Source organism: Phaethon aethereus (assembly GCF_964289735.1).
Source record: "Phaethon aethereus genome assembly, chromosome: Z".
NCBI classification, from domain to species: Eukaryota; Metazoa; Chordata; class Aves; order Phaethontiformes; family Phaethontidae; genus Phaethon; species Phaethon aethereus.
The window spans coordinates 15,101,340-15,223,328 of NC_138577.1; the positions used below are offsets into that span (position 1 = coordinate 15,101,340).

Genomic DNA, 121,989 nt, shown 5'->3' on the forward strand with positions numbered 1-121,989 from the left:
AAAAAAAAAAAGGCAAAGCCCACTGCTCACCTAAGCTATAAAATAGCTAATAGATGAGTTGTACTGGTTTACTTTGAGCATGCAGCTGCAGAAATCATCTGTGATCATGGTGCTGCCATTATGTCAATATGATGCTACTCAACATATAAGAAAAGAAAACCACTTTTAAAAAGTATTTTAATTCTAACTAAAGATTTTATAATCCAAACTAAATAAAACATAACTGTATTTAAAGTATTCTATTTAGTAGAATGCTTTTTAAAAAAGAAAAATATAGAGACCTAATACCATAGCCCTTCTTTAAAATTTAATTTTAATCCACCCAATTTTGTCTCTAATCTTCTCAGAAATACATTAGGTCAGTCATATATAAGTTATTTTTTATATCCAAAGATAAACAAAGTTAAAGAATACCCTGGAGCCTGGGGAATGAAACATTTAAATGTAGGCAGGAAATTTCTGAATCCTGAGGTTGGTTACTTATCTTTGCATTACCACAGAGCCTGTGTATTACTGCACACGAACAGATTTTTCCCTTTATTTTGTTTTCCACCGTTCTCATGCATGCACATAGCTAAGCTGTGGAAGAAGTGGTGTTTTTGTTAAGGAGACAAGAACTGTATTCAACCAAGAGGAACGTTTCAGAAATGCAGAGCTTGAAACCACGGTATGGTAACCAGTGGTCAGAGTCCTCTCGTCATTCCATTGATAATCAGATGCTGCAATAGCTGAAAAAATACAATTGCAGTATTGGATTTTTTGTGGTGTAATTCTTTGTTTGCTTGCTTGGCTTGGTTTTTTTTTTCCCCCTTCCCTTGTTGTAGTCTCTCTTCTTTCCACTGGATGATCAATGGCTCTTACCTAAATTGTTCACGTTACTTTCGTCCTCTCTTCCTCCCTTAATGTTACCCATGCCTCTCCATTCTCTCCAAAGAGATTCCCCCTATCCTCCCATTAGTTTTCCACTCTGGCATTAATCCACTACTACGATGAGAAATGCAGAATATATAGAGAGATGTGTTGTAGAGAGGATCCCCATGGCACCGCCCAGACCTTGTGCCACTGGAGGCAGTCAGTATTTTCCCTGTCCATGTCATGGATGGTTTTACCAACCAAATATTTACTTTCTACTTTGAAAAGACCCACCCAAACCCAAAACTGCCAAAACCCAACAAGCCACAACATTACAAATTTAACATTTTGATAGGAATTTTCTTTGGAATATTAATTTGCCGTTGTTGTGGTTTAGCCCCAGCCGGCAACTAAGCACCACACAGCTGCTCACTCATTCCCCCACGGTGGGATGGTGGAGAAAATCAGAAGAGTAAAAGTGAGGAAAGTCATGGTTTGAGATAAAGACAGTTTAATAAGTAAAGCAAAAGAAGCGCACGCAAGCAGAGCAAAAAAAGGAATCCATTCACCACTCCCCATGGTCAGGCAGGTGTTCAGCCATCTCCAGGGAAGCAAGGCTCCATCACGTGTAATGGTTTCTTGGGAAGACAGACGCCATCACTTTGAATGTCCCTCCACCGCTTCCTTCTTCATCCCAACTTTATGTATCGAGCATGACATCATATGGTATGGAATATCCCTTTGGCCAGTTTGGGTCAGCTGTCGTGGCTGTGTCCCCTCCCAGCTTGCCGTGCACCCCCAGCCTTCTTGCTAGCAGGCCAGCATGAGAAGCTGGACTGTCCTTGACTATTTAGCAGCAACTCAAGACATCAGCACATAATCAACATGTTCTCATCCCAAATCCCAAACAGTCTCATACTAGCTTCTATGAAGAAAATTAACTCTAGCCCAGCTGAAACCAGGACAGCCGTAAAGAAGAATGTGCATAATTGACAAAAGAAAAGGGAAGAAGATAACATACAGAAGTAGCACTTTAAAAGTGTACTTATTATTCATGGCATAAACTTCTAAAATGTTACTTTCCTTGCTATCTTGGCTTGGCTTCGCTTTATTATTGTGTATTAAGATGACAGCTTTTTCGTATGTTGTTCTCAATACATACTACCATTTCACTGTTCTCCTTTCACTGAGGGGTTCTTTGTATCACTTCCTTTGCACTGTAGTTTCTTCCTCCCTGAAATGTCTCTTACAATATCCGTTGCTTCTTATAAAGAAATAAATACATATATACTGAATATGCAAGACCTAATTTGCATACATGTAAATTGGATTTCTACTTCTCTGTCTGAAATGCTACACTACATTCTGAGGCATTGTTTAAAAGCTTGCCAACACAGCAGTTCTTCATTCAGCTAATATAGCTTAGCAGTTTCATTTTTTCAGTCTAGAGGTAGAAATGCTGGACTCCTGGTGATAGCTACTATACAAAGGTGATAACGTAAAATTTTAAAAATATTTTTAGAATGTTGTTGCTTCTTAACTAATTGTGAGTTGCTACAAGGTAGTACTTCTAACTCTTGTTACAGGTGGGGAATGGCAAAAAAACCAACCCACAACAAAACTGTCAGTTAAGCCATTAATTGTTGCATGTTGTTCTGATGTTTTGTATGAAGGAACCTGTCTCATCTTGAGCTGTCAATTTTTACCCCCCCCCCACCCCCCACCTGCTTGGTATTTTAAATTCCTTAAACGAGCGAGTTTAGTAATGTTCTCAGTGACTTGAGTTGTAGTTTCACTGGATCTCAGTCTCTGGTTCTGGAATTGAATCCCACCTTATTTGCCAGTTGTATAAACACAGTTTTTCTCTCCACACAACAGAGGTAGTATTTGGACCCAGATATTCCTATGTGGTTTCTTCATTATTGTGTTTGTTGTATAAACTAATCCTATCACTTACTCCAATCAGTCTCTCTTCGTCTTCTCTTTGGTCTCATCTCTTTACTCACATCATCATACTTAGAAAAACTTTGTAGTGTAAGAGGCAGATTTTTGAATTGCCATGCTCAATTCCCAGCTGGTACAGGCAAGCACGTCCTGTCCCTTCCGTAACACCTGTATAATCCATCTCTAAAGTAATGGCATTGCTTGTCTCTACTACCCCTAATGCAAGGCTGTTCCAGAAAGTGGCAGCTCTGATGGTGAGACGCTCTGTTCCCATTTTCTTCTTGCTTGCATTCATGCCCCCATTTATTGTTGTGTTAGCATTGCCTTGTATCATTCTGTCTTTGTAACCTCCTTTGACTGTCTTAGAGAGAGCAACCACGTCCTGTCTTGACCTTTGTTTTGTTAGCTAAACAAACCAACCCCTTCTACTCTCCTCTTACAAAGAAAGCTTACTCTTCTCCTGATCATCCTAGCTCTCTGCACTTGCTCCACTCCCAGGTTAGGATCTTGCTGGTTCAGCTTTCTTATCATGTGTCTGTGGAGAAGGTTTCTAAGTGAAGTGTGTGTCCTGTTTTGGAGGACTTTTTTGCATTAAATATCTGTATAATTTAATGATTGTGGCAGTACTTGAATTAGCAGTGACAGTGAAAGTTTACAGCTTTCCCAGGTGATCAGGAAGAGAAAGTGAACAGATTTTTTTTTTTTTTTTCTGTGTTACATACACGATTTCCAGTAATACTGACTAGTGATGTGGACTTAGTTAGCTTTGATGCAGTTTCAGTCAGGAGAGAAGAGATAACCAGACATGACCATTTTATTGTATTAAATAAAATTGATGTGTGAAGGGTGTTCTTTAATTTCTTTAATTACTAACCTTCCAATGAAAACTTTAATTCTAAAAGTGTTAGCTCCTTTGGGTTTGCTGTTGCAGACACATTGTGGGAAAAGTTAGGTCCTCTTTTATTTTCTTTTTTTTTGTAAGAGTTGCTTATTTATGGAACTAAGAAACCACTGAAATTCTGTGTATACTGGTATTTATTTTGGGCAAAAAACCTCAAGTATCAAGTAGTATTTGAAACCGCTGTGGGTATTTGAAGGCAAAAAAGCCTGGGTTAAAAAAACCGAAACACAACCACCCACACAGAATACCTATCTGTAGTAGTTTCCTTACCTAGATTTCTGTACCTGTAATGTACTATATTTTTAATAAACAAATGTAATTTAGTCGTGAGAATGAGACTGTGGCAGGTGCAGCAAAGGAAGTCAACTCATTGCAGTTCTGCTTAACCTCGATGTTGGAATTTTTTTCAAAGAACTCACTTGTGTGTAGATAGGGAAACTTTGTAAAGTTAACTTCAGTGGTTCATGAAAACCTTGAGCCGGAAAAAGACTTACAGCATCGGGTTTCCTTGTCTTGCTTGGAATCTCTATGTATTTATTAGCAGTATATTTATATATATACTGCTATATATATATATACCAGTATTTATTAGTACTGTCCTATATAATGCCATTGGTGTCTCATAAGAAAGAATGAGGTAAAAACTACTAAGGAAATGACAGTGATCTTTTGATTTGTACGTCTTGCAGAAGTAATTATCAAAAACTTTGACTTGTAAAGTAGGTGGTTTTAGCATCTTCAGTAGATAGCATAAATGCCTACAGAAGAAGTCTTTTTACTGTTTCCCAAACTGTTAACATAGGTGCCTGCCTATAATAGGTAACCATATGTATATCAAATTCCTTTAATTTACTTGGTTTGTCTTCAGAAAATATTAAGTTCAATTTTTGTCATTTTGTTAGAATAGTAGTGGATTGTGAGGTGTGATCTCGGTAAATATTTGTTGTTTTGGAACTGCAGTTGAAATTATTGTGACGATCTTTTTTTTTCTTTGGCAGTGTAGACCTCATTACAGTTGGGATCTTTTATAGTTAGTGATAACTGGGTGAAGAAATTCCTTTTTCAGTAGCTGACTATAAACTGTGCTCTTTCACAGGAAATAAACGAGCGAGGTCAGTGGTGGCTAAACCTCTTCTTTGTGTGGAGGGGATGATACAGCTTCTGGTAGTAGTTTGACCGGACAGTGTTTAATATTAAAGAGAGATTTTCAGCTTGATTTTGAAATACCTACTACTTTTGTGTTTGTATTTGCCACTTGGTTTACACCTTGAATTTTGCATCGGTAAATTACTCCTTTTGGTTTTGCTAACCTCTTCTTATATGATAAGTATCTCCTCCTGCAGAAATGGGAAGTGAATATAGCAGCTAATAACTTAAACTGGTTATGCATTAAGTGCTATCCAGTGCAGTATGAGCTAACAGAAGTTTTCTTACCAATTTTTGAGTTGGTACAGTATAACCTGAGCAAATCTTACTTTGATTGCCTTATCTTGCATCTTTTTTGGTGAAGGAGACTGCTTCTGAGAGCAGAAGCTTGCCTTTGGATTGCTTAATACCATTTGATATTTAAAGTCTACATTGTCCTACCCACTCTAGTACACAGCTGAAGGTATAGTATGTGTTTCATTTATGTTACTGAATTTAAAATTCTAACAAAGTAAACTGAAAATTTTCATTTATTTCTGTTCCTTTTTTTTTTTTTTTTTTTAGTGCTTGGGAGATGGGAAGTAATGATAGCTGGCACCTGAACTAAAATATCTGTGTACACACTACTATCCCAGAACTTCAGGATGAATGGGGATATGCCTCATGTTCCCATCACTACTCTTGCCGGGATTGCTAGTCTTACAGACCGTAAGTACTCTTCTTTTTCTTGTCTTTACTATGCTTTATCTAGCCCTTCAGTAAACACGTGCATTTCCAAACTATGAAAAATAGTTTTATTTTAATAGCTCTTAAAGGTAAATCTGTTCAAAATCAGATGTGGCATTAAAAATGTTATTTTTGTCATTGCTTGAATTTTAAAAATCTATTCAAATAAAACATGCTAGTTTAAACATGAAATGAAATGTAGATTAAAAAAAACCTTAAGGAAACCTGGAACAAAGTATAGGCATTCATTGTTTGTTTGGAATGTCATTCAGTAGCATGTCTGGGTGCCCCACAAATAGAGAAAAACATATAAATGATAAAATGCTTCTCTAAAGCATACATTTCATCATCGTTACTGGAGGGAGGGAGGAGGCGGGGGAGCAAGAGAGGGGCAGAGAGACAGGGAGGGAGGATTAGAGTGGTGCTCAGCTAACTGGAGAGAATTGTGGAATATGCTGAATATACTTGAAACCTCGTTCCTTAGTTTCGGACGAGGTACAAAAAAGTTGCTCTAATTAATACTCTAATTACTAGGTACAAAGAATGGCTGCTAGAATGGAAATAAAGAGCTGAGCCTGTGAGTCTTCTTTCTCGACTGTTGTGCCTACAGAAGGAGCAGATGTGGGGGTGTGCTGACTTTAAATATGTCAGGAAGACAAAATGCAAGGAAAGGAAAGAACTATTTACATTACAAGCTGACACTGGCACAAAACCAAATGGTTAAAATGTGACTAAAAATAAATATGTAGTGAAAACTAAGAGGAGGTTTATTATTCCTATAATGAGGTCCTAGAACAACCGTTGCGGTAAGAGCAGTTGGGACAAAGATGCATCTTGTTTGTGAAATGTAAGGAAGAGTTTATAGCTCCATTGTCTGTCTGAGGATAATTGGGCTCAGTGACCCAGGTGCTTCTTCCGAGTGCTTTTTTTTAGTATGATACTGTTGAAATTTGGAGACTTTCCAAGAGACAGTGAAAGTATATACCCAGCAATTGAATTTAATTGCCTACAGTAAAAAAAAGCAGATGTATTGGAGGAAAAAACCCACTTCTTCATGTCCTTCTGATATCCTGAAATATCGGATTGGAAGATGCTGCTTATGTATTTAGATGTGTCTGTATATGTCCTTATGTAGCTTTAACAATGGTCCATCCTGATGCAAATAATACGTTTCCGGGCAGTTTTCCAGCATGAAGTATTTGTGGGTAAGGTCCTAGAGAAAGTCAAAATACTTAACTGCTAGAAATCACTGGTCAGACTCCTAGTGCGGAGTTTCTGGAAACACTGAACTACCTTTGGTGGGGTCAGCCCTTGTGTTAGGTGCATTTGCTTCTTCATCTGTTGCATTTACCTGATGTCTAGCAGCAGGAGCAACTGAACGAGAAAGGCTTGTAACTGCTTCCGCTTATTTTTTTCCATGTGAAAAGAAGGAACTGGAGTGGGCAAGACCTCTTGCCCTAAAAGCGCAGAGGACAGGATGACTAGAGGCAGTAGAATAAGCTAGTTAACGAGCTGAATTTGCGCTGTTTTAAGAAATATGTTTTGCTGATCTTGCTAATTTTTCCAGGTTTCTGGCACATTGAAGGTAATCTGATGCAAGTAGCAAAAGCTACCTGTTTTAATATATTATACGCTTTAATTTGAATGGCAATTTATTTCTAAACACAGTGATGATATGCATTATATAGGGGGAAAAATACTGGAATTCCCTCCCTTTTTTATTTTTAATAATGAATTTCAAACTATAAAAGAGCCAAAAGAGTGTCTTTGACTTCATTTTTCTGAAGCTATTTCTAAAGGTTCAGTTAAAACGTTTATCTCGAGCTGTAATCAGGCTGGGAGCTTGAAGTTAGAGTCAGCTTGTTTTCCTGGACCCCTGAAGATGACTTCTCCATGCAGCTAGCTTTTTGGCCTCTTCTGGCTCACTCTCCTCTTGTCTGTGTAGCTCTGCAAATCACCTGGTCAGGGCTTCTCATATGGTACACTTCTTTGTTATGTCTGTAGACTCAAGCATGCCCTCTGCAAGTATAGTGTGCTCATTTGTAATCTGGAATATTGTGATGGGTGTTTTCATTAAAGCCTTTTATCAAGATTTGTAAGTGGGTCTATGGACTGAATTAGCATTTTAGTGATCATGCCAACCAATGATATCTTCTCTTTTCTTGAGAAGATGACTTATATAGAAATAAATACAACAAGAGAAGAATAAATGGAGAATTTAATTAGTGGCTTAAACTGGTTTTTGGGGTTGTTTGGTTTTTTTGGTGGGCTGTTTGGTTTTGGTTTTTTCTACCCTGACCATACAAAGTGGGAACACTAATGAAATATGAAGATCAGAGCAGAAAACTTAAAGTATGCTTAATGCACTTAAATGCTCAATGCATTTACAGCACTGCACGCAGTGACAAGGATTTGGCCTCTCCTTCCTTTATCAGTGCTTTTGGCTCCAAGAGGAAACTGCCATATTAACATATTAAATAACTTAATGTTCTGGAATGTCTAAAAGTATGTTTCTCTTCATGATACTTGCTTTAGCACAGTTAAATATTTACAATAATACGGCAATATAACCTGTGGATTTGACTGCATTACTTTGTTTAAAACAGAGTCCAGCCTTTGTGTGTGCGTTTATGATTAAAAAAATCCAGAAGCCTTCCCTATATTTTCAATTCAGTTGTCAAGTTTTCTTTCTTAGTCACGCGAGGGAGTAAGAAGGTGTCCGTATTTGTATGCTTGTGTTTCATGAAATGATTCTGAACTCCTTTCTGTTTCCTGATAACAGTTTTGAACCAGCTGCCTCTTCCATCACCTTTACCTGCTACAACAACAAAAAGCCTTCTTTTCAATGGGCGGATAGCTGAAGAGGTGAACTGCCTTCTGGCTTGCAGGGATGAAAATCTGGTTTCACAGCTTGTCCACAGTCTCAATCAGGTGTCAACAGATCACATGTATGTATTTTGAACTTCAGCTGTATCAGTTGACCACCCTTATTCCTTGAAACCAAAAGTAACTGGATTGACAAGGATGTTTGTGAGAATCGGAAGATTAGAACATGCAGATTTTTTACGAGGCTTGCTTAGCAGATGACTGCTATATGAGCCAAGTGTTTCGGTCAGTCCCAACATTAATAATTGTCCAGCAGCCCTTCTCCCTAACAGTGGGGGTTATTTTCTAGGTCTGATGCTTGTTCCATTCTTGCTGGCTAGGAGTGCAGACTTTGTGCTGTTGATGGTGCAATGCTCATTTGTGTTCCACTTGTGCATAGACAAATTATATACCCAGTATCAGACAGCAGGAAAATTTTTTGAGACACCCATGTAAGACCCATGTCAATTCTGATTAGGTATTGAACTTGAATAACCAGCAAGTATGCTAATGTATTCTCTTTTTGTTAATTTTATGTGTTGGTTTTTTTTTTTTTAATTTTTCCCTGGTGTCCTTTGAATTGTCTTATGCTGACCACCCTGTCTGTTTCCTACGTGTTCCAATCAACTGTTTTAATCAAATGGAAGTAGCCTTTAAAAGTCCTCAAAGCAAACAATAAGTGAAAGCACGGGTGCATTTATAGAAAACCCATGAGATTTTTTTTATGGTTCAGAGAGAATCCTGTGATGTCACCTGTGGCAATTTCCCTCTTTAAAATAAAAGATTCGCAAAGCGGTGGTCTGCAACCTGCATGTTATACATTCATGCAGACGTTATTTTCACTCCTACGATAAGACTTCCCTGATGTTATGCCAAAGTGTTCCTTTATGGAGAAGATCACGATGTAAAAGTGGGCATAAGAACCTTTTTGTAACAGTCTGAAAGTGACAGCCTTGCATGCTGTGGTAACAGAAAATAAGTTACTGTGCTTAGTAAGAGAAACTGAGTTTGAAGACTAGGAGGAATACCTCTTCTGCCATTCCTTAAAGAAGAGAGGGGAAAAAATAGAGACAGGGAACAGTGCTTTGCAGACTTGTTTTTTTCTATATTTTAACCATAAATTGTCTTCTTTCATTTTGGTTCTTTGTTTTTTTACTTGACTCATAGTTTCTTATAATTTGAAAATGCATTTGCCTCTTTATTTGCTTACTTCCACAATTCCAGAGAGTTGAAAGATAACCTTGGCAGTGATGATCCAGAGGGAGATATACCAGTCTTGCTGCAGGCTATCCTGGCAAGGAATCCTAATGTTTTCAGGGAGAAAAGCATGCAAAACAGATACGGGGTACAAAGCGGTAAGGATTTTTGATTATTTATTGACTGCGTTTTATGTTGTTCTGTAAGTTTAGGGGACTGACACTAACCACAAATAGAAGAGCACAACTGTGATGTTTATGCCTTACCTGGTGTTTGGTAGTGATATAAAGCTACGTACCTTGGCACCTTCTAAAAACGATTTTATTAGAATAAGCATGGAAAGAAACTCTAAGGTGTATTTTTGTAAAAACCGTTTCATTTCAGTACGAAGTTTAACCTCTAGGATGAGTGATGGGATTTTATTTTAAAATAATTTTGTTTGAATTTCTTTAGGCCTAGATTCATAGGTTTGTCTTAGTAAATAACTGAAGTTGGAAAAAAATCTGTAGAATTACAGTGTACCATTGCAGCGGTAGTTCGTAACAGTTCTGGGGCAAGGAATAAAGTTGAATGGGCCACACTTAACAGCTCCTCCCTGCCATTCCTCGTCTGAGCAATTCGTGATGCCCCGCAGATTTTACTCTTCTGACAGCCAGTTCTCTTCTGCGGTGTAGTGGGATATACACTACAGCAAAGATGAAGAAGGAGAGAGACCAAGCAAAGGATTAATTGGACCAATTCTAGCTGTAGACCTGGAGGCTTGCAGCTGAAGTATGTGCCTTAAATACCAAACGATGAAACGAGTAGGGGAATTTCCAGAGTGTCTGCAGTATGAGGATAAAGCCTTGCTAGCGCTGTGGGGGTATAGATAGAAGTGTTACGAGAGTCCACGGGGGATAGGAAGCGTAGGGTGTTTTTGGAGGGGAAAAATAATAAAATGAGATTATTAGGTTTGTTCACCTAGGCTAGTGAGTAAAAGCCATACAACATTTGAAAAGAACTTGCGAAGGAGAGAACACATAATGCTCCTTGAAAGAAGGCAGAAATTTCCTGGAATGAAAATGTGAAAGACAGGGCTAAATGTCTGTAGGTTCACTGATAGATATATCCTGAAATTTAAGCTCTGAAAACAGGCTCCAGATCCTGTGTTTAGCGGTAGCCGTGGCAGAGTATGACTTTTCCAGCTGTGGGAATAGTTGTGACTGCCCTGCCAGCACGCAGAGTGGTCCCACAAAGAACATACGCTTGAATTAGAGTTTTCCACCAGTTTTGTAGAGTAGAAGAATTTTTTTCTGCTGTCTGTTGAGTCCAGCACGTGGTGAAGTCAGCGCTGGGTACCGTGACCCAGTATTTGTAACACCCACAATGGAGGAGGAACGAAGGTGGAAGCCCCTGTCTATTTACCCAGCCTGGGGTGGGTGTGTGCACCAGGATCCCTTGAGTGTCAGTTCCTGTGTTGGTATGGAGAAAGGGACTTCAAATTCATTTCTCCTAGCCTTCATTCCTGGTGCAGGAACAGGAGGCTCACGTGGCTAAAGAACTACGTTAGGCACGGAATAACATTCTCGGTTCAGTACAGTTTGTCAGGAAGTAAAGACATCTTCAGAAAGCGAAATACTGTGTTTAGAATTCTTGTGAGTGTAAGGTAAAGCACAAGTAGAATTCTGTGCTGATGTTTTGTCCCATGTTCATACTGATCTGTAGTTCAACATCAAGTTTAGAGCAAGAATTGTTTTTAGTTATGGTGAATAAATGGTGCAAGAAGCATGTATTTCGTGACGATGTGGACACTTCCTCCCTCTTCGTGTCCGGAGCAGGCACCCCTCACCTTCCCCCCACCATTGCTGGCGTATTTTGTTTCAGGTAACGTAGCGGCAATGTGCAAACTCTTATTCCCAGCCTTTTGATCACAGTCCCACGGTCGAAGCAGTCTTCATACACCTTAGACTTCTAGACTGGAGTTTTAGTCAGATTTTTCAGATGGTTTTCTGCTACCAGGTTGTCTGAACAGACTGAGTCACATCACCATGTGGTGTCAGGGCTAACTTTGTAAAAGGGCAAAATGTTAATTTTATTTTAGACCTTTTTCATCAGGTGACGTGGAGGGTTCTGGGTGCCATCTTGCAACTGCATCTGTCTTGCATCTTACAGTGTTTGAGGGAAGTCGTTTTCTTTATAAATATTTATTTAAACTTAAGATATTATTTAGTTTCCGTTTTCATAATAATTTCTTTTGCTTTTCCCTCTCGACACTTTGGCTTTGTCTTTCAGCAGGTGTGTGTTGGAAGATCAGCTAAAATAGTGTACTGCAATAGGTTAGTATTCATAGCGTCGCTTAGGCTTCAGGAAGGACTTAAGATTCACCTTATGCCATTTATCAGAACTCATCAATTTGGGGGGACCAAAGTCTTATGCCTCTTTCCATAAACACCAATTCCTTGCATAATGTTTTTTATTTATACAAGAATTCAAGTGCACGTGTGCCTGTAAAAGGGAAAAACGTTGCAGACATACACGTCAATAAGAGTGCATATTTAACTGAAAAATCACCTCTTGCTGAGCAGTCCTAGCTTAAGCATGCATGATGCTGTAATGCAGTTTAATTGTACAAAACTTCTTCTGAGACCTTGAGCTGTGTTTTTACGTAGTGCATTCTCTGGCATTTAGCAGGAATGCTAAAATGGACTTAAGCGTATCACTTTTTTCCAAGCAAAAAAACTATAGTCAAGTCTGGGAGTATGTGTTAAGGAAACTAATTTTAGTAATGTGACTACAAGGACAATGTTTTCTCAAACCTGAACGTTACCAACATTCAAAATTAATCTTGTGTTTAAAAGAAATCTTAACTATTTAAGGTATGAAAGTGCACAGTGGAGCCATAAATCTGCTGCTTAGTGATATGACGACAGTGTAATAAAGGTACAAGAAAATATTTTAGTGCTAATGGCTACGGGCTATTTTCAACTCCTTTTTAGACTAAATGTTTGGGGCTCATTTTTACTACTTTCACCTTACAGCATTATCTGGTGTGCTTGTTATCTGTCTGGAAACTTAGGAAATGCTGGGTTGTTGTTGTTGTTGGTTAGTTGGTGTTTTTTGGTTTGTTTTTGTTGTGGGGTTTTTTTTTTTCATTTTTCCTCTAGGTTACCCAGGTTGTGTCTCCCATGCCCCCCTCTCCCAAACAGAGAGAAGTGAGAGCTGTCCGTCACACAATAAGCTTTAGTTTGTTTGTTGTTTTTTTTTTTTTAAACGGCATTAAAAATGGATTAATTTATATATTTTCTGTCATTCTCTTAGCGAAAACCTACCCCACCTGTGATTCAAGACGTGTTTTAAATTTAGGGAGGAGACAATAAATGGCTAAATTTTTCAAGTATGTTGAAAGTGCAGTCTGTGCTTTAAGCATAAACGGAACCTTCGTCTGTGTAGTTCACGCTCGTTCGGGCACATTCTGTCAGCTTTCTGTACATGAATGTTCAGGGTTGGCAGTTTGACGGAAAGACCGTACCCAGCCGCGCTGAGAGCGGCAGTGAGAGGTGAGCGGGCAGCGGGCACGCCGGGCACTGCCGCCAGCACAAAACCCCCAGATGTTCCCCCTCACTTGCCTCTGTGCGAGGCGGCCAGCGTCCGTTTAAACGGATTTTGCGGGAGCTGAGGAGTCCCTTCTGTTACTCGGCACAACGAAATGTCCTGTGTATTGAAGTACGGAGGTCTCTGATTTTTTTACCTTTTTTTTTTCCAGCACAACATGGGACTTTCACTCCTGCTCCGCGGTAGTTTGCCTGCGCTAAAGTGCTTGGAATGCAGCACTTAACACCTCCCGGGAGGCAGCAGCGGCTGCGTTCGTGGGAGGTTATCCCGACTCTCCTCTGCTGGGGAGAAGGGAAGAGAGAAGAGGGTGGCAGGGTGGATTTCTGAAACTCCTTTGGCTTGTGTGAATATTGCAGTATTGAAATCGGTGATAGCAACTGGAGGATTGACAGCTCCCAAATGCTCTGGACTGGGGACCCCAGTCAGCCTTCTGTCTAACGTTTGCCTTGAAGTATTTGTACTGCTGATGTGCTTTTACCCACGGCTGTGGATCACTTGCTGTGCCTTCCCGAGCTGCAGCACGCACGAGAGTTCTGCCACTGTTTTAGCTGCAAGGCATTTGATCCTCTCCTTAAAATAACTTAAATGAATTTTAAGTTTTTGTGTCTCTGCATCACTTCAACTTCCAGTGTCGTGCTGTCGTTAGGGAATTCTTTACACCTGTATCGAAGAGTGGTAAAAAAAATTCCTTTAAATACTCCCTAACAGTGATGCAAGTTAGGAGAGAATAGAACAGGGTATTTCACTTGGAAGGGACCTACAGTGATCATCTAGTCTAACTGCCTGACCACTTCAGGGGTGACCAACAGTTCAAGCAAGTTGTTAGGGGCATTGTCCAAATGCCTCTTAAACGAGGAACTTTCAAGTGCCTTGGTACTTGCAGCTTGCCAGCCAGTACAAGTCCCGAATTTCCAAAGCATGACTGTGGGGACCTCCAGGCTGTGGGAGCCTACAGTTGGGATATTGGTTCTGCTTTGCAGTTGCAGAGATATTTCAGCACCTTCCTTGATAACACTCTGTTGTGGTTTAACCCCAGCCGGCAGCTAAGCACCACGCAGCCTGTCACCCACGCCCCCATGGTGGGACAGGGGAGAGAACTGGAAGAGTAAAAGTGAGAAAACTTGTGGGTTGAGGTAAAGACAGTTTAATAGCTGAAGTAAAAGCTGTGCACGCAAGCAAAGCAAGACAAGGAATTTGTTCACCACGTCTCATGGGCAGGCAGGTGTTCAGGCATCTCCAGGGAAGCAGGGCTCCATCACATGTAGCAGTTACTTGGGAAGACAAACGCCATCACTCTGAATGTCCCTCCTCCCCCTCCTTCTTCATCGCCCCAGCTTCATACACCGAGCATGACACTGTGCGGTATGGAGCATCCCTTTGGCCAGCCGGGCCAGCTGTCCCGGCCGTGCCGCCCCCAGCTCCCCGTGCACCCTGCGCCTGCTCGCTGGCAGGGCAGAGCCTGAGGAGCTGGACAGTCCTTGACTGCTTAGCCACAACCCGAAACATCAGCACGTTATCAACACTTTTTCATCCCAAATCCAAAGCATAGCCTCACACTAGCTTCTGGGAAGAAAATTTATCTCTATTCCAGCCAAAACCCGGACACATTCCTTACAAGCGTACTGGAGGTGGAATAGAAAGCTTTTGTCGCTGCGTAGAAAGGAACCACGCAGGCATTATGTGAGAGTTGGGAGTATCTTGCAGCACTCAGCCTGAGGTGATTGTTTCCTGGACTTGCTCTGAAAATGGGAGATAAGTTTTCTGTGTTCTTCTGACTTGTGAAGTTTCTGGATCTTTTAATTATTGGCACATTGAGTACTGTACACACCAACCTGGGGTGTGGAGTACGTGTCCTGTTACAAAACGTTTCTCTACGGGCAGGTTTTAGCTTGGGAAGCTCTAAGGAACCGAGGAAGGAACTGCTGTTAGTATTTGTAGCTGACACTGCTTTAGGGAGCATTTTTTAATGTAATGATGTGAATTGGATGTCTTATATGGAATCGGTGATTTCTAATGTTTTCTAACAGTTGTGGGTAGATGATGTTAATGTCTGTGAAGTTTATAATCTCTTTGTGTACAGTAATTTCTGAAAGGAGCTACTTCGTTGGTTAAAAAGGAAATGTGTGTAAAGTAATGCTGCTATCTTCCTTTTAACAGGGATGATGATGTCGCAGTTTAACATTTCTCAGAATTCCATGCGTGGTAGTCCTGCATCTTCCAATTATCAGCAAACCACTATCTCACACAGCCCGTCCAGGTAATTCCTTCTTTTAAACGGGGTGGGAGAGGCAGCGAACGGCAAATTCTTCCTACCGTGGCAGTCAATTCCTGCTGCAAGCATGTGAGTGGAAGGCGATCAGCGTCCAGACGGATTTGTGTGACAGCGGGGGGAGTTTCTTCAGCTGGCAAAGAAAGGTCTTTCTGTCGGTGAATTAATGTTTGTAGTCTAAGGATTAGTCATGATTCTCCGCTCTCTCTCCCTCCCATAATTTTGGCAAACTTCCTTTCCTGCTTGAGGAGTCCCCCTGCCTCCTGGCACCCCTCCAGCTGTTCTCTACCTGTGTCAGAGGCTGAGCCTGGTGGCAGGAGGACAGGAGAGAAGAGGCTGGTGTGTTCCAGCATGTGTCACAGGACCAGTGTGACAGGAGGGCGGCAGGGAAGGCTTGTTAAAGCATGGAGTAGTGCCGTGACAGTTACACAAAAGGCCGCTCAGAGGAGGATGGGCCCCGTACTTTGTCCAGTCTTCCAGCAGCACCCTCACCAGCTTTCTGGTTCTTTTTTAAACTTAGGAGCATTGGCCAGGAGCACGTACCTATAGTCCAGGCCTCTATTAATATAATAAAGCACTCTGGACTCGAGGAAAGAGTTCTGTATGTAGTTTCAACCCAGTTACTGGGCTTTAACAGGTTTCATCTTCAGTTACCAGATACCATGATTAAAATAAACCTATTTCCCATTTCACTTCAAGTCACTGTAATTGTTTTGGCAAATGAAATGCTCTGTATCTGCACAAAAACCAGTACACTTTTTTACTTTTATATCTGAAAGGGATATTGAAGAAGGTTTTTTGAATTGTGAATATTACAATGAGTATTACAAAATCTTCTCAAAATCCTTGCAAAATCCCTGTGTTAAAGACTTTGCTGTGTCTTTCTACGGAAGCCGACCTTCACAGAGTTGCTATCTAGAGCTGAGGGTTGTGGAAGCATGTAATGTACTTTCTGAAGTATTTGTTTGGTTTAGTTTTATTTTGAAAAGCTGATATAAGAATGTAAGTTATAATGTGCATGTATTATTCTCTCAAGCCTGTGTTATTTTTAGGGCTTCCTATCTGTAGAATCAGTCTAAGGTGAAGCCAGGGAAAGAATAAGCTGTATTCAGTGGACCTGGGCTCAGGTCCCACCTAACTGCCTATCGCACTCCAATATGTTGGCAGCATAGCTCTGTTAGATGAAACGCTTTGAAATCTTACAGGAAAAATCATTTTTAGAGTAGATGGCTCCTTGTTAATCCTAGTGACCTAGTTGGTAATTAAAACTTGGCTGTCACTTTCGTTCAAACTTCTAGGACAAACTTTTGGAAATTGCAGATCTTATTTTAGTACGTGTTTGTGTCATTGTTTCCTGTCCCTAGGTGGGAAATGCTTTAAGAATGCTTTTTATTCTATTCCTTACTTTTACTGAAGTAGTACCCAAGTTGTGACTCTTAAGTAATAGATTGAAATTGGGAAGGTATTGACAGCTTAAAATACTGCTTTTGAGGGAGATTGTTGATTGTGTTGGAATTTTAAATCTGAAAGAAGTTGTAGTGTTCTGAGTGTATAATATTTCAAAAGAAACAACACTCATCTAAATTTGATTTTCCAGCTTTTATAAACATTTTTGAATTTTCTTTTTAGCCGGTTTGTGCCACCACAGACAAGCTCTGGGAACAGATTTTTGGCACAACAGAACAGTCCAGTGCCTAGTCCATATGCTCCTCAAAGCCCTGCAGGATACATGCCATATTCACATCCTCCTAGTTACACACCACATCCTCAGATGCAGCAAGGTAAGCCTGTGATGTTTGCTTTATTCTCCTACCTCACAGCAGCTTTACTTTCATGGGCGCGTTTCATGGCTTTCTAATTTCAATAGAAAAAAATCAAAACAACCCAAAAACTTTTATTTGTTAGCTATGGCCATCATTTATCTGTACTAGCAAAAACCTCGTTTTTGCCAATGTAACCTTAGTTTTGCTGACAGTTTATTTAGCCTTACCAAACCTTTGTAGTGCCAAGTATTATGCTCGAGGTATATTTCTTTGGCTAGAATATGCTCGAGGTATGCAGTAACTGGCAAAGATGACCTTCAGAATGAATGGATTTCTTTGTTCTTCCCTTTTCTAAAAACAATCGTCAACAACATGAACACTGTTAAAGTATCTAGACTTTTATTTTGTTGGTAAGTATCTCTTTGGACTCTTTTAAATCATTTGTTCTGAAAGTTTAGCATTATGCTTAGAATATATATGGCTGTTCTGTATGTAATGTTGTATGTTTCATTAATTCCTTGGAAGTTACTAAATATAGTGAATACAAATTATATAGAGTAAAACAAAGTTTTCTATAACCAGTAAGAATATGATACCGACCATAATTAGGATGGATGTGAGGGGAAACTTGGCTAATCCATATATGGGATTTAGGTTTTTAATCTTCTTGAAAATTAAAATCTTAGATAGCTAATTTTATTCAAGGTTTTTGTGGCAAAAGAATTTCCTCAAAAAGTTGTATTCTTGTTCAGATTTCAGACCTCTTGCACCCAACTCATTAATATGCAATAGTATTGTATTTTCTCAGAAACTTCTAGAGGGTTAATGAATGTGTGAATATATCAGTATAGTTACTTATATTTCTTGTATTTCAGCTTCAGTATCCAGTCCCATAGTCACAGCTGGGATGAGGAACCTCCATGAAAATAAGGTTTCAAGTCAGTTATCTGGAAATTCAGCTAATCATCATGCTGATAGTTCTAGACATGGCTCAAGTGAAGACTACCTACAGATGGTGCACAGACTAAGTAGTGATGTATGTTACCTAAATAAGTTTATTACAATAAAGCAAGTATTTAGTATGATAGAGCAAGTATGTGTTTAGCTGCCTTAGAAGTCAGATTGTTGTCATTCATGTATAAAACCACTGAAAATATATTTCAATCTCAGATGTGTACACTCAGCAATACAATTTTAATGTGTGAGGTTTTATTTTTTCTAGATCTCCCTGTCCTTTGGAACTGTTGCTAACATTCATTCTGATGGAATTAGGAAAATTAAAAAATCTTCAAATAATCTTGTATGTGAGTTTATCATAAAGAAATTGCATAGCGTTATGCTTAGAATATATATGCAATTACTGTAGTAATATGTTGATATAAACAATAGTAGATTCTAAATAGGTGTGTAGTTAACTTGTCTCTCTGAAGATCCCTGCAACTGTCAATTAGGCTTGATGTATTTTAGTAACCTATTGGGTAATATAGTAGTGTTGTCAAAGGCAAGAATGCGTATGGACATTTTTTCTTACTAGTCTATTATATGCTTTTATGGCCTGGTTTCTTTGTAAGAAGTTTTCCCTTAGTGGTTTTTATTTCATGTGGGAGAAATTAATTTTGAAATCTTGGATCTAAAGAAAAAAATCCCCAACTTTCTCCCACATTTTTTGAACTACTTAATGTACTAGCTAAAGTTACATGAAAGAACTGCATGTATTCAGATACCTCAATAGGAGCCACGTTAGAATATTAGCTACTGAAATAGCCAGTTAAATTAGGAAACAGATTAAATAACCTTAGAACTTCTTTGAAGACTACCTTTGTGTGAATTTACTTTTTACAGGAATGGAGTTTTTGCAATTTGTTTATAATTATAGGAATTGTCTCTTTATAGATATAAGGGTTGTTAGTTTGTTCTTTGCCAAAATGTTACCATAGATGCTGTATAAAAAACAGTGCTAGAAATGGGAAATACTGTTCTACAGAAGTAAATCTAGTAAAATCTAATAAATTTAGCCTAAATCTAGTTAGGGAATTGAGTGAATGAATACACTTGTGACCCACAGAGGGCTCCATGAAAGCAATAAAAACCTCATGTAAGCCATTAAATAGGAATTGGAATAATGGGTTTCATATTTTATTTTAAGGTAGTGTGGGAGCAAAAAAGACACATTTACATTCTTAAAGATAACGCATGGACATCATTACATTGTAATTGGTATTATATTATGAAGAAGATTGTCAGAAATTATGAATTCCCTTCTGTGCAAAACTGAGAAGGCATTAGAACTTGTTTTCCATGTTTGGGAAGTGCATCCTATTGCCATTGAGTTGTTTCCTATCTAACTGTCGAGACAGGCAAATAACAAGCTAAAGCCACTCCAGTAGTGTTTTACATGAGCCTACCTTAGCTGCTGCAGTGGGAGCGTCAGAGATTTTATTCAGTCCTGATGCGTGTATGCTGGAGAATATAAATACAAAGTGTTAATTTGTTTAACTGTAAAAGTAAGATGGCATTCTAGGTAAGCTTTAAGGGTAAGTTAAGGGAAAAAATGGTGGGTTTGTTTTAAAAATCTATATTTTATGCTCAGTTTCTTTCAGTTGGTATTGTATAGAGCTCATGTACCTGCTTTTCAGCTCTTTACTATGAGTGCTTGTTAACAAAAAAGTTCTAAATGGAATCTTGGTGTAAACCAAAAGTGCTTATTTAGCTAGGGGATATATACATAGATTTATTTTTGTGTACATGGTCTGGTTATAGATTTTTTCTTAGGGCTGATTGTGCTTTGGAATATTGCCTATAAAGTAGTTCAGTAGTCTAAATTACAAAGATTTTTATGCAAATAAATATTTTTCTAATATTTCTTGTATGGTTTTTTTGTCCAATCCATTTTATTAGCATATGTACTAATTTCAGTCTTTATTTTTTAAGCGTTCATGTTCATAATGTTAATTTTTTATCATTGCCACTTTAGGATGGCGATCCTTCAATAAGGAATGCTGCGACGTTTTCCTTGAGGTCACCACAGTCTGTTTGCTCTCCAGCTGGAAGTGATGGAACCCTTAAAGGTAGTCTAGCAGTCATATATATCAATGTATTTTTTCCCAATTTTAAACAACAGAGAATTTAAAGAGGTATTTAGTTATTCCTCCTTACTTCTGTATTCAAATAGTACTAGAGAGTATGTCATTATGTTTTGGATACAAAAGTATTTTAAGCCCTGATCCAGAAGAAATTTCTGAAGGTCTGAAAATTGACTAATCATCCTTCAAAACAAAGCTCAAATTCATGGAGGACAGGAGGATTTAAAATCCTTTCCAACATGAGGACTAAATTATTTTAAGAATGGTTTCAGTTGCTTTACATAAGCAATGGCCAACATTGCCAGTATTGAACTCTTCCACCAGCTCAAAAGTGTTTTAATATGCAACGCTTGTCTTAATGACAATCATGAAATTTTAAGAACATGAAATTAAAAGTAGTTCAAATGAACTCAAACTATATAGCATAAATGAAGCCTGAAAAGCTTATCTGTGGAGAAAGAATAGGGTGAACTGTCAATCAGTTGAGAGGGAAAGGAAAAAAAAAGTGCTCAAAATAATTCTTTATGCTAAAATCTGGAATGCATACTGCTGTTTTCGATATTATCCCCAAGAAGCAATGACTGAGATACATGAGACTTAGCAAGGTAGGGGTTTGGGCATATTCTTGCTAATTTACTTTTTCAGTGCTTATGTATTTACATGGCAATAGTAGAAAGATGCAACAGTGGTTTCTTCTATTTAGCCCAGAAACAATATTAAGTCTTTCGGGATGGTCAGGTTAGGTGAAGAGGGAGAACAGATGAGGGAGATTCCAGAGCAGGTGAGGGTATTGGCCTTGTGCAGCCTGGCTGAGAGATGTCTTTGGTGGGGATTGACCTTCCCATAACAATGAGGAGATTGTCAGGAAAACTTGAGTCAGGCTTTTCAATATTGTGGAGGAAGGATAAGACACAATGGACTTAAATTGAAAAGCGAGTTTCTGACTAGGTCTAAGGAAAAACCTTTTCCCTATCAGGACAGTTGAGCATTAGAAAAGGTTGCCCAGACAATCTGTGCATTTTCTATCCTTGGTGGTTTTCAAGGTCAAGCTAGGTAAAACTCTGCATAGTGTGGCCTTGCTCACCCTGCTTTGAGCATGAGGATGGACTAAAGACCTCCTGAGGTGCCGCCTTGACTGCATTATCCTACGATCCTGTGACTGCTAAATGATCTCTGTCGTTCATCTTCTGTAGGCAGATACTGTGTTAAACAGTGATAGAAAAGAGGTGGCTCAACTGGTAAGTGAGAAGTAAGTGTATAGCATGCCAGCAGCATCAGTATTTCAGGTCTTGTGCTAAAAGACTTGTGTAAATGGTGAAGACTAATTGTGATTGTTATTCTCCCTTTGTTGAGCTTATTAATTTAACAACATTGTGAATCTCAGCTACTTGCACTCAACCAGAAGAATATTTGAACTATTTTTTGGTTAATGTTGCTGTTGTTTCAATTGGCTGTCTTGTATCCTTTCAACAAGGGGTTCTCTTTTTGGATTATTTCTGAAAAGAATCTCATTGTACAGTTCAGATGGTAATGTTTCAGCATTAGAGAGGCTGAAAAAGTGCAAGAGGAGCTTTTTGATTTACTGACCTCTATGTTAGCTTTACTTTTCCTATTGGTAAAGCACGCAACTGAAATACTCTTACTAATGCTGCTGCCATTTTGCCTTCTTAAAGAGATCAATGCACCCTGATTGAGAGAACCAGTTCTTGATGCTACAAGAATCTTGCCAGACGTTGTTTCCTCTAACCTTGTATTTTAGAAATGTATGGAAGAGGTGTGTAAATTACAGTAAATTAGAGTGTTATTTAGAACATGGGATCCCTGACAGTGAGGTTTTTGCCTATGATTTGGAGTGTAAGTTGTGCTGATAAATTTTCCAGCGATGAACAAACAGCAAGTACCTATGCAGGGCTTGTTGTTGCTACTCTCACTAGCCCCTTGACAGTTTGGTTGACAGGTCGCAAACTTTGATGAAGAAAATCAGCAACATACTTAATTGTTTGTTTGGGAGAACAAAAAAGAGTGGCACTTGACGTGATCAGTCCAGTGAGAGATCTCAGGAAGGATGTTATAGTATCTAAGCTTTCTTGCATAGAATAGGAACTTGAGGCAATTACCGAAGGCAGGGGCAGAGACTGCATTTCTGTACTTCTGACAGGGAAGTAGCAAGGACTTCTGGGGACTTGGGGAACGTGGTTGCACAGACTGGAATTAATTCAATTACTAAATCGGAGAGATATGGATTTGATGGGTGGACTGTTGGGCGGGTGAGGAACTGGTTGGACTGCTGCATCCAGAGGGTAGTGGTCAATGACTCAATGTCCAGATGGAGATCAGTGACGAGTGATGTCCCTTGGGGGTCTGTATTGGGACAAATACTTTTTAGTATCTTCATCAATGACATAGACTGTGGGATCAAGTGCACCCTCAGCAAGTTTGCAGATGACACCAAGCTGAGTGGTGCGGTTGACACACCTGAGGGATGTGATGCCATCCAGAGGGAGCTGGACAAGCTCGAGGAATGTGCCTGTGTGAACCTGATGAGGTTCCACAAGGCCAAGTGCAGGGTCCTGCACCTGGGTCGGGGAAAACCCTGGTATCAGTACAGGCTGGAGGACGAAGGGATAGAGAGCAGCTCTGCCAAGAAGGATGTGAGTGTACTAGTGGATGGAAAGCTGGACATGAGCTGGCAATGTGTGCTTGCAGCCCAGAAGGCCAACTGCATCCTGGGCCACATCCAAAGCAGCATGGCCAGCAGGTCAAGGGAGGTGATTATGCCCCTCCACTCTACTCTGCTGAGAGCCCACCTGGAGTCCTCCGTCCAGCTCTAGAGCCCTCAGCCGAGGAAAGACATGGACCTGTTGGAGTGGGTCCAGAAGAGGGCCACCAAAATGATCAGAGGGCTGGAACACCTCTCCTATGAGGACAATCTGAGTGAGTTGGGGTTGTTGAGCCTGGAGAAGACAAGGCTCCAAGGAAACCTTCTTGCAGCCTTCCAGTACTTAAAGGGGGCTTAGAAGAAAGATGGAGACAGACTTTTTATCAGGGCCTGTTGCTATATGACTAGTTTAAAACCAAATCAGGGATAATGGTTTTAAACTAAGAGATGGTAGATTTAGACTAGATGAAAGGAAGAAATTTTTGCCAGTGAGGCTGGTAAAACAGTGGCACAGGTTGCCCAGAGAGGTGGTAGATGCCCCATGCCTGGAAACATTCCAAGGTCAGGTTGGACGGGGTGAGCAACCTGATCTAGTTGAAGCTGTCCCTGCTGACTGCAGGGGGGTTAGACTAGATGACCTTTGAAGGGCCCTTCCAACCCAAACTATTGTATCATTCTATGATTCTATGGTTCTACTTTAAGACTGAATGTAGCTCTCCGATTGACAGAATCTGAATGAGGAAATGTTTTGTTTGCAGCTCAGGGAAATATTTGAGAGGTGGCAGACGTTGTGTTTTGTTATTTTGGTTGGTTATTCATTATCTCAGTGGAGTAAAATTTCTCTGTTACAGAAATCTTTGCTTTACTTCTGCTCCAGTAAAGGTACCAGAGTATCTGTGGTTTTACGTAGAAGTTCTAGACTGGTCTTTATCCTTTCTTTTTAATGTTAATTTTATATTTTTAGCTAAGTGTACAGGATAATGACTCTGCTTTCTTGCTATCATCTCTTACCACATGTACTTTCTTAAAAAAAAGGGTTTATATGAATTCATCTATGAAGAATGAACGTGGACTATTTTGCTTTTGTTGATCTCATGAATTATTCTGTGGGTTCCATTACCCAAGATCAGTTACTCGGGAAAATCCTTTATTTGTTTTACTTTCCCACTGCTCTAGACAATGTTTTTAGTCCACTGCTTTCCAAAGAGAAGAGTTCATATCATTTACAGTCCTGTTTCCTTACAGTTTCCTCAACTCGTGGGAAAACATCCTTAAAGACTATCAACAACCCTTATGAAACTATATAATTTTGCACTCTCTTCCAGACATAATTGTGTTCCTCCAGAAATTGTTAATGGATATTTGATTATTTTCCAAATAATTTGGAAAGATTACTTTCATTTTCTTAGGTATTTATAGGACTTCTCCAGAGATTCCTCTACATTCAGGTCGCTGAATGTAGCGTGGGTTCCAAGAAGAATTATGAATCTACGCAAATCTGTAGTACAGCGCTCAGTGCTCTGAAAGGTACTTGTAAAGAAAAATCATCATCTCACCCTCCCTCCTTCAAAAGAAAGGTGGAAGAAATATATTCAAAGATTTTTTTTTCTGACAGGGCTAAAGTGAACATTTTTCCTTGTTTCTTTCTTCAAGTCTTGACTTTTTTATGTGAAGATGCCTCTGATTACAGAGCTAAGCTAATTCTAAGCTAGAACTGCCAAGCTGAGTTTTTCATGAGGCATTTGAAGCTCTTGAGAAAGTGGTAGGATTCTTCCCTGAAAACTTTGAAAGTCTATGTGGAAAGTGAATACAATCTGTCTCTAAAAACCTTCCAAATGTATGTTCTTCTTTGTCTGTCTTGTATCCAATCGCTCTAAGTTTGAATTTTAAATTATGTTCTTTGAAAATGAATGTCAATATTATCTGTTAATCAAAATAAGTAATAATTTATTTTTATCTAGTACAAAACTTGTGAAGATTTCCAGAAGAAGATTCTGTGATTTTAGGAAATACAGCAAGAAAGGGCTTGGGGGGCTTCCCATCTTCTTCCCTTCATTTTGGATGAAATGTACCAGTGTATAACTTCCTTTTTTTTTTTTTTTTTTTTTTTTTGGTTAAAGTGTCCGTAATGGAGTTTCCTTACTCTTGCCCTGCAACCTGTTCAAATTCTTAGTGGTAGACAGCTTTTCTCCTAGTGCTGAGCCTATATTGTTTCTATTGCAGTTAGGCATGACAGTTCATGACTACTTTTCAGTGGGCGATAACAAACAGTTCACATCCTATTTTTTTATAGCAGTCATTTACATATCAAAGAATGTTATGATGTCTTGCAGAATTGTATTCTTGTACAGACTGAACAACATGATTTCTTTCTATCACCTTTACATGTCATCATTCCTGAGCTTCTAGTTGTATTTGATGTATTTATCTGAATTCTAATTGGTCTACATTTGTCTTGATGTTGTACTGTCCTAAGTCATAGATGCAACTCTGTTTGCAGATTTAGAAGGATGAATAGTCAGAAAAGTACCGTAGACTTTGATATTACTGTTATATATTAGAACATAGCTGCTCTTTGCTGATAACCTTTATTCATACTGCAAGTTGTTTTAAACATATTGTTGTCTTTCTGTAGAGACTGTCTGTCTTCCTCTCATGCTGTTACAGTTGCTCTTTCTCAGATGAATAAAAAGTTTGTGTTTCTTCTCACTGAATATCTTAGTTTCCAAAGGTTATTCAAATTAGTCAAGAAAATTGTAATTTTTTGTTCTGTATTTAAATGCAATTGTGAGCCTCTCTCTCAAAGACTCAACACCAAAAGCTGTTAGGATCCTCAGATTAATAAAATACCTTCTAATTCTGTTACATGAGAACTTTTTAATGGCAACTATTTTAAACTAGTGTTCTTAAGACAGTGCTCTGGAAAGCTGCACTTGTTCACTTATACTCCCTTCATCCATTTTTACCAAGAACAGTTGATCGTCTGTGAACACAGTTTTGCAATAGGGTATACTGCAATCTTACAGAATTTTTGCCTAGATCATGCTTCCTCAGCTTGTTAGTGAAACTGTTATGAGAAGCTATATAGAAAGCCTTGCTAAAGTCCAGATATGGCACTCAGTTCTCTTTAATCCACAAGACCTACTGCTTTATGGAATAAAATTATTTTGATTTGATGATATTTAGAATTAACAAATTCACTTTGCAATACTACCTCTTTATTATTTTCTCAATCCTTGTAGAGAAACTGTTCTTCTAGTAAGTACTTAAATCATACAGACTATGTGTAATACATCCTTTTGAAGGGACTGTTTTTCCCGTTTTGAGTCTGCTGGTGGCACAGATTCTCAGGATGGTAGTTACCAATTCTGAGACTGGTTTAGCCAGAGTTCCAGGGTGAATTTGTCTGATGCCATTTTCATGAAAACATTCCATGTGAAAGTGGTAAATAGGATCACGTTCAACTGAAAAAATGAGACTCTTCCATTTACACATTGTAACTGCAGTCTCTTGAAGTCTTTTGGCGGTAGTGTGTTCCTCAGGTTCTATCATCACCAGGTTCTTAGCTTTTCCAACAGACAGTGTGTCAGTATGAATGCAATATGGATGCTCTGGTTCTTTTCTCCTTCTCCAGCTTCTGCCTTTAGGAACTTCTTTACAGTATAATTACTCAGATGTGAAGTCCCGTAATCCACATGTAGCACATAGCATTCCTTAAAGCCTCTCTTTCCAAAGGCTTCTCCAGTAAAAAGTCTGGCATGCTGGGTCCGGGTTTGTACAACAGTTTGGTGCCCACTTAAATAATGTGCCTGGAGTCTCGAGGATCACTTTGCTATGGATTTAAAAAGGTGTAGCACTTGAACGTTCCTGAAGTTTCTCTCCAGCATGCTATGAACCAACTATTAGACATTAGTCTTCACTTGTTCACTAGCAGTTTTTTCCAGCTTTCCTGCATAGGGAACGATCCTTCTGGCAAAAGAGGATGTAGGGTGGGTGAAAGACTTTGTGTCGACATCTGTGAACATTTACCTGCAAGGGAGTTAAAGGAATTGAAGGTACTGTTTTGAGTCACCCTTTGGAAGTTGTAGTGGAAGTGGAAAACTGCTAGTCCTTTAAAATTCTGTAAAATATGTGAATCCTAAGTTCCTGATAATGTTAATAGTTGTTTTTTAACCACGTGGATCACAACAAAGAATGTGATCCGTGGTGTGACTTTGGTGCATCAGCTTCAAAAGGCAAGTGGCCTTTTCTCCGAAGAGACTCAGAGATGATCAGAGAAAGTATCATGAATGCTTAAGGTGCAAGTGCTGTGGTGTGATTAGAAAATGTGCAAATAAAAACCGTAAGATGGAGATGTCAGTGATGTGTGCAGTCTCCTGGACAGAAGCATATTTGCTACCCAAGTCACTGATGCACAATGAGCAAGTGAAGCCATTCCAGTGGTAAACAAACAAGAACTGGTTTTTAAACTGTACATTTTTAAGAAGGCTAAGTCACTGTCGATGCATTTTAGAGTTGCTTGCATTATACAGGATTTGATAGAAACCAGTCAAGAGTCAGAGAAGAAAGATGTTTGCAAATTGCTACAGCAGTTGGTAAAAGTTCTTCCATACTCAGTGCCATCTACCACTAGGAATCGGTAGGAAAAGTAATTAATAGAAAGAACCAGTGCCAGGATTATCATTGGTGGTCAGGACAACTGTTACTGAAAGACTGTGGAGGTGGTGTTCGTGGGTGTATTTGTTCTCGGCAGAAGCCTTACTTCCTGTTGGTGTTACCTGCTTCTCAGCTACATTTGGTGTTACCTGGATGACCATCAGTATCTGCTTTTCAGTAATGATACAATCACCTTTCCAAATCAGTGGAGAATCTCTTTTTACCTCACAAGATTTAGATATTCCTGCCATTTAAAAAGAGATTGAACAAAGTTCCTTTACTGATACTATGGAAGATCAACTACAGAAAGTCAGATTTTTTTTTCTCCTGAATTACCACGCAGCCCTAGATTTAGACTCAAAAGCTGCCTACGTATTTCCCTGTTCAAAAATAATATTCTGAAACCCACTTCATTCTCAAAGATAATTTCTGAAGAACATAATGTAGTTTATTACATTGACAGCAATTTGTTGAACAAATCTTCTCAACCTTGAAATCTTGACTGCATCAGCCAACAGATCATACCTGCCTGTCTGTGTATTCTTTCCACAAAAACATTTCTTCTCTTATCAACAAATTTTGTAAGAGCTTTGTTCTCAGACATATAGTAGCTGAAGCCTCCTCCCATAGGAAGTGTTCTAGACTGACCTCAACAGTACTAGGCACAACTCTTTCTGTGTAATGGGTGACGTTTTGTCTGAAGTCTAAGCATCCAACAGAATGTGGTACATGTTCAATGTGTGACACCTGTTCAGAACTGCTGATGTCTGTAGTAGAGTGAAAGTGTTCCAAAATGCTTCATCTTTTTCAGTCTCTTTGCACCTCAATACACAGGTGTTGTGGCTTCTAAGCCTCCATGTTACCAGAGGCTTAACCATCATTAGACATCTCAAAAATACGTGAAGTCATTGCCAGGACATGTACTCTTAAAATACAGCTTATAGGCCTTACTATCCACACCCTTCAGGAGTTCCCTTCAGGAGGAAGATTTCAAATACCTGTTCGTAGTGCTCCCTAGGAGAGGGAAAACTTTACTTTTGTTTCTTCATTCACTGTATTCTAAGTATGTTCAACGGAAAGCACTGAAGTCCTTCTGACCTCAAGTCTACCCAAAGATAAAAAGAACCACCGTGTCCTTTGCTGCAGTGTCATTTTTCAGCATGACAAATACCAAATCAGAACAATTTTATCATACTTACTTAAAGTTTAGGACAAGGGAGAATCAAATCTGTGTCCTCTATTTGAAGTGTAACTGTGAAAAACAATAGGTGTCCCATTGTTGCAACTTCAGAAGTATTCACTTGAGACAATTCCCAGAGTAAGATGTCAGTAAGATCACTTTGAAAACTTTTGAGTTTTCTCTAATATTTGTAGAAATAAAAATGCAGCTTGTATTTCCTGAGTGGTAGTCATTACCACAAAAGAAATTGGTAGCTAAAGATTTCTGCTATTCATTACACTAAGAGAATCTTGAAAACTACCAAAAGAGATAGTAAGGGGGTTGGAGGTGGGGGTGGGGGGGCAGCACAAGACTAGGAATCTGTGGTGAAAGGCAAGTGAGAGATCTTCATAGGGTGTAGCCGGGACTTCAGTACTGGTGGTTGAGTGTGGTATCTAATTTGAGGAGGGGAAGTGGAATAGTGGAAAGATCTTGAGAATCAGGATGAGTCAAACAGGGCTTCCCAACATTGTGGATGTTATTGGCAGAATATGGAGTTGTTGCTGATGGTCAAGAAGGAGTAAGATAAACCCATTTCATACCCTGCTGTCTACATACAGAAGTTACAGGACTTCTCACAGAAGGTACTAGGGAGACAAAATAAGTATAGCAATCTGTGCAAAGAAGTCATCAGTAAAGGCACACTTTTCATGTGAATTGAAGCCTTGCTAGAGGTATCCCTTCTTTTTTTCATCTACAGGTCAGTACATTGCTTAATGATTAAAATAGCTGGTAGAAATTTAAGGTGCAGAATAAAGCTGCTTTCTTGTTTAGTAGTGTTTCCTGAATGAAGCACATGGGGACCTGTATTCCAGTTGGTTTTTGATTGTTGTTAGAAGTTCTGACCTATCACGACCTGAACCAGAATGACTAATAATAATCTCAGTCACTGCTTTCTGAAGATCAGTATTCCCCAATGGATGAATGGAATCTGATAAATGTTTGCTTTAACAAGAGGAGGCTGGCCGTATTGGTCCAGACAATAGGCTTTTCTTCCCCCCCCATTATTCCTTTTTAAGACAAAAATAATAGCTCAAAATTGTAACTGGGACAGGTTAAAAAGCTCTGTTTTTCACAGCTTTTTTTCTGGGCTAACAGTTATGGGGAACTGGTTTAATTTGAGGAACAAAAAATTTAAATGTGATTAATTGGAGAATGTTTTGAATTAAAAATGCTCTTTTTTAAAAATTTCTCTAAATACAGTCAAAGCCTGGAATGAGTACATGTAGAAGTGAAAATTTATATGTTAAAAAAAAAAGCAGGGGGAGATAGGGCAGGGAATGGTAGAAAAATGCCTTAAGACAATTAATGTTTTATAGATAGTAATGAGTGTGGGAGGTTGCAATGAGTATAACTTAAAAAAAAAAAGTTGAAAATGAACTATCAGAATCAAAATTAAGGAGGTTGTGTATGGTTTAATTTTTTAAAATTTTTTTTATAATCACAAATACTTGGCTGAAATGGCTAATGCCTGTACACTGATCATTAAGTCTTCATCACTGGACCTTACTAAGAATCTTTTTGATCTTTCCTTTTTCTGTAGTCAACTTGCTTTCATTGTCCATTTTCCAATAGTTGATATTCTGAACCTGCAGGTACTATTTTTATTTATTCTTTTTTGGTGGTGGTTTTTTTTGTTCCATCTTCTTTGAAATGATCCCTTCTCTACCTGCAGCGGACTGCTAAAATTGCTAAAATTCCTAGGAAATACACTGCAACTATCTGGATTACATCTTGATCTAGGAATGATGTGCTTCCTACCAATCTTATTTAGACCTTTTGTGAACACAAATATATGCAGAAATACACATTAAAACTATGTAGGTTATATTTAGTGTGTTTTTATATAAACGTGAAACAACATAACTGTTCAGTTTTTCTGAATTATTATTCTAGGATCAAGACAACCTTTAATCCAACAATCTCAGCCTCCACCTTATTCATCACCTAGAGATGTTCCCCCAGACATATTGTTAGATTCTCCAGAAAGAAAGCAAAAGAAACAAAAGAAAATGAAGTTAGGCAAGGATGAAAAAGACCAGACTGAAAAAGCTGCAATGTATGATATCATTAGTTCTCCTTCCAAGGACTCCACTAAGCTTACATTAAGACTCTCTCGTGTAAGATCTTCGGATATGGACCAGCAGGATGATATGCTTTCTGGTTTGGAAAACAGCAGTGTGTCAGAGGGTGATATCCCTTTTAATGTGCAGTACCCAGGACAGACTTCTAAAACACCCGTTACTCCACAGGATGTTAACCGCCCACTAAACGCTGCTCAGTGTTTGCCGCAGCACGAACAGACAGCTTTCCTTCAGGCACAACAAGTGCCTGTTTTACAACAGAACACTTCAGTTGCTGCAAAACAACCTCAAACTCCTGTGGTACAGACACAGCAACAGGTTTCGCAACAAGGAACTATAACGTCATATGATGAAGTAGAATTGGATGCATTGGCTGAAATTGAGCGGATAGAACGTGAATCAGCTATTGAAAGGGAGCGATTTTCAAAGGAAGTGCAAGATAAAGGTAAAAGGATTGTGTGTGTGTGTATACACTATATATCTAAATATATATATATGTATATAAGCCCCATATATATATATATATATATATATATATAAAAAAACGTCCTGTCATTGTCACATAGTTCAATTCTGTTTACTCAGTGTAGGTTCTTCTGCGACATTCATCTCCATTCCCCTCCAACAATTAACTGTAATCTCATATATGCATATTTTTAATATCTGATATTCATTATTTGGGGTCTTAATGGATGGAAAGTGAAGTTCTTATGTTTCCAAATTATTTTTAAGCTACTCTTACTTTGAACCATGAGACTGAATGAAGTACAATTGACGTTGTTTATAGCTACTAAAATCCCAGCAGTAATGTAAATCAAAATTTATAATAAGTTTTGATAGTTGAGTTATTAATTTAACTACCCATGCCTAATTTAAGAAAATACAGGAAGACTCTTTTATCCCATTTCTGTTCATACCCCCATTTGAACCTAATGTGAAGGAGGTGTTACATTAAAATAACATCTGTTCTTTTAAAAGCAATGGAATGATTGCATAATATATACTACTATATATATACTATACTGGATATTCATTATTATGTAGGCATTACAAGCCTTAGAAAAGTACCATATATATATATGGTCTCTAGCACAGAACCAGATGAGTCTCTGAAATGTTTTCTCTTCACTTCAGTAGCTGTACTGGTTGTCTTAACTGATTTCATTGAATCTATCCTGTTTGGATTTTTGTTTGTTTGTTTTGGGTTTTTTCTGTTGTTAACTGGTTTGAAGGTCTTGGGCTTCAGAAATCTCAAAAGTAGATGCAAAGCCCATATGTAAATCTTGAAGACAAGATGTATTTAATAAATTACATAGTGATAGGTTATCATAAGTACTTTTCAGAAGCTTCCTCTGCAGTGTGCTTAACTGCTGAGAAAAAATCTTTTATAGTGTAATGCTAATTTATTAGATACTCCTGAGAAAAATCTTGAAGAGTGGAAAACAGAGCAAATTCTGATTTTGGAACTTCATAGGTGAAAATTGTCAATTTTGGGCATACTTGCATGGACACAACTGAATTTACATACAGCTTGGATCTTCATCCAGAAGAAAGCACATAAATTTTCTTCCTATTCAAAGTCTTTTTTCCGGTTTTTAAAGATGCTGGGGTGGTGGGTGGGGTAGGAGGGGATGTGAGAGTTTGTGTGCATATTTGTTTGTAAATGTGGTTGTTGCAATTGTGAAAAGGTTTAATTTCTTATATATTTCTTATTTGGCAACTAAGTTGAGTCTTTTTAGGAGGTCTTGTTTGCGAATATATAGAGAAAATGTGTGTTCACCTCAAAAGAGATGTCTACTGTCTTTAATTTTAATTTAATGAAATGGGGAGTTTGTTACTTTGCTTAAATGTCTTCTATTAATTTTAAATTTAATGACAGAGAGCTTGTGGTCTGTCTCCTAATACTTCCAAAGCTACTTTTATATCCACACACTTCAAGTAGAATCTCCAGCAAGTTTTAGCTGAGAAGCATCTGGAAAAATGCACTGTATTTTTGATGGTGCACAGCAGCTCTCAAACACCTGGAGCAAGACTAAAACCACACGTTCTTTTTTGTTCTGGCTTTCAGGAAATGTTGAGCATTACTTGTAAAGTTTGTTTACAATAATTTACTATAATTTTTTTATACGATGTGATCTCTCCCCTCTTTACCACTGCTCAATAACCATCTTCCCAAAAAGGATTCGAACCTATGCTTCTCTTCTACCTGCATCTTCTGGCAGGTCTCAGTTCTTCCTGAGTTCCTGCAGTTGCTGTGAATCAGGTGCAAGAGTTGCTGCCTTATATTGGGACAAATGATCACCATTTATTCACTGGTGGTAAGTTGCCCCTATGCTAGACAGCAGCTCTTTTCACTTTGGCTGCTGAGGTTTCAGCCATGAATGAGTAGTACTGAGTAGAGGGATTTTTAGCAGGCTTGGGACAGATTTCCTGAAAAGGTGCTACCTTGGAGAAATATGGTTCTTGCTTCTTGGCAATGCTTTTGCTGTTGCTTGTAAGCTTGTACTATGCCTACGAGGTTGATACACTCTGGGATTGTTCTAGTTACAGCTGTTTGGCTTGGTGTGACTGCAGGGGGAAGCTTCCTCTGTTGTTCCTATGGGCATATGCCTGTTAGAAATACATCCAATAGCTCCTGAATATGTCATTCACTTTTGTAAAGCTGCTTACTGTATTTATGCAAAAGCCTGGCATTTGTGCATTTCAGTCCATATACTGTGACTTCAGATCACATTATGTCAAGAAAATAGTGTGATTGTAGCAAGTCTAATGAGAATGGGAATGCATAGTGCCAGCTGATGCTTTACAACAACAAGCGTCCCTCTAGAGAACTTAGTCAAGGTGCTAGCACATGCTAAAATCTGCGTGAAAGCATCTTTGCTGCTTTTGCACTCGAGGCATGGGAGTACATATTAGAGGCACACTACACTGTCTGTGTGGGCAAGCATTGTTGTCTTCCATAAATTACGTGAATTACTTGAATGAGTAGAATTGTACACACAAGTTTTGATAGAAGATTAGTGGACTCATCTGTCCTTTTTTTACAGACGTGAAATCTCTGTAATACTATGCTTCATCAAAGGTTTTCAGATGCTTTCTTTTTAACAGTAAGGCTTTGGCTGGATGTGACATGGTCTTTCCGAGGCTTGGAACCAGTAGTGTGTTGGAAGTGTTTATTCCAGTGGAGCGGCAGAGATTTTTTTGGAGGGGTTCTTGCTAAAAATTATACAGCTGCTACACTTGGCTAACGCAATGCTAAGGTCTTTTTTTTTCTATTTTTTAATGGTGAGGTCCTTCTATAATGTTTGGTACAGGCAGGAAATGGGGATTGGAGCCCTTTGGTGATTATAGTATTTTCTGTAATAAATCATTAATGCTAACAAAATTTTTTAAATATTTAGCTTCCACCAAGCAAAATGTCTCAAAGTGGGAGGCAGTCTCTGTTTCTGAGGTGGAACTACCACAGGGCTTTGCAGAAGTGCCTTTAGAAAGTACCTTTGAAAAGCAGCATCTCTTCCTGAAACATGATTGTCATGCTTTTGCTTTCTGAAAAAGGAAATCTTGGTGCACAAATCACTAATGCAAAATCTGGCAGATTTGACCTAATGCATGTCAGATATGCCTAAGGAGTGATTTTATAATATAGAACTTTTTCCTCCCATCTGAGTGCTTTCAGAGCTTTGCCTTTATAATTCTATCCTTTTGGTCTGTTTGGATCTTGGATTAAGTGGATTATATGGTCTTTTCATCATGGTAGAGAGCTGCAAAGTTTGAAAAAGTTGGTTTCACCCTCATCCTCTGTGTGGAAGGACAAGAACCCATCTCCTCTTTTTCCATCAAGGAGATCTCTCTGTATTGTTTAATTCTGTAAGTGACTTGTCTGTATCTGTTAATGAAAGGAATAGTGGGAGGTTTTGGAGATCAAGGCACTTGGCACCAAAAGTTACGTTCTAATACATCTATTATGTTTAATAGCCTCAGAACAAACAAGTAAGTCCATGGAACATGATGTACCACAGGTCTTCAGTTCCCCTTGCCCCCCTCACAATGGCCTCTATAACCTCATCAGATACAAGTTGTCAATCAATACTAGATTATATCTTCTCTTTTGGAAGTATGTGTATTGTTACAGATAGATCCAGCTATTATTTATTGAGACTCAGATTATCTGAGTTGGAAAAAAAATTACTCAGAAGGGCTAATACAGAAAGGGATTATCTTTCTCCACAGCACTTGACAACCAGTGAAGCATCCTGTGCTTAGGTGCATGGTGATGTTTTGATGATATAATTTCTTTAGAAACGTAATGAAGCTTCCCGCACACTTTCTTCTCTTCTAATCACCATCAGTAGTCACGTTTCCTGTACTACTTGGTGCTGTTGAAGACTTTTGAAGGAAGTAGAGGTCCATATTCTGAATCTGTTGATTTGTTCACCTTCTGAAGTTGACTACTCCAGGAAAGTACAGGAGATCCTGTTGAGTTGTAGAAAGTTATGTCCCAGGAATTTCTTGGGAATCTTTTTTTCCCTTGGGTTAGGGGAGCAGGGGAGCTGCTGAGGGGGGAGTTTCATTTTGGCAACCTCAGTTCTTTGCATTAACTCGTGCTTTGCCACTGTTCAGATAAAGAGGGTTATTTTTGTGTATAGTCAGGTAGTTCAAAGGTAGTCAGTGACTTTCGGCCTAAACGTTTCCTAGAACATGACACTAAGTTCTCTTGTTCTTCAAGATTTAGACCTGCTCCTGAATTAATTTTCAGGTTCCAGGTTTATACCTCAAGATATTTCATGCTTTTTCTAAAAGCTCCAGATACTGCGAATCAAGGATATTTAAGATATTAATGTTAAAAGGAGCTCTGTGTTTTCCAGGAGGGGGAAAAGGGAAGATAACCATGAAAATTACTTGACAAAAACAGGAAGCAACACATCTTTTTTCAGAGACTCTTTTTCAAATTGCTTTAGTTTTTTATTTTATTCAGATTTACTGAATTTTAACTTGAGCTCTTCCATATATAGTATTGTGTATTCACTGTTAGATTTTAGGCTACTTCAAAGAAACTTTTTTATAATGCAGCTGTTTTAACAGATTAAGGAGTTCTACTTTTACTTGTAAAAGGCACTGTTTTCTGGAGTTTGTGAGAAGAGTCATGGAATAATTAATCACTAACCGTTTCATTGAGAGGTGAATATTTTCTTTAAAACATTAAAAGCCCTAGAAGCATTTTTTAAATGAGGCAAACCTACTCATATCTGTGTTTTTTCCCCCTATATATTGTACCTCTGAGGATCCATTTTATCCACTTCTTTGGAATCTAATTGTGGATTCTTTGAATTAGGAAGTGAAGCTGTAATAACTTTCTTTCCAATAATAACTGTTGGATCAGTTAGGGGGCATTTGGATGCCTGCTGTGGGCCCTTCTTTTTTTAGTTTGTTCCAAGCCCATAGCAGCAGAGACACACATCCCAGGAGTGTGAATCTGCCGGAGCAAAACTCTCAAAACTACAGTTATAGGTAAGTAACCTTTTTCTCTTACCTTTTAAGTTCTTTTCCAGCTTCTCTCCCTTTCTCCCCATTACCCATCTCCCTGCAAAAGTTCCTCAGAGAGGAGACTAATAGAAGAACACTATGAAGAATGAATAGTTGTTTACGTCTAATTTTATGTAGCCAATTAATGAAATGACAGAATGTGTAATTATAACCAGTATGTTAGCATTCATTTCTAAAAATATGTTATAGGGGTTTTATTTCCTTAAAAATGGAGCCACAAGTGTAGTCATTTGTATACTAATCTTGCAGAAGATTACTGTGACTAATACCAGAAGACAAAATGAGACAGTGTAAAATACAAGTGATTGTGTGTCGGTGTAGCAGGACAGTGTGAGCATTAGGTATCGTGTTTTGTGTATACAAGCTTTCATTAGGTGTGCATTTTGTAGTGTGACGTAGTGGATGAAACTGGCACCTCATGTAGCTTTCCCAAGACAAAGCAGCTTTGCAACCTCCAGTTCCTATAGATGAGAGATTTGTGTGTGGGTGGGTGTTCAGTTGTGTTCTAAGACACGGGGAAGAAATTCCTCTTCTATCCAGAGAAATTGCAGTGAAGTGTCACAGTGTTTCTATCTATCTAGGAAAAATTACTTTCTTTTCTGTTTGGTGTGAAGAATGAAATACTGATTGAATGAAAAACACATTAAAAAAAAAAGTAGAGGTATATTTTTTTTACTGGCATTTACTTCATTTTGGTGTTCTTGTGTAACATGAAATCAAATTCCCCTGTTTGTCCCAGGCTGTGCTTTATGTAGGGTGGCACAGAAACCTGTTCTTGTAAGCAGGTGTACAAAATAACTAAACCCTAACAGTTTGGTAAGAAGCCTGGTTTTTTAATGTATAGTGTAAACTAAGATTAAAAATTAAATACATAGCTTGCATGTAGCGTATGCCCTTGCTTGTACCTGTTAGATGGACGGGAGGTTTTATGACATTACTTATCCAGTAATGACTTTATTTTGATCTGGGCTAGTCACTTCTCTATAATGGATTTAAATCTTGGTAAAGAAATGGCATGTATAATTAATAAACCTATTAAAAGTTTAAGCCCAGCGTTTCTATGGTTCATAGTCACTAAATTCACTCTGACATCAGCCTAAGAAGACACAGACATTTTTTTCATTATCAGGCAGTATAAATGTTACTGGATCTAGTTAATTGAAGATATTTTTGAGTGCAAGGTATGGTGTCAGAATAAGATCAACATCTGGCAGGGAGACTTTAAAGTCATTGCTTATTTCTAAAGTTTACTGTTTATACAAATGAATTAAAAACTAACTGGATATGTTAATCTAAGTGATACATAAAATAAGCAGTTTTCATTGAGTCTGCTGTTAGTGTGTTGCATTTTTCTTGTGGAATTTGGTGCTGCATTGTGTATTTCACAAGGAGGGTGATGAAACACTGGCACAGGTTGCCCAGAGAGGTGGGAGATGCCCCATCCCTGGAAACGTTCCAGGTCATGTTGGACGGGGCTCTGAGGAGCCTGATCTACTTGAAGATGTCCCTGTTCCTTGCAGGGGGTTGGACTAGGTGACCTTTAAAGGTCCCTTCCAACCCAAACGATGATTTCTACAATTCTGTTTCAAAGTAATTGCACTTCATGTTTTGCTCAGATGGTTTAACAATTGAGTTTACAAAACTATAATTCTTCACAAGGCATCGCATGGATAAACCCCAGCATTTCTGTCAGAAAGATCTTTCTCGAAAGTAAATTACAATTTTATAGTATTGTTTGTAAAAGCAATATTAAATTCAAGGAGGTTAAGTTACAGCTTCCAATCTCTAAAGAAGTGTAGAAACTTGATTATACTTCTCTCTAGTTCAATTCTTATTATTTTCTAGTGTAGTATTTCTTTCGTATTACTATAGTTGACAGGGAATAATGAGTTGCCAGACATCCTTAAGTAGAAAAATTCATAAAATCATACTTCATTCTCCAGTTATGCTGGTTATGTTGTTGAGATATTTGAGGAAAGAAGCAGAACTTTACCAGAATGAAGATTCTGAAGTCTGCTACACCTTAAGGCATGTCAGGGACTCCTGTAGTCTTTTTGTGTTTCATTCTGAATGAGTTAGGGCATCCCTCCTGATGGGCTTTCCTTTTTGCACAGTGACCAGAAGTTGGATAAAATCTTCTAACAGAGAGCAACTGTTTCTATTCAGATTCTCAGAAATCCCTTCCTCTGAACTGCAGTGGCTAGAAGCCCTCTGGTCTCTGCTTCGGAGACTTTGGAATTGCATTCAGCTCTATGAAGCTTCCTATGCCAGGTTCATGACTGTACTTTCTTAGCTTCTTTGGCAAGGGAGCAAGCAGTGAGAATAAAATTTTTGACCTGTGTCTGCTGAATCTCTCCTTCAAGGGGATGAGATAGTACTGTGGGAATCTCTTCTGCTGATGGGAAGAATTCTCTTTGGTTGTTCAATTCTTTGTTTATTGGAAGATGGCTTTGGGGTGAAGTCAGGTGAGAGTAAACTCTCATGGTCAGTAACGTAGAAAGATAAGAATGGGTATTTGCCCTCATTCCATTGATAGGTCATCCATCGGTGCCCTTAAAGTAATTTTAAACCTTCCTTTCAGCCAGATCAGATTGATTGGTTTAGATTCTTGTGGTCTACAGAACACTGTTGGCTGGGGAGACAGGACGCTTGGACAACTTTGAAGAGATCTGTGAAAAATAACTAAGAAAGAAAAACAGCTGTAGGTAAACATAGATTTGTTATTTAGATATAGGGTTATGTGTTACCTGTTGAAAATTGCTCCTCTTGACTGTTAGCCTGAATAAGATAAGCTTGTAATTGGCGTCTGGCTGACTTGTCTCTGATGTTGTTAAAGAATAGAAGGTTTGACAATAAGTAATTACTGCTTAGGACTGGTATATTTGGCTTAGATTTCTTCATTGCTGATCTGAATAATTCAAAGAAGTGGCATTTCAGATGAGTGGAGGCATATCTCAGTAATCTCTGAAGAGTGTTAGAGCTTTAAAAGATAAAATTCTTAACTGTTGTACTTCGAAAAATGAACATTTGCACTGGAGTCATCCAAATGGTTCATCCAGAATGCAGCATTAGAGGAAGAGCTTTCTTTGTGTTTCTGAAGAAGAGTATGTTCACATTTAACCATCTAAGGTATGAAGTCTCCAATTGCATCCCTTACACGGTGTAAATGAGGGAGTAATAATTTATCTGTTGTGTCTTCAAGATCATTCAAGATCATTGAGAAATCTCTGGATTTTAGTGTCTACCAAACAGTATTAATAGAGTGGAGTGTTACCATTCTGCTAAAATGAAGCTTAGCAACCATGCATGTGGTTATTATGTAGGCTCGTTAGCTTTTCACAGCTATTTACAAAAGGCCCATTTCAGTTTGCTAGGACAAGCAGTTCTAGAAGTTTTTAGGCTATCACCCTCTTACACTCATTTGTTGAAAGAGTTTAATCTGGGACTTACGGCAATCATCAGGTTTGCGAGAAAGCAGTTAACATTGGAGACTTCAGCACTAACACTGTTCTGGCTGCTGCTTTGGAAAGATTTCAGGTTAAATGGAAGAATGGAGATGCTTCTTTAATACAGCTCCCCTCATCCCACTGCTGTCCTTAACACTTGCTCAGCTTCCAAGCATATCCATTTTCAGGATAGATATTCTTCAAACCATGATTGACTCGCAGCTTCAGCAGAACTGCACAAAGGTTCTGTGGTAATTAATTAATTTCTAAAGCTGAAAGTAATGATCATTTTGACACAGAGATACTTCCAAAGATGAACGCCACGTCCTGTCTCCAGCAGTACTGTTCATGAGAGGACAGGTGAGAGGTAACAGCTTGGAAATCCAGCTAATCTTTTTTTCCATTTCAAACTTACGGTTCCTGTAATGTTTTGTTTCTTGCACCACAGTGACCCCTTTAATTTGACAGGGCATCTCTAGTATTTTTTTTGAATAAGGTAGCTTATGATCCTGCTTTGAGTACCAACGTACTGCCTTTTGGTGAGCATGTTGCAATGTAAAGAGAACATCCATGTGGGTTTGCCAAGCCAAAAAGATGTATACATAAGAGTATAACTGGGATCAGACTTTGCTCTGAACTGTCATATATTTGTTCAAGTAATTGAACAAAATGTAGATATATTTTATGTATCTACATTCTTGGGGGAGGAAGTGAATAATGTTTCTAAAAAGAAAACAATCTGAAAACAACAGACTTGTATACCTGATCTCTGATATAGTCAGGAAGCTCTTCTGTGGCTTACTACGTATTTCCTTTATTATGGAAACTCTTACAAAGAGTGAAGCACAAAGATCCTGATCACACTTTATTGGTCTCAAGAGCTTCTGAGCCTGCCTGTTCAAAAGTGCATCAAGCTTTGAATCTAGGTTTGCAGGATTTGAAGGGAAAACATTAGGCTGATGTTTTGGCCAAGTCCTATGTCCTGGTAAGAAAAAAGAAATTCTACTATCTATGGAATGAAGTGGATGAAACTGGGATACTGATGCCTTGAAGGATGTGCAGTATATTTGAATGGATATTGTAAAAGTTCCTGAGTTCATCTGTTTGTCAAAACCCTAAGGGGTCTTGGGACTCATGCCATAACCAAGTAGATGAATGCAGAGTTGCATATAGTTGATTGTAGAAGAGAAGGTATGAAGACATCTGTTTTCAGAGGGTACTTACTCTCCCGTCATCTCTCTGATCTTTTATTGATTATTCTCATATAGTTCAAAGGAAGCCTAATGATGTATTTCAGCTTTCAGAGTTCTGCAACTATCATGGCAACATAAAAAGTTTTGGTGCTCATTCGGTGGGGTTTTTTCATTGTGCTCGATAAAGGTAGTGGTACAATGTCCTCATCCTACCTTTTATGGCCTAGTTCAGCCTGATACTTTCATATACTTGGGCCAACTTTTTTGTCCTAGATCCAGAAATCTCATAGAGGCAAAACAGTAATGTCTAGTTCTGAGGATCACCATCAAGATGCACTGGAAATATGAAGAAATCTGTGTCTGCAATCACCTTGCCATTTAGGAAGAGAAAACTTTGAAGGTGTCCCTTTCTTCTCAGATAAGATTTCAACACGTTGTGATTATAATAACTTACTGAAACATCAGTGTTCAGTTGTCAAGAGAAATGAAGAAGGCACATCAGAAGAGCTCTGTATTTAGAGGGAATATGTATGCCAAGTTGTGATGTGATCATCCACTTATACGTATCTGAACTTACAATTTGACGTTTTGGATGACGAAGAGCAGCAGCATTTTGAGCCTGGTCAGTTACAGAAGTTCAAGCGAGAATACTGGTCCTACTTGAATCGTTTTGGTTGTTTAATCTGGGAGCCTTCAGCATGAGGGCTCTGAAAGGTGAGTTTTGGTTGATCCGGCTACAGCTGTTTAAGGCATCACAGCTCCTGGCCATCTGCCTTGCTCCTATAGTAGGGGTAGCAGAGGGAAATATTTGCTTGGCTCTTAACTGACTCATTCAGCCTGGTAGGTTAACGCAAACCATCTTCACTAGTGCCTTAAGGTGATGCATGGGACAGTGAAATGCACTTGTGGAAATCTGAGTGCGTGTTCCCTTCTGCTACAGGTGATAACCTCAGTTAAGGGGATGGGGCAGATAACTGGTAACAGTAATGTCTTAAAGGCTACTGTTAGACCCACCATCAGAGCTTTGCAGGACTTTTTCAGTGTGGCTGACATTTCTGGGTTAAAATAACAAAGCTGACTGACTTCTTCCTAAGAACACAGGTTTCTCAATTTGTGTTTAAAAATTTGAAGAGTTTTAATTGAGAAATAAGGTACTGAGCTGTGCGTATGTATGTGTATTAATGTGTTTTTTTAAAAAACAAACATCAAATTTGAAACCTGTAGTCTGGAAGCTTCTACTTCATGGCTGTTCCTAAGACCTACCGTGAAGCTCTGTGAGGTCAAAGCCCTCTTATTTACAGGGAGAAAAAGACTTCTTGTCACTGCATGAAGGTTCTTTAAAAATATATTCATTTCATATCACTATATCGATAGTGTAGGGAAATTAGTCTATCTAAGTTCTCATATGAATCCAACAGTTGCTGTAGTACAGAAAAGGCAAAAATCTCCATGCTAAAAAGCTGCACCTTTTATTTGGCAAATTTATTTCGCTTCAGTGTCTATCATAAAGTCGGCAGGCTTTCCTACAGGTTTTTATTGAACTTTGCAAAGTCCCTTATTTGCAGTTCTCCAGTTTCTGCATGGAGTTTATTGTATCTGTCTTTACTGTCTTCCAGCCATTAAATGTTGTACATGATTTTGGAGTTTTAGGAAGTTAGAGATGTACAAGTAAGTTTAAGAATAAAAATGATGGGGGGGGAAAAGCCTGTTTACGTCAGTACTTGTTACTGTGTCCTAATGTTAATTTTGGAGCTGATCCTTCAAAGTTTTAATTCTTCTAAATAAGAATCTTCTACCAATACAGAAGAAATTGGAATTTGTACGTTATCATTCTGGTTTACAATTTGAGAAGGTGGTGTGTTTTTTTTTCCCCTTGGAGTTTATTTCCCTATTCCTTGATTGCATCCTCCTTACCATTCATTCTCCTGCTCCCAAAAAGAGAGCTGACTCATTGCATCTGTGATAAGGCATCACAAACCTAGGCACAAAATAAGTTATTTTTCTTATGTTGCATTTGTGTCTAGACAATTTGACCTACAACAGAATAGACCTACAACAGAATTTCCAACCTGTGTTTAGTCATTCTTTAGACTTAAAGTCCTATTCCCCGATTACAGAGAAAGTCATCATATTCTTGACAAATTACAGAATGATAGTTGAGAAATGAGAATATAAGCCTTACTGCAGGTAGAGCTTTTGGTTTTCGTGGCAGAAGTTAATTTCAGTTTAGAGTACCATGTTGGTAATATAAATAGGTTGTAGCTTGCATGAATAGAACATGTAAGTTTTGGGTACTTCCATGTGCTTCTCATTTCTATGCATTCTACGAAATTACAGAGTGTGTGCTTGGCTCACTTTATTTTTCTGTATTCTACTCGTAAAGATTTTTTAGTATAAACTGAAAGGCTTATTGCGGAGTCAAGCTCTTGACACTACATAAAACTATCACCAAACTTTGAATTTCATCCATGAAAAGCATTATGGTTGTCAAGGGAAAACACTCAAGCTTTTAAGTATGTAGTAGCCCCGCACCTAATACACGTGTTGTGGTATAGACTCCAACTGTCGGTATACTGCTTTGTTTCAAAGAGGATCATGGAGTCTTGGAGTTATTTTAATGATTTTTGTTCATTGTTCCTGTGTTCCATGGCTAAAATATGTGTCAAGTCCAGCTGATGCACTGAACCAGGTTGGGAGAACCTCTTGTCTTGATTATTGCAGATCCTTGCGTTGTTGTGTATAACGAAGCAGGCTGAATCTGCAGAAGAGAATCTTTTATAGTAGTATTCCTCAAAAAGTAGCTGTGGAGGTGCACCTTAACTTTGTCTTGGCAGACTTCTGCTTCAAGCATAATGGATTAGTTTGGGGTTTTTAAAATGTTGGTTGGTTTTTGATTTGGGTTTTTTTGGTCTTTATGTATTGCAGCTGCTTTGTTAGACGGTTCTCTTGGGAATTATACAGGGACTTGGATTTCATATGTTTTGAGAGTGCGGGTTTTTTAATGATTTATTGGCACCTTGTGGTAGGCTGACAATGAATGATAGTCTGAATACATTAAAAAGAATTAGCTAGAGAAGCTCTATTCTTGCTTTTAAATGCGACGCATTTTGTTGTGCGTGCACATACGTGCTGAGGAGGATTAATTGGTGGGAGTGGAGGGGAATGGACATTCTTGCTTGGACGTTTACCAGTCTATAATTTTTAATTTTTCTCTTTTAACTTGCAGATAAGCCTCTGAAGAAGAGAAAACAAGAAAACAAGCCACAGGAGGCTGGAGGTGCTACTGGAGGAAATAGAGCAGCTTCTCAGGAGACAGGTTCTGCAGGAAATGGGGCAAGGCCAGCATTGATGGTTAGTATTGATCTGCAGCAAGCTGGAAGAGCAGACTCTCAGGCAACAGTAACTCAGGATTTGGACACCACCAAAAAACCTGAAGAAATTAAGCAGTATAACGATGGGTTTGTGTGTGTTCCCCAAGAAGACACTGTTGGAGTCTTTAAATTTAAACCTGAAAACCATCCTGAGATTTATAGGAAAAAATCAGACTTTGAGTGTCAAAAGACGGATATCCAGCAAAATGAAAACAGGCAAATGGAATTTCAGCAAAATGAGAGCAGACGGTTGGAAAGTAAACACCACGAGAACAAACAGTTAGAACCTAAACATGAAAGCAAGCATGAAAGCAGACAAATGGAAGTGAAACAAAATGAGAACAGACAGGCAGAATCAAAACAAAACGAGAGCAGGCAAATGGAGATGAAACAAAATGAGGGAAAACAAAATAATGGCAAACAGGAAATAAGGCAGAGGCCTGAAACACCAAAACAGAAGAGTGAAGGCAGGCCCGAAACGCCAAAACAGAAGAGTGAAGGCAGGCCTGAAACGCCAAAACATAGACATGATAGTAGGAGGGACTCCAGTAAGCCACTGTCAGATAAGAAAATTGAAATATCTAGGCATAAGCTAGATGTGAAATCTGATCCTTCAAGGGTAAAACCTGAAAGTAGATCTGATCCAACGAAACAAAGGCCTGATGGGCGTTCAGTTTCTGATACACTGAGGCGTGACCATGATAGCCTTAAACAAAGACCTGAGGACAGAGGGGAGTCAGAGAGATACAGAGGAGATCCATCCAAGATTAGAAGGCCTGAATATTTGAGATCCTCAAACAAAAATGAACATGATTCTAAACATGTTATTAAATCTGATGGTTCAAAACCAGAGAAATTTGAAAGGAAACATAGGCATGAGTCTGGTGAAACAAGGGAAAGGTTTTCTTCTGGGGATCAGAAATCAAGACCTGACAGCCCTCGTATTAAACAGGAAGGTAAAGGAGATTCTAGTAAATCAAGACCTGATAAACCTGGTTTTAAATCACCCAACAGCAAGGATGAACGAAGGACAGATGGTAATAAGAGTAAAGCGGATAGTAATAAAGCACATGCTGACAATAAGGCAGAGTTTCCCAGTTATTTGTTGGGAGCAAGATCTGGCGCACTGAAACATTTTGTCATTCCAAAAATCAAGCGTGATAAAGATGGCAATGTTACTCAGGAGTCAAGGAAAACTGAATTTAGAAGTGAACAGAAGGAGAAAGTAGAGAAGATTGGGCTAGTTGAAGATCTAAATAAAGGAGCTAAGCCTGTAGTTGTTCTTCAAAAGCTTTCTTTGGATGATGTGCAGAAATTTATTAAGGATAGAGAAGATAAATCAAGGGGCTCTTGTTTTAAACCTAACAAGAACAAGTCATCCAAATCCAATAAAGGTAAGATTTTTTCAGTCTTAATTGCATTATGTCTTTTATGATCCTGTTCTTTTAGGTTTGCTACTTCTGTGGTTAGAAAGTAAACACAAACATGTGATAGTTTATACACTTGCTTATATGGCGATTTTGGGGAACAAAATGAAACTTCCCTGCGAGCTTGTTGCAATTGGAAATTGTGCTACAATGTACCTGAATTTATTTATTCCTTTCAGTGCAAGGACCTAATGTGGGAACATAGTCTTAGGCTGTACTTCAGCTACATTAGTTTAATCTGGTAATTTATCCAGTGAGATGTAACTGCTGTATGTATGGTTTAAACTGGTTTAAGTGTGTCTGTATAAGGGACCGGTACTACTGTAACTAAATCAATGTAGTTCGAGTGGTGGAAAAATACAATGTGTACAAGCCCTAGGATTCTTTTATATTTTAATCAGAACTGAAATGCAGTTTTCCAAGGTGTGTTTTGACATGATGCAATAAGAACGCAGTTACAAAGTCCCATCTGCCTCTTTTACAGTATAAGTAAAAGTCTGTTGGGGAGCCTCCACACTTGAGGCTGTGTGACAAGAAGCTTACAAAAAGGTTCTGTCTTTAGGAGTATTCAGGCATCATTGTCTCTAATGTCCATTGTGTGCAGAATGAGGAAGGGAACTGGTAAACAATGGGCTGGCATTTTCAAATTAGTAATATGGACAGGAAATAATTCAGAATAGTTCTTAGGTTTGATGTTTGGTTGATAGTTTCTTCTGCAGATTTTTTAATAAGATCATTTTTCTTCTTCATCCTCTAATTTTGGATTTTTGGTTTCAGACTAAAGTGTACCATTGTGAAATCGATGTTACTAGCTGGTCAGGGTTTCTTTCTTTTTTTAATGGTCAGCATTTAAAGCATTTAAATTTCTTACATAGTTATGTTTGTAGAGTTGTCATGTCTCAAAATAAGACCAATCAAGTGGTGGGGGAGAGGATTTCAGCTGTATGCAGGATGATTTCTGAACGCAGTTCCAGGTATATCATGAATTCAAGATTAAAATATTTTCTTACGTAGTTGATCTGATAAGAAATTATGTAGAAACTCTGTTTGTGAATGTATAACTATGTTTATGTGCATGTGTACAGAGGTGATATCTGTATAATGGATTTGTTGCGCTACGTCTGTTCTCTTTCTACCAACCTGTTGGTATTAACTCTTAAGAACTTAGTAATTGAGGATGTGTATTACTTTTTTGTAAAATATTAGCCTCCTTGTTAAATATTCTCTCTTTAGCCTGGAAATACAAACATTGCCCGTGTCCTTTTTTGAGGTTCTGAAGAGACAAAATTTCCATTTCTAATAATAGGTATCTAGAGTTAGACATAAAATTATGACATCTTTGTTGTCAGTTTAGTCTAGATTTCAGATGAAACCTTTACATTCTTGATAGGGAATACTGAAAACTTTCTGATGGAACGCCGCTCTAGTCTCAGAAGAAGAGAGACCAGCTTCCTCGTAACTTCTTTCCTAGGGTATATATAATGCTAAATAACAAGGTGAACTTCAATGTTTGAAAAGGTTCATAATTTCTAAAGGTATCTCTCCATAAACCAAAGTCTGTTTGTCAGCAGCTGACTGATACGGAAAGTATTCATGCCATTGCCACAATGTCCTCACTCCAGTTGAAAGAAACAGTGTTCACTGCTTTACTCTGTGCTGTTTTCAGTTACAAAAATTTTAATACACTAGGAAATGTAATTTTCGTAAGCATTCTTTAATTAGTTCATCTTATATTTCTTAATAGATTGTAGCAAATCTTTTCTAGTGTTGCCTTTTAGCATCATTATTCCACTTCTCGCATCCCTCTTATTCCGTGTAGCTTAGTATATTTTGCTTTATCTCTCCTTATTTTATTTCCTTGTATTTCTCGTCCTTTGTTTTTGCTTTCTCATCCATTTCTCCCCCAAGAAAATGTCTTCTCCTGGCTTTGTCACGTACAACATCATTGCTGTGATTTATCTGAAATCCACTTTAAAAGAAGAGTAGCTCAGCTAGTTCAAAACACCATTTAGATAGTCATTCTGTCTTAAGGAACTAATGCCCATTCATTATAAAACTCAGTAAATCTGACTTGTTTTAAGCTAAACGTAATCCTTTGCAAAGTGAAATTCCATACAACTGTTTACACTGTTCCAGTAAATTTTAAATTTGAAAATCATACCTTTATTGTGTGTGTGGGTAAGCCTTGCTTTGTACTGCAAACAGACAAAGTAACATTTTAATCAAATTTTACAGACAGGTTTGAAGTTTTGTTAAGTTATTCTATGAATGGGAGCGGTAGCCGTAGTATGTGACTGTTAATATTGAAAGGTCCCAACAGTCGCTCTTGGCATTTACAAGGAAGAAGCGACTTTTTTCTCTCTTTCCTGATCTTTGATCATTTTCTGAAAGATTCACTCTAGCTCAGAGGAAGGTTATGGAAGTTTTTTTCATAGTGTTTTTGTTAAGGGGTCTTATGGTGAAATTTTGCGGCCTGTTTGTCCAGGTCAGAATGAATTGTAACACACTTTTTCACTTTTTTCTTCTGGTTTTAACACCTATGAATGCCTTTTATCCTGGTTTTAATGCACATGTATGTTGTTGGGGGATCCATGAAACTTTCCCCTTCAAGTTTGTGCCTGCAACGAGGAGGTCATGTTTGCTACCCTTTCTTTTCAGAGCTTCAGCGAATACCTTCTCTGCTGCTTCTTAGAGCTGTGCTGATCAGCTCTGTTGGGCCGGGAACTGTTAACAGTTTCACAGTTGCTGCATTCCGAATAGGACAAATTTTCCGCTGTTAAAGTAGGAAACCGATAGGAGTAAAGACAGAAACTGTAACTGTCTGCGTAAGGAGATGTCTGAGTTGGTTCATAATATGTTTCAAGGATTGCCTGTCCAAAAGAAGCACCACATATGTAATGCAAGTTTCAGTTCCAGGACAACTGGGTGCATGTTCTTTAAGATTTGTGCAGATACACCTTTTTGGTCTTTCAATATCACTGAAAAAGAGTTTGCTGTTTAAAAAAATAAATCTGATTGGATTCCTACTCCTTCATTGTGTGGATTGTTTTAGGATTTCATTATCTGTACAACATGGAACTTTAAACACAGGTTTTTGTTGCTCGCAACAAGTCTTCCTGTTTAGCAAGATTCTGCATTCTCTGCTGCTATGATCTGAAATTTGAGTGAAGATTTGCCATTTCTTCAAAGGTGCTCTGCATACATACTTTACAGGACCAACTAAAAAAATTACTGTTTAAGCATCTTCATGTCATAGAGTTAAAACAATGGTTCTTGATTTTTCTGTGTTCTGTGCTTTTGTGGTTTGTTGGTGCTTGGCTTTTTTTGTCATTTGTTTTTTGGTTCGTTTTTTTTTTAATTCCAGGTGACTTTTTCAGAGCCTATAGTAACTGTAACTTGGCATTTGTGTAACGTGAGGGTCCATCTTTGATTTCTAGCACTGCTGGGAATAGTCTCACTTGTGAAGCAAAATAGTCAGTTAGGTGCTAATCTTTTAGGTAGGAGTGGCAAGAAACAAAGTATTCCAGGATGAAAAGCTGTATCCAGATTGTGTTGGCACAGTGAGACAACTTGTGATGCCTCTCACAGACTTGTAGTTACCACAGCAGAGATACTCATTAATTCTTTCTGGTACAGCTGAAAATTGTGTACAAAAGGGGAGCATCAATTTACAATATTTGTTTTAAATCCTTCATGTGTAGGACTTCTATAAGGACAAAACTGGCAAACCTTTGGGAAAAAATAGCTTATGGATATTAACACATCAAGCAAATTTTAGAGGTCACTCAAATTTATTTCCAGAATACCTCTTCATGCTGAAACACACACACTGTTGTACTCACTGAAATCAATGGGGCAAGCAGCTGTGCTAGAGGGAAATAACTGGAGTAAAAGTCCAGTAAAAATTTGTTGGGATTTGTATGGGCATTGTACATATTCTCTCAGGCCTTCAGTTTTGGTGCTAGTTTTTCAGAAGTAGGTGTTGAATAAACACTGGAGTCCTTGCTTGTTTTGATCTCTTACCAGTACAATAGGAGACAGTTTCAGCACAGTGCTTTGCCTGGAGGCTACTTTAGTTATTTCCTACTTTAGTCTTCACCACTAAGGTAAATGTTCCAATTCTTGTTCTCATAGTTGTTCTTAAGTATTCTCTGGGTAGTAGGAGTGATCTTACATGTTGCACACCTAGTTCTTGGCAGCAACAATGAACTTGACCAAACCCACTAGTTTCATTGTGCTTGGTTCATCCGAAATATGATGCTTTGTCTTTTTGCCGATTTAGGAGTGCATTGTTTAATTAGTTCATTTTTGAAAAATTACTTTGGCACTTGTAAGTGATAGAAATTTATTACCTAATTTGTCAGAGCAATTTGTTGAAAGTCTGAAACTGCCTTTGGTTCGTGGATGTGGATGCTTGATCAGGTTCCTCTTACTTCTGGGAATAGCCAAAGCTATTATTTTGCATAAATAATTTTTCAACAATGCATTGCAATATGTAAAAATGTGGGCCAGCAATTTCTCTGACGATAATTACAATATGCAATGCAGACCTGTTCATGTGTCTAAGTATCTAAATATGAATGTTATTTCTTGGCTTATGGGCGGAGCTATGTTCTCAACGTTTTTGGTTTGAATTTTCTTCTGAACAAAGGGTAAATTGGGCAAAATACAAATAAGGGAAAGCCTCACATTTGCTTCCAGTAAATTAACTTTTCTGTTGCTCAACATTTTCAGCTATTTTAGGTGACTGGTTTTGTGTAAGAAAATTTAAGCTGTTTACTTGAATTTTGAAATTTAATTTTGCTCCATGAAACATTTCCAATGAACAGAAAAGGGTTAGACCTTTTTTAGAAAAGGGTGAGACCTTTTTTGTTCTTCAAATTACTGAGCAGTTGCTTGCATTGAATAAAGGTTCTTTAAATATATGTACTGTTTAATTATCTTCAGAGCAACTTTCCTGTAGTATGTTATATTAAAAGCTAAAACATCAGCAATCTTTTGTTGTTGTTGCTTATGTAATTGAGCTACTCTGAAGAAGCAAAAGAAGAGTAGCTTCATGTCATATTTGCAAAGATAAAGGCTGAGAATGTTTCCATGCTAGAGTGAGGGGAAAAAGAGATCTTGATGTGCCTATAGTCAGAGATCAAATGTAAATCATAGTATTTGTTGTGCTTATTCTCTGCAAAGATCTTGGTTGTATTATATTGTTTATCTAGGATTTTTAATTTTATGGGAAGAAAAAATACGAGGTGCAATTTGATTTTCTTTAATTAAAGTCTTTTTTCTTAGGTGAGGCCCCATGGCTCAGTTTTTAAATTAATCAGAATACACAGCTGGGAAAATGCATCAATCATAAATTTAAGATTTCAAACAGTAGTAGTACCAGAATATTACCCGCTGTGTTTTGCAACTGTACAAAACACTTTTTTAAATACAATAAATTGAGCTGGCTTAAATCTCAATGTCTATGTTCAAAAGCAATGACTGGAAAATCCAAAAGCAATCCCCTGACATTGATTCATAAAAGTGAGCGGTTTTGTGCAGCACTGCATTTATTTCAATTGCCAGTCTTTCTCCATTTTACTCTGAGTACTGCTGTATTTTTTGTGAAGTATCTTGGAAACCTAGACTGCTCTAGCCTCTTTTTCTCAAATTTTATGAAGACAAAAAGCCAGTGAATAGCAATAAGGGGTAAAATAACTTGTGGCTATAGTTGCCACAGGAGTCAGATAGCTTGAGGAAATCATTCCTCAATCCCCATGTAAATGTGATTTCTCTTGGCATGTTTGGAGAGTGCATGTTGGGTATGTTCCCTGCTCCCTGCCTGGATCTTTCAGGGTACTCTTTGGAAATCTCTTCCCTCCATGAAAAAATGTGTCTTGTTTCTGAGACTATTTTGTACTATTGTAAAATCCTTTTTCACTCTGTGCTGCTTAGCCATGGGCAATGATGACCTCTACTGTATCATGGAATTAGTCCGTTACAGGGTCCAGATTCTTCTCTGACCCACTAACCTGGCTGGGTCCCATTTTTCAAGGCCAGAGCTAAGGACTGGAGTCTCAGCAGGGAGTCTGAACAACTTCTTTTGTTTAGCCCAGAGCCCTTTGTGCCAGTATTGGGGCAAATGAGGAAAAATGATTTTGAAAGATAGTTCAAGCAGGTTTTACGGAATGATATAGGAGATCCTTCTTCCTAACAGTACTTCTCTCCCTCCTTCCAAATCTGTTGCAGCAGAGAACCCTGTGGGCGCAGTCCCTTGAGTGCTGGTGAGGGCATCTCAGTCTCCCACCCTCTCTCTGGCATGTGTGTGTGTGAGCTGAGCTCAGGAGGAGTAGTACATCCTTCATGGATGTAATCAAAAGGTGAGGGTCAGGGGCTCCATAGAGGTTATATCCTGCTTATAGGATGTAGCTGTATGTTGTTGCATAAACTTTTAAGACAGAGAATGGGAGAGGAGCGAGGAAAGACACTGGAGTAAATGCACTACTTCTCAGTAGCATTTTCACCGGTATTCATTTGATGGTGTCTTTTTCAGCTGATGATACAATACTGAGATAAAAGCGGAACTTCTGTCTTGTGAGCAGATGTACCTTCCTCGTACCTTAAATTCCTCTTTGAGAAAAGGTTTGTGATTTCCCTGTGTTTCCCCTTCTGTTCTTGAAACTCTCCAGGGCACAGGATTGATTAATTGGAAGCTGGTGGCAAAGGGACTCTGATCACCAAGGTCTCAGAGCATCATATAAAGAACACACTGGAGCATGTTAAGGGAGAGCCTGGTGGAAAGGATATCATTAAATTTGCACGCTAGAGATAGCAAAAAATTTTCAACTTTAACCCGTAAGTTGTTCATCAATCACAAGTAGTCCTGTAGCCCTTTGCACTGTAGTACTTGAGTGCTATACTGTAACAGTACTTTTTAAATTATTTTAACTATTTTTAAAGGGCGTTTATTTTCCAAACATCTTTATAAAATGTGGAAGTACTTTTATCCCCTCTTTTTGTCTTTTAGTTCTTTAAAACAGAACCTTATCTGCATGAGTTGTTGTAGTAGAATTGAGCTGTGAGTCTGTGCTGTTGTAGTTACAATGACATGGCTATCCAACAAGAAGGCAGCACTCTTGTTATGGGGTAAGAGTGTATTTTATTTCATTTGGCACAGAGTTTGAAGGTTGTTTGAGCTAATCCAGAAACAAAGTGCGTTCCTTCCTGCATGTATATCTGACATAGGAGGTTTTATCAGCGTAGTTACAGCAGTGACCCAAAGCTACTTGAGAAAGTTAGACAGCAAGCTGATGATACGTAAGGGAGGAACATCCTCTATCAAATGCTCGGAGAGGACATGTAAGGAAGGTGAGCTTGGCCTCTGTGGAATAACAGCAAGACTGGATATACCAGTCATCAGCAAAATAAGAAGAGTCCAGTAGTAGGTGATGTTTTCTGTGGCAACAAAGGAGCAAGAGGAGGGCAAATCTGAGCTGCAGTCTGCAGAGTTTTACTTTTTTATGTCAAAATGAAGATGTGTGGCAATTAATTAGTGTCGAAGTTTGAGAATGTGGGGAGTAGTTAAATTTCTTAACACTGAGAAAAGCAAAGTTAAGGTTGATATCCTCACCCCAAACAAGTGTCAGTGTTCCCTCTTAGACCCTTGTGTGTTCTTTCATGTAATGCCTTGATAGTTAGAAAAAGCTGCATTTTAAATTACAAGATATATTTAGAGATTACAAATACGAAATTGCATGAAATGCAGTTTTGCTTATTACAAACTATTAGCCCACAGAAATGGAAAAGACGATATTTATGGCAGGCTAATTTCTGCAAAGGACCTCAGTAACATAAACCTCAGTTTTGAAATGAACTTCAGGGGCAGTTTTTCTTTAAGCACTTGTTCATTTGCCACCACAAATGTATGTGCACACAGGCCATTTCAATGTCATAAGTATTTCACAAGTAACCGTATAAGCAAACTGATATGGATTGTTTCCACTGTATTAACTGTCTTTTATAGTTATGGAAGTAGCAATTCAGAGTTTAGTTTTCTAAATGTGTTTGAACCTTGATTGCTTGTTAGTTCATAGGAAATTGCATCAAAATGTAAACTACTGGTTTAGTTGTTGGTTTTGATTTTTATGGCAGGAATAGCCTCTCTGATCCCAGAAAGCTGACGTGAGCATCAGCAAGCATTGTCCCCTTTTCCATAGCTGCTTGTTTGAAGTTGTTATATCAAGCCAGCTGAAACTAATATGAACACACTGATTGTTGTGTCAAAAAATAATTGTATCATCCATATTGAATGGATCCAGTAAAAGCCTATAACGATGCTACCTTTTTTTAATGCTCAGCCTCTCTTGAAGGAATTCTTCTGCCTGGATCAGGGAGATCTATTTGACTTGCAAATTCAAGACAAAGTGATTTTTGGATCCTTGTAAATATTAGCTAAAGTTAAAAGCTGTTCTACAAACTTGAAACTACCCACCAAGTTATGAAGAAAAAGCGATGATGGACTTTGAACTTTTACTCTTCGTTGGGTAAAGAACTGGCTGGACGGCCAAGGCCAGAGACTCGTAGTGAATGGCGTTAAATCCGGCTGGCGGCTGGTCACAAGCGGTGTTCCCCAGGGCTCGGTTCTGGGGCCGGTCTTGTTCAATATCTTTATTGATGATCTGGATGAGGGGATCGAGTGCTCCCTCAGTAAGTTTGCAGACGACACCAAGTTGGGTGGGAGTGTTGATCTGCTGAAGGGTAGGAGGGCTCTGCAGAGGGATCTGGACAGGCTGGATCGATGGGCAGAGGTCACTGTATGAGGTTTAATAAGGCCAAGTGCAGGGTCCTGCACTTGGGTCACAACAACATGCAACGCTACAGGCTTGGGTTGGAGTGGCTGGAGAGCTGCTCGGCAGAAAAGGACGTGGGGGTGCTGGTTGACATGATTCGGCAGTGTGCCCAGGTGGCCTGCATCAGAGTGTGGCCAGCAGGAGTAGGGAAGAGATTGTACCCCTGTACCTCAGGTGAGGCTGCACCTTGAATCTTGTGTTCAGTTTTGGGCCCCTCACTACAAGAAGGTCATTGAGGTGCTGGATCATGTCCAGAGACGGGCAATGAAGCTGGTGAGGGGTCTGGAGCACACGTTTTATGAGGAGTGGGTGAGGGAACTGGGGTTGTTCAGTCTGGAGAAGAGGAGGCTGAGAGGAGACCTTATCGCTCTCTGCAACTACCTGAAAGGGGGTTGTGGTGATGAGGGTGTTGGTCTCTTCTCCCAAGTAACTAGTGATAGGATGAGAGGAAATGGCCTCAAGTTGCACCTGGGGAGTTTTAGGTTGGGTATTAGGAAAAATTTCTTCGCCGAGAGGGTGGTCAAGTATTGGACCAGGCGGCCCAGGGAGGTGGTGGAGTCACAATCACTGGAAGTATTCAAAAATCATGTAGATGTAGCACTTTGGGACATGGTTTAGGGGGCATGGTGGTGTTGGGTTGATGTTTGGACTTGATGATCTTGAAGGTCTTTTCCAATGCTAATGATTCTGTGATTCTGCGAATCAGATCTGTGCCTTTCCATTCTTTTTTAAGCCATACATGAGGAAGGGAGATACTACATCCACTAGATATTTGTAGAAATCTCTCTACTGTACATGGCAGAACCCTTTGAAAAGCTTCCCATATTAAAATAGAATATGGGAGGAGACTTACAAGCTAGGTCACGTTTAGCTAAGATTCTCTGGCTAATCTTCAACAGTATAATAGTTTGTCAAGAATTGCTTGGTAGGAAAACAAGTATCTTGATGGTCAGTGGATATTCAGTAACAGCTCAAGATTCTTGAATACCTTCTTTAAGAAACCTTTGATAATGGCAAGCAAAAAAACCCCAAGAACTTGTTGTTCCTCCAGCAAGCAAGTAGTATGTAAGTCATGGGCAGCATTGCATACGTTTGGAGAAGCACTGAGGAAGTGGCTGTTCATGTATGCAGTTTTTTGGGATGAGTTGTACTTACAGCTATTCTGTAACTTGCCCTTCAGTCTCATTAATGTGGAATTTGTTAGCATGCTGTCCTTTAGAGCGAGACAAAGATTTTTTTATGATGGTCCTTTTCTTCTGGGCTTTTTGTTTGTTTTAAGTTGCAGCAGCTTTGAGAATATGTGCAAGTGATGTCTCAAGAACACTGTTGCCTATAGCACATTTCAGGGATATTGTGTACACTGATCACCCACATTGCAAAAAATAGGGTTGTTCCCATGCAAACTAGAGGCCAGTGTAACTGACTGCAGTGGAAACATGAAAGCAAATACCAGGTCTTAGCAAACTTACCAAAGACTGTGGAAAACTGAAGGTGATCATACATGTTTTTGTAGATACTTTCAAAGGGGTTTCTGTTGTATATTCTTTTAATTGTTTTTGAAAAGTATCCCATAAACTGAAAAGGCATTAGCATGGGTTTTATAGCCTAATGTTGGTTGCCATTTGACTGGATTCTTACGGTGAAGTGGATTCCCTTAAGTATTTCTTTACTACCCTGAACAAATAAACAGTATCTTTGTTATAAAATACAGCGGTATAAAAGAAGGAATGTAGTAAGACGTTTCTAGTGAGGATTGGGTTACCCTGACTCAAGATAACATAAGTAAAATAAATACTAACAAGCTCTTGACTGGAGTCCTACAGTATATAATATCCCTGGATTTCTCCAGAAAGCATGGGGAGTCCTTTTGCATCTATATCAGAATTGTAGATACGTGTGCAGTCATGCTTACCTCCTTTGTAGTACATGAATAAAACTCTTTTTAGATTTGGTTATTTACAATCCTCAGCAGCTGGGGAAACGGCACATGTGGCAGGCTTGCTCCAGGGAATATTGTGACAGAAACAAAAACTTTAAAGATAGCTGATCGAAAATTTTGCTAGAATAGTATTTGTTCTCTTTTCTGCTGTTCCGTATGTGAATAAGGAAGCTTTACATATTCCCTAATTAAAAACCAAAGAAATCTGAATTATCTGTAACGAGAGAGTGCAATTCAACAATGAGTTGAATTTAGCACTGGAGAACAAAGAAAACATGGAACTTTTGAGAAGGAAATAAAGTTATTTTTCCAAATTAGTAAAGTAGTTGCCCTTTTTTTTCATTGATGTCTAATAAATACTGTGGTAATTGATTTATTTTTGAAGATTGAGTAGTGTCCTACCCTGTGAACAAAATCAATAAGGAAAGCAAGAATAGGTATTCCTAGGAGGTAGGAGAGTAGTGGCCTGTGATTTTTGTTTGTTGCTTAGGGATTTCATGCAACTTTTGTTCCTTTCCTTGTAGCTGGCTTTTGCAATGTCTTTGTTTGGCCAGATTTACTGTAGGCTTTATGCTACATGTGTAGTCCTGCTGATTTCAGTGAAATTACCAACAGAGTGCCTAGCATTGAGAATATGTGTTAGAGAACCAGGGTGTAAGGCCCTCCAGCAATTTCACCTGTGGAAATGGTCTTGTGTATGTGAATTTTCCTGTAGTCTGAGGCTGGATGTAAGCTTAGTCTCTTCGGGCACTGTACAGGCTTACAAAAAGGCATGAAGTGCTGGTGTGGGGACACCCCACGCAGGTGCACAGATACGCAGCATCCAGGTTAGACCTGGCTGTCTTTCAGTCACTGCTTGGTAAACGCAGAAGAATGATCTGTCCGTGCTGGCATGCTTCTGCCTGTCTTCAACCAAGTGCCCAGCCTGCAAAGAATGATCTCGTCACTCACAGCAACATGGTCAACAACACTGTGAAATGTTTTCTAGCATAAAATTGAGAAGTTAGGTAACGTTGTGTCCTGGTTTTGGCTGGGATAGGGTTAGTTTTGTACATAGTAGCTGGCATGGGGCAATGTTTTGGGTTTGTGCTGAAAATAGTGTTGATGATACAGGGATGTTTTTGCTACTGCTGAGCAATGCTTACACATACTCAAGGCCTTTTGTGCTTCTCACACCACCCCACCAGCAAGGAGGCTGGGGGTGCACAACAAGTTGGGAGATGACACAGCTGGGACAGCTGACCCCAACCAACCCAAGGGATATTCCATACCATATGAAGTCCTGCTCAGCATGTAAAGCTGGGGGAAGAAGAAAGAAGGGGGGGGATGTTTGGAGTGATGGGGTTTTGTCTTCCCAAGCGTAACGGTTACGCATGATGGAGCCCTGCGGTCCTGGAGATGGCTGAGCACCTGCCTGCCCATGGGACGTGGTGAATGAATTCCTCGTTTTGCTCTGCTTGTGTGCGCGGCTTTTGCTTTTCCTATTAAACTGTCTTTATCTCAACCCACGAGTTTTCTCACTTTTACTCTTCTGATTCTGCCCACTGTGGGGGAGCGAGTGAGCGAGAGGCTGCATGGTGCTCACTTGCCAGCTGGGGTTACACTATGACACTTTGGCAGGTGGTGATTATCTAAGGATGGCAACTTAACACAAATAAAGAAGAGTGACCACAGAATGGGGGAAGCAGGGACAACTTTCATTAGATAGATACTTACTTTTTAGATATTTCCCTACCTCAGTCTGAAACCCTCAATATTTTACGTTAAATCTTTTTTTTAAATGCACTTAAATGAGGTGACTTGATGAACATACTTGAGAATTATAGAAAAATAATTTTCTGATCATTAGTTTCATTGCTTGTAGGCAATTTCTATGGATGCAAATATATATGAAACCAGTATTATGTGAGACTTGTTAAAAATTTTGTTGCTGGAAATTATTTTCTCATATTAAGGCCCTTCGATTCCAGTTAAAGATGTTTAAAAAAAGAAAGACAAAAAGAAAAAGACTAATCTTGGATTAGAAAAGAGGATGTTAGTGTAAAAATGGAAATAAATTCTAGAAAATTATGTTAGTGAGATATTGCATGCAATTAAAAAGTGAATTATCATCCAGAAGGTGGTTTTTTGGAGGATTGTGTGTTTGTGTGTATAGCAACTGGCAGGTGATTTCCTCTCTAATTAATATAGTATGCCTTGGGAAGGAGAGAGATGTGCTTATGACAAAGACGTATGTTCTGTTGTTGCAAAAAAATTAGCAGGTTAGTGTGATAATCTTCAAATCAGTGCGGTAGGTTCTTTGATAAATAAAGATAAGACATCAAATAAACAAAACCCCAAGAAACACTTCTGAATTAATTTTGTTTCCTTGTGTCAATTGTAAAAATTTTGACTGCAAATCTCCTTCATTCTGACTGCACATGAATCTTAATCATCGTTTCAGAATGTGATGAGAATGATATGATGTTGTTTACCAATTTTCCTCTGTGTAAAAGAAAGCTGATGGGGTCCAGCTGGCCGTTTGCCCATATTAACTGAAAATCTTTCTACTTTGCTTTGTAACAAAATCAAGCCAAAATTGGGGTTGCATCATAAACCTACTAGTAAGAGGTAAGAAAGAAATCTGAGGCAGAGGTTGGGTTGTCAGTGATTTGGCCTGTATTTAGGGATAAGACCGCAGAGGTTCAGCCACAGATTGTCCCTGTTTACTGGGAAAGGGAAGGTTACCGTCTTGTGTACACTAGCTAGTATGACTGAGAGTAAACACAACTGTTAATGAGGCACAAAGAATCCTTAATTTATCTACCTGTTAAATTCAGAGGATGAACTGAAATAAGACTAAATTTTGTGGAAGTAGAGCAGGGATATTGTTTTACCAAGGAAATTCACCGATTTGAGGTTTTTTATATTTATATGCCTGACATAAATATTTTATTGAAGGAGATGTGTATGCAATGTTATGTTAATTTCTAATTGTAGTGTGACCAATAAATGCAACTTTAAAAGGGCTGTCAGATACATCCAGGTATATCTAACTGTAGTATTATTAGTGGATATACTGTAAGTGGTTCCTCAGAAAGGACTGTAGTTTGGGGCCCTTATTTTTATCTTCAGGTTTACATTTGCTCTTCTTACTCTCCATTAATAGGTAGCATAGATCAGTCAGTGTTAAAGGAGTTGCCTCCTGAGCTCCTGGCAGAAATTGAATCCACCATGCCACTTTGTGAACGTGTGAAAATGAACAAGCGCAAACGTAGCACAGTTAATGAGAAACCAAAATATGCTGAAATCAGTTCTGACGAAGACAATGACAGTGAAGAAGCTTTTGAATGTAAGTAGTACATTGTTCTGCTCCTACTGCTAAAGAAAGCTAGTATTTTGCTTTTACAAAAAGATTTACCTTTTTTTTTTTTAAGTTGGCTACCCGAAATCATAGGAAAACAAGTTTGCTGTCCTGACAACTGCTTGGCCAAGAACCTTTTGTTTCTTTTAAAAGAAAAATTACTTGATTTCAATTTGTCACTCAAGATGAAAAGCAGCTAGTTGTTAAATTTGTTTTCTTAATTACCTTATGGGAAACTCCTGCCTAGGTTTTTTTTTTCCCCAGTTGTATTATGAACCATTTTTAGCCAACCAGCTTAAGGAAAATATCCTCTAAAGCTGCACAGAGTACTTGCATACAAATGTACGCTAAGTGAAATGTGTTACCCACGCAGGGCTAGAGGAGAAATGCCTATTGCTGTTAACCTGAGAAGGCGTCTTGCTTATAATGATTTTTCCCAAGTTTAGACTCTTTCCACCTTTGCTAGTATAAACATCTTACTGAACTTTTGTAAAACACAGTGTTTTGCTTTTCGTTCTTTCTTAGGGTCCAAAAGAGAAAGATTTGTTTGTTCTGCTTCTAGTGTGTTTCAAGTTCTCATCCAACAGATTCGCAGTGTTTATGCTCACATACATGTAAAAATTATGATAGCGATAGCTCTGATCTTTATCAAAGAAGCAGCAAAGAATGTCCTTTTGTTTGTTTTTGCTTTTAACTATAACTGAATAATGCTGCTTTGAGCATGAGTATGACATCTCGAGGTAATCGGTAATCAGTCGTGATGATGGTGAAGGATTAATGATGCTTTGCTTCATTCAGGATTCCACATTCTCTGTTTACCGTGTCATATCACTTGTTTATGGTGTTAATAATCTGGAACAGTGAATTAAAAAAATAAATAAGTAAAGCAAAATTATTTAAGTTGGTTGGGAATGGAGAGAATTGTCAAGAATTTGAGATACCTTAACCTACCCATTGGCTACAAGGGCTGTTGAAATTCTGAAATACAAAGTAAAGCAAACTAAGGAAGAAAGGTCTTCTAGATTCATTATATTACTCGAGAGATCTGGCCATCTTTCTAAACAACTCAGGGAGGTCATCTGGTTTAAAAATAAATTTTAATATTTCTCAAAGGATACTGTAGAACTGAAAGTGAATGAGAATGAGACAAAATGATCAGGAGAATGAAAGATTTGTGACAATTACACTGAATAGATTTGTATTGCTACAAACTAGGTATTTCAGAATTCTTCTGGTGTTCTAACATTGCACTTGAAAAAATATGAGGCAGCGATTGTTACAGAAGTAGAGAAATTTCTCTGAGTATCTCATGAAGAAGGGACATTCCCTTAAATGAGATGATGAGAAATTAAAAATTGAGGAAATCATTCTCATACAATAAGTGCTAGATGTGTTATTGCATAAATGTTTGGCAGAATTCAGAAGGAAATTGGGTATTTATATCCCAAGTAGTCTTTACTTATGTGTAAAATCAATAATAACTCCTGAAATGTTATCAACACTTAGATTTTTAGTCAATGTTATCTACTTAAAAATAAATGTTGTAGAGCAGTGATTGTGAATAGCTGTCCCCATGGTCATCTTAATTGCTCTGCCGAGCCAGCACAGCTGTAACACATCCTGTTTTTTCATGCAGCATTGATAAACTGGTCAATTCCGAATCCTGCTGGAAAGCAATGTTGGAAGTTACTTTTCTCATGGAGAGGTAGCTGGGGTCAGAATTTGTCCTGCAGACCTTAAATCAATACTGAAGATTTGTAAACTGTGGAGACAAATGTCATCTGCCTCCCAGAAAACAGTGTCTCATGAGGGAAAAAGAATCAGTTGTGTGAAGTCTTTTCCCATAAAACACTTACTTTCTTCTCCAATACGCTCACTCCAGGTACCCAAGGCGGCCCTCCATTTCTTCAGCCACAGTTAACTCTCAACCATTTTAGGCAGTGTCAGTAGCTCAGGCATCCTGAGCATGACTGCACCACTTCCAGAAACAAGTCTGAGCCAGAAGCAGTACAGCTCAAAGCCTGAACTGACTCATTACCTTAAAGCCTTGGGCTACCTCTGTGCAGAAGTTTTGTACTGCCTTTCCAGAAGTGGGAGCCCCCCAAGGGGCAGGGCAGAGCATTAGTAGTGCCTCAGGCTCAATATTTTTTTAATTAATTCTGAGCCTGGGCTGACTGTTGACTGTATCCTGGTACGTATACCAGGGGTGACTATATCCTGGGCTGTTTCCGATGCTTCTCAATAAACTGGCGTTGTGGGAGGAACTTGTCGGTTTGCTTCCAGTTCTGTAGAAATGCTTGCAGCCATTTTGCTCCGAAACAACCCTATATGCAGTCATACCCATCTAAACTTCAGAAGATTTTGGCAGAGACACACAGATGTCAGGGCTGTTGTATGCAGGTTCACAAGCATAAACTCTGCTAGCCTAGAATGTGACCTCTTGGAGCTGTTCTCATCTTCACAGCACAGTCTGTGTTAGACATCACTTTGCTAGCCAAGTTATCCTGTTATGTTAGATAATGGAGAGTGGATCCCATGGAGGAACTTCCTCCTCCTCCATGTCCTTATTCTGTTGCATGGCAGCACCCTCTCCGCTTCAAGACACCCAAGACTTCCATTGAAAGCAACAGAGAACTCTCCGTTCCCCTTCCCCACTTCATTTCCACCAAATCTCTGTTTCTGTATAGAGCATCTATCCCGGTTTCTTCAACATTCACTTCTGCTGGGCTTTTTGGTCCTGGCTGAAAACTGGTGATAATAACCTTCTGTGGTACTGACTTGCTCTCTGGCCCAGGATTGTGACTCCAGCTCTCTCCTTTATTCTGAATTTCCTGCAGTCTATATCAAGACAAAATCCTAGTTGTCTTGGCAAAACTGAATATCTTTAAGCAACTAGGTTGCCAAGTCTCATTGGAACTTGCTGTGTTAGATGACTGAATTGGAATACAGACACTCAGTAATAGTCACAGTGTAGGTAACTGAAGAAATTATCTCAATGTTCCCTTTTAAAAAGAATAACACTTACCTTGGTTTGTTCCACTTCCCTTACTTTGCTTAAAAGGACAAATGCCATGTTAATTTTGTATTTTTAAATGTTTGCTGGTGTCCTTACCAGTTTCAGACTCAGCATTCATGTGATTCAGAAGAAATCATTAGAATATCCCTTAACAGCATTTCATAGAATAGAGTGTTCACTTGTTTTACAGAACAGCCGTGCAATACCGTCTAACTTGCAAGTCATACAACCGTGGAATCATTTAGGTTGGAAAAGACCTTTAAGATCATCAAGTCCAACTGTAAACCTAACATGGCCAAGTCCACCACTAAACCATGTCCCTAAGTGCCACATCTACATGTCTTTTAAATGTTTTAAAATGTTTAGTTTTGAGTTATTAAAAGCAGAGTGTTTGTACTTACAATGAAAATGCATTTCATGTCTAGCTTCTCGTAAAAGACATAAAAAGGATAGAGATGAAGCTTGGGAGTATGAAGAACACGACAGAAGAAGTTCTGGTGATCATAGGAGAAGTGGTCATTATCATGAAGGAAGGAGGACTTCTGGTAGTGGCCGTTACCGTAATCGCAGTCCTGATGACTCTGATATGGATGATTATTCTCCTCCCCCTAGCCTCAGTGAGGGTAACTGATCATTTTAAAAATCTAATTTTATTCTGTAATTCTAGTGCATTTTTAAGGGATATGTTAAATGTTTTAAAATAAACATCTTGACATGCATTATTGAATACAAGTGTAAGAAATGTAAATAATCCTTTAATTCACTTTTGAGAAAGTATTTGTTTTGCTCTTGATTCTCTTAATTAGTGGCTAGAAAAATGAAGAAAAAAGAAAAACAAAAGAAGAGGAAAGCCTATGAACCTAAACTAACACCTGAAGGTAATTTTAGAAGATTTATTTTGTACAGTTTGTATGTTGTGTTTTGTATATAAAATAATTCTTTATAAAATTCTTTTTTCACCAGAAATGATGGATTCTTCGACTTTCAAAAGGTTTACTGCTTCCATAGAGAATATTTTGGAAAATTTGGAAGACATGGATTTTACAGCTTTTGGTAATATGTCAGAAATTTTCAAGATCCTTTCCCCAGTTAGAAACACAAGAAACACCAAAAAATTTGTATCGCGGTATTTTCAAACTTCCTTCTTGGTGATTTAGTTGCCTGTGATACATGCCAGGGCATACTGCATTTATGTGGCTTCCACCTTGAGTGGTGGCCTTTACCTTTCCTGGGTCACTTGTCGCTGCCAGAAGAAGATCCTCCTCCCTCCTCCCTGCAGAATCCAAAAAGGGCATAATAGCAGTCCCCAGCAGTGGAAAGGAGACCTCTTTGGGATGCCATAGGGTGTTATCTTCTGCCAAACATGTCTTTGTAAGCAACATTAACATAAGATGGTTCTCTCGCTGGTGACGCCTGAGGGACATAATTTTGCATCTGTTGTGGCCTTTGTCCCAACAGAGCTTGGTTATTCAATTCAGGCAGAGAGTCCTTATGCTTTTATGGCTGGGACACTGAATCACTGTATGCTCCTTATCCACGGCAGAGGAAAACCAGCCAGCTTAGCGTAAGTGTCTGAGGGAGTAGTTCCGGTTGACCAAGGTGGCTTTCTAGTGACATGGACAATAGAGTATGCATTAATTTTTTTCCGACTGTCTTTGTCGCAGGATGCGAACAAGGGGAGGAGCATGGTAAACAAATCACTACAGTTTTTATGCAATAGTGTATATTAGCTTGGACTTAAAAGTGAAGTCATTGGTTCTTTCTGTGTCTGGTAACATCATGGGTTTTGTAGGGATAAATACGATTTAAGACACAGTGTATGCCAAGGTACTTCATTTCATATGTTTTTCATCTATTGCCCTTCCCCGGACTTGAACTTTAGTATTAGGACTACAGTCACGTAAGATCTGGTTTACTGAAATGAGGGTAATGGCACACGAGCTGCAATAATTGGGTTTTGTGATATTAAAATTTTTTAGTTTCTGACTTTCAGAAATGGATGCCTCATGTTAGGCTGTTAAATGATATTTCAGAACCAGTCACACCTAACAAGTAGTCATGGTTTTAAAACAACCAAGTAGTCATGGTTTTAACACAACCAGAAGGTGTCATCATCAGTCTTCATTAGATGGAACTATTGGACACTAACTATTTGGAATTATTAGATGCTAGCTATTTGGAAAATCAGTTCTTTTTCTTCAGTTGGCTTTTTCATATTGGCTGTAAATACCAATTTCCTTGAAGTCTAATTAGAAATATGAATGTTAATTTTTTAATGATTTTTTTTTTAAAGGCGATGATGATGAGATTCCACAGGAATTGCTACTGGGAAAACATCAGCTTAGTGAGTTGGGTAGTGAATCTGCAAAAATCAAGGCAATGGGCATTATGGACAAGGTACGTCTTCATAGTCTTTTGCTCTTCTTGAACCTACAATTTTGGTAAACATACAACATCTTATGTCCCTGTAATAACATTCCACCCTCTCCAGGTGTGCATGTGACAGGTACTGTGAGCAATTGTGTTTCTGCTGACTTAGCCGCAGTGCTTAAAAAGTTCCCACATCTTAACTGTTACTGTCTCTGGAGCTGAGCCATTTTTGTTGGTTGGTCCTTCTCTGTGTCCATGCTGACTATATGCCCATATGCAGTACCTGTGCCTGAGCAGCAGAATCTGAAATAATTAACCTACTTTCACAAAAGCACCTCAGCCTATAAGCTTTACGCCGTACAGCTGGTGTTGAGCAACCACAGTAAAGCTGAACCTGCTGGCAAAGCAAAAAAATCCACCCTTACTGATAGATGCCATCAGTGCAATGTAAGTGTATGAGGTCCAGCCAGCATCACGCTGAATTGCCTGCTTCTGCCGTCTCTCCAAAAAGGCCGTTCAAACGTAGAAGATACAACACCCCAGGTGATAAGAAGAGTCATTTTCTGTAGACTGCATATTGTGGTTTCTTTGCCATACTCCTCTCGACTTCAGTTCAAGGGAACTTTCTGCTGGTGCAAACTGCTGGTATCGCACCTCTAGAAACAAGGTTCTTGCTTTCCCCATCTTCCTGGAACTTCTGGCCTTGGGCAGTCTCATGATAAACTCTTACTCCTCCTGCTTCTGACCACGTACTTTGTTTATGAAGTGTCTGTGAAGCCACTTGTTATAAAAGTCACTCTGAAGGCTTTTCTTTAAACCAAAATTTAGATACTGTTCCTGGGCTTTTCCTCAATCTCCCTGCCTTCCTTTGTAACATCTTGTCAGCCTGAGTGTTTCTCTTTCCTGATAGTTCTCACCCTTAGCTTCTGGTCCCCCTTTTTCATGCATGCACACATACATACGTACATACATGTATGCATAAAATCAAAGTTGTGTTGCTTCTAAAGGTGACTGCCAATAGTATCTGGATGAGTGAAACTGGCTCTCCTCAAGTTTAGCATATTCTACAAATTACTTAATCATGACTCTGTAGGAGATGAGTAAGTGAGCTTGAGTTACTTTTTTCAACACGGTAGTTGTTCAAAGTTAATGTTAAGAATACATTTCCTTTTTATTAGCACTCAAGTATCAGGGAATTTTATTTCTGCTTGTTCATGGAATTTGGATTTTCTCCTAATAAAGCTCTGTACGGTCAGTTAGAATTTGTGACTGATCCTTGGATTGGGTAAATTTCTGTTTCTAGAAGCAGAAGTGTGTAACGATACAACGTTAATGACAGAGAGGCAATTTTAAATCTATTTCTGTGGATTTTGCTGGTTGAAAATGCAGTTTGATTGCAGTCTCAGAATAGGTTTCACCTAGTTGAGCTATATTAGCATCAGCATTCTGAATTGTGCTGTATCAGAAACCACAGAAATCAAGATCTGATCCTTATCTCAAATTGCTTACAGTTTAAGTGTTTCAGGTGATGTGACAAGTTCTGTCCTTCATCCGTGGACATTCTTTTCAGCAGTTTGGAAGCCTTTAAGTTCCTGCAGTTGTTTGATGTGTTTCTTTTCTTGTTCTAGCTCTCAACAGATAAAACAGTGAAAGTTTTGAATATTTTGGAGAAGAATATTCAAGATGGATCAAAGCTTTCTACATTACTTAACCATGTGAGTTTCAAATTACGTAATGCCACAACATTGTGTAGAATGGAGTTTTCTTCAGCTGAATTCTAGTTAGTGGTAAATTCAAATACTGTGTATAAGTGTGAGAGGAATTTGTGATGTAATATGTAGGTGGCTGAGACTGCCATATTTTAAGATTTGAAGTAAAATTCAGTTGATTGTATTTTTTCAGTACTAAACAATTTTTACTGTAGTACTGATAACTAACAGGTGTATTGGGAGCAACTGAGCTTTCTTTTGTTTGAATATTAAAGATTATAGTTTCATCCTGAAACATTCGTGGTAACTGGCGTACTTTGCACCATTGGACATTTCCTTGCTACTTTGCTACGTATCCATAAAACAACCCTTACACAATGAAAGAAGCCCTACAGCTTTCACGTAGAGCCTGTTCTTCTCCTGAGCATTAAGAAAGGAGGAAGTGCTTTGTTTAGGTCTGTTCTTAGGCTGCAAAGTTAGAGTTGTCAATGTAAACAAAATTTACAGGAAGGTTAAGATTTTAAGGTTTTTTTCCTGATATACCTGAAACTGCATGGGGATTTGGAGTTTTTGTGAGGTTGATGTGTGATATTTCACATTTCATATATTTCTTTATTTCTACACTTTCTAGTCAAAACAATATCCTAGCAAGAATAGTCTTCTTGAGTTTCATTGGGAAAAAAAAAATAATCTTGAATCTGCAGAAATAGAGAGTAATTATTTATATTACGCTCTATAGTAGGAAGAATTTGCAAATGCAAACCAGAGGCACAGTATTTCTACCTAAATACTTTCATCTAGATAGTTTGTAGGGTTTTCAAAGTCTCATCAGGCAGTTCTGAATGTCTTTAGCAATATGAAAAATAAGTGAAAAGAAGGTGCTGTTTACCTGCTCTCCTTCATGCTGATTAAGTCTTTATGCCAATGCTTTTGAAGTTATATTTTTCTTTTATCTTTTTCTAGTAAAATTCAAGATGATTAAGCAGTTAAAGAAATTGCTCAATGATTGCAATTCAGAGACAAAGCTTTGATTAAAAAAAGAAGCAACCTCCAGCCAAACAAGTTTTAGATTTTTCTTAAAACCTATTAAACATGATTCAAATAATTATGGCAAAGAAAGCCAAGGAAAAGCTTACTTTTTTGACAGTGCAATGAAGATATCCTACCTCCATGTCAGGTATATTTGTCAGAGTACCCTTGCATATTCTTCCAAGATTAATGAGAAGGAAAAAAAAAAAATATTTAAAACTAATTGATTTTTTTTTAAGCTTTGTTTGCTTAAGGAACAAATGATGTAAAGCCATTCTATGCAGGAAATTTACAGGGACCTCCTGACTTGCAGATTTTGGTTGATTTTACAAATATATATCTCATATATATCATGCACTGTGATACTGTTTTAGATTCTCTTACCTTAAAGGGAAAAAGTTGATACGGTTTCACCAACCCCCTATTTTGACAATGAAAGGCACCAGTGTTGAGCAATGGTGTCATACAGGCAGGAAAGACTCTTTTTTTCTGTAGGCTGTGTCTGTACCAGGGAAGCTATGACAAATTCCACCTGGTTTTGCTGTAAATACTGTAATTACAATATTTAAGTAGTGCTGGGTGGTCATAGTTAACGTCCCGTATGTTTGTTTTTGTAAGCTGTCCAGTGACAGAAACACAGAGATTCTGTATCCCATGCTAGACCTAAGTGGACATATTTGATAAACCGTCTTTTAAACCCATTGATAATAGAAGAGCTGGTCTATGAAGCAGAGGAAGTCACGTACTTAGGAGTTTCACATGCCTTGGGACAGTCTTTTTGTGTAAGAATTCCCTCTAGTGGCAAAAATTAGACTGATCAAAGCAGCAACTGGTGTGCACAGGCCACTGAAGAGAACACTAGCTGAATGGGTTTAGATGTTGCTGAAGGCACACCAGCCTTAAGTAGAGTGTGTGGCAATCTTCTCTCACAGTGTTCCCAGTGATAGACAGAAAGCTTCTTTGTGTTCTAGCAGAAGGCAGCAGTGAGACTTTGAAGACTTGTAACTTAGGGAGACACATTACAAACTTGTTGCTAGTAAAACAAACGGTAGTTGATTTCTAAAACAAACTATTTTGTATCAAAAAGGACGTACACCATTTTGTACATGTGTGTATGTGAGTATATTATGGTAATGTCACTATCTTCTACTTGGTGGGGATAAAAATTTGACTTCTTGTTCACACTGTCCTGCTTTTCTTGCCTGTTACAGAACAACGACACTGAAGATGAGGAGAGATTATGGAGAGATCTTATTATGGAAAGAGTGACAAAATCTGCTGATGCTTGTCTTACTGCTATCAATATTATGACATCACCAAATATGCCTAAAGCTGTATATATTGAGGACGTAATAGAAAGAGTTATTCAGTACACAAAATTTCATTTGCAGAACACTCTCTATCCTCAGTATGATCCTGTGTATAGAGTGGATCCTCATGGTGGTTAGTATGCTAAGAGATTTTAAAAAATCTTCCCACATTAAAAAACATCTAAACATACTCTACTGGATGATGTGGAATCAGATTTTTATATGCAACTCTTATACTGATAGCTCTTCCATGTCACGTACAGCATCGTGAATTAATGCTTTGTGTTTAGTTTGAGGATGATGAAATGTAGAGTAAAAAACAAGTGAATGAAATGCATCCTCTGAATAGTTTAGTCACACAACATCTTGCTCTACTGCAATAATTAATGTCATCGTAACCAAAGTATTTAGATTAAAGGATTTAGATGCTTGGCTGAATTTCTGCTTCTGTGTATAGTTACTATATGTAGGAATAAGTCACTTCGTAGTCATAATCTCTGTGTATGTAATGGCTTATTTCAGTGAAAACTATTTAGCATTTAGTGTTTTGTTGTCATGTGCATAGCTCTAGATGTGTGTGCCCAACTTCAAGAATGTTTTTAAAAATCTTGGATCCAGAATTTAAAGAAATAATGAAAAATTAATACCATGTGAAACTCTTGCTTTCCAGCTGATGCTCCTAAATAGTTTTTCTTCTGTGAGCAATTGGTTTTACAAAGCTGTAGTCATGCAGTTGTTTTGGGGACACTTTTTGAGGAAGATCATCCTCTGCTATTTGATGTGAAACACTGAAAAAATTATTGAAGATATTTTTCATTTTCTAGGTGGTGTTTTAAGTTCAAAAGCAAAACGTGCCAAGTGTTCCACCCACAAGCAAAGAGTTATAGTGATGTTGTATAACAAAGTTTGTGACATTGTCAGCAGTTTGTCAGAGCTGCTAGAGATACAGCTTCTTACTGATACAACTATTCTTCAGGTAAGTTTTATCTCCTGTCTGAGAATGTTTGTTTTTCTTTTCCCAGAGAGAATGTAAAGTATGAATGTAAAGTATGTCTCAGTGACGTGAAGTATGAAATCAGTACAAACTTTTGGATTATTAACATCTGAGAGACTAGTCTGTTGTGTAGTAGCTAATCTGCAGAAGAGTATTTAACGTTCAGACCTTTAGTGGCTTTTCTTGTACACTTAAGAAAAGTTTATGCTGATTGCATTCAAATACAGAGTCATAGAATCATTTAGGTTGGAAAAGACCCTTTAGATCATTGAATCCAGCCACAAACCTAGCACTGCCAAGTCTACCACTAAACCATGTATGTCCCTAAGCACCACATCTACATGTCCTTTAAAGACCTCCAGGGATGGTCACTCAACCACTTCTCTGGGCAGCGGGCACCAATGCTTGACAACCCTTTCAGTGCAGAAGTTTTTCCTAATATCCAATCTAAACCTCTGGCCAACATGAGGCCATTTCCTCTTGTCCTATCACTTGTTACCTGGGAAAAAGGACCAACACCACCTCGCTACAACCTCCTATCAGATAGTTACAGGGAGTGATAAGTCTCCCCTGAGCCTCCTTTGCTCCAGGCCAAACAATACCAGTTCCCTCAGCCACTCCTTATGGGACTTGTTCTCTAATATCCTTTAATGGCTTTATTTGCAAATAATATGAGGTAATATGTCTTGTTGAGCACCTTACCTGCTGAATGAATAACCTCTTTGTGAAACTGTGTGAAATATCAGTTTGTTAGTCAAATAACCTTACAGTAATTTCTTTCCATTGGTAGGTATCGTCTATGGGAATAACACCTTTCTTTGTAGAAAACGTCAGTGAACTGCAGTTATGTGCCATCAAATTAGTGACTGCAGTAAGTCGCCATTTTAATTTGTGGTTTCACGTTCCTGTACTTCTGAGAGTTATTAGGGCATTTACATAGGCTGTATTTTCTCTCTGGTAGTAGCATTGGGGTTTAGAACTAATTTTATCCTTGCATGTTTTTCCAGTTTGCTGTCATAATCTAGGAACAGTATGAAACCTACCTGAGCTGCCCCTACTTGCAGAGTACTCTATAGGAAGAAATATCCTACTTAACCAAAATTAACAAGTTCCTCGCTTACGTTGTTTACAGTGTAAATGCAGCCCCCTTCCTCTTAGCTGTCCTTTTTTTGTCTTAAGAAATCTTGGCAATGTGGTTTTCCTTGTTTCCTATGTCAAGATTTGAATTTATGCAATGGAATATGGTATTGAACTAGTCGGATACTTCTGGGTAATAGAAGAAATTCTTTTCCTCAGAAGAGGTGGCTATGTGAAAAATTCACAGGGCAGACAAAATATAATTTTGGGGAAACTGCAGCGTGACACAGACATGCTTGCTCAAGTGGGAGTTTTCCATCTCTTTAAGCATGATAGACTCCAGTATTCTGCCTTAAACAAAAGGAGAGGCAAACGCTACAATCCTGACCCTTTACATTGAAAGAATATGTCACGTCAGGCAAACATTAGAGCTTAGGATATGAAGCAAAACTGATTTCTCAAATGTGCCCTACAACCGGTGGTGACTCAACCACTTCCTTGGGCAGCCGACACCAATGCTTGACAACCCTTTCAGTGCAGAAGTTTTTCCTAATATCCAATCTAAACCTCTGGCCAACATGAGGCCATTTCCTCTTGTCCTATCACTTGTTACGTGGGAAAAGGGACCGACACCCACCTCGCTACGACCATGTGTTCACATAATTTACATTACCACCAAGTTTTGCTCTGTACTGGAGTCTGGAAGCTTAGTATTACACTGTTTGATCTTCCTATACAGTATAATACTTCCTCTACCATTAACAGAAATGTTTAAAACATTAGGTATTTTTAAGAGCTATTACACATTTATGTCACTTGAAGATTTTAAAGGGCATATATTTGAAAGAGTGTTTAGTTTATAGTATTTAATGCTTTCTTTGTAAAAACAAAGTAATGCGTTAAAAAGAAGGTATGCATGAATTATAATTTAATGAAATGCCATGTAAGGTGTATGTTTCTATATATAATTTTAAACAACATATTCAACAAGTGATATTTTATGTAACAATAAGTAGTTTTCTAACGATCCTGTAACTGTTAAATAGGTGTTCTCCAGGTATGAAAAACACAGACAGCTAATACTGGAAGAAATTTTCACTTCCCTTGCAAGACTACCAACTAGCAAGAGGAGTTTGAGAAACTTCAGGTAATATCTGACAGAGATCAATAACTTGTAGACAGTAGCATTTACGGCTTGGTAGATGTAGGAGTTTAGGTTTCAGTATTAACTTCTTACTTAAAAATCTGCAAGTCCAGAAGCTGTGCTTTATCAGAGGTTGATATTTCAAAACAATGAGAGCAGAATTTCCTGACAGATGTCTTGAAATAATCTATTTGTCATGCCATCATATTTGTACCTGCTTACAAAAATAATTGAAATATCTTATTATTTGTCTCACTAAGGATGTAAATGAGTGTAATGTTAGTGTGCATTCAGAGGGGGTTTGTGTTGGAAAGCTCTTTGGTTCTGTTTGTATGGAGTTACACAATGTCTTCATTGCTAAAGCTTCGTAGAAAAGTCCTGGCTGAATTTCTCTGGGGATGCACTCAGAGCACTCTTTGCAGAAGGGAAATCCATCTAATATGCCTTTGAATGAGTTTCACTTAGGAACTACTCTGTACACTTCAACTGTCTTTCAAGCACTTCAGCTAGATTTCACTGCATCTTCAGCATAATAGTATAGGTTCAGGTTCCATCTGAGAAAGAATCTGGCCTGAACTGGGTTTCAGTTAGAATTGAGGTTGGGACACTTTAAATGATCGTAAAGCATTTGTTGGTGGTGTTGATTTTGTTCCTTGCTTGCGTACGTCTTGCCCCCAGATACAGACAAACCGTCAGTTAAGTATTTCATCCAGTCCAGGGTGGATGAACAGGAAATAACCAGGAAAAGAAATAGACTGAGACTTTGAGGTGGAATTCAGTGACCCTAATGTTAACATAAGTGCTTGCTCCTAGTATTTCCTGTTGTTTTGGTTGTAGACATCAGAGAGATGTAGCGAACAAGAGCATAAATGGCAGATACGCTCTTTGAGTAAGGACATGTACCAGAAGGAAGTCACTATCTGGAGGCCCCAGTGACTGCACTGCTTATCTGTAGAGCCCTAACTCTGTCTGTCAAAGGGCATTTTCTAACTGTGGCTACAGTCATGAAGGGTACAGCATACACAAAATTGGATATGAAAACTTTTTCTCTCTAAAAGTAGTCAAAGATAGCTTCATAAAGATAATAATTACAAGCTGTTTTGTGCCTAGTTAGAATTTTGATAATCTGGGGAAAGTGATGTCAAGGATTATTACCTCTGACCATATTGTCAAGGGTAGCAATGGGTGATGTTGATGTATGTATGTGTAGTAAACATCATACTGTTTCTCAGCTTATATCATGGCAGAAACCAGTGTACTCATACAGGTCTTACTAACTTACAGACACAGTTATGACACTTAAAGACACTTGCATGCTGAAGTTCATAGTCTGTAATGCGTACTCTGAATTACACAGGTATAGCTGTTGTAAAATTCAGCCCAGGTTATGCTCACTATTTTCTGTTGTTTAAAAGTCCTGCACATTTCACATGCATTAAATAATACATAAGTAGTAAATTATTATGCCAACAGTTGAACAGTTTGGTGCATTTTTTTTGTGTTGTGGTAGAAATGGATATGGCATTATACGTGATAAGCCTATTCGTGTCTTACCATGTAGGTGTTTAATTTATTAAATATTCCTGTAGATTTTTTGGCTGCTGAACTTCACAGATACTCTTATAGCCCAGCTGTGGGCTGTTTCAATTCATCTCTTCTGCCTGAGAATAATACTTACTGGTTTTTGTTAGACCCAATCCTGCACTGCATGAGAGAGAAGCAGAGGAATAGATAAATGTCTAGAAAACAGATTTCTCGCTGTGGTCGTAATTTAGAAAGGTATTATGTAGGAGCAAAAACTTTTGGGTTGTTTTGTCTTTTGTTTTGTTTTAGTGTTAAAGCTGTGTTTTCTTATTAATAGGTTAAACAGCAGTGACACTGATGGAGAGCCTATGTATATCCAGATGGTAACAGCACTAGTTCTGCAGCTTATTCAGTGTGTGGTGCACTTACCGTCAGAAGAAAAAGATTCTAATTCAGAGGAGGATTCAAACAAGAAAGTAGGATATTTTTAAAAAACCTTTTTTGTGTGTGTGTCTGCAGGAGTGACTTTTTGTGTTTGTAGGTATAATATTTTATTGTGGTGCTCTAATAATCAAATACTGTAATTTTATGTCTGCTGTAATTATTTGATGTGTGAGAAATGCTGATCTGGAAATCATATTTCTGTGTATGCTAAAATAACAGGCAAATAATATCTTATTTTTAGGTGGATCAAGATGTCCTTATTACTAACTCATATGAAACAGCCATGAGAACAGCACAAAACTTCCTTTCTATTTTCCTTAAGAAGTAAGTTCTGTTGTGTTTTTTAGTGTGTTGATGAAACCACCTCCAAATACAGTCTGTCATACCTTAAGACATACGTGACCACTTCGCAACACTAAATACCTACTCAAAAAGTTATTTATACCAATGTACTTTATACATCCTTAAGAGAGCTACCCATGTGGACACAAATTTTTATGGAACAGAAATTCTGCAGACTTCTTTATACATTTAGGAATCTGTTTGATAGTTCATGTCGGATCCCTTTATTAGGGGTCTGTTACTCATCTGAAGCCTGGAAGAGAAGGCTGAGTAAATATATAAGTGGTGAAACCATATTGATTCAGTCTTCAGAATGACAAAGATACCAAAAACCTAAAAATTACTTTCATTTAGCTAAAATTAGGAACGTCAGTAGCTCAACAGGAAAAAAATATAGTATACCTGAGTAACCAAAGGATTTCTAAGAATAAATCCTAAGGTTTTTATTGTGTTAATTTATACCCTTAAGCCCAAAGGCTATTTAGTAGCCATCTAGCAATCACTCTGCAGACTCTGGTATCATTAAAGTTAGGGATGCCACATATAAGTGAAACGCTATCCGGTACGTTACCTTTGATTTTTTTATATTGTGATTTTAGTCTTTGTGCACCATAATACTGAGACATCTCATCACTGTCAGATAAATCAGAGCAAGCTTAAGGAATATCAACCGAACAGCTCCTAACTACCCCACTCCAGCTTGCGCTTTACAATGTTACCTACTTTGTCCATCCGAGTTTATGCAGACTTTAACTCAATAAATAAAAACATCTTAGGAACAAAATTCTACTGTCGGGGATATGCTGCCTTACTTGCAGTGCAACTTGGAGTGATAACTGCTTCAACTGTGTTTCCATAAATGAACAAAACAAATTTTCTGCTTGCAGTTTAGATATTGTTTTTAGAATTGCATAAAACTGTTTTCCTGACTAAACATAAGATTACTTCTGTTTACATCAGAAGAAAAGCTTAAGTGGCTCTTAAATTTGCTTACGAAATGTATTTTCTTTTAAACAGGTGTGGCAGTAAACAAGGGGAAGAAGATTACAGGCCACTGTTTGAGAACTTCATTCAGGATCTTCTTTCCACAGTCAATAAACCAGAATGGCCAGCTGCAGAGCTGCTACTTAGCTTATTAGGAAGGCTATTGGTAAAGGATTCTTGTTTCTAACTATTATATTAATTTATTTCATATTACAATGAAGACTTGTTTATTTCAGCTGAAACTACTGCAAGAATGCTTTCTGATTGTTGACACACGTGCAGCATTTAAGGATTTTCTTAGGTGTATCACTCCTGTGTCATACATAGATAATAAAATTTGGGTTAGAGGATCATTGATGTGGAACTTCTTTAAGATCTTATGTGTACAGTTTCTCATGGAAGTCCACTTCCACAATTCCACGACATTTTTTCAACATGAAAAAATCCCATTGCATAGCATCTAATAAGTGTAGATACTAATTTGGAGTAAAGTCAGATTAATAGCTGTCATTATTCATGTGATAACTGTAATTATTCCTTTAGCAGAGAACCTGAAAACCATTAAGTGGTTTGGTTTTTTACCAATAATAGCATTTACTTACGATATTTTACAGAATGTGAATATTTGTTTTGATGTGTTTTTTGAGAGTTGTTCTTCAGTATTACAACATCATTAACGCAGTAATTTGAGCTGTTCCTTGGAAAAATATTTTATGGTCTTGTTCCTGTTAAAATGTATATTTCTTCATACTTGTGTGAGTAACGAGGAAGTTGCATTATGGTGTTTATTAAGATCTATGCTATTGCAAAGAATATCTGCTGCACTATTTATTTGGTTTATTTTATGAAAATACATATTTTAAAAAGCTCTAGCAGGCAGGCTTGAGAGAGAGAGACCCAATGAAGGAAGAAACATTAATGTAAAGTAATGTATCTGTGATGTAATAGTAAATTGCATGATTTTGTGAAGCATGGAAGTTAGGTACAATTTTTAATAAGGTCAAGCAATCTCTTGTGAGAAGGATCTCAGTTGCAGAAGTAAATATTTGTTTTTAACAGTTTATTCTGGTTTTGCTTAGGTTCACCAATTCAGTAACAAATCTACAGAAATGGCATTAAGAGTTGCATCACTTGACTATCTTGGAACTGTAGCTGCAAGACTGAGGAAAGATGCAGTCACTAGCAAAATGGATCAAGGATCTATAGCCAGAATCCTCAAACAGGTGTGTGAGAGGTCCCGTGCCTGCTGGATTGAGATGTATCCATTCAAATACTTGAAAATTTTAAAGATGCTTGAAAAACTGGCATTGTAGAGAATCAGTCTTCATTGTTCAGATTTCTGAATCAAATATACTTAATTTATAACATTTGTTAGTTCATGTCTTCTTTGCACCATCTCTGAGGGGATCATATGAAGTGGCTAATTATGGTTGTTAAGGCAGTTTACTTGTGACAATACAGGGGAAATAATGGACTAATAGTTGGATTCTATCTGAAGAGGCCCTAAAAATATGTATGTGTGTGCATTTGCTATCGCAAAGTGGTAACGAAGCTTCTGACATTCATGTGCAGGCTTTAGAGAGTTAAAACTGTTAGGCCTGTAAGGTTAGTTGTTATGTGATGTAGCTGGTATTGGTCGTCTTTTTTTTTCTTTTTTTTTTTTTAACTGGACTTGCATATATCTTCCATTGGAGAGTGCACATTAACATTTCTGCTAATGCTGCTCCAAATCTGCAAGGGTGGCAACAATTGTCAAAGCAATGTATGCATTTGGGCTCTATACAGTACGTAGTATGATGAGAAAATCTCAGATCTTATGTGCCGTTTTAAAAATGTGGACTTGCACCTTTCTTATGGACGCTATACATTTCTTTCTGAACTACTAACTGTTGTCAGCACGATCTAAAGTTGAGTAGTCATATCAAGTTCATTTCCCTTTCAGTTGCCTGAAAAGACTACAGATCTATTACATGTACTTCATCGTGACAGTTAGAGAGTCATGTTGAAGGAAAAACTTCTGCACTTTACAGGCATCCAAATAAAGAATCAAAATTCACCTACTCGTTTATGAGGCTGATACTTCCCATAACTCTTGTCGATGAGAATATTCTACAACATATAGTGTCAAATCTTGATGTCTGTGGCTTAATGTAATCGATATTTCTGTGTGCTAAGGGGTTATAATTCTCCTCTGTTGGCAGTGATTCTGACACTTCTACATTAGGCTTCGTAGGGAAATAAATGAGAATAATGCTTTTCTCTTTTTTTGTCTCTAGAAGTTATAATAGTATTGAAAGATATTCTAAAAAGATATATACTCGAGCAGTGACTTGAATTTTTCTATTTCTTTTGGGGTTTTTACAGGATCAGGCAGGAACTAGACATTGGCATCTGTAGAAAATAAAATTGCTGTGGGCAGCTGAGTGCTAGAAGTATTTTTTCAGTTACTCAGGAAGCTCAACATTGGTGATGGCGGACAGTACCATCTGTGTATTGTGGAAGGTGTGTACTATACAGTACCATCAGCCAGAGTAGAGTGTGTGTTGTTTCTAAATTATTTGTAACATAAGAACAAACAAATACTTGGACATATGTACATGAGAGCTAAGCTTTGCTTTGCTCTTCAAGTGGCAAGAAAATAAGAAGATCCATTGGTAGACATACTCAGTTGTCATGATTAGAAACTTACAGTATTCTCTACATTCAGAAATGAACTTCTACCTCTACGGATTTTTCTTTCCTGCTGAATTGAATACTTAGACTCTGTTGGATGTTTCCTTCTATGTTTTGGTATCATTACCAGGACATTCCCCAATGACTGATGAATGCTTATAACTGTCTGTAGTGTGGTTTGGAATAATGACCCATAGAATTAGATTTAGGGCAAAACCTATTCTGTTTTGACATTTTTAAACAGTAGGGTTTTTTTTTTTTCCCAGAAGTCTGTCATAGATTGTCAAGTTGACTTGAACACTTGTGCATGCTTTCCATTAGTTTACCTCTTGATACACTGATGTTCTGGTCTCATAACTGTACCTTTCTCCAGTTGCTGATGTTTGCAGGCTATATCATGTGCTGTATTTGTGACAAGATTCTCAATCTGTGCTGTTCATGTAGAAGTCAAGATGGTTCTAAGTTGTGCATTTTATTGCTGAAGAAGAAAAATGTGTTGTAGGTGAAGAAGTTTAAGTCAGAAATTATTCTTCTACTTTTTTTGTCAATACTGAATACGGTTTGTTGTGGGCTTCACAGATTCTCTTGGTGTGTTCTGGGTTTTTTTACTTTATTTGAAAATAGTTAGGCAGTTAAGGGTCATCAAGCAACCCTTTTACTCAGCCAGTTATCCACAGAATTTAGCACTGGTTGAAGGCTGGAATTTCAAATCACAGCTTGCACATATATTAAGTTGCCAAATGTATGTATAAACCTGTATCAGTATTATGTGCATTGTAGACTTGTATTCATTCAATTTAAAAAAAAAAATTTTTTTTAAATCCTTTTTTTCTGCTGTAACATCAGCAACCACAAGGACCTGTGTATTTCAGTATAATACTAAGGAAAAAATGGTGTTTTATGGGTTTGAGTTTATGCGTTCTTGTAGATGTTAAGAAAGTTACTTTCTCACTCATGCACAAGTTTATTGATACTGACTTATTCTCTGTAACCTGTTCATGGGGAGAAATACATTGTATCATGGTTATATACAAGTTCGTTGCTCAGTTTGCATAGGCTACAACTATTTAAGAGATCAGGGTATACATGGAATCATAGAATAGTTTGGGTTGGAAGGGACCTTCAAAGATTACCTTGTCCTTCCCACCCACAATGAGCTTGATGTCATCTGCAAACTTGCTTAGGGTACACTTGATCCCACTGTCTATGTCATTGATAAAGGTAACGATGAACAGTGCTTGTCCCAGTATCAACCCCTTGTCCCCAGTCTCTGTCTTGACATTGAGCTATTGACTGCTACCCTCTGGGTGCGACCGTCCAACCAATTCCTCATGCACTCAACTGTCCACTCATCAAGTCCACCACTCTCCAATTTAGAGAGAAGGATGTTGCAGAGAACTGTGCCAAAGGCCTTAGAAATCCAGGCAGCTCTTCCTTTGTCCACTGATGTGGTCACTGCATCATAGAGGGCCAGCAGTTTGGTCAGGCAGGACTTGCCCTTGGTGCAGCCATGCTGACTGTCTGAAATCACCTCCCTGTCCTCCACGCGCCTTATATACATATAAGATATCTAAATATATCCTTTTAAATACTCTTTGAAAAAATATTTTCTGTTTCTAACATTCATACAGTTTAGATATTACAAATCTGATACATAGTCTCCAGCAGTAGTTTTCAGAAAGTACTTCACAGGAAAAATAATATTACCCTATTTTGTAGATGCAGTAGGTTACATTTTTTTCTAAAACACATGTTTGTTCTCCAGCTTTTTGACTGCTAGAGACTTAGTTGAATCTCAGAGAGTATGATTCTTCAGTGATGGAGCTCAGAGGTGTTTGGGACCCACCTCTGTAAGTTCTTCCCTAGATGGAGCACACTTGCTGCAATTGCTCTGTATGGGTGCTTTATCCCTGAAAACAGCTATACCAAATATTTTTACAAAGGGATAAGTTGGGGGGTTTTTGATGTTTCCCATACCTTTTTAATGTTGGCCGTTTCATACTTTTATTTTACTTTTTTGCCTTTTAGGCCTTGTTCACCTGAGAAGTCACTGTTGCAGTATTTAGTATTGGTGAGACGGCTAACTGTGACTTCTGTGGATTAAACGTTGTGTCAGTCTGCTATTTGTGATTTCAGCCCTTCTTTTTTCTGCCATGACACCAGATGAGGGTCTTCACACAAGATCATAGAATGAAATTAATCAAATCAGTCAGTCTGTTTTAAAACCACTTTTATTCAGCTCTTGATCTTTTTTAGACATCAGAGCAACAGTCTCATTTTTTACAGTCTCTGTGCAGTTTATAAGTAATTGGTTGAAAAATTGTTAATGTTCTGCAATTATCAAAACAACTGACTTTGGTGTATTTTATATGTGGACATGCAGATTTTCAGATGATAATCACCCCTGTACAAGATTCTGTTTTATAACTATCTTTCTACTTCTGACAGGTTTCGGGAGGAGAAGATGAAATTCAACAGCTGCAAAAAGCTTTGCTAGATTATCTGGATGAGAACACAGAAACTGATGCATCATTAGTGGTAAACTTCAGCTTTCTGGTGTCAAGTGTATATAAAAATAATTTCAGTAACATGTACTGAGTAAAATGATTTTCAGTTATGTATATTAGTGCTTCAATTAAATTGACAACCTAACATAGGGTTGTTACTGTGTTTTCCAATGCATTAGATTCACTTAATCTCATTATAAACCTGTTTGTTTTCTATGCATCCTGCTTTATTTCTCCAGTTTTCACGGAAGTTTTATATAGCTCAGTGGTTCCGTGATACAACTATGGAGACAGAGAAAGCAATTAAATCTCAGAAGGATGAGGAATCATCTGAAGGAACTCATCATGCAAAAGATATTGAGACCACAGGACAAATCATGCACAGAGCAGAAAGTCGCAAGAAGTTTCTTCGCAGCATCATTAAAACTGCTCCATCACAGTTCAGTACATTAAAGTATGTTTCAGTACCACTTATTTCTTTATTAGCTGTGCATCTGATGGTTTAAATCATTTTTGATAAACACGTTCTAACTGACACATGGTATTTGTTGCAGGATGAATTCTGATACTGTGGACTATGAAGATGCATGTTTGATTGTTCGCTACTTGGCCTCTATGAGGCCGTTTGCCCAGAGCTTCGATATTTATTTGACACAGGTAAACAATGCTGGAAGTCTTAGTACGGTGAAGCACGGTTGGTTTCTGATTCCAAACACTTTGTGGTAGTGTGCCATATCTGTTCGTTGTTGAGCACAGGTATTTAACAGGCCATGGTAAGACCGTGTGACTTCCTATTCTGTACTGATGATGTAAGGGATTATGTTTCTTTTCCTTGCGTGCATTTCGTATGTCATAATGTACAGACATTATTTTCTTTGTCTATGTATGTGTATGGCAAAATCATTATAATTAGATGTACACAGTAACAGGATAATTTTAAAACATTGAAATCATTGCCACAGTTTCTGTAAGATACATGCTCATTTGGTAACATTAACCCATGAAATTGAGTGTAATTTGATTTGAAAATACAAGCCAGCTTGGTCAGATGCTTGCAGTGCATGTTACTGTCACTTTGTTGCTGTTGTTTGACCAGTGTCATTTCTTTGCTTTTTCTGGGAGAGGAGCACTAACGTGTTGGCATGGTGACATGTTTGAACTCCAGTACTAGTTTACGTTGCATACTTACGTTGACCTACAGAGAGGGCCATTCTTAAAATTCTAGTGCCCAAATCCAACTCTCCTGTTAAAAGAGCCATGGTGAAAGCCACAACCAAATGACAAAGGTAGAGTTTAAAATGAAGGGCCTTCAAGTGAACGTAGAGACCCTGTGTAAATCCTGTTTGGACCAGACTTAGACATGTAGCGAATCCTAATAAGTATCCATGCTCAGTTAGCAGTGCATTGGAACATCACTTGCATGCACCTTTTTATTGTCTGAGAAGATACATTTAATTTTTAGTAGGCAGATACTCTTATTTTACTTCAATTGTTTGCATGTTATTCTGCTGTATTTTTGTCTGTCAAACATCGTTTGCTACCTTCCTGAAGCAATCGAATCTTTGTTTTTGTTCTCTTCTAGATTCTGCGTGTACTTGGTGAAAATGCAATTGCTGTTCGAACAAAAGCCATGAAGTGTTTGTCTGAGGTTGTTGCTGTAGACCCCAGCATTCTAGCCAGGGTACAAAAGGAAATATCTATCATGCACATACGTTCTTCTGTCATGCTTAAAATAAATCTTCATTTCTTATTTTGAATCTGTGTTTTATGTGTTCTTTTTAGCTGGATATGCAACGAGGTGTTCATGGACGGTTAATGGATAACTCCACTAGTGTACGAGAAGCAGCTGTGGAGCTGCTTGGCCGATTTGTGCTCTGTCGTCCTCAGCTTGCTGAGCAGTATTATGACATGCTGATTGAAAGAATATTGGTATGGTGACTTGTGATACTTATGATAAAATAAGTGGCATTGGAAAAAGTTGTTTTTAACTGAGTTTATATGTTTAATAATATGGAATGATGTTCCCAAGTGTAAATTATCTCTTACTGTTTTAATGGGGAGCATCATCCTTTTAAGACCAGCCGTGTAAAATGCATCACTTGTTTCCAGTGAGACTGTGTTACATCAAAAGGTAAACATATACAGAAAGTTGTACCACATCAGAACCAGGCTTATATTCCTTTTGATCGCATTGTTAAGACACAAATCAGGTGAAATGCGGAGTTTTGCCACATCCCTGAAGTCTGACATATAGGTCATTAAGGGTAGTGTGGGTGATGAAGAAAGATCTACAACGCAGTAATCTGAAGATGCTGTTTGTGATCCAAAAGATAAAACTACTTTGCTTTTCTGTGTTATTTTTAGTGTCTGAAAAGGCTTCTTATTTGAGTTTTTGTACAAAAAGTGTGTTTTGTCTGGGTGTTCAGGTAAAATAGAATGTTGATTTAACTGTAAGATGACACTAGCTCTTAGCATCCGTGTCAGGTTTTTAGTCAAATGCTAGTCATTTGCTATAGTTACATGATAAAACGTGTTTGTGAAGGGTTTTGGAGATGAGTAGCTTCATGTGCATATGAGCATGCCTAAAGCAGTTCATCCTGACATTCAGATTCAACAGGTTTTGAATAAGGTAATATGAAGTGAAGCTCTTCATCCATCTCCTTAGACGAGGCCTAGGAACATGGAGAAGAGTGCTGCATGTCTCTTGTCCATAAGCTTTATGCAAAGACTTGAAGTATTACAGTCCAGATCTACAAAGAATGTTGTGCGTTCCAGCAAAGTAGCTAAAGCATCACCACATCTAGCTTGTAAGCATTTGCATTAAGAAGTGGAATTACACATTTGCAACACTGTGAGCTCTTAGATGGGAGGGTATAAATGGAGGAAGCGTTTCAGCATTCTGGGTGCCGAGCCAGAACCTTTAGCATTGCTGCAAATAGGGTGGTACAAGTTTTGCTGACCTCTTGTATAAATGCACTCCAGTATATTTTATCTGCCTTTTCTAAATAAATTCTGCAAGTCAGCTTGGGTGACCTTCACATGTTAATTCATACAATACATAAGCTAAGTCATATTTCTGATTTGTTTTCAGGAGTGTAATGCTCTTCTCTTCTCTTCACAGGATACTGGTATCAGTGTGAGAAAAAGAGTCATAAAGATACTTAGGGATATCTGCATTGAGCAACCAACATTTCCCAAAATTACAGAGATGTGTGTGAAAATGATTCGGAGAGTCAATGATGAAGAAGGCATTAAGGTAGAATGAAGCATATCCTTTAGGATTTTAATTATCATTATTTTAGTATTTCTATACTTTGACCCCCCAAAAAATCAAAGTAGTATTGCATTGCTCCTTTGTAGTATTTATGACTTTCATTCACTTTTAATTTTTGAGAGCAAATATCTTATCTTTCTAAAATGCTCCCTGACTTGTTTTTCTTTCTTTCCTGCCTTCTATTTTCTTGAAGTTCTTGCTGACAATCCAAAGATTTTTAAAAGCTATTTTCTAGAGGTTTTTTCCTTCTTGCAAGTGTTGTCTCTGGTACTTCTCTTTTCTAACAAGTGAAGTTATCATATCAAACTTCTGCCTGCAAACAAAATAAACTTGAAGTCAAAGTTGAGTACTTGACGTCAATATATGCCAGATTTGTAAGTTCTGCATGTAAGAGTTAAAAAGCATTCATCTGTGGTAATTTTGCGCTAATTCTGAATGTCCAATGAATCAGTTATTCCCCCTAAAAATGTTCCTTATGTGATCATACTCAGCTCTTTGTGCAGTGTAGACGCAGAGGGGCACAAAAGTAAGAGTATGTGTTAAATCATAAACCTGACAATGATGATTTTGTTTGATTTGGCAAAATAATTTTAAAATTGTCGGGTAATTAAGAACACACGTGTAGTAATTTGGTATCACACTTTCAGTAGGATTTGAAATCTGCAACCTTAAAGCTGCAGCATGTATTTTTACCAGTTGAGAAATGTGGCTTTCTGAGAGTCTTTTAATCAAGGAGTAGATGAACAGCTGGATCCAAAGTGCTGCTGGGAAAGGAGGATGACCTTGTTGTCTCTCCTCCTTCCCCTTGCCTTTCTAAGAATATCAGAAAAAATGAGGCATAATCTTAAATGTATTTTTTCTGTTTCCATGAGTCAGGAGAGCTTCTTACAATGATATGCCTTACAGGTAATTTGTGACTAGCATTGCTCACTTTCATTCTCTTCCATTTTTCTGTCCATCTGAAAACATTGGAAGGGAATGTACTTTGTGTGTTTGGGTAGAGAGACTTGGCTTCTCTCTCTTTCCCACTTTATCACAGATGTTTTGAAAACTCCAGAGTAACGTACCATTGCTGTTAGTTCTGCTGTAGAAATCATAATTTTGTGTTCAGTGGTCAGCTTCTCAGGGTATTGTGTTTTCCTGAGCAATGCAAATTAATGCAGGAAGGTGCTAACTCCATTTTCTGTAGCATTAGTTCCCAGTGATCATTTTGCTGAGGTTTGCTTAGAGGTCGGTGTAATTCCTGTAATAGTAGATCTGGGTCTGTCTCAGATAACGTTTCCTGAAACAGTCTCACTTAGGTTGAATAATTCCTTATGAAATGGCACACATCATCAACAAATCTATTGTATGGATGTATTAGAAAGAATACCTGTGTGCCAAGATAAGTTTATTTCTTTCTGCTAATATTTTTTTTTTCCTTTAGAAATTAGTAAATGAGACATTCCAGAAGCTCTGGTTTACTCCAACTCCACACCATGACAAAGAAGCAATGACAAGGAAAATACTGAACATAACTGATGTGGTATGTTAAACAAATTTGAGTTAAGCTGTGTGCAGAATTTGATTATGTTTTTAGTATCTTTGAAATACTGTCTGTCGTTTTTTAGAATACAGTAATTTAATTGTCAGAGGGTTTTCTTTTTACATCTCCTGGCAGTGAATATGTACCCAAATTATTCACCTGATGGAACAGGCTGTAGGAAACTTCATATGCTAACCAATCTGCTGGCAATGATAACTGCGTCCACACTATATTCAGGTCGTAGTAAATATGTGTTCAGTTAAAGCACAACATATTTCTATTATATTTAACATTTTCCAGGAATTGCTAGTAGCAGCATACAGTTAAGCCTAACTAAGAAGTTGTCTCTGTCACGAACAAGTGATTGGGACGCTTAAAGAGTAACCACCAAAGATATCAGAAAGCAAATTATTTTAATATAGATTTGTAAAAAGGTACCACTTGACAGAATTCAATGGCAAAGTTCACTCTATTACTCACTTAACGTGAAACGTTGTGCAAGTTACAATTAAATTGGAATGATTTGCTTGTCGCTCAAATCTGGTTAATGTGGCTTATCTGTGTATTGAGGAGAGAAAGTAGGGGAGACCTTCCCGTTGAGTCACAAGGTTCAGAGTGGACCGAAATCCACCCCTAGTCCCAGACTTGGTCAATGATTTATGACTAAGGTTAGGTAAGGAATGTAAAGGAATGCCTTCCCGTTGAGTCACAAGGTTCAGAGTGGACCCTCTTGCTTTCTAGACTCCTTCTCAGGGAAGAGTCTATGTGCAGCTGAATCCACTCCTAGTCCCAGGCTTGGTCAACGGTTTATGACTAAAGGAATAGGGTATTGGGGCTTCTGGTGTAGTGCCTGGTGTAACTTTAAAATGACAGCAGTCAAATTCACTAACACTATTGAGATAAATCACAAGATCAAATCATATATAACTTAGTAACATAATTAACCTAAATCTTACTAAGATTAATGATATTGCGACAAATCACAGTATTAAATCATAGCAACATACTAAGATCAGACACTTAAAGAGATATAAAGAAAAGAGATAAATGTGTACAAAGGTACCTTTAAATGCCCCTTCAAATTCAGTTGAATACTCGCATCAAATGCTTTGTATCACTCAATGGGTGATCAGCTGAGCCTCTGATTTGATCATAAACTTGAGGGTTCACAGGCTCTGAGAGGCATCCCACTCAGAGGGAGATGCTGGTTACAGCCTGCTGTGGTCCACGAGTGCTCAGAGTCTCACTTGGGACCACTATTTGTAGGATGGGGAGATGATTGACTTTAGGCATCAGTAAATTTCCATCCTTGCCACAAATCATTTGTTGGTAAGTGCTAGAATTCTTGACATCCCAGTGATGCTGGTACTGATCCACCCGAATCACAGCTAGATAAGATATGCTCCAAGGCGGTCTGGGAATGGTGAGTTACTCCCACCTACACAAGAGTCTTTGGTACAGTGAAGGTGCCCTTAACCGCCAAACTCTCAGCTCCAAGGCCAAGGCTTATCAAGCAAGGAGGGCAGGAGTAGATGCACCACCACAGCCTCTTAAAAGAAAATTTTCCTCAAACAATCGGTAACATCTATTTTGAAAGGTTAATAAGACGTTTTAACAAATACAGGGTCATGTTCTCACTCAGGGTAAACTAGTATCTGCACAGTTGTATCTACTTTTTAGGAGCAGCAAATTAAATAGCATGTCTCCCAAATAACAAAATCTGTTTCAAATAAAATGCTTTAATTTGTAGTGAAAACGTGTTGTGTAAAACCACTGTGCTGAGAAGGTCTTTTACTCTCAATTACACCAAGATGTAAAAGCCAAATAAAAGTACTCACTTCATTACTTAACAATTATGGGCTTAAACTTCATCCTGCTTTTCAATATATTTCTCAAAATAGTCATCTAGTGTGCATTTTTCCAGACTGAGGAGTCGGTCAGTTTGACTTCACCTTAACTCTCAGTTCTCCTGCCAATTCTACTTTGGAGCACCTGTGGGCTGTTCCCGACACAGGATACCAGCAAAGGCTTGGTTTGTTTATATTAAAATATGTGTCTATGTATATATACACACATGTTCATTTTTAGTATGTCAGGCTTGTATTTGTGCGTTAATCCGCGCAAAATGTTCTACAAAACCAAAATTTGGTTTACATTAGAGCTGGCAATCTCCGGTAGAATGTGTAGGCTTTGTGCGGTAGGCAACACAAATTCTGGAGTCACGTAAATGGTGAGAACTGTATTTCAAATGCTGAAGACAGTTTCTGATCTCCAAAGATATAAAATCATTGTACTGAATGCCTATGAAAATACATCTATGCGTGTTTACTGGTCTTTTAAGGTGACATCTGTATTGAAGTAATTTTTCCTCAGGTGCCTTTTTTGTTAACCAGTTTATTCTCAAAAATACTTCCAGGTTGCAGCTTGTAGAGATACAGGGTATGATTGGTTTGAACAGCTTCTTCAAAATGTAAGTAATGAATTTTGAACGTATGGTACAATCATAGTTAGATTTCGACATTTCTTTTGGGACTAGAGCACATAGAAGGGGGACTAGAAGAGCAATCCTTTACAGCAGACAAATTCAATTCATGCCCTTTAAACATCTGACCTTTTTTTTAACCTTCATGGGTGCAGTTTTCTTTGTCTCTGACATTAGTTTCTGTCTTTCCATATGATCTGTTTTAAAAATACTCCAATTCTTGCTTTTGGGAGGGGTTTGTTAGTTTGTTTTTAATTTCATAGTTTCTTCAGTCATGAGTAACATAACATGAAGTCCATAGCTAAGATACTTAATTCACAAAGGAGGCATCTAGTGTAATGTGGATTCTTAAAAAATGGTAGATAAGTGTATTTTCACATTGAATGAATTTGTTACACAGTTTATAGAAGCAGTGAATCTTCAGAGTATAGGTTACTTCTCCATAGTGTTTAACTCTGATTTTTATAGAATTGAGCTTGATTTGTTTGTATAGAATCACAGAATAGTTTGGGTTGGAAGGAACCTTTAAAGGTCATCTAGTCCAACTGCCTTGAAGAGAGCAAGGACATCATCAATTGGATCAGGCTGGTCAGAGTTCTGTCCAAACTGACATGGAATGTTTCCAGGGATGGGGCAGCTACCATCTCTCTGGGCAACGCATGCCAGTGTTTCACCACCCTCCTTGTGAAACATTTCTTCCTTATGTCTAGTCTAAATCTGCCCTTGTTTAGTTTAAAACCATTACTCCTTGTCCTTTTGCAGAAGGCCTTGGGAAAAAGTCTGTCCCCATCTTTCTTATAAGCCCCCTTTGAGCAATGGAAGGCCACAACATGGTCTCCCTGGAGCCTTCTCTTCTCCAGGCTGAAAACCCCAGCTCTCTCAGCCTGTCCTCACAGCAGAGCTGTTCCATCCCTCTGATCATTGTGGTGACCCTCCTCTGCACCCAGTCCAATAGGTCCATGTCTTTCCTGTGCTGAGGGCTCCGGAGCTGGACTCAGGAGTCCAGGTGGAGTCTCACCAGAGTGGAGTAGAGGGACAGAATCCCCTCCATCAACCTGCTGGCCATGCTGCTTTGGATGCAGCCCAGGATGTGGTTGGCCTTCTGGGCTGTGAGCGCCCATTGCCATCTCCTGTCTAGCTTTCCATCCACCATTACCCTCAAGTCCTTCTGAGCAGGACTGCTCTCAATCCCTTCATCCTCAGCCTGTACTGATACCGAGGGTTGCCCCAATGCAGGTGCAGGACCCTGCACTTGGCCTTGTGGAACCTCATGAGGTTCACACAGGCCCGTTGCTCAAGTGTGTCCAGGTCCCTCTGGATGGCCTCCCAGCCCTCAGGCATGTCCACTGCACTACTCAGCTTGGTGTCATCTGCAAACTTGCTGCGGGTGCACTCGATCCCACTGTCTATGTCATTAGTGAAGATATTAAACAGTACGTATCTCTTGACCTGTTTTATCATTTTCCTCCACATCTTGTATGCAGTGTTAAATTTGCAAGCAAAAAAACCCTTTTGATTTTACTTTTGCCTGGAGCGCCATGAAAATAGGTAGCCAAGTAAACCAGAGCCTCTTAATGCCTGCACTGAAGAAAAGGCTAGAGTATGGACTCAATCCTTCTTAGGTATTAAAGGATCTTCGTCGACATAATTTCAGTACCCAAAGTCATATGGAAGAAGTCTAACTGATTAAAATGATCCTAAAACTATGTTTCATCTTTGTTTGTTATTTTTGCTTAGTGTCAAAAACAACATTCCTTTTAAATTCGCTCTTTTTTTCCTAGGCATTTTAAAAGCCTTCTAACTCCTATTAGTTACTGCTGGCATGTATGACTACATTATTGGTTTATGCATTATGTCATTAAGCACCAAGTTAGCTTTCATCCCAATGCACAAATCAGTAGAACTTTTATCTTTTTTTTTTTTTTCTTCTCTTGAATTTTGGTTTGATTTTTTTACTTCCCTGAATTTTTTCTTCACCATGTAACTTTTATGAGGATGTTAAACAAATACTTTTGTAGGGTAAAATCCTTATGTATCTGTAGGAATTATTGTAAAACCAGCATGTATCCAATGTAAATAAATGCGCCCTTAATACTAAATCATGTTCTCTTTCATCTGCTACAGCTGTTGAAGTCAGAAGAGGATGCCTCATATAAACCTGTGAAGAAAGCCTGTACTCAACTTGTTGACAATTTGGTTGAGCACATTCTTAAATATGAGGAATCTCTATCAGGTAATATTTTTTACAACACAGTAGCTGAATTCCTTTGAGTGTTATGTGCTACTGTAACAGTGGTTGCTCAAATTACTATCGTGAAAAGTTACAGTTACAGAATTCCAAAAAACATCATTCACAAAACTGGTAGAACATAGAATCTTTGGGTTGGAAAGGACCTTTAAAGGTCACTTAGTCAACCGCCTCGAATTCAGCAGGGACAGCTTAAACAAGATCAGTTGCTCAGAGCCCTGTCCAACCTGTCCTTGAACGTTTCTAGGCATGAGACATCTACCGCCTCTTTGGGCATCATGTCCAGTGTTTCACCAATCTCATTGTGAAACATTATTTCCTAGTCTAGTCTAAATCTGCCCTCATTTAATTTAAAACCATTACCCCTTGTCCTATCACAACAGGCCCTATTCTGTCCCCATCTTTCTTATAATCCCCCTTTGAGCAATGGAAGGCCACAACATGGTCTCCCTGGAGCCTTCTTTTCTCCAGGCTGAAAACCCCAGCTCTCTCAGCCTGTCCTCACAGCAGAGCTGTTCCATCCTTCTGATCATTGTGGTGACCCTCCTCTGCACCCAGTCCAATAGGTCCATGTCTTTCCTGTGCTGAGGGCTCCGGAGCTGGACTCAGGAGTCCAGGTGGAGTCTCATCAGAGAGGAGTAGAGGGGCAGAATCCCCTCCCTCAACCTACTGGCCACGGTGCTCTGGATGCAGTTCAGGATACAGTTGGCCTTCTCGGCTACGAGAGCACATTGCTGACTCCTGTCCAGCTTTTCATCTGCCAGTACCCCCAAGTCCTTCTGGGCAGGGCTGCTGTCAATCCCTTCATCCCCCAACCTGTACTGATACTGGGTGTTGCCTCAGCACAGATGCAGGACCCTGCTCTTGGCCTTGATGAATCTCACGTGGTTCCCACAGGCCCATTCTTCAAGCTTGTCTAGGTCACTCTAGACAGTCTGTCAGCTACCCCACTCAGCTTGATGTTGTCTGCAAACTTGCTGAGGCTGCACTTGATCCTTCTGTCTGTGTCACAGATGAAGTTACTAAAAGAGTACCCGTCCCAGTACTCAGTGCTCAGTGTCCCTTGAGGGACACCACTTGCCTACTGATCTCCATCTGCACATTGAGCCATTGATCACTACCCTCTCAATGCGACCATGCAACCAGTTCCTCATCCACTCAACAGTCCACCTATCAAATCCACATCTCTCCAATTTACAGAGAAGGATGCTGCAGGGAACTGTGCCAAAGGCCTTACAGAATTCTACATAGACAACATCCGTAGCTCTTCCCTTGTCCGTTGATGTGGTTACTCTATCATAGAAGGCCGCTAGATTGGTCAGGCAGGATTTGCCCTTGGTGAAGCCATGCTGGCTGTCTCGAATCACTTCCCTGTGTGTGCTTCATGTGCCTTAGCATAGCTTTTAAGTTCAAGATGAACTTTGGAGCACTGTATTGATCTTGAAAGAGATGTAATGAAAGAGACATTCAAACGATGTGTAAGCCGTATGTTTTTCATTGCTCAAGCATTACTTGGTCTTAATATCCTTTTTGTATTTTTAAATCTTTTGCAGATTCTGACAACAAGGGTGTGAATTCTGGACGCTTGGTTGCTTGCATAACCACTTTGTTCTTGTTCAGCAAAATCAGGCCCCAGCTAATGGTCAAACATGCCATGACCATGCAGCCCTACCTGACCACTAAGTGTAGTGTAAGTAGAGAAAAACAGTCTTTCCCCGTCCCCCACCCCCAATAATTAAGCATGGAAATGAATGTCTGTCTTGTGTATTTGATGAAATTGAAGTTAGGAAAACAAAAATTAAAAATGTGTTTTTATTTCATGGACATCATAGCTTCTGAAGATACTAGGTCCTTTTGATGACCTCTGTAGCTTCTAAGATGCTGTGCCTCACCCTCTACCTCCACGTTTGACAGCCAAATGAAACTGAAACTTAGGCTGCCTCCTTCCCTGGAGGCCTAAGACCCAGGTTTTCACCTGTTATGAAATCATGTCTTAAAATTGTTTTGTTTCATAGTCACAGTCTTAAAAGTAGTTAATATTTAACAATCTCAAGACTAACGGTATGGTTCCATAAGGTAGAGTGTATCTAACATATAGCAAATGTATCAGAAGGACAATGTCCTGCTCCATCTTCTTCCATGCTTCATCTCCCACTTCCCTAGCTCTAGTGTTTTTGTACTCCCCTGTAAGAGAGTTTAGCTCACAAAAATGGTAGAGAGCTATAATGCTGAACCCCCGCAGTCTGGTAAAATGGCACCCCTCCTCTGCAACACTGCGGCGCTTTCTGCCATTTTGGTTAGCACAGTTGGCTCAGTGAACATTGTGATGAATCCCTGATCTGGCAGAAGGAGCAGGGCAGGGTCATGCAACCGTGGCTCCAGGAGGAGCGTGGGTGGGTGGCAGGGCCACATTAGGTCAGCTGGCCAGGGCAGGCTTGAGAGGAATTGGTACCAGCTTAGACTGTAGGTACAGCCCAGCATTGTCCAGGTTCAGCCCTGGCGCGTTCTCTGGGCGCGTTTACAAGAGACTTTTAGAGCTGCTCCTGATCAAACAGTATAGGAAAGGGTTATCTGATTGTCTATGTGCTGCAACCCAGTTAGTAGTTTTGTACTTACACAGGTTGAGGCGAGTCGTAGAATTACCACTGTCCGCTTGAATATGTTAAAGAGCTTGACAGTAGCATTTGGGAATTATCCTGTCCTGATGAGTGAGCTTGGACACATCTAGCAGGATGTGTCTTTAACAGAGAAACGTTTTCCATAGATTCCTTACTTACAGTACCTATAGAGTCATAATAATGCAAACCAGTAATAATTTTAATTGTCATTTCTACATTTGTGTGCATTATTACCTATCTTGCTTAAAGGCACACTGAGTCATAGCACAACTTCATTTTGTCCCTGACACCTGTTTCCAGGTGTTGTGTGTTCTCTAGTGTGCAATGTGTCAGGAAGAGCTCCTAGATTTATTGTAGGACTCCAAAAAATTATCTGCACCAAAGGTTTTCAGGTCTGTCGCAGTCCTGAGGAGTAGTGAAGTTCTGCTCACGCAGATTTTTCTTCCAAAAGTTCTGTGGAAAGCAGAAGTAGCTGTCATAATAATATGCAATTTATTAGCACACGTAAACTCTATAAACACTCATTCAGATCTTTACCACATACCTTACCTGAGCTGGGAGTTTTGACTCTCAGTGCATACAAATAATACTTAGCCAGAAATGTTGAACACTATTAATACTGTTGTTTCAGACCCAAAATGATTTCATGGTGATCTGCAATGTTGCAAAAATCTTGGAGCTTGTAGTGCCACTAATGGAGCACCCAAGTGAGACCTTTCTTGCCACTATTGAGGAAGACCTCATGAAACTCATCATCAAATATGGCATGACGGTAAGCTTTTAATTACTACCATTCAGTTGATTCCATTTCACCTTGTGAAATACATGGTTTTGATTTAAAGAAAGTCTGTCTTGATTGTGAGGATAACTTTGGAGCCATGAAAATTCAGTTTACACGGTTTACTGGATTTTGTATGTGTCATTATATTTTAATGCATTTGAGCAGGTTTTCCACGCAGTCTAGGAGATGGACATTCCAGCTGTTAGATCATTAGTTTTAGTTCAGCATAGCTTTTTCCTACATAACTTCACAAAAATCTCAAATTTAAGGTCTAAATATATAATTAATTTGTTCTTTCTTGCTCCTAGGTCGTTCAGCATTGTGTGAGCTGCCTTGGGGCTGTCGTGAACAAGGTCACCCAGAACTATAAATTTGTGTGGGCCTGTTTTAATAGATACTATGGTAAGTCAAATCACAACATGTAAATGTCACTTTTCAGTTTTGGCTACAAGTCCTATCTTAGGGGTATACCATGATTAAACACTGTGATCAAAACTGTTGTCTCCCTTTAGGTGCACTTTCAAAATTAAAAAGTCAACACCAAGAAGACCCCAACAGTACAATACTTACTGCCAATAAACCAGCACTCCTTAGATCACTTTTCACTGTTGGAGCACTGTGTCGGCATTTTGATTTTGATCAGGAAGATTTTAAAGGCAACAGTAAGGTAAATAAGTTGTATTTACTCTCCATGTCTTAGATACGTTGAATGCCCCTCTTTAATTTTAAAGCACTTTATTCCCAGTCCCTCAAAGCTACGTGTTTTTTCATAATGCGTACAATATAGCTTTTTTGGGTTTTAACTACGCGGTTTTGCAAAGGCCATGCAGTAAGATCGAGTTTCTCCTTTTCTTTTTGATATTGATGTTTTTTATAAGAGATTTTAAAATGCCTGCTTCATCTTAAAATAGCTACTATTTCTGTTTTAATTTGCTCAGGTGAACATTAAGGATAAAGTACTTGAACTGCTGATGTATTTTACAAAGCATTCAGATGAAGAAGTACAGACAAAAGCCATTATTGGCCTTGGTAAGAAATATTAATAGTTTTTATTATTCTGCTATAGTAAAATTCCATGTGTATCAGTAGGAATTCATGTTTTTGTGTAGTGGCAAGGGAGTTTGTTTAAAACCAAAACGTACTGCATGTTTCGTTTGAGAACTGGCTATAGAAAAGTTGTCCAAGGGTTGCTTCTTGCACCCTTCTGCAGCGGAGTAGCTGCTTTTGACAGTGGAGGCCTTTTGATGCATGACCAAGTCTTCAGGTGCAGTGGATTTCCAAAGTAATGCAGATGTTATTTTTTTTTGCCCACATGCAAGTAGGTTGTAACTCCAAGTCTTGGTTTTTTCAGTCCACAAGGTATGGTTAAAGAACAGCTAGAAGAAGTGCTGAAGACACTTTGAACGTTGTAGGAGCATGTACTCTGCAGGAGTCAAGAGAACTCTGGCAGTTTATACAAACTGGGGGGTGGTGCTCTGTGACATTTCACAAGGCGTTGCCATAGATGATGTCATAGACTAGCCATTACGGTTTGTTTCGGGATTCTAGCTGTATTTCACTTTTGAATAGATTCTTTATCTGAAGGCATTAGTGTGGTGTTTCAGTGACTTACTGTAGTACATGAACTGTCACTGAGTGGTTTGTATCATGTTCATCCTCTGCGTAAGGACGAAACTGTCGCTGTGAGAGAATCTTGTTTGGCCAGGTAGGCCTTGTTTCTGGAAGAGTTCAGTTCACGGTTATGGCTTAGGCTAAAGAAAGCTGTGTGCCAGGCATGTGAGCTTGCAGGTGTGTCATTTAACTGTGGACAAGAATTTGCCTCTTTATGTTGCTGTTTATGTGGCTTAGATACCCTACTTGAGTTCAGGCTAGGGAGGGCTCCAAGGATGAGGACCAAGACTGAACCTTGATTTCATATTCTATGAGAAACCACTGCAGACAGCTGAGCAGGATTAATGGCTTTAGGGTTGCTTCTGTTGCAGGAGCAATGCTATGGCTTTCTGGACTAGTTGGAGTTTTCTAGGCATTACATCACGGTGCACAGCACTTACTGTAGACCGCTCGAATTTAATTTGATAATTTAATACCGAATATTGCACGTGGGATAGGGACTGAATTCCTAACCATAGACATGATTGCTTTGCTCTTGGATGTGGACAATGTTGCATTCGTCAGAAATGTTTCTAAATTACAGAATGATCTGTGATCAGTTCGGGGGAAGAGGGGAAAATGGGAGTGGCTGTTAGTAGGCATTCTTCAGATTTTTTTTTTTTTCCCCTACCTCTAAGCATATCAGTCTTAATTAAACGTTGGACAAGTGTTTTCAGTGATATATTGGCCTCGTCTAAGTACTGGTTCCATTTTGAAGGGTAGCTGTATGGAGATGGGGTAGACAGTGCAAAGTTCACCTTACAGGTTGGTAACTGAGCAAAGCTGCCAACGCCATTCAACGTCTGTGTGCAGCAATACGGTGAAAAGGACTAGCAAGCCAATTCAACATTTATACACAGTGAAGGCGTCAATGTGAAGAGCGTGTACTTTCCTACGGGCAATTACTAGTGTGTCATTTCAGTAAGGACACGCAACAGTTTTAGCCTTTGCTTTGGGATGTATCACTGCTGTTGAGGGATTAAGCTTAACGATTTTGGTTATGCTTCTCTTCCAGATGTGTGCTTGCGAGGCATGTTGAGGATATGAAATGTTGTTAGTAAATGTAGCTAAGCCTGTAGGTATCTAACCAGTAACGTCTTACTTACCCAAGTTCAGTGCTTACTCTTAAGACCGTGAACAGAGTGAAAACAAAGGTACAAAGAGAAGTGGTGTTTGGGCAGCCCTGAGCTGTGAAGTCAGTCCTTAGAAGATCACAGCACGTGCCTTCTTTCATCTGCTGTGACAAATTCCTACCCTACGTAAGACTTCTTCCCTGCTTACAGGGGATGGAAAAATAAGAATTTCCCTGAGAATACTGGTGGTTTAGACTCCTTCAAGTGAAAGAAGGAAAAAAGTCTTAGGGGTTGTTACACATACATGCATGTGGTTTTCATTTTTAAAATTGACCTTAGGAAATGGGTTGGACTTGCTCAGAGGTGGTCAGGTTGCAAACATCAGTATATACCTGTATGGAGCACACAGTTGTACCACAGACTGCCAAGACCATCATCATTCCTTCTTCTTTTTCTCCTCTTTCCCCTCCACCTCACCTGCTTCTCTTGGCTTCTTCTTTTGAGACTGAAATGAGATCTTAAACCTTGCCCTGGACTTAGCCTTTACCTACGCTGTCTTTTCTGTGTGTATGGACCCAGTTTTAAAAACTTGACTCATCTTGATGCAGTCTTCCCTTTTTGTTACAGCTATTTTTGTACATTGCTTTTGCATAATTTTATTTGCTTTCATTCCCCCCTCCCCTTTCTTCTTTTATGTACGTATGTTTTCTGTGAGTTCGTTCAGAATCTTAGTTTCCTTGAACAGTCTTAAAAAACCCCAAGTAGTTAAACATAATTTAAATTGGGATGTTATGTTCCCATTACTGTTCTTTTATGACACTCTGAAAGAGTCTGTCAGCAGTACTTCTAAACCTACATACATGGTCTAAAATGGTATATACAGTCACTAATTGAGAAAAGCTTTTATGAGATAGAGACTCATAACAACCAGTTCCTTGTCAAGGGTAAGGCTGCAGCTAAAACCAGCTCTATAGTGTGTATCTTCCAACAGATGTAGTCTTGGGAACGTTTCAGATCATTTTCAAGAGCAGACCTTAGTAGGTATGTGAATAATGACAGCAGGAGGTACACGTTTTAGTATGTTCACCGTTTCAGTTTTTTAAGATTTTATTTTTAAACACTTGTGGTATTTATAGATTCTTCCACATTTGCTCTGCCTCCATATGAGTAACTTCACAGTTTCAGCAGAACGTTTTTCTCCAAACATATTAGAACAACAACGGGTAATTTTTGGTAATGTTCCTCCCTTGTTCTTGTGAGAGCTCCTAGTCATTCAGATGCAGGCCACTACACTGGACATGCTTCCAGACCTGTATAACCCTTCTTAGTGCAGCTGCCCTGGGTCGACACCCCATCTTCATCCATCAGACAGAGTCATAGCTAATAGAGCTGCCGTAGCTAACAGAATTCCTTGTAAGCTATGGATGGTGTCCGTGCAGGAAAGCAATACTGTTCGGACTAGCAAAAAGCTGTGGTGTTGGGAGGAGATAAATTTCATGCCTCTAGACTGAAAAAGCAGAAATACAATTTCTGGATGATAATAACATGGAATATTTCCTCTTTCTTTCCACCCTTAGGATTTGCGTTTATACAACACCCAAGTTTAATGTTCGAGCAGGAAGTGAAGACTCTGTACAACAGCATTCTTTCAGATAAAAACTGTTCAGTAAACTTAAAAATCCAGGTGTTAAAAAACCTCCAGACCTACTTGCAGGAGGAGGATACACGTATGCAGCAGGCAGACAGAGACTGTAAGTGTTGAGTCCTTCTGCGCTAATGTGGCATGCAAAACCTAACTTTCTTGCATACAATTACTGTACATGTGAACTGAGTCACTTAAGACTGCTATCAGATTAGTAATATTGTACCCAAAGTATCTTAAAATAATTTTCAAAAATCCATTATGTGCATGGGTATATACACCAGGTATATTACTTGACTTTCAAAATGTGCAAATCCTGGAAGGAATCCTGAATGCATGATTGCTGTTATGATGGTAGTAATACTTTTTATCAAAACCTCTTCTAAGGTTAATTTGCAGGTAGAAAATCATAAATACAACATAAGCTGTGTTATGTTACAACATAAATTTTTAAAAGTAAAAACCTTTTTTAAAGAACAAGACTTTAATTAAAGTCTAGTGTCTTTAGGTTTTTTATGTATATTTACCATTAGACTGTTCTGCGTTTCGTGAGATCGTAAACCCATTTTAAGAATGATGAAATGTGTATGTATTGTAAAGCTTAAAGATCAGCACGCATCAGGTACTGGCAAAGTAAATGATTATACTGCGTTGAGTGTGCTGTTCCTTTTGTCCTTTTTACAGGGAAAAAAGTAGCAAAACAGGAAGACCTGAAAGAAATGGGTGATATTTCCTCAGGGATGAGTAGTTCCATCATGCAGCTGTATCTCAAACAGGTCCTTGAGGCTTTCTTTCATACCCAGTCCAGTGTACGCCACTTTGCTCTAAATGTCATTGCACTGACATTAAACCAGGGTCTCATCCATCCTGTACAGGTATGGTAGGCTTTTATGATGGGAGTTTTTGTTATTCAGGTTTTCAGAAGTGTTCACACTTGCTACATAAATTTCCATTTTTCTTTTCCAGCTCTTACAGTAATTTCTTAGTGTAGCACGGGGCCTTTACAGAAAGCGTATTTTGAAACCTGTTTTATGTTTTTTAGCCAGTGAGATTACAAATGCTGTATTTTCTGGTTTTGGATCAAGATGTAAAAGGCCAGTCAGTGCCTAAAGAGCATGTTCAAATGTGCATTGGAGCATATTTCTGTTATGAATTTCAGGTGTACGCCAAGTTGTTGTCTTCATTTGATTCTTTATCCTGGAAGATGTGTCAGCTTGCCTCCACCTCAGTTCCCATGTCCTCCAAACGCTGTGGAATTCCACAGTTGATGTTAGAACTTCAGTCATCATCTCCACTATTATTTGGTTACATAATGTTTTGTAACTTTTTTTATACTGCTGCCATTGTGCATGTTCAGTCATAAGTGGTGGATTTGTTTGTTTGTGGTTTTTTTAATGACATTTTTTGTAGTCTAAATTGACTTTAGAGCTTGAGAGAAAGGGAAGTATTACCTGAAACCTCACACAACTTCTGTCATTTATAATGCTGGTCTCTCATGTATTTTCTTCTATTTGCTTGCAAAAAGTAGTCAGGTAGTAAGTTGCATAGAGCTTCCTATTCTAGTTTTGCAGTAGTCGGAATATAACAAGAGCAATAGTGTAGGAAAAGAACAAAGACTGAGAAAGCGGAGGTACAATGACTCTGAATAATTATTTCATTTGTTTTTCAAGTGTGTGCCATACTTAATTGCTATGGGTACAGATCCAGAGCCCTCTATGCGAAATAAAGCTGACCAGCAGTTGGTGGAAATAGACAAAAAATATGCTGGGTTCATTCACGTAAGTAATTCTAAGTTAACATTTAACAAAATCCTGTTACGTTCTCTAGTGGTTTAACATCTGAATATGCCTCAGCTGTAGAAGAAGAATATAAAGTTAAACAAGAAATACAAGCAATTGTGAAGATGATCTTACCTCTTTCCTTGTTTGGAAATACCTGTTCTTAGAAATAAAAAGGCTATAATAATTCGAAGTGTTTCTTCTGGTCCAAAATTTCCTTTAAATTATAATTCACAGTAATATTTTCCTCAGTGCATAGTACTTGAGCATATATTTTATAAGAGGGAAGGACAGCTGTTTCATGAAGTTTAGCCATGATTTAGCAATTGATGGTTGGACTGTTTGGTGGATGAGGAGTTGGCTGGATTCATGCATCCAGAGGGTAGTGGTCAACAGCTCAATATCCAGATCGAGTTGGTGACAAGTGATGTCCCTCAGGGGTCTGTATTGGGACTGGTACTCTTTAATATCTTCATCAGTGACATAGGCAGTGGGATTGAGTGCACCCTCAGCAAGTTTGCAGATGACACCAAGCTGAGTGATGCTATGTAGGCAGCTGGGATTTAAGACAACGTATAGATGAAGAGACAACTTTGCTGAAGAGCAGCGGAGGTAGTATGAGGGGAGTTGGGTATGCAGCCAAACTAGAGATTCAGTTTGTTCTGAAACTAGAGCAGGAGCCTCGACGTAAGTAAAATCACCTGGAAAACACAGGATCTACGCAAAACACGCTCATTTTCTGTTTGTTAGTCCTGTTGTACTAATATGGACTCAGCTGCTGATTTCACTACAAGTGACATCAGGCGTACGCATTTGGTGAAATATTCTGTTCACGTATGATACATTTCAGTAGTCTTGAAGACTGTTGAAATTCAAATACTTGGCTGTAGTGGCTGAACAGATTAGCTGCATGTTTCTAGCAGAATTTAGAGTGAACGCAGTTCACAAGGCTTTCTGAGCTCTGCCACAAGTTCTCTTTTAATCTGTTTGCCAGCTCAAAAGGTAGTATTGCCTCAGTGCAGCTTTTAAACTTCACATGAGCATCCACTTAAAAAGAGTTAAGTTTTACTGCTCTGAAAGCAATGGTTTCAATAAAGGTAAATTTCCATTTCAGATGAAAGCAGTGGCTGGTATGAAGATGTCTTACCAGGTACAACAGGCAATTAATACTTGCCCCAGAGATCCTGTAAGAGGGTTTAGACACGATGAATCATCCAGTGCATTGTGTTCACACCTATACTCCATGATCCGAGGGAACCGTCAACACAGACGAGCGTTTCTAATTTCTTTACTCAACCTCTTTGATGATACTGCAGTAAGCATCCCATTTCCTTCACTTAAAAAGAAATTAAAATTAAATTCTCCTTTTACAGTCTATTTTTATGACATAATCATTGATAACTTCATTTCCCTAGTGTACTTTCTTTTGCTTTGTAATATAAGGTATTTACCTATATAAGATTACCTATATAATAGACTGCGCTTGTTATATTTGCATCGTTCCGTAACTTTCTGTACCCAGTTTGCCTGATCAGAAATAACATACCTTCAGGTATGACTACATTTTGCATATATGTGTCTCTCTGTCTCTCTCCCTCTATCTTGTTTAGAGTGGGCTGGGCACGGTACATAGAGTAAAGTTTGTGATCATGTTTTTGCTCTAGGCTGCTAGCAACACTGGGTAAGTGTATAGATCTAAGATAGTTGCGTGTGTGTTAATACATATTCTTTTTTTTTAACTTCCAGAAAACAGAAGTGAATATGCTCTTGTACATAGCAGACAATCTAGCCTGTTTTCCTTACCAAACGCAGGAAGAGCCACTATTTATAATGCATCATATAGACATCACACTGTCAGTGTCTGGTAGCAACCTACTACAGTCATTTAAAGAGGTATGGGCATTTACATTTTAGTATGTTTACTATGGTGGCAACATCAGCTCCTCTGTAACTTGGTCAATTTTTCAGTGAAGACAGTACCCTCATTATGATATGGGCCAGCAGCATTACTTTGTAACCAGGGGTGAAAACCAAGGAACCCTTTCTGCTCTGGCTTGCACCTGCTAGGCACTAGTTAAAACTTTCCTCACATTGCTGGTTTCAGTTATGAAAAAAGAATGATGAATTTTGAGATCTTACTATCACATCTATATCTGATCTGGCTGGATAATAATTAATTGCATGCACCTGGAAGAACATGAACCCTAAATCATCATGAAATATTAGCTTATTGTGGTTGTTTGTATAATTTTTGTAATAAAGTCCGTCTGGCTGTTCATTTTGTTGTCAAGGAGCTGATGGCAGTTGCATGTGTGTTGCCTGAGAGACTTTAAATCCCTTGCTTCTTGCAAGGAAAAGGTGCACAGATGTCTTAAGGTATTATAGAAGTACCTGAATCATGGTATCTGTTGTTGTGGCAGTACACAACCCTGTAAGAAAAAGGCCTCTGCTTCTTAAAGTCTTCATTGCCTGGACAACTTTAGCAGTAGAAGGTGCAAACTGTCAGACAGCAAACCCGTTTCTCACATGTCCAACCTGACTAGTAAGTACAAGTCAGAGTTGATGCCTGGAAAGAACACTGCTTTGAGTTCTTACCCTACCAAAGTCGATTTTTAATCTGCTAGAAAGAGACAATACATTCTTCAGATTGGGGACCAGCATGTAGCACCCAGCACAGAAAGCATGAGGTCCTGCTTAGGACATCTACTGCCACTGCTAACAGACTTGAGTAACATGCCAGCGGAGTACTTGTTGCTTCAGTTCCTTCTGTACCCACCTTGCAAAAAATGTGGGCTTTGGATCAATTTTTCAGCAGCTTTTTGCCTTAAATAATTCTAATTTTGAATATCACTGAGTTATAAATCAGTAACATTGTTCAGGGAATTCATGCCAATTTAAGCTGGTAACGATTTTGGAAAGATATTTTAGAAACGTACGTGATGCTACTTTAGTCTGATTTTGGAATGTGTGTTAACTTCTCTGTCTTGCAGTCTATGGTGAAAGACAAAAAAAAGGAAAGAAAACCATCATCAGATGAGGAGACTGAGAGTGACAGTAAAAGTGGTAGTGAGAGTGAAAGTGAGGAGGAGGCTTCTAAGCCTCGGAGGTTACGGAAACGAGTAGACTCTGATTCAGATTCCGATGAAGAAAATGACATAAATGCTGTGATGAAATGTTTACCAGAAAATTCAGCTCCTTTAATTGAATTTGCCAATGTCTCCCAAGGCATATTACTACTTTTGATGCTGAAGCAGCATTTAAAGAACCTCTGTGGATTCTCTGATAGGTAAGGGTATTGAGATTATAGGCCATCTTGTTATCTAGTGAGTGCTCTGTAAGGGTTACGTTTGGAAGTTTTTTTTAAAAGGTGATTGTAACTAATTGTTTAAGCAATAGATTTCTGTAAGAGAAAAAACATAAACGTTGTAAGTTGAACGTAATGAAACTTTGGCTTAGAAAAAGCAATGACTTCCATTTCTTACCAGGATGTCTCTTGTATATGGATTGCTTAAAATATAACTGCTTATACTGAATATTTTAAAGCTCTTCCTTGAAATTACTTTGGACTTTCCTTGAAAGCTCTTCCCTTTGTTTTCTTTAAACAGTAAAATTCAGAAATACTCTCCATCTGAATCTGCGAAGGTTTATGATAAAGCGATAAACAGGAAGACAGGCGTTCATTTCCATCCAAAACAAACTCTGGATTTTCTGCGGAGTGATATGGCTAATTCCAAGATCACTGAAGAAGTGAAGAGGAGTATAGTAAAACAGTACTTGGATGTAAGTCAAGTTGCTTTGCAGCAGACCCGAAATCCTTTCAAACTAGGTAGCACAGTATAAACTTGAAAGCAGATGCTGACGTACTGGATGAGCATTTCAGAACGTTAAGTTCCTGTAATCTTACGCAATATACTGATAACTCACCACTTCCTTTCGGGATGTTTAGCAGGACTGTCTTTCAAAGACTTCTAATAAGTTTAAACACAATGAAAATTAGCTTCAACTAAAGGATATTCATGGTTATCGAGTACTTTCTAATTTCTGCTCTCCATCTTGTATACCTCGCCCATATAACTTTTTCACTTTATCCCTGACTGTTTCCACCAGAGGAACAGGGACTAGATCTAGTGTAGTTACTGCCTGCCCCTTACTGCCCCTTCCCTCTCTCCCCCAGTATCGATTAGAGGAAACTCACAATTTTCGAACCACAGGTAAAAAGCTTTTACATATCTACTAAAAAAAGAGAGGAAAGGAACAAGTTTGTAGAACAAAACATAAGCTGTTCAAGTTTGCAGTTGTCTGCCATTTGTTTTACCCCGTTTCTTTACCTTGCCACTTGTTTTTTATTTAATGTAATGTCATATAAATGTCTATTTTTAAAGTTACAATGTGGACTAATCTGGTTTTTTAATAGTTCAAGCTCCTTATGGAACATTTGGATCCTGATGAAGAGGAAGAAGATGGAGAGGTGTCAGCTAGCACAAATGCTCGGAACAAAGCAATTACCTCGCTGCTTGGAGGAGGCAGCCCTAAAAACAATGCAGCTGAGACAGAGGACGATGAAAGTGATGGGGAGGATAGAGGAGGAGGCACTTCAGGGGTGAGGCGGAGGAGGAGTCAACGTATTTCGCAGCGTATTACGTAAAATGATTTTTATGTGCTTATAAATGTCAGTCTATTATATTAAATGTACACCAAGTAATGTAATCCACATGAAAGAAAGCATTTTGTAGATAGAGATTCTCTACTTAACCGTTTATACAACTTTTGTAGAAAGTTTAACAGAAAAGACAATAAAAAACAAACAAACTAGAAAATGAGATTTATCCCGTATAAAAAGTTATTAATTTTCCTTTGGAATGTACTGTGTGTTATCCTTTTTATTGTTGCCAAGTTTTTATGTAGCTTTATGATCCATGTGTATATATAATTTTATATATCAATAAGAGATAAAGACACGGGTACAAATTAAGAGTATGTGGTTTTACAAGGATATGTTAACCCCTTGGCGCTGGCGGTCGCGGTGCGTCTCATTGCCGGCAATGGAATGTGTGCCGGGAAATCCCAACTCCCGGCGTCAAGGGATTAAAAGCAATAAAAGCAATAATTTCACTAAAGTTCTTTTGTGTAACACTTGGTCTTTTTTCCCCCCAATGTTTTAGTCATTGAGAAGGTCAAAACGAAATTCAGACTCTACGGAGTTGGCAGCACAGATGAATGAAAGTGTTGATGTCATGGATGTCATCGCTATTTGCTGTCCAAAGTACAAAGACCGACCACAAATTGCAAGAGTAGTACAGAAAACCAGCAATGGCTTCAGTGTTCAGTGGATGGCAGGCTCCTACAGTGGCTCCTGGACTGAGGCCAAGCGCCGTGATGGCCGCAAACTGGTGCCTTGGGTAGACACTATTAAAGAGTCAGACATTATTTACAAAAAAATTGCTCTAACGAGTGCTAATAAGCTGACTAATAAAGTTGTGCAGACTTTACGATCGCTGTATGCCGCCAAGGATGGAACTTCCAGCTAATGAATTTGTACATGCAGCCAAATTTACAGGAATTGAAATAACAGAAAAACTTGAAATATCAACTTTCTGGCAAAAAAAAAAAAAAAAAAAAAATCAGTTAAATGAAGAGTAAGAATGGAACCTGGGACGCGGGAAAAAAGAAGGAAATGTTTGGTAAACATTTTTGTGGGAGCTTCCTTCGCTGTTGTGCAGCAGAAACTTCTCAGTTCATTTTTACTCCCACTGTATTATAGTTTAACAAAAAAATTGTTTATATCTTGAAAAAAAACCTTTCTGTTTAAAAAAATAAACAAGTGAATGTTGGAAATTAGTCTGTTAATGTTCTTAATAAAGTGTTCTTGGAGTTTAACCTAGCAGCGGATGGCTTTCTTTAGCTTAGCCCAGTTTCCAGGGAAGCATTGTTTTTCCAGGCTGCAAAATGGCAGGATCTCCTGGATATATAATTTATTCTGTTGAAGAAAAAAAAAAAAAAGAAAAAAAAAAGAAAAAAAAGCATGCAGTATCTATGACCTATCTGCAGGAGGAGTTTTTGTAAATGTAGATTTTGATGTATTAGGTCACCCTGGATCAATACAAGAAAAGGGATCCCCAGCAAATCTGGTGGAACAAATACTGCAATAAATTTTTTTACTTCTCTTTGTTACTTGTCTGTTTCCATTTGAATTTCTTATTGTAAAGATCTGTTTAAATCCATTTATATTATTTTGCAGTCTTTTATGTAAAATTTACTATATCAGTGGTTTTCAAGACAAGACATAAAATATTGTTTATACAGTTTGTATAGGCTGACTTCTGAATAATTGGTATCTTTTTATTTTTATCCCTTAAAGGGTGTAAACATGAGTTAACTCCAGGGTTGTATTGTATCCTGCAATATGAAGTATTAACTATACGATTTAGCACTGTGCCAAACACATTTTCCAGAGTACATTTTGATATAAAAAGAAACTATAGTTTATTCCTTGTATGCTTCAATTTCTTTCTAATGCTGTCCAAATGGTAATTTATGGTAGTTTAACTCTGGGGAAAGCTGAATGACTACTCTGCTCGGGCTAACTGGCCGTGTATGCATTTCGCTGGGTTAACATAGAGAGGTTTGTGTCAAGAGGAGGTAGCTACCAGTATCTGAGGAGCAAATGGGTACGAGTCTGGGTAATTACGCTACATTCCTTCACAAATGGATTTTTTTTAAAGTGCTTGTATATTAGACTATTTTTTTTACTAATCGGAAGATGTTGTCACATTTTGCAAATTGGAGAAATGCTGCTGAAAGCTTTCAGAAGCATTTGCTTCAGCTGCGTTGCCTCAGCCTTTCATAAGCACTTCGCCTTCCTACAGAGTAGGAGAAGCAGCAGATTTGCTAACAGAAAAACTCTAAACCAGCTAAACTTTTTAGGGGGCTCTTAAACCCTGCCGTGTTTTCAGATGTGTTGATCTAAAACAGGTGTTCCTCAATAAGTAAATTTTTCTTTCTGTGATGTTTCTTTTCTTTCACAAATTTAATTCATGGTAGGAGGCTGTTTTTATAAAACCAGCTGGCAAATTCTAACAGGCTGTGCGATTTGTGGGGAATAGTAACAGCATTCTATCATGCACAAAGAACCATTAAACTGAAATGATTAATAACTCCTCAGAATCTAGTTAGTAATTGTTCCTAGGGGAAATGCCTTTTTGCTGTTTCACCACTGGAATCTTTCTGAGCAGAAATACTTTAGCACCTTTTTGTTTTCACTGTTAATGGCGTTTTCTTCACTGTACAAAAAGCCACCTCTTGGGCTAAGACAGGTATTGCTAATGCAGGGAGAAGTAGAAAAAGCAAAAGTCACTCCTCTGCAGCTCTGGCAGTAGGACTTTTCCGTAGCCAACAACGAAATACTGGGCCAGGGGCAGCTTTTAGTGTGGGAAATTCATACTTTGAGAAAGAGGGGTTGTATGACTTGTCACATGTTACTACTAGAAAGAGCTGAAAATTCTTCACAAGGCAACTCCCAAATGACAAAAAAGAGACTTTCATCCGATGCAGTCTAAAACGAAGTTATCTGTTAGCCACTTCTGATGCTATTTATATGAAGCATTTTATTTTTAATAGGCAATACAAACATTTCCTTGTCCATAAACAAACTGTTGCCTGGTCATGTGGCTTTCCCAGTAGCAAAGAAGGTTGTTTTATTTCAATTTGCTTGGTCTTTATTGGAATAAAATGATCAGAAAGAAATTATAATTAAACAGGAGAAACCTGAAGTTGTCTTGAGATGAGAGTATTTGGACCATTACTATATTGTGTGATACGCCAAAGGGCATACATGCTCCTTGATGGGCTCTGTCGGCTACAATATATATGCACTTAAAAAATTAGTTGTAGATTATTGAGTAAATTGAGTACGATTCTCACCAGTAAAGAGTTGAATCTTCCCCTTCAGTACCACCCAGAGTAGCATCTAGTTTTGTTTTGCCGATCACCAACATTCAGATTACTTGCTGCGAAAGAAAAAGGTAGTAGTGTTCATTTTGGGGAAGCAAGTTCCTGTTAGCTGTGTATAACGTGGGTGGATGATTTTCGGTGGCATGAAGTAGAAAGCCCGAGGCTGCAGCTGTAATTGGTGTAGTGAGCAGCCTCCCAGTAGCAGTCACAGTTTTACCATCACGAACCTCGTTACTGGCAACGGCACATACCAAGATAAGGATTTGTCTACATTAAAAAAAAAAAAAAAAGTTGTGGTGGGTTTTTTTCCCCCAAAAAAGTGCTGCAGCGCAGTAATTGACACAGTGACTCCCTTGCGTTGGCATAGCTTTGTAGTATTTTTTCACTGTATGGCTATAGATTTTTACATACATAAGTACATAGTATAGTGATTATTGCGTTTCTTTCTTCTTACTGTTTTCTGCCTTCGAGTACAGGTTCTGTACGTGAAAACTTGTTGCAGTCGCTTACCTAACAAAGGGATCTTGTCAAGCTTTTAGAGTTAACACTAGACATATTGTACTTTTTAACAAAAGACGACACTTCCACAATCTAAATAAATAGGAATGAAATTGTTATTTTTAATCTTCCACTTCAGTCCTGTAAAATTGCAGAATAATTCTTGAGTATTTTCATTACCTGCAGCTATAAAAGATCACAATAGTTTTTGACAAAACTTTAATTATAAATAAGTACTTTAAAAAATGATTTGGTAATGCCCGTTTGTCTTTTTTTAAGGTTCTTTATTGCTTATATTAACACCTTTAACATGCATTAAGGCAGGCGTGGGCAATATTCAGCGTAAGCATTTTAGTGAGGTGTGGCCCTTAAAAAAGCTATTTAGAATTTTAAAATTTGAGTGCAACTTTAGCCTTTGTTTTGCTGTTGTGGTGTCACTAGTGAGAATATTGTTACTGTGGAATAATGAGGTTGTGCTAAACGTTAGCTCTAACACAAAGTACCTTGTAGCGCTGAAATAGTTCTTAAATGTGTTTGTGGCTCATGACAAAAAAGTTTGTAACCCAGCCCGACTCATCGGGCGCTAGTTAAACCGCAGGACATCCTGCCTGATTGCAGGTGTTAATAATGTTCCAGGGTAACGCACGGATCTGTTCAACTGATCCTTACTGTAAAGATAACACCTTTTAACCCCGAGCCCCAGACAGATACTGATGGGGTTGAATTCAGACACCTGGCGCTTTTCTTATGCCCCCAACTCTCCTGAAGTCTCACGCCCTAGAAATAGCAAGGGCCCAAGGCACAAGTCCTACATCCTGCTTCGCTTCCACTCACCAAAGAGCCACACCATAATCGTACAAGCATTTCCATATCCCTCAGAGAATTTGTCATCTTAGCATTAAAGTACTGAATTGTAACGGGTGAGTTCTTAATGCAAGTAGTGAGTTTTTAGATTTCCTGGTTCCTTGACTAAATATTAAAGTGTTATTGTTACATGCAAATAAATTCATAGTATTTTCCGATTTCATTTCTTTAAAATAAACGTTTTAAGAGTTCAGTTTGGACCCTTCCAAAATGAAACTTGCAAGTTTCTATCTTAGAATGCGCAGACGCTTCATTGATCCCCTTCTCTTTGTGCTCACGATGCTCAAACGATGCCTGGGGCACCTGCAAGGCACCCAGGGAATCCACCTCTGGGTTATTCGGGGACAATTCTTGCCAGTCTGTGTTCAACCCATGAGACATAACTACGTCATTTCTAGCTTCTCCACGATTCAGATGCGGTCTCCCACCCAATTTTGGAGTTCCCTGTATTAGGTTGGCAGGCATGCAACTGCCTACAGTGCTTGCAGCTGCCCGACTTGTTAAGTGTCTCCTCCAAACACCCTCCTCAAAAAAGCGCTTAGCCTGAGCGTTGGTTTGGGGGGAACCGAGGGGGTGGGAGGGGAGAGTTTACCCTGCGTGGAGCAGCAGTAGCTCGGGCAACTGCACCCCAGCGCGGTGGTTGTACAGGCGTGTGGCGGGCGTTTCAGCAATCGTCCGTCCAGGCAAGGGAGTCTGCTACAGTGGAGTTGCAGAAGTACGTCGCCAAATAATGGACTGTTGAAAGGCAGCTGTTGAAAGGCTCCTGTTTCTCTTTTGAAAACAAGTATCCTGCTTCCTAAAAACTAGAACGCTGATTTAGCTGATTTCCACACACTCCCCTCCCGCCCCAGGGGACTGACTAAACAGGACACTGCTGCTGTGTCTGTAACGCAGCCGCTTGCCTTCTGGACGCTCTAGCTGCCAGCGCGAAGCCCTGTCCCACGGGGCACCGCTGCAACTGCGAGCTTTGGCTGTAAACCTCCCCCCACACACCATTTTTTGTCAATCGGCTTGTTTTCAATGCACTTCCCCCTTTCTCGTCGCCCAAAATAGCTTCTGGGTTTGTTTTACCTATCCCTTATTTGCAATTCTCTTCCCAGCCACAGAGGGCTACCAGATTTGTGTGTGGGAAAGAGCCCAAGTCTGTCGCTACAGTTAATTTAGTTTTGAGAAACCACACAGGGGATCATCGGCTTCTCATTTTGATGGTACAAGCGTAGACTGAAGACTTGTGCTTTCTTTGGGCACAAAGAAAAGTGCTGTTTTCTGTCTCTAAAAGCATAAAATATTATGTGTTTAGTTCTCTTGCTAGGGTTTGTGCTTGCACAGAAGTAATACAGAACCTGAACTGCACTTCAGTTCCCGTGAGCCAGAAATACCATGCGTAGACGAGAAGTCCAATGGGTCTCTTGCTGCCTGCTTAGACTAAATGTGCTCAGTGAGCACAGGCAAACAAAGTGTTGTGATTCCTTGAGAAAATCCACTCATTTCAGATTCATGAGCGCTTTTTTGATTCTAAACAGTCCCGGGTGGAGATGGATTTTCAAATTCAAGTTCTGCCTTGAACACCTCCTGTCTGATGCATCCCTGCTGCTCTGAATGATACCACTTCATCTCCCCGTACAAATCTGCAGGTCAGATTCACGTAACACCATGCTGATTTGGATCACTCCTCATCAATTCTTTTTATTTGCTGTCCAAAAGCACTGGTTGGAAAAAAATGATGATGCATGTAGTGGGTTTTTCTAAAAAAAATTCAACAGCTGCTACACATGGTATGAAATTCTCAGTTCTAACCAGCTCCGCAGCAGGCCAGAAAACTCAGAATTTTAACAAAAAATTATTTTAGAACTCAATCTGTCAAAATCAGCATCAGCAGTGATGTCTTGATTAAACTTGTGTCCAGTTGTCAGAGACTTCTGGAAAGGCAGAAATCTATTCCTGAAATAATTTGCACCTCCAGCAGGTCTATCTGCTATGTTCTCAAAGTATCACTGGTATTTTAAAACCAAAACTCCACAAGGAAGGGGGTGGGTTCTGTTCTGAACTAGAAAGCAAACTTCTTTCCAAGGTATTGAGAGAGAGAGAGAGAGAGAGGGGGGATTCCTTTCCTTCCCTCCTTGTTGAAATCCATATGAAATGACTGGAGCAGAAGTTGTCACTTAAATCTGTGTTCAGCCTTCAAGTCACCCAGACCAAACTTTCCAGACCAGCTGTGCACAGCCTTCTACACACTTGCTTTTTCTCTTTGGGCAACTCTGGTTAGTACTGGATGCTCCATGGTGGCTGAGAAACCCACTCAAAGAGGACACTTCCTTAAATGACACATTAAATAGTTTAAGGAGGGTACCCGTAGTTGATCATCGCAAGGCGTGTATTTCTCTCAGCAGGCCCTCTTCAACTCCGAGTAACTTTCCGAGCTTGCCTTCCTTCTGTGCGGTGTGTCTTACACATCAGGAGAGAAAGAACCCTTCCATTATTTTAGCTTATTTGAAAGTATTCCAGCTGAGGATCAGAGTAGTCTACCGACGCCTTACCCCTTCTGCCTTACGTAGAGCTGCGCGTAAATATGATTTCAAAAGCAAGTCTCAGGGTTGTATTTATTGTCTGGGTAGCAGGTATTAATGAAGTTGTGTTCCTTTTTCTTACTAAATTTTACAAAGTGTGGTGCAGACTTTGCTTACGTACATGTTCCAATGCCACACACAATTTCTTGAAGCCTGTGTAAATTCTTTAAAGGAGCTTATGCCACAGCTGAACACACTTCAGAAGGCGTGGGCATGGCTTTGAGGAGCTTTTTTTTCTGTAAGAAGTTAGTTTTGGGTTTTTTAAGCTTTCTGACTGGAGCTACCAAAGAAACCAAGGATGAAAACAAGTATTAAGATGTAAAATGCGTGAAAATGAAGTACAAAACATAGAAAGAATTATGTCAAACAGTCATTCTTATAAAAAGGATATATAAATTCAAGTTTCTAAGTCAGAAGAGGATGAGGTGTTCCCATTCATCTCAGCATGCCGCTATATTCCTACTAATTCTGAACCTCCCTCTGCTCATGGGATACCAGAGCAAATACCTAATTACATCAGCAATGCTCCAAAAAAAAGAAGGAATTCCTTTAGCTGGTTCACAAGAGAATATTTCTCCAGAGAAGGATTTTTTTTTTAATACAGAGTAACATTGTTTGCTCCTAAGATACTAGAATCTTTTCTGGAAGAGAATTTTCTTTTGACCTGCCTCCTGTCAAATCACCACCTACTGTTCCCTCCCAGCTGTTACGTTCTCAGAGGAGAATGATCAGCAGAACTTCAAAATACCCCAACTCATACACTAACCAACCTGTTTGTAGGTGTTAAAACTGCTCCTCTTGGACTGAAAAGGATGCCTTGGACTTGCATCACTCTGCTGTGTCCCTGTTGACTTGAAATCTGTTCTCAGGACAGACAGCGGTTATCTCCAACATCAGGAAGACCAGTGCAGCCACCTACCCTGAGTTAAGGATTTCAAGGTGATTCTGAACTTTTTTTTCTGTTTTTTTGTTAGCAGAGCATTGCTGAGGTGGCGGCATCTTGCTTTTGTCAGTAAAAGTAGCCCATCTCCATCACACTAATCTTTGCTGCTGATGCAGTTCTTGAGGCATTGAAGAGTCTTCACTGAATGTCTGGAAATTGAGAATGCCAATATTGGCTGAATAAATACCAGCTTCCTTTCGCCAGGAGCCAAAATCAGGCAGTATATGAAGTGTTATAAAAGAAGGAAATTTTTCTGCCAACAGCCTGAACAATGGGAGGAAGCTTTCCCCTCTTCAAGATTCTGACTCTACAGAAACCTGCTCTGTTCTAGTTAGAGGATAACATGGATGGTGATTTACATCCCTCTCTGTTCACTTATCACTGGGACATGTTTTTCTTCTCTCAAAGTTCCTCAGTGACCTGTCGAAATTCATGGCTGGGGAAGATTGTGTGAGCTGCATTTTGCAGTAAAGAGCTTCTGTTCACAGCAGTACAACATTGGATTGTTTTGCATTTAATAAAATAGAAACAACAAGTCACTATTATAAAAACAAAACAAAAATAAGGCTACACTCTTAAGATATTTTGTAAGAAAGAAATACATGCCTTATAGCACAAGAGACAAATTCATACATCTTTTCTCAAAACCCAGTTTCAAAACCCAGAAAGGACCTTTTGCTGCAGCAGTAAAATTCTGGGCAGTTTTCTCCCTCAACTGTGAGAGAAACTCAGCTCCTTTTCTGGCAGTTTCCTGTTACACTCATTCAGGAGGCTGACTAATTACCATAGTCTTTCATCTACTGCATTTTTCAGATATGGGCTATGAACCAATGCATTGTTATCTATCTGGAGAACTGCCATGAGAGAGAGATTGCTATCTCACGGGCATTAAAACTTTTGGTTTTATCTTCAGAGAAATTTATGGGGAGGGGACTAATGTCTTATTATTTCTTAGAGAAGCAAGCATCTCATTTGAGAATCTATTGATTTTTATCTAATAGCAAGATCATTTTGAAGAAAGTAAAAGAAAACAAACTACAATCCAAAGCCTGAGCTGTATGAAATCACCTCACCTCAGAGCCTACCCAGTGAGTAGAAGTCTGGCCATAGATTTGTGGCATGTTACAGCTCCATGTGTAGAGAAGTCTTTGTTCACAGGTGGTTGTGTTTGAAACTGCTCTCAGCTTACCATGGAAGAATTTCTATTTGCAGCCCTTCATTCTAACAAAGTGGTCCTGAAACTCTTGTGATCACCAGCTGTTGCATAAGCAAACCTTTTTACTTTAGGTTGGAGCTAATGAAAGACAGGCTGTTTGTTTTCTTGATAAAACAGAACCCTTCACTGCTTGGAAGGAATAGCTCTGCTGCCCTACCACTTGAAAAACAACAACAAAAGCACTTTTATTTGGTGCAATATACAGTGACATAGGCATACAATTTCTAAGGTATTGGTTTCCTGATTACATAACAGCAAATTTTACAGCAAGGCTCACTGGGGGTGATTTCTGTGGATTTCTGTTGGATGAAGAGCGATGTGATGCTTTTGAAGAGAATGCAATACTGTCTTCATGCATATAGAAGGTAGATGTTAGCATAATGGATTCATTTGGGTTTCTTTCTTCCATCCACTTTGGTTCTGCAGTGCTTAGAAATGACACGAGAGAGCGCATGTGTCAGGCCGTGCTTCTCCCACTCCTGACTGGGTTCACTGGAAATGCACAGGCAGTGGGAGCAGGGACAGGTATCCTGGGAAGAGTACAGGAACGCTGCCCGGTTCTGTAGGGATAGGGTCAGGAGGGCCAAGATGCAGCTAGAAATGAGCTTGGCAAGGGATGCAAAGAACAGTAAGAAGGGCTTGTACAGGTATGTCAGCCAGAAAAGGAAGGTCAAAGAAAGTGTAACCCCTGTGATGGGCAAGACTGGCAGAATGGTAACAACAGACAAGGAGAAGGCTGAGGTACTCAAGAACTTGCCTCAGTCTTCACCAGCAGTGTCTCTTCCCACACCTCTCGAGTGGATGGACTGCAAGACAGGGACTGGAGGAGCAAAGTCCCTCCCACTGTACGAAAAGATCAGGTTACGGACCAGGAACCTGAATATGCACAAGTCTAGGGGACCTGAGGAGATGCACCTGAGAGTCCTGAGGGAACTGGCTGACGTAGTTGCCAAGTCACTCTCCATGATATATGAAAGGTCCTGGCAGTCGGGTGAAGTCCCTGGAGACAGGAAAAAGGGAAACATTGCACCCATTTTTACAAAGGGTAGCAAGGAGGATCCTGGGAGCTAGTGACCTGTCAGCCTCCCCTCTGTGCCTGGGAAGATCATGGAACAGATCCTCCTAAGCTGTGTTAAGGCACATGGAGGTGATTCAAGACAGCCAGCATGGCTTCACCAAGGGCAAGTCCTGCCTGACCAGCCTGGTGGCCTTCTATGAGAAGAGCTACCGATGTCTATCTAGAGTTCTGTAAGGCTTTTCACATGGTCCCCCACATCATCCCTCTGTCTAAATTGGAGAGAGATGGATTTCCCGGGTGGGCTGTTGGGTGAATGAGGACTTGGTTGGATGGTCGCATCCAGAGGGTACTGGTCAATGGCTCAAAATCCAGATGGAGATCAGGGATGAGTGGTGTCCCTCAGGGGTCCATACTTGGACCTGTATTCTTTAAGATCTCCATCAGTAACATTGAGAGTGGGATCAAGTGCACCTTCAGCAATTTTGGAGATGACACCAAGCTGAGTGGTGCAGTTGACACACCTGAGGGATGGGATGCCATCCAGAGGGACCTGTACAAGCTCAAGGAATTGGCCCATGTGACCTCTATGAGATTCCACAAGGCCAAGTGCAGGGTCCTGCACCTGGGTTGGGACATCCGCCAGCATCAGTACAGGCTGTGGGATGAAGGGATTGAGAGCAACCCTGCCCAGAAGGACGTGGGGGTACTGGTAGATGAAAAGCTGAACATGAGCCAGCAATGTGCACTCACAGCCCAGAAGGCCAACCACATCCTGGGCTGCATCCAAAGCAGCGTGGCCGGGAGGTCGAGGGAGGTGATTCTGCCCCTCTGGTCTGCTCTGCTGAGACCCCACCTGGAGTCCTGTGTCCAGCTCTGGAGCCCTCAGCACAGAAAAGACATGGACCTTTGGAGCGTGTCCAGAGGAGGCCACAACAATGATCGGAGGGATGGAACACCTCTCCTATGAGGACAACCTGAGAGAGTTGAGGTTGTTCAGCCTGGATAAGAGAAGGCTCTGGAGAGACCTTACTGAAGCCTGCCAGTACCTAAAGGGGGCCTACAAGAAAAATGGGGACAAGCTTTTTAGCAGGGCTTATTGCGATAGGACAAGGGGTAACTAAAAGAGGGCAGATTTTGACTCTATTTAAGGAAGAAATGTTTCACAGTGAGGGTAGTGAAGCATTGGCACAAGTTGCCCAGCGAGGTAGTATATGCCTCATCCCTGGAAACATTCCAGGTCAGGCTGGACGGGGCTCTGAGCAACCTGATCTAGTTGAAGATGTCCCTGCTCATGGCAAGGAGGTTGGATGAGATGACCTTCAAAGGTCCCCTCCAACTCAAACCATTTTATGATTCTATTCTATGGCCTGAAGGGGTAAGAGGCTATGACCAAAAGAAGGAAAAGGATGACAAATATCAGGCAAACTTCAAAACAAAATTCAGAGAAAGAAAGTGAGCTGGATAAAGAAACAAAGTGGTATTTAGCACTTTCCTCATTTTCCAAAGTTTCCGCTCCTGTAGTTTAGTGTTTGTGGAGAATCTTAAGCCTTCAAACTTGCACGCGAGCATTAACTTCTATTTCAACTCTGCAAGAGAGGTTTTGATTCTGAAAAGTGAATAATAAGGCAATGAAATTGTAAAACAGGTGGGATCTGTAAATACAGGTACAGTTGCATTTCAACCAGAAATTTTTACTGAGGCATTATAGAAAAAAGTATTTCAAAATTTGTTTTAAAGTATTTTAAAATTTGTTTTTAGAAGGATGCAATGACTTTAGGAGTTAATTTAACAGGTTTTGACTTGTTTGATCCTCATAGTTTCTATGACAGCAGAAACTCCAGGAGCTATTTCTTAATGTGTATTTCCAAATTTCATTTAGAGATTGGCAGAGATAAAATCACTACCTGCTCCTCTCAGAACAAGATATACTAAAAAGTTTCACCTCTGCCCCTGAACAGAAAAGCAATCGTAGAAGAAGAAGAAACGCAAGAAAACCTCTCTGGAGTCTGTGGAAGCAGCAAGGTTAAGAGTTGCATCGACCTCGTGGTTGGGAGGTCTTCGAACTGCCTCTCCGCCCTTGATTCAGTGGTTTGTGATGCGATGGATCAGCGGGCAGTTAAAGAAAGGATTTCCCTCAGCGCTGTTAAAAGGAGCTGCTCACTTGTGTTTCTTCCTCCGTAGCACCAGGAGACGCGCTGCTTGAAGAAAGCGGCTGAGCCACCTTATTCCTGCAAGCCCTCTGTAAGGAACGAGCCGTACTTGCATTTATACCTGTGAGTGCTGCACCACCCCACAGAGTACTACAGAATAAGTTACCTCATGACAGGCTGCGAAGGTCCTTCAGACATCCTGTTTATAAACAGCATTCTTACGCCTTGTTTCTGCGTTTACTCCCCCTCCCCAACTTACCTGAACATTTTCGTCTTCAGACATCTACTGTCAAGGTGTGAATTCTTTATGAACAAGTATTGTTTACAAACAAGTAAAGACCCTTTAGGGGAGCAGGAACATCCTCTTGGTAACCTGTGTAACTCAACTGCTAGCAAGCTGCCATGTTTGTTATCTCCAATGTTGGCTGGAGAGTGTTTTTTGAAAAAAATTTCTTCAGTATGTTTGTGCATCGCAGGTTATCCATTAACATTTACTGACCGTGATGCTTTAACTATCATCCCAAGTAAAGGCTGAGTATGATACAGTTTTCACAAGCCATTTAGGACAAGGCTTAGGAGTCACTGCTTCCTCCTCCTTCTCACAGCTGGCGGTGGTCAATAAGGAGACTTTCATACTCGGCTAAAACAGAAGTTTTCAGATTTTTTTTCCACCAGGAGCAAAAAATTCTTTGCTGCCCTCTGGAGAGAGACACTTTGAGCCTTTGAGTGAAGTCGCAGTTTCGTGCTTTGGACTGGCTCTTGGAAGGTATTTGCTTTTTTCGTTTGGAGATGATCACTCCCGTACCAGGTTTTGCATTCTGGCCACTCCTGTGGGACAAGTTGCTGCAGATCCTGAGGACTGCTAAAAATACACAGACAGCTTTGACCTCTGAGCCTACAGAAACTGTCAATTCTATCCTGATACGTGTCTTTGAACCATATTTCTTGATGTTTGCCGACGCAGCTTCACTCATAAACATGCAGTTTTTTAAGAAAACTACTACAGTATTGGGTGACAGTAATTAACCACTGGAAATTAACACACTTTTGACTTCCATGAAAAATTCATGTTTCTTCACTACAAAAATAAAAACTACCGCTGCTGGGAAAGAGTCACCACAGCTGCATCTGTTCAGGCTACCACAACTAGTTGATGGCCACTGGACATATGGGGAACTTTTCTACAAACATCTGGGGGCTGCTAGAAGAGCTCTGACACAACAGCACTCTATCAATGGATGAACAGCGGTATTTTTCTTTACCTCAGGAAGTACTTGTCCTTAGGGGCTTATACTTATGCCTTTTGTCTGATTTTCCTAACAAAAGCCTGTATTTCATTTATTGCTGCCTGACTCTTTGTACCTCTTTGTAGCAAACATTCAAGCTCTTTTAAGATTTCTCTAAACTACTGTACAAGTAAGCTAGGTTTAAATTACTAGGGTAGTGCACGTGCACATTACGGGGCGGTTTACACAGCACCGGGCCTCCTCGCAGCAGGTGGAGTGCAACTGTCTCCAAGGGGCAAAAGGATTCTCACTTATGAGCTGGCAGGCCTCATCAAGAGGGCTTTAAACTAGATTTGGAGGAGGGAGGGGATAAAACCAGGCTCACTAGACATGAGGCTAGGGGTGGTGTGCCGGAGTTGAAATCAACAGCCCATCTCAAGTGCATCTACACCAATGCATGCAGCATGGGCACCAAACACAAGGAGCTGGAAGCCATTATGCAGCAGGACAGCTGTGATGCAGTTGCCATCACAGAAACATGGTGGGATGACTCTCATGACTGGAGTGCTGCAATGGATGGCTACAAGCTCTTCCAAAGGGATAGGCAAGGATGGAGAGGCGGTGGGGTGGCTCTGTATGTTAGGGAGTGTTTTGATTGCATAGAAATCAACGATTGTGAAGACCAAGTCGAGTGCTTATGGGTAAGGATGAGGGGGAAGGCCAACGAGGCAGATATCTTGCTGGGAGTCTGTTACAGACCACCCAACCAGGATGAAGAGACAGATGAGACATTCTATAAGCGACTGGCAGAAGTCTCGCATTCGCTGGCCCTTGTTCTTGTGGGGGACTTCAATCTACCGGACATCTGCTGGAAGTATAATACGGCAGAGAGGAAACAATCTGGGAGGTTCCTGGAGTGTGTGGGGGATAACTTCCTGACACAGCTGGTGAGTGAGCCCACCAGGGGAGGTGCCTCGCTTGACCTGCTGTTTACAAACAGAGAAGGACTGGTGGGAGATGTGGTGGTCGGAGGCCGTCTTGGGCTTAGCGACCACGACATGATAGAATTCTCAGTTGTGAGTGAAGTAAGGAAAGGGGTCAGCAAAACTGCTATCATGGACTTCCGGAGGGCAGGCTTTGGCCTGTTCAGGTCACTGGTCAAGAGAGTCCCTTGGGAGACAATCCTGAAGGACAAAGGGGTCCAGGAAGGCTGGACAGTCTTCAAGCAGGAAATCTTAAAAGGCGCAGGAGCAGGCGGTCCCCATGTGCCGTAAGAAGAGCTGGCGGGGAAGGTGACTGGCCTGGCTGAACAGGGAGATTTTGCTGGGACTCAGGGAAAAGAGGAGAGTTTATCACCTCTGGAAGAAAGGGAAGGCAACTCATGAAGAGTACAAGGATCTCATTAGGTCAGCAGGGACAAAATTAGAAAGGCAAAAGCCCAGGTGGAGCTCGTCTGGCCAGAGTTGTAAAGGATAATAAAAAATACTTCTACAAATATATTAACAACAGAAAGAGAAGCAAGGAGAATCTCCATCCCTTATTGGATATGGCAGGGAACATTGTCACCAAGGATGAGGACAAAGTTGAGGTCTTAATGCCTTCCTTGCCTCAGTCTTTAATAGCCAGATCAGGTATCCGCAGGGTATTCAGCCCCCTGAGCTGGAAGATGGGGATGGAGAGCACAATAACCCACCCATAATCCAGGAGGAAGCAGTCAAAGACATATTAAACCATCTGGACACCCACAAGTCTATGGGGCCTGATGGGATCCACCCGAGAGTACTGAGAGAGCTGGCAAAGGAGCTTGCCAAGCCACCCTCCATCATTTATCAGCAGTGCTGCTTAACAGGGGAGGTCCCAGAAGACTGGAGGCTTGCCAATGTGACACCCACCTACAAGAAAGGCCGGAAGGAAGATCCTGGGAACTACAGGCCTGTCAGCCTGACCTCTGTACCAGGGAAGATAATGGAACAGTTCATCTTGAGGGTGCTCACAGGGCATGTGCAGGACAACAAAGGGATCAGGCCCAGCCAGCATGGGTTCATGAAAGGCAGGTCCTTCTTGACCAACCTGATCTCCTTCTATGACCAGGTGACCCGCCTAGTGGATGAGGGAAAGCCTGTGGACGTTGTCTACCTGGACTTTAGTAAAGCCTTTGACAGTGTCTCCCACAGCATCCTCCTGGAGAAACTGGCGGCTTGTGGCTTGGAGGGGTTTCCTCTTCGCTGGGTGAGGAACTGGCTGGATGGCCGAGGCCAGAGACTCGGGGTGAATGGCGTTAAATCCGGTCACAAGTGGTGTTCCCCAGGGCTCGGTTCTGGGGCCGGTCTTGTTCAATATCTTTATTGACGATCTGGATGAGGGGATCGAGTGCTCCCTCAGTAAGTTTGCAGATGACACCGAGTTGGGTGGGAGTGTTGATCTGCTGGAGGGTAGGAGGGCTCTGCAGAGGGATCTGGACACGCTGGATCCATGGGCTGAGGTCAACTGTATGAGGTTTAGTAAGGCCAGGTGCAGAGTCCTGCACTTGGGTCACAACAACCCCATGCAACGCTACAGGCTTGAGGAAGAGTGGCTGGGGAGCTGCCCGGTGGAAAAGGACCTGAGGATGCTGGCTGACAGCCGGCTGACCATGAGCCAGCAGTGTGCCCAGGTGGCCAAGAAGGCCAACAGCATCCTGGCCTGTATCGGGAACAGTGTGGCCAGCAGGAGTAGGGAAGTGATTGTACCCCTGTACTCAGCCCTGGTGAAGCCACACCTTGAATCTTGTGTTCAGTTTTGGGCCCCTCACTACAAGAAGGATGCTGAGGTGCTGGAGCATGGCCAGAGAAAGTCAATGAAACTGGTGAAGGGCCTGGAGCAGCTGAGGGAACTGGGGTTGTTCAGTCTGGAGAAGAGATGGCTGAGGGGAGACCTTATTGCTCTCTATAACTACCTGAAAGGGGGTTGTGGCTACGAGGGTGTTGGTCTCTTCTCCCAACTAACTAGTGATAGGACGAGAGGAAATAGCCTCAAGTTGCACCGGGGGAGCTTTAGATTGGATATTAGGAAAAATTTCTTCACCAAGAGGCTGGTCAAGCATTGGCACAGGCTGCCCAGGGAGGCAGTGGAGTCGCCATCTCTGCAAGTGTTCAAAAAACGTGTGGAAGTGTGCTTCAGGGCATAGTTTAGGGGACACGGGGGCATTGGATTAATAGTTGGACTTGATGATCTTGAAGGTCCTTTCCAACCTTAGTGATTCTGTGATGTACAGTCAGAGTGGTACACAAAAATAACAGCGCTGCATGTGTAAATCACTTGGTAACACAAACTAA

The 121,989-nt window shown here is 39.3% G+C and overlaps 1 protein-coding gene across 1 annotated transcript; it reads left to right on the forward strand.

Moving 5' to 3' along the window:
• The first annotated feature begins 4,846 nt into the window (after window positions 1-4,846).
• Window positions 4,847-106,347, forward strand: LOC309415952 (nipped-B-like protein). The gene is made up of 46 exons (XM_082013687.1): window positions 4,847-5,551; window positions 8,352-8,517; window positions 9,659-9,789; window positions 15,380-15,479; window positions 17,121-17,272; window positions 18,130-18,290; window positions 20,229-20,322; window positions 30,768-31,400; window positions 44,365-45,903; window positions 59,855-60,037; window positions 63,491-63,688; window positions 63,872-63,943; window positions 64,029-64,118; window positions 65,359-65,462; window positions 67,064-67,150; window positions 69,385-69,616; window positions 70,308-70,459; window positions 71,268-71,348; window positions 72,601-72,701; window positions 74,560-74,698; window positions 74,908-74,990; window positions 76,026-76,158; window positions 77,072-77,215; window positions 81,114-81,203; window positions 81,412-81,626; window positions 81,727-81,829; window positions 82,755-82,853; window positions 82,955-83,101; window positions 84,294-84,428; window positions 85,873-85,971; window positions 88,388-88,441; window positions 90,578-90,686; window positions 92,255-92,391; window positions 93,951-94,091; window positions 94,409-94,502; window positions 94,613-94,767; window positions 95,039-95,129; window positions 98,401-98,574; window positions 99,150-99,340; window positions 100,136-100,243; window positions 101,358-101,558; window positions 101,990-102,136; window positions 103,234-103,529; window positions 103,849-104,023; window positions 104,658-104,843; window positions 105,406-106,347. Exons 1-46 carry the CDS (start codon window positions 5,488-5,490, stop codon window positions 105,769-105,771), a joined length of 8,352 nt encoding a protein of 2,783 aa, XP_081869813.1. The 5' UTR covers window positions 4,847-5,487; the 3' UTR covers window positions 105,772-106,347.
• Window positions 106,348-121,989: the final 15,642 nt, after the last annotated feature.

Coding starts and splice junctions, on each gene's coding strand:
- LOC309415952 (XM_082013687.1), top strand. CDS start 5,488: ATGAATGGGGATATGCCTCATGTTCCCATCACTACTCTTGCCGGGATT. Junction 81,830..82,754: donor TCGATATTTATTTGACACAG/GTAAACAATGCT, acceptor GTTCTCTTCTAG/ATTCTGCGTGTACTTGGTGA. Junction 103,530..103,848: donor CTCTGTGGATTCTCTGATAG/GTAAGGGTATTG, acceptor TTCTTTAAACAG/TAAAATTCAGAAATACTCTC.